The sequence below is a fragment of the Marmota flaviventris genome, chromosome X (genome assembly GCF_047511675.1).
Source record: "Marmota flaviventris isolate mMarFla1 chromosome X, mMarFla1.hap1, whole genome shotgun sequence".
Taxonomy (NCBI): Eukaryota; Metazoa; Chordata; class Mammalia; order Rodentia; family Sciuridae; genus Marmota; species Marmota flaviventris.
In genome coordinates this window covers 93,616,280-93,760,458 of record NC_092518.1, presented here as the reverse complement: position 1 = coordinate 93,760,458, position 144,179 = coordinate 93,616,280, and the positions used below count along the sequence as shown (strand labels likewise).

The following is a 144,179-nucleotide window of genomic DNA, read 5'->3' as shown; positions in this document are numbered from 1 at the left end:
ACCCCACCGACTGTAGATCGTAGCCAACTTTTTCTTCTATCAGACGGCGTGTCTCTGATTTGATATCAAGCTCCTTGATCCATTTTGAATTAACTTTTGTGCATGGCGAGAGAAAGGGATTCAGTTTCATTTTGTTGCATATGGATTTCCAGTTTTCCCAGCACCATTTGTTGAAGATGCTATCCTTCCTCCATTGCATGCTTTTAGCCCCTTTATCAAATATAAGGTAGTTGTAGTTTTGTGGATTGGTTTCTGTGTCCTCTATTCTGTACCATTGGTCCACCCGCCTGTTTTGGTACCAGTACCATGCTGTTTTTGTTACTATTGCTCTGTAGTATAGTTTGAAGTCTGGTATCGCTATACCGCCTGATTCACACTTCCTGCTTAGCATTGTTTTTGCTATTCTGGGTCTTTTATTTTTCCATATGAATTTCATGATTGCTTTCTCTATTTCTACAAGAAATGCCGTTGGGATTTTGATTGGCATTGCATTAAACCTATAGAGAACTTTTGGTAATATCGCCATTTTGATGATGTTAGTTCTGCCTATCCATGAACAGGGTATATTTTTCCATCTTCTAAGATCTTCTTCTATTTCTCTCTTTAGGGTTCTGTAGTTTTCATTGTATAAGTCTTTCACCTCTTTTGTTAGGTTGATTCCCAAGTATTTTATTTTTTTTTTGAAGATATTGTGAATGGAGTGGTTGTCCTCATTTCCATTTCAGAGGATTTGTCGCTGATATACAGGAATGCCTTTGATTTATGTGTGTTGATTTTATATCCTGCCACTTTGCTGAATTCATTTATTAGCTCTAATAGTTTCTTTGTAGACCCTTTTGGGTCTGCTAGGTATAGAATCATGTCATCTGCAAATAGTGATAATTTAAGTTCTTCTTTTCCTATTTTGATGCCTTTAATTTCTTTCGTCTGTCTAATTGCTCTGGCCAGTGTTTCGAGAACTATGTTGAACAGAAGTGGTGAGAGAGGGCATCCCTGTCTTGTTCCAGATTTTAGAGGGAATGCCTTCAATTTTTCTCCATTCAGAATGATGCTAGCCTGAGGCTTAGCATAGATTGCTTTTACAATATTGAGGTATGTTCCTGTTATCCCTAGTTTTTCTAGAGTTTTGAACATAAAGGGATGCTGTACTTTGTCGAATACTTTTTCCGCATCTATCGAGATGATCATATGGTTCTTATTTTTAAGTCTATTGATGTGGTGAATAACATTTATTGATTTCCGTATATTGAACCAGACTTGCATCCCAGGGATGAATCCTACTTGATCATGGTGCACAATTTTTTTGATATGTTTTTGTATCCGAGTGGCCAGAATTTTATTGAGGATTTTTGCATCTAGGTTCATTAGAGATATTGGTCTGTAGTTTTCTTTCTTTGAAGTGTCTTTGTCTGGTTTAGGTATCAGGGTGATGTTGGCCTCGTAGAATGAATTTGGAAGTTCTCCCTCTTTTTCTATTTCCCGAAGTAGCTTGAAAAGTATTGGTATTAGTTCCTCTTTAAAGGTTTTGTAAAACTCTGCTGTATACCCATCCGGTCCTGGGCTTTTCTTAGTTGGTAGTCTTTTGATGGTTTCTTCTATTTCCTCAATTGATATTGGTCTGTTTAGGTTGTCTATATCCTCCTGACTCAATCTGGGCAGATCATATGACTTAAGAAATTTATCTATGCCTTCACTATCTTCTAATTTATTGGAGTATAAGGATTCAAAATAATTTTTGATTATCTTCTGTATTTCTGAAGTGTCTGTTGTGATATTGCCTCTTTCATCCCGTATGCTAGTAATTTCAGTTCTCTCTCTTCTTCTCTTCGCTAGCATGGCTAAGGGTCTGTCGATTTTGTTTATTTTTTCAAAGAACCAACTTTTAGTTTTGTCAATTTTTTCAATTGTTTCTTTTGTTTCGATTTCATTAATTTCAGCTCTGATTTTAATAATTTCTTGCCTTCTACTTCTTTTGCTGTTGTTTTGCTCTTCTTTTTCTAGGATTTTGAGATGAAGTATGAGATCATTTATTTGTTGGTTTTTTCTTTTTTTAAGGAATGAACTCCAAGCAATGAATTTTCCTCTTAGAACTGCTTTCAATGTGTCCCATAGATTCCGATATGTTGTGTCTGTGTTTTCATTAATCTCTAAGAATTTTTTAATTTCCTCCTTGATGTCTTCTATAACCCATTGATCATTCAGTAACCTATTGTTCATTCTCCAAGTGATGTATTCTTTTTCCTTCCTTCTTTTATCGTTGATTTTCAGTTCCATTCCATTATGATCAGATAGGATGCATGGTATTATCTCTACTCCTTTATATTGTCTAAGAGTTTCCCTGTGACATAATATATGATCTATTTTTGAGAAGGATCCATGTGCTGCTGAGAAAAAAGTGTAACTGCTTGATGTTGGGTGGTATATTCTGTATATGTCAATTAAGTCTAGGTTATTAATTGTGTTATTGAGTTCTATAGTTTCCTTATTCAACTTTTGTTTGGAAGATCTGTCCAGTGGTGATAGAGGTGTGTTGAAGTCTCCCATGATTATTGTATGGTGGTCTATTAGACTCTTGAACTTGAGAAGAGTTTGTTTGATGAACATAGCTGCACCATTGTTTGGGGCATATATATTTATGATTGTTATGTCTTGTTGGTGTATGGTTCCCTTGAGCAGTATGTAGTGTCCCTCTTTATCCCTTTTGATAACTTTGGCTTGAAATCTATTTTATTTGATATGAGTATGGATACTCCTGCTTGTTTCCGAAGTCCATATGAGTGATATGATTTTTCCCAACCTTTCACCTTCAGCCTATGTATGTCTTTTCCTATCAAATGCGTCTCCTGTAGGCAGCATATTGTTGGGTCTTGTTTTGTGATCCATTCTACTAGCCTGTGTCTCTTGATTGGTGAGTTTAAGCCATTAACATTTAGGGTTATTATTGAGATATGGGTTGTTCTTCCAGCCATATTTGTTTATTTATGTTACTAAACATGGTTTGTTTTCCTCTTTGATTATTTTCCCCCCTTTACTGTCCTACCTCCCACTGTTGGTTTTCATTGTTATTTTCCATTTCCTCTTCCTGTAATGTTTTGCCAAGGATGTTTTGAAGAGATGGTTTTCTAGCTGCAAATTCTTTTAACTATTGTTTATCGTGGAAGGTTTTAATTTCATCTTCCATCCTGAAGCTTAATTTCGCTGGAAACACAATTCTTGGTTGGAACCCATTTTCTTTCAGTGTTTGAAATATGTTATTCCAGGATCTTCTAGCTTTCAGAGTCTGTGTTGAAAGATCAGCTGTTATCCTGATTGGCTTACCCCTAAATGTGATCTGCTTCCTTTCTCTTGTAGCTTTTAAAATTCTCTCCTTATTCTGTATGTTGGGCATCTTCATTATAATGTGTCTAGGTGTGGGTCTCTTATGATTTTGCAGATTCGGCGTCCTGTAGGCTTCTAGGATTTGGGGTTCTGTCTCATTCTTCAAGTCTGGGAAGTTTTCTCGTATTATTTCATTGAATAGATTGCTCATTCCTTTGGTTTGAAACTCTGTCCCTTCCTGTATCCCAATGACTCTTAAATTTGGTCTCTTGATGTTATCCCATATTTCTTGGATGTTCTGCTCATGGTTTCTTAACAGTCTTGCTGAGCTGTCTATGTTCTTTTCAAGTTGAAATACTTTATCTTCATTGTCTGATGTTCTGTCTTCTAAGTGTTCTACTCTGCTGGTAGTATTCTCAATTGAGTTTTTAAGTTGGTTTATTGCTTCCTGCATTTCTAGGATTTCTGTTTGTTTGTTTTTTATAACCTCTATTTCCCTGTATAGTTGATCTTTTGCTTCTTGGATTTGTTTATGTAATTCATTGTTGAAGTGATCTTTCATTGTCTGATTTTGCTGTCTGATGTCTTCCTTGAGACTCCAGATCATCTGAAGCATGTATATCCTGAATTCTTTATCTGACATTCCATCTGCTGCAGCTATTACCTCTTCTAACGTTGAGTTGACCTGCATTGCTTGTGGTCCTTTCTTTCCTTGTCTCTTCATACTGTTCGCGTTCCTTTCTACTTGGTGAAACTGTTGTGCTATTGAATTTTCCCCCTATATATTTATATTGGTCTTGTATAGTTGCAAAGTCTCCCTCGCAGGCGCGGGCAGCGGCTCTGCCCCTCCTCCAATTGGGGCAATGTGCCTACCACGCCGGCAGGCCGCTGGGCCTGCTCTGCCGGTCGGTAGCAGGTCCGCCGACCTTGCAGGCACGGGCGGCGGCTCTGTCCCTCTGCGGGCCGCTAGGCTTGTTCTGTCGGTGGTCGCAGTTCTGCCTACTTTGCAGGCGCAGGCAGCGGCACTGCCCCTCTGCAGGCCTCTGGGGCTGTACTGCCAGTGGGTCGTAGGTCCGCCTACCTTGCAGGCGCGGGGGGGGGGGCGGCTCTACCCTTCCTCAGGCCACTGGGCCTGTTCTGTCTCTCGGTTGCAGGTCTGGCCTGTTCTGATGGTGGTCACAGTTCCGTCTACCTTGCAGGCGCGGGGGGGAGGGGGCGGCTCTGCCTCTCAGCAGGCCGCTGCTCCTCTTCTGCCGGTGGGTCGCAGGCCCGCCTACCTTGCAAGAGTGATTGGAAGCTCTGCCCCTCCGCGGGCCACTGGGACTTTTCTGTCGGTGGTCACAGTTCCGCCTACCTGGCAGGCGCGGGGGGTGGGGGGCGGCTCTGCCCCTCAGCAGGCCGCTGGGCCTGTTCTGTGGGTGGTCACAGTTCCCTCTACCTTGCCGGCGCAGGGGGAGGGGGCGGCTCTGCCTCTCAGCAGGCGGCTGCTCCTCTTCTGCCGGTGGGTCGCAGGCCCGCCTACCTTGCAGGAGTGATTGGAAGTTCTGTCCCGCCGCGGGCCACTGGGCCTTTTCTGTTGGTGGTCACAGTTCCACCTACCTGGCAGGGGGGTGGGGGGCGGCTCTGCCCCTCAGCAGGCCGCTGGGCCTGCTCTGTGCGTGGTCACAGTTCCCTCTACCTTGCCGGCGCAGGGGGAGGGGGCGGCTCTGCCTCTCAGCAGGCCGCTGCTCCTCTTCTGCCGGTGGGTCGCAGGCCCGCCTACCTTGCAGGAGTGATTGGAAGTTCTGTCCCGCCGCGGGCCACTGGGCCTTTTCTGTCGGTGGTCACAGTTCCACCTACCTGGCAGGCGCGGGGGGTGGGGGGCGGCTCTGCCCCTCAGCAGGCCGCTGGGCCTGCTCTGTGCGTGGTCACAGTTCCCTCTACCTTGCCGGCGCAGGGGGAGGGGGCGGCTCTGCCTCTCAGCAGGCCGCTGCTCCTCTTCTGCCGGTGGGTCGCAGGCCCGCCTACCTTGCAGGAGTGATTGGAAGCTCTGTCCCGCCGCGGGCCACTGGGCCTTTTCTGTCGGTGGTCACAGTTCCCCTACCTGGCAGGTGCGGGGGGTGGGGGGCGGCTCTGCCCCTCAGCAGGCCGCTGGGCCTGCTCTGTGGGTGGTCACAGTTCCCTCTACTTTACCGGTGCAGGGGGGAGAATCTTTTATTTGGTTTATTGTGCCTTGCATTTACAATATATCTGTTTTGTTCTTTTTCAATATGTGTATCTATTTACTGAGTTTCTCATTCATATCCTGTACTGGCTTCCTTAATTCATCTGGTTGTTTTCTGTGTTCTCATAGAAATTCCTTCAACTTTTTGTAATCATTATTTTGAAGTCTTTATTCAGTGTTTCATATATTTTGATATCTTTGGGGTTAGTTGCTGGTGAATTATGAACCTTAGAGGATATTATTTTACTTTGTTTTTTCACATTCCCTTAATTCCTGTGCTCAGATTTGTGCATCGTTGGGATGGAGTTTTCTTCACCATTTTTGTGAGGGCCTTTTTGAGGCACTGATTTCTTTTGTTGAAGTATTTTAGGATATCAGATTATTGTGAATTATTGAATAAATTTTCAAGTGGGTTTCATAAAATAGTTTCCCTGCTAGTTCTTTGGTGATGATTAGTACACTATGATATAGTGTGTATTATATCAGAACTTGAATATTCCACTTTCTCTGTAGGTCTCACAAGACTGGGGTCAATCTAGTGGATCAGAAAATTATGTTTTATATAGCAGGTATATGGAATATACCCTCTGTGATTGTTCTAGACTTGATAACTCTGTGTTGTAAATGGAGATAGGAGTTATCTAGGTTGAGGCCCCTGTAGGTGTGTTTTTCACAGTTTGGGGGTTATTTTCTCCTGCTATTGCTGTAGGAATGGATGTCCATGAGTGGGACCTGAGGTCCCTCCCTAACTATTCCTACTTGGGGGCTGACTGTCAATTTTTTTTTCTCTTCATTATTCTTTATGTTAAAGTACTGCTAAAGTTCACATGGGGTTTGGTTGTGTGTGGAGCAAGGTGTCCTATCTCTTGCCTGGGTTGTAGATGTAGCTCAGCAGAAGAGTCTTTCTCCTGCAACTTGTACTATCCCTGAACATCAAAGAAAAGGGGGGAAATATACAACAACAACAACAGAATCAAATAATATACAGCATTAAAGTAATACCAGATGCCCACTATAATATCTATAACACCAGTTCATTAAGAGATAAGAAAATTGGTTCAACTTCTCTAGTAATTACAGAAATGCAAATCAAAACTACTTTAAGATTTCATCTCATTCTAGTCAGAATGGTAACTATCAAGAATATAAGCAATAATAAATGTTGGCGAGGATGTGGGGAAAAGGTACACTTATACATTGCAGGTGGCACTGCAAATTGGTGCAAACACTCTGGAAAGCCATATGGAGATTGCTTAGAAAACTTGGAATGGAACTATCCTTTGACCCAGCTATCCCACTCCTTGATCTACACTCAAAGGACTTAAAAATAGCATAAAATAGTAATGCAGCCATATCAATGTTCATAGCAGCTCAATTCACAATAGCTAAACTGTGGAACCAACTTAGATGCCCTTCAATAGATGAATGGATAAAGAAAATGTGATTTATATATATACACACAATGGAATATTACTCAGCATTAAGAGAGAATAAAATTATGGCATTTGCAGGTAAATGGATGGAGATGGAAGATACCATGCTAAGTGAAATAAGCCAGTCCCTCAAAACCAAAGGCCAAATGTTTCTGATAAGTGGATGCTTATCCATAATTGGGGGGGCAGAAAAAGGAGGAGCTTTCTTTGGGAAAGGGGAGGAGGCATGGGGGTAGGAAAGATGGCGGCATGAGATTGACATCATTACTCTAGGTACATCTATAACTGCATGTGTGGTGGGATTCTACATTGTGTACAACCAGAGAAATGAAGAGTTGTGCTATATTTGTGTACAATAAATTGAAATGTAGTCTGCTGTCATGTGTAACTAATTAGAACAAATTTAAAAAAAGAAAAAAAGAAAGAAAGGAGAAAATTAGGTAGGAAGACAAAAGAAGTTTAGAGCATTGATAAGGTAGAAAAAGGGAAATCAGAAGTGAGGTAGCAAGTGAAGGCCATAAAGAAGGAGGAGGGAAAAATGAAAGAGAGAGGACAAGAGAATTTGACTCTTAATGGGATAACAAACGAGATAGAGAATAACAAAACCAAAACCAAACCAAAACAAAACAAAGCAAACAAAAACTCACTAACTCTCAAAAAAGAGAACAAAAAGATAAGAAGAAAAAAGTGATGAAAAGAAACAAAAATGTATATACACAATCAATCAGCTGATATAACAAAAAAACAAAAAAAAATTCTTGATGAAAAATGAAAAAAAAGTCTTCATTCAGGTGTCAAAATTGTGAACAAGGATAGCTATTCACTGCTTATGCTAGACAGTCATTCTTTCTATTTATTCATGGGCTATATACCTGTTATAGAGAGCAAGGGCAGAGAGCTGTTAATCCCTTTCCCCCTTTGTGTTGCTTATCAAGACTCTGGGTGGAGTGGCCTGGAACTGAAACTAGTTGAAATGACTCAGCTTCTCTGCTCACCAGCATAAGGTAGAATGTAATGGGTAGAATTATAATTTGATTGTGGCTGATTGGTGAACTCCCAGGGTGGGGATGATGGTTCTAAGTGGGAAGTTCCAGTGGCTAAGATTTAGTTCTGATAGGACCTTTGGAACTTTGTCAGGTTGTCTACTCCGGGGAGATTAGATCAACATATCCCTTGGGCCCCACAGATACTGATCTCTGCTAGGTACCTGGAACTCAGACGTCTCTCAAGATTTCTGCTCAAAGGGCAGGGTAAACAACCACCATGGGTAGAGGAGGCATAGCAGGTCTTGTACACTTCACTGCCCATGAATATGATCTTCTAAGGCTTAGTCCCCAAGTGTAATCATACCTGCCTGTTCCATTTTCCCACCTTCTTCAGCTGGTTATGTGACCCACTAGATTCAAAGGGAAAACAAGATTATTCCTCTCCATATATTTGACCTGAATTCCCCTGAAAACAATCTTCTCTATGCCTGTGTAAATTTCATTCTACCAGGTACTCCTGAGGCCACACAGTAGGTGCTGGCCAGGATAATGTGTCAATGATTGTTAAGATCTCCCAGGTTCCCACAGTAGCAAGCTCCAATGTGACCTCCTCAAGATGGCGCCCATCTCAGCTCTTTGCTTACAAGTGTAAAATTTGGTTTCAGGTATTGAACTCAGGAGCCTCAACCACTAAGCCACATCCCCATGCACACAGCTGAATCAGGTCTTTCTGGCTGACCTAAAAAAAAAATTGTATTTTATTTAGAGACAGGGTCTCATTGAGATGCTTAGCATCTTGCCATTGCTGAGGCTTCTTTGAACTCGTGATCCTCCTGCCTCAGCCTCCCGAGTTGCTGGGATTACAGACATACACCACGGAGCCTGGCTGCATGCCTTTATTTTATTTATTTTTGGGTGGTGCTAATGATTGAACCCAGTGCCTCATGCGTGCTAGGCAAGTGCTCTCTCACTGAGCTACAGCCCCAGTCCCCCATCTAATTAATACTTAATTATACTTTTCATAATTTATTTTATCCATTTTTAAAATTTGGGTGAAAATCCCATAACATAAATTTTCTATCTTAATCATTTAAAAATATATAGTACAGTAGTGTTAACTATATGCACATTGCTGTGCAAAGAGCTATAGAAACATTTTTATACTGCAGCACTGAAACTGTATGTATAGGATAATAATTCCCCTTTTCTCTCTCTTCCTAGCTGCTGGCAATCACCATTCTAGTAAGAGTTTGACTATTTCAGATACCACAAAATTGGAATCATGTAGTACCTGTTATTTTGTGATTGGCTTATTTCACCTAACATAATGTCCTCGAGGTTCATTCATGTTGTGGCATATTCCTTGTATGTATATACCACATTTTTTTCTTTTTCTTTTTTTGGTTTGCTTTAGTATATTGGATATTTTTCTAATATGAACTATGAGAAAGCAATTCTGATTCAATGGAAGAGATGCTGAAAAATTCAAGATTAATGGCCTCCATTATTACCATGTAAAACTGAGAGAAAGATCAGTGAATTGTTCTAGTAGAATTCTGCCTCCAGGGGAGATGGAAGTGTCTAGTCCAAAGCCATCAATGGGAAAGATGAAGAAATATGGACTCTCAGATCATGGGTTTCTGGCTAGAATCTGTTCCTTGCTCACTATGTCAATTTTTTTTTCTCCCAGGCCCCTCCGGCTGATACTCTAGGTTAATATGGTGGAGATATGTTTGCTGTAGTAGAGAAAGGAAGTGACAGGCTGAACCCAGGGGCAGTGCTGAAAAGCTTACCCAGTCACATTTGGCCCAGGCTTCTCCAGGGAAGATGAACAGAGAGAAAGGTAGTGCTGGCACCAAGTGAGGGCTTGGCATAGGGTGGATCTTGGGAAAGCCTGTTTTCTGTCTTCCCAGTCCACGTAAAGTAGTCAGGATGGAACTGCCTCATTTGGCAAATTAGCCCCAAGTCAGAGCATAGATTCACAGTTCCTATCAGACCAGGAATCATCTTTGACGTCTCTGAAAATCCCAATCCATCCATTCCTCAACTGCTTTCTCAAGGCAGTCCCTCCACCCCCATCCTGCCACCCCTGCCCAGTCTCACTGAAGAAAGCTTTCCAAAGTTCTCAGCCAGCAAGACCTGCTTCAACTGTGTGCATGTGCAAACACTCTGAGGAATGGAGACAAACCAGGTAACCTCAGAAACTAGATAGGATCTATCTACCATGGTGTCCTGTCCAACAGTGGGCTACTCTGACCCCCACTCTCCCAGGCTGCCCACCATGGACTTTAGAGGGTTAGGTCAGTCCCATATGGGAGACGGGTTAAAGCAAGTCTTTGTCATCCCCCATATGACTCCATCTGCTTATTCATGATGGGGTTTGGACTGCTGCCCCTTGTATAGGCATTGCAGACTCTCATGGTCATAGGAGTTTGTTGCTATCCAGGTGTGTCCCGCCACCTGGGCCTCCAGCTCCTCTTAACTTTCCAGAGCCCCATACCACATTTTCTTTATTCATTCATCTGTTGATGAATATTTGGGTTGCTTCTACTTCTTGGCTATTGTGTATAATGTTGAAACGAACATGGGTATGCAAATATCTCTTCATGATCCTCCTATCAATTCTTTTGAATATACACCCAGAAATGGAATTGTTGGAGCACATGTTAACTCTGTATTCATTTCTTGAGTAACTGTCACACTGTTTTCCATACTGACTTCACCATTCTATATTTCCACTATTGACCAATCTCTCCACATTTCCCATGCTCCCTACTCTCCAAAGTCTCTAATAACTACTTTTCTACCCTTGAATTCTAGATCAACTTTTTTGAATTCCAAATATGAGTGAAATTTTGTGTTGTTTATGTCTCTGTGCCTGACTTATTTCACTTAATATAATATTCCCAGATTTATCCATGCTGTTGCAAATTACAAGATCTCATGCTTTTTATGATTGAATAGTATTATATTATGTATATATACCACATTCTGACTATCTATTTGTCTGATGATGAATGTTTAGGTTGATTTCATTTCCTGGAAATTATAAACAGTGCTGCAAAAACCATGACACTGCCTTTTTGACATGCTGATTTTATTTCTTTTGGGTAGTTATTTGGTAGTTATATTTTTGCTTTTTTTGTGTAATCCCCATATTTTTTCCACAATGGTTATACTAGTTTACATTCCTACCAACAGCATGTTAGACTTCCCCTTTCATTGCAACCTCACCAGAATTTGTTAATTTTTGTCTTTTTTGACAATAGACAGTGTAACTGAGGTGAAGTGGTATCTCATTGTGGTTTTAATTTACATTACCTGATGATTAGTGGTGTTAAGCACTTTTTCTCACATTTTAAAAAAATGTTCTAATTAGTTATACATGACCGTAGAATGCATTTTGACACATTGTACACAAATGGAGCACAACTTCTAATTGCTCTGGCTGAACATGATGCAGAGTCACACTGGTAGTATAATCATATATGCATATAGGGTAATAATGTCTGTCTCATTCTACTGTCCTTCCCATTCTTATACCCTCCATCCCCTCCCTCCCCTCCATCCCCTCTCTCCCCTCTGCACAATCCAATGTTCCTTCATTCTCCCTCCCCCCACACCCCTGTTGTCAGAGAAAACATTCATCCTTTGTTTTTTGGGGGGTTTGGTTTATTTTGATTACCATGATACTCTCCAGCTCCATCCATTTACCTGTAAATGTCATAATTTCATTCTTCTTTAAGGCTGAGTAATATCCCATTGTGTATATGTACCACATTTTCTTTATCCATTCATTTGTAATTTTTCATATTTCTGTTGGCCATTTATATCTTCTTTTGAGAAATGTTTATTCTTGTCTATTCAGGTCTTCAATCCACTTTTGAATTATATTACTTGGGGTTTATTGCCACTGATTTGTTTGAATTCCTTATGAATTCTGAATATTAACCTTTTATTGAATGTATAGTTAACATATATCTTCTCCAATTCTGTAAGTTGTCTCTTCATTCTATTGAAAATTTCCTTTTCTGAGCAGAAGCTTTTCTGATGTGATACCATTTGTCAATTTTTGCATCTGTTTTCTATATTTTTGGATCATGTCCAAAAATCCTTGCCCATTCCAATGTCCTAAAATGTTTCCCCTATATTATCTTCTAGTAGTTTCCTCACTCTTGTTCTTAAATTAAAGTCTTTAATCCATTTTGAGTTGACATTTGTAACTAGTGAAAGATAGGTATCTAATTTCATTCTTCACCATGTGGATATCCAATGTTTCCAGTACCATTTATTAAAGAGACCTTTTTTTCCCCCCTCATGTGTGTTCTTCATTCCTTTGTCAAAAATAAGGTAAAATTGTCTCTGGGATCTCTATTTTCTTGCATTGGTCTGAGTGGATGTTTTATGCAAATACCATGCCATTTTAGTTACTATAGCTTTGTAGTATATTTAGTAGTCAGGTAGTGATACCTTCAGCTTTGTTCTTTTTTCTCAAGATTGTTTTGGCTATTCAAGATCTTTTGTGGTTCCATATGAATTTCAGGATTATTTTTTTCTATTTTTGTGAAGAATGATATTGATATTTTGATGGGACTGATATTGGTATTTTGATGTGAATTGTATTAAAAGTGCAGGTTGCTTTGTGTAATATGGATATTTTGACAATATTGATTCTTCAAATACTTGACAGGATGTTTTTCCATTTATATGTATCCTCTTTGATTTATTTCATCAATATTTTGGTAGTTTTTATAGAAATAATTCACTTCTTTGATTAAATTTATTCCTAGGTATTTTTATAGCAATTGTAGGTGGGATTATTCTCGTGATTACTTTTTCTTTTTCAGATAGCATATAAAAATGATGTTGATTTTTGTGTGTTGATTTTGTATTCTGTAGGTTTACTGAATTAGTTTATTAGTTCTTTTTTGGTGGAGGCTTTAGGATTTCCAATATATAAGATCAAATCATAAGTAAATCATTTGGTTTTCTTATTTTTAATTCAACACTTTTTATTTCTTTATTTTGCTCTGGCTAGGACTTCTAGCACTTTATTGAATAAAAGTGTCCAAAGTCCAAATCCTTATCTTGTTCCAGATGTTTGAAGAAAAACTTTAAACTGTTCCCTATTCAGTGTTTATATTATGTGGCCTTTATTGTGCTGAGGTACATTCCTTCTATACCTAATTTGTTGAAAATTTTCATCATGAAGGGATGTTGATTTTTATTAATTTTTTTTTCTGCATCTATTGAAATGGGAGTATGGATTTTGTCCTCGAATATGCTAGTATGCTATATTGCATTTATTGATTCATATATATTGAAACATTACATTACTAGTGAAGCATACCAAGTACACCCACCCATAATTAAGCTTCTCCAAAGACCCTCTCCATAATTATGCTTTTTGTCACCAAGGTTTTACAAAGAGTGTCAACAGGATTTCACAGGAGTTCTGCAAAGAGCTCAGGAAATCTTCAGAGAGCTCAGTGTGATTTGAAGCTTCCTCTTCTTATAAATGCCAGATTTGCACACCAAAGTTGTAATAGTCTCTATCCCGAGTTTATTGCTGTACAAAAGACACTATCTCTGTTTTCTTGGTAAAAACTGTAAAACCTTTTGTCTAGCCTAAGAATATGGGACAAAGAGTAACTGTTAAGTTCTCATTAAGTATATGTGACCAAACACCACCATGATAAAAGAATTTCCAGACTCAGGGATCAGAGATTTTAGGCCCTAGACCCTCTGGACTGCTGCAGCTTAAATAAACCTGGTTCCCCAAAATTCCTTGAGTGTCCAGCCTCATCTGTTCTATATAATTATGTTGGATCCCACTTGATCATGTTTTTTTTTTTTTCACATGCTGTTGAATTTGGTTTGCTTGTATTTTGTAGAGGGTTTTTGCATCAATATTTATCAAGGATATATATATATATATATATATATATATATATATATATATATTCGATTTTGGTATCAGATTAATGCTGATCTTATCAAATGAGTTCGAAAATATTCCTCTCCAGTTTTTTTTTTTTCAGTTTATGAAGGATTAATGTTAATTCTTTTAAAAATGTTAGAATTTGCTATTGAATTTACCACTGGGCTTTTTTGGTGGGAGATTTTCAATTTTTATTCAATATCCTTAATAGCTATAGGTCTGTTCATATTTTTATTTCTTCTAAATTATTCAATCTTGGTGGCTGGTATGTTTCTAGAAATTTATCCATTTATTCTAAGTTATTTAGTTTTGTCTTGTATAACTGTTCATAGTCATATCTTATTATCCCTTTTATTTTTGTGGCATTAATTGAAATAGCTCTAATTTCATTTCTGATTTTTGTTACTCAAATATTTTTTCCCTTAGTCAGTGGAAGAGTTAACCAGATAAAATATCCTTCTTTGTGATTAGAACTAGAAGTATTTTTCCTCATCCAGACTTTAACTTTCAATGAAGAGGTTAGTCTCCTATGTTTATAGTGATTGCTGATAAACTTGGATTCATTTTTACATTCAACATCTTAATTTGATCTTTCTTTGTCTTGCCTCTTCTGTTTCTCTTGCTCCACTCTTTCTTGCTTTTTATTTTTTAATATATATTTCTGTTAATTTTCCTTTTTCTGTTTGGAAATTATGTACTATTTGGATTATGTTAATGGTCACCCTAGAAATGTCATCATTTGTATTTAATAAATTTTTAAGTAAATAAAATATGTCTGCCATCATCCCAAGAAACATAGGACACTTTAATTCTGATCATTCTGTCCTGACTTATATGTATTTATTGCCCAGCATTTTTTTTCTATATTTTTGACCCCACAAATTAAACATCATTTTACACTGGAAATTTTTATTTTAGCTTATTCATATATTTATCACCTTTTTCAGATTAAAAAGGGAAATGTAAAATTGGTCAAGGCAAATCCATTGGCAGAGGTGCACTCTCCCAAGATTCAGGACTGAATATATTGGAAATCAAGTCCTTGTGATTGACATTTGTAGATCACTAAAATGACTAATCAAAGCTTGGTCTCAGTGTATCAGTGATGGCCTAGTTGATAAAAGTGTGAATACTTCAATTTTCTTGATGCACTGTAGACGAATGAATTCATACTGTAGTGGAAGTGGGTTTCCTGATCACAAAGATAATTTTAGATTCTTGGAGTGATGGAGTCCAAATGGTGGGACTTAACCATCAGAAATAAAGTTAGTACAATAAGACACATGGACAAAATGGAAGTCACAGCATTTTGGAATGTAGGGAACTGTGGTTTTGGCTAATTGTTAACAGAATTCCTCAAAATGAAATATAAGCAGCCTAATGAAATGCTGCTTATCCTATATATGTGGAAAAATTAGGTATGCTAGAAAGAAAGTCTAACTTGAGGCACTGATTGGGTATTCACAGCCTTTATCCAGTTCTGAGACTTGAGTTGGCAATACACCTGGAACCTCTTGACTGGGGAGATGGATGGGCCTCTTTGAAGAAGTATAAGGATCAAATAATGATAAAGGGGACACAAAGAAAAAGTGCAGAAGCAGGAAGTGGCAGAGTGTCTAAGAGACCAAACTGCCAAACTTTATTTATACCAATAGGTTATATTAGGTCATTAGTACCATAACTACCTTATTGTTTAGAGTATCAGTAAGGTTGCTTATTCTGCAGTTATATTCCACAGTTACAATATGCAATCTCAGGAGCTTTGTGCAGTTCTCAAGAAAGTCCATTGTCTGAAGTTACTGTTAGTCAGGCAGATCCAGGAGCACCAGAGCTTGGTGAAACATTATAGTTATCAAGCAAGCAAGTTTCTTTATTCCTAGGAGTTATGTGCCTAAGATTAAGGTTGAAGCTGAAGACTCTAGCATGGAGGGAATTACCATAGCAACTGGGCATCCTATGCCTTTGCACAGAAACTTTCCCAGGCACCAAGCATGCCACAGCCATGAAGTCATCAGGGACCCCAATCCCAAACACAGAACCCCTACAAAGAAGCACTCTGCAACATGGATAGATGTGTATATTGTCACTCTTTTTCTCAGTTTTTCCCATCAGGACCTTCAGCCATACAGGGCTGCACATGCAAGGGATTGTGCAGTGGGTAAAGGATCATAGCAGAATTCTTGATTATCTGTTAGATTCTGGCTCTTATTCACTAGGATAAGAGATACATTCTACAGTAATTTCCATAGCATCAGAATGAATAGTATGAATAGATATACTTAGCAACTGACAGAAATCCTACTTTGGTGGTAGGAAGTAGCCAAGTAAAAGTTCTTGAAAATTCCCTTAATTCCACTCCAAGACATAAACCAAAAGCAATAATATGTTCCTGGAGGAATTACAATGATAAAAATAAAGTGATGGAAGGTGGTGACTTCTCTCAAATTCCCATTTAATTCATCTTATTGAGTAGTACAGAAGTAAGATAGTGGGCTGGGGTCCAGCTCAGTGGTAAAGTCATGCCTAATATATTGAGGCCTTGGGTTTGATTTGATCTCCAGCATTGAAAAAAAAGTAAGATATGATTGTGGCATTAAATCATTAGAAAACTAACCTGGTGATGATGCCAACTACAGCTGAAATTTTGGATGTTGTACTTTTACTGTGTTCCACCAAACTGACAATATCATACTAATTAGACTTGATGCTTAAGGTGTAAAAATAAAATTAGATACCCAGAGATAAATCAGTATCCTGTCATATAGGTGAAGTTTCTAGGGGCTTAATCTGGAACATCTTGAGATGCAGTTATAAAGGGAAAGAAAAATTGTTCTTTACCTTGAAGAAAGAGGTATAATGATTGGTGAGCTTGTTTGAATTTTGAAGGCAATATACACTACATGTGAATATGTTTAATCAGGTACTATTTTGGAGAACAGCCCAGAAGAGAAAGGATCAAGATTGTAGGACAAGATGCTCTACCATTTTGACCATATGATCAGTAGTTTCTGAGTCTCTGGAAAGCACCAATAAGAAAATTTTATTATAGAATCTAAAGGTTGGAGCAAGTCCATTCTCTCTTTGACTTAACAATTATCTATTTGAAAAGTACCTCTTGGCTTGCTAATGGTAGGGACTGAATTCCTGAATGTGGGACAAATGAAGACTATACAACTGTACTTCCCATCATGATGAAGTGGTTATGTTTACAAATTCATTGAATCCTAAAATAAATATTTGCATCAGTATTTCACTATAAAATTACCATAGTATATACAAGACTGGGAATAAACAGATTTGAAAGGCATCTGCTTGAGTCAATGATTCAACACTCCCATGATATTTGTTCCTACCCCTTCATCATCTCACCTGTGTAACATCTTCTTTCCTATGGATTCATGGAGAGTTCTTTTTGAGCAGTTGCCATGTTTTGAATGCTTTTGCCCATCCTCCCCAAACTCATTTATTGGAAACTTAACATCAAATGCAACAGTGTTGGTAGGTAAGGCCTAATGGAATGCATTTATATCATGAAGACTCTGCCCTAATAAATGGATTAATGCCATCATAAATAGGACTTGGCAGAGTGGGCTTTCTCTCTTCTGCCATGCAAAGATATATTGTTCCTCCTCTCCAGAGAAAGCAGCATTCAAGGCATCATCTTGGAAGCAGAGAGACTGGGACTTAACCTATGGCATCTTGATCATAGGCTTCCTGGCCTCCAGAACTGTTTGATAATAAATTTTTGTTCTTTATAATTTATCTAGTCTGTAGTATTTGTTATAGCATCATAAAATGGATAAAGTAATTAAGGGAAGAACTGTTTGCTTGATTTATCCATGGACTTCCACAATAGGCCATGAATAACTAGAAATTGATGGTTACTCCCCTGTAATCCTCTCTTGGAGGCCCTGACAGTGAAGAAGGCAATTCCTCCAAGAAAACTGAACTTCAGTGGGGAATATCTAGCTGTCTAGTTTGTGTGCAAGTAGAAATGGCCTCATGTATGTGTCTGTTTGTCAGGGAGTTGGAAGTAACATAATTGGACAACAAAGTGGCAGGAGATCTAAGGAAAAATGCACAGAGAGATCTCTTGGGACAGACATAGTGTGAAGATAATTATGCCCTATATAAACGCCCATTGGAAGGTTCCTTGTACAGAGGCAATCCTCAGTGATCACGTGAAAAATATGATGCAGCCAGTTGATGTCACCTAGACTCTCTCTTCAGCCTTTTCAGTACTTGCTCAAGAGGCCCATGAAGAGAGTGAATATGCAGGTACAACTGAGATTGAACCTGGACTCAGCAGCTTATTAAAGCGGATTCTGGCTATTGCATCTGCTAGATATCCATCCTGTCTATAGTAAAACCAGTATAGAGCTCCTGGTATGGCACTATTGCCTGGGAGGACCAGATGGCTACTTGATAGCAGGTCAATTACTTTAGACCTCTTCCATTATGAAGGGAATAGTGCATTGTCTTCAGAGGGATAGACACATATTCCAGTATAGATTTTTTAAAATTATTATTTGTTATTTTTAGTTATACATGACAGTAGAATGTATTTTGGTAGATTATACATACAAGGAGTATAACTTCCCATTCTTGTGGTTGTACATGATGTGGAGTTACACTGGTTGTATATTCATATATAAACACAGGAAATTAATGTCCAATTCATTCTACTGTCTTTCCTATTCCCATCTACCCACCCTTCCCTTCATTCCCCTTTGTCTGCTCCAATGAACTTCTATTAGATTTTTCTTTAATTTTCATAGAGCTCATCATTATTCATAGAATTAAAAAATGATTAATCTATACCAGGGTAACTCATTGTGATGTTAAGTATTGTATGTCAACTTGGCTGGACCATGGTGTCCAGAGAGTTGGTCAAATATTATTTTAGATACTTTCTGTGAAAATGTTTTCTTAGGTGACATTAACATTTAAATTGGTAAACTTTGAGTAAAGCAGATTACTTTCCATAATATGATTGGACCTCATTCAGTCAGTTGTGGGATTTAAAAGGTGGAAAGTGAACACTGAGAAAAACCTCATATGGACAAATAAGTCTACTCTTTCTAGCTTATCAGTCCGCTTTCATCACTAGACTTCACATAAGTGCATCTACTGATGATATCTAAATTTCATGAAAAATCCTAGCTGCAGGAGATTATGAAGTAGAATGGAATTAGAGTCAATCTACCCATAGTATTTATCACTGTTAAGTATTATATAGTATTACTAACTACCCATTTCTGCATAAGTTGTGCAAAACATTAATTTTGGGATATTTCTTGCCTATTGCTGGACTTTAGAAGCAGAAAAAGAGAGGATTCACAAAACAGGATATGTGTATGGTTTACAAAATTATGGGAAAAATATTTTAAATAACTAATTAGAACCCAAAATTTCTATTAAAATAAAATATCAATTTTGTCCCAGGAAATTGACAAATATATATTTGAGACACACTGAAGCTGGTGATATGGCAATAAAATAGACACTTTTACATCATTAACTTGGTGATAGCATAAAGTGGTCCAAATGTTTGGAAAATAATTACACCATATATGTTAAGAACCATTACTGGTTTCATATCCTCTGATAAGGTAATTCAATTTTTGGGAATCTATCCTAAAGTAGTAATTCTAGCATATTGTAAAGAGGTTTATATTTAAAGATATACACTGCAGGATCATTTATTGGAAAATAAATGAAAATTGGAAACTATATATAAAATAATAGAAAATGACTGAGTACAATTTGGAACACTCACAAAATTAAATATTCTTCAGGCATAAAATAAGGCATAAATGAAATTATAATAATGATATCCAGAGGCTTTTATTTTACTCCAGTAAGCACTGTAAGCACAATGCCTAAGGCCTATGAACTTTTCAAGGACCTGCAAATGGGGATGAAGTTTGACTCAAGTTATTGACTTCAAAATATGAAGATAACTATAAAATCAAACTCAATACATGTTTAAGGAAGTGACATTCACCAGTTATATATTTATTATATTTTCAATTTAGAAAAATTTCAATACATTGGAAAATTATTGTTTAGATTATATAATTTGTAAGAATTCCTGAATATATAGAGTCTCTGTTAAGAAGTATAAATAATAAATGTAGAAAACAAAGCTTTAAAATTATTAAAAATTTTAGCAAGATACATGTTTTATGTAAGGTATAGATACATGTCAAATTATATATGAAAAGACATGGGGTGGGGTCTTCAAAAACAAGTGTGCTGAGGGCTTAATATGGTCTTAAAATGGTCTGGCAAAGAAATGCCATATTTTGAGCACCTACTATGTTCAAAGACACTTAATGTGTCATTTTATTTAATCCCCACAACTTTGCTGGGATGTTGTTCTGTTTATGATTCTTTCTCTCATTTGAGGAAAGAGAGGCTTTAGGGAACTCAAGTTTTATGGGCCACACAGCCAGGAAAGGCAGAACTGTGAGTTGAAAGTAGGTCAGTTTGATTCCAAAGCCCATGCTCATTATGAGAACCTATGTATGTTAAAATACCAAATTAAAAAGAAAGTTCACAAAATTGTATACCTGGGTGGATTATAGTTTTAGAAAATATACAGTATTCAATGAAAACAAAATATTTTTCTTATCTGTACTGTTCTGCATTACAATGGACATGGAACACATTAATTTAAAAATTGAGATTAGAGGAGTTTATCAATACATAATGGTATAATAGTGACATCCTGTGGCTATGTGGGATCATCATAGCCTTGGCTTGAATTTCAGTTTGAGAGCTGACTACTAGAGGGCAGCACTGAGCTTTGTTTTGGCTAAGTTTTCTGGGCTGAATATGGTAGAAAACTGAGCAGGATACCACCTCACCGCTTAAAAATGTACAAAAAACAAACATATTTATAATGCCATAGTATATTCATACATATATGTAAACAAAATTATATATATGCACGTGCACACGCGTGCGTGCACGCACAGACACACGCGCACACAAACACACACATAAACAAAATACCACCCAGTAGCTAACCCAAAGCAACATAGCACATAGCAAAGTTAATCAGTGTCAGGCTCTGGAACCATGCTGCCTGAATTTGAGTCATGACTCCCCTGTTTAGCAGCTGTGTAACTTTGTCCAAGTCACGTAATCTCTCAGACATTTATGTTTTCTTTATATGTAAAGTAAGATTAAGAATTGTACCTATCTCTTAGGGTTGGTGTGAGAAATACATGAATTGATACACTGTTATACTGACAGTTTACAGGAAGTGTAACTGTTGTCCTGAAGGAACACAAAGTTGAACACAATAAGCACTGTACACACAGAGAGAACTACTACTACTGAACTGGCAAAACAACTTTCAGTGAGATAGGAGTACAGGATAATTTAAAAACAAGGTTGAGAATTGCAGATCAGAGCCCTTCCTGGAGGTAAGATGAGGAGATTTGTCTAATATATTTTCTTGTAGTTTTCCTCTTTCACTCTCACTTGTCTTCCTGCCTTAGCTCCCCAGGTTTTCACGTGACTGCCTGACGTCAAGGAACTACTTGTCCTGAGCCTTGTTCTGGATGATTAACCAGGACTACACCATCCAGAGCCTATTTTTATAGCCATGCAGCAGCCCTGAATCTGTCTCAAAAGGTACACAAAGATCCTGGGCTAATGTCATGTAAGGCCATTGCCACTTTCCCATGATGTATGCAATTGGGGGTTCTCTGTAGTGTTTTGTAGTAAAAAATAATTAAATGTAAAGGGACTGTGTTTTTGTCTTTGCAATGAGCTTTAAGGAGAAGCTAGAATAATGTGTCTGCCTTCAGAGTTTTGTGGAGGAAGAGAGTGTTATTTTGGATCATTTCATTCCATGGTTCCTTAGGAAGTAACAATCATCCAGAGATCCTTGAATTCTTTTACTTCATAGGCTTTGACATTAGGGACATAGAACACGCACCTATATGAGTTTCAGCAAAATCTAGTAGGAATCACAGGGATGTTGTGATGCTACAGATCTATGAAAACACTGATGGCAATACTTTACAAGACAGTATAGCTGAGGTTTCTGTGGTTCTAAAAGGTCTGTAGGAATGTTCTCTAAGTTTGTAATCATAAAAGGATTTGATACATCCATATATTTTTAAACTCACAATGACTCCCAGTGGTTTTGAATTTCTGTTCTAAACTAATGATTAATGATTAAATTATATTGTAATTAACATGTAGAGATTCAACGAGAATTTTTTGAGCATATGAATAAATCTAATGGGCTCAAATCTGTGATTTCTTCAAGAGGCTAAAAGGCTTGACTTCAAAACTAAGCCACTTATTTTTTTTTTTATGTGCTCTTCTCTTTTTTTTTTAATTTTTTATTGTTGGCTGTTCAAAACATTACATAGTTCTTGATATATCATATTTCACACTTTGATTCAAGTGGGTTATGAGCTCCCATTTTTACCCCATATACAGATTGCAGAATCACATCAGTTACACATCCATTGATTTACATATTGCCATACTCGTGTCTGTTGTGTTCTGCTTCCTTTCCTATCCTCTACTATCCCCCCTCCCCTCCCCTCCCCTCTTCTCTCTCTGCCCCCTCTACTGACATTCATTTGTCCCCCTTGTATTATTTTTCCCCTTCCCCTCACTTCCTCTTGTATGTACTTTTGTATAACTCTGAGGGTCTCCTTCCATTTCCATGCAATTTCCCTTCTCTCTCCCTTTCCCTCCCACCTCTCATCCCTGTTTAATGTTAATCTGCTTCTCATGCTCTTCGACCCTACTCTGTTCTTAGTTACTCTCCTTATATCAAAGCAGACATTTGGCATTTGTTTTTCAGGGATTGGCTAGCTTCACTTAGCATAATCTGCTCTAATGCCATCCATTTCCCTGTAAATTCTATGATTTTGTCATTTTTTAATGCAGAGTAATACTCCATTGTGTATAAATGCCACATTTTTTTTATCCATTCATCCATTGAAGGGCATCTAGGTTGGTTCCACAGTCTTGCTATTGTGAATTGTGCTGCTATGAACATCGATGTAGCAGTGTCCCTGTAGCATGCTCTTTTTAGGTCTTTAGGGAATAGACCCAGAAGGGGAATAGCTGGGTCAAATGGTGGCTCCATTCCCAGCTTTCCAAGAAATCTCCATACTGCTTTCCAAATTGGCTGCACCAATTTGCAGTCCCACCAGCAATGTACAAGTGTACCCTTTTCCCCACATCCTCGCCAGCACTTGTTGTTGTTTGACTTCATAATGGCTGCCAATCTAACTGGAGTGAGATGGTATCTTAGGGTGGTTTTGATTTGCATTTCTCTGACTGCTAGAGATGGTGAGCATTTTTTCATGTACTTGTTGATTGATTGTATGTCCTCCTCTGAGAAGTGTCTGTTCAGGTCCTTGGCCCATTTGTTGATTGGGTTGTTTGTTCTCTTATTGTCTAATTTTTTGAGTTCTTTGTATACTCTGGATATTAGGGCTCTATCTGAAGTGTGAGGAGTAAAGATTTGTTCCCAGGATGTAGGCTCTCTATTTACCTCTCTTATTGTTTCTTTTGCTGAGAAAAAACTTTTTAGTTTGAGTAAGTCCCATTTGTTGATTCTAGTTATTAACTTTTGTTAAGCCACTTATTTTCATGATGTGGTTCCACCACTTACATCCCAAATGTCTATCAACTGATAAACAAGAGTGGTATATCCAATGAAGTGAAATGTTATTTGGTCACCAAAAGGAATGAAGTACTGATGTGTGATGGGACATGTGTGAATCTTGAAAATAGCTTTCTCAATGAAAGAAGCCAGTCAAAAAAGACCACATGTTGTATGATTCCACTTAAATTAAATATCCAGAAAAGGCATAGAGACAGAAAATAGACTGGTGGTTGTGTGGGACTAGGAGGAGGAGGGGTACAGAGTGATTTTTAAGCAGACACAGGCTTTATTTGTGGGGATAATAAAAATGCTCTGGAATTGGAAAGTGGTAATGGTTGTACAATCTTGTGAGTATACTAAAAAATAAAACCTCTGTATACTTTAAAATGATGAATTATATCTCAGTTAAGATGTTATAGTAATGGGTGTCATATTAGCATCCTCCATTAAGTAAAAGTCATTTTTAGCCATTAACATCTCAGTCTTAACCTCAGGAATCTAGAACAGGGTTCTTAATGAGTGATGTTCAGAACACAGATACTGATAAGGAAAAAAATAGGTGTAAGGTCTGGGAATGGAGGTGTGTGTGTGCCTAGAAGGGTGTGGGGAAAGTTGGGGGTCTCAGAAAGAAAGAAGTGCAGGTCCTTAATGGGAATAGAAGAGGGAAACAAACTTCACCTACTTTGAATTTTTCAGGGAGAGAGCCTGGATCATCTTTCATATTGTGGGCTGGAATCACAGCTGATGAATGTTCTGGCATTTAGAGCTGTCCTGGAGAAAAGGCAATTTGTAGTTATTAGAAGGGAAAAAGGAAGAACATAGAGGCAAAATCCAAGGTTATGTGAGTCTGACTTTGAAAGGTAGAAGGAGGCAGTAATCTATGGAGGATGCATTTATCCAGAGATATCTAATTATTTGCTAATCTCTGGGTCAATGCATGTAGCTCAGCCCTAACTCGTCTACAGGTGGGATCAATTTAAAGGATTAGCAGTGTCACTCTAAATCCTAATCCAGGTCTTGGTCTAGGGATGCTGAAGCATGGTTTTAAAAAGGTTTACTAGCCCTCTCAATTATTTACCCTATTAGTGGGATTTATCAATAGACTGGAGTCCTTGGCAGGATTATGACTGCATACAGGATGCACAGAAATGGACATATTGAGATAGCTATGCCAGAGATTTGCATATGCAGGCGGTAAATTAAAGACATTTGAGCAGTGAATTACATGGTGAGTAGTTGACAGCTCTTGTTTATAAGAATGATTTTAATGAGGGAAAAACACAGCCCACTTATGAGCTCAGACTCTGAGATATGTTAGTTTTGCTGCAGTATGTAGTAGGAAAATTAAAGAATGAAAGACGGAAAGGAAAGAAAGAATGACACGGGGGAAAAGGCTTAGAGACACTTTTAAATCAAGGTTTGGGTTTATAGGCTTTCCTCCAAGCTTTCATTTGGTTTCTCTCATGAGTCTTTTTTATTTCTTCCTGATGTTGTCTTATACAAGCTGTTAACTTGATTCAGGCTGTAACTGCAAAGATCAATCATCCATAGAAGTCCTCGGCTTGACAAGTTAAGATGAGGAGCCATTTCCCTCAGAGCTATTTGTCATAGTCTTTCTTTGTATATGTTTAAAGAACAGTGTTTTCCTTGTGAAACCAGGCTTCCCACCAGATTGTGAAAGTTACCTGAAATAAAATGATGCATCCCTATACTCTAGCCACTTTCCACGGAATCTGATCCCACGCAGGTATTCATACCTGGGTTACCTAGGCAACGGCCCTTGAATAACTGTGGGTCAACAGTATTCTATTTCCAAAATTTCATACCTTCAGCTTTTATCTTAGTTATGTCCATATTTCTCATTAACCTCAGGGAAGTCTTCAGCTGAATTGTTTTGAGGCAATAGACAATGTCTTTTGCACAAGAGCTCTATAATTTTGTCTTTAAATCCAAACCAGTAGGTGAAGCCTTAGGGCATCCTTCCTTCCTTCTTCCTCCATCCTTCCCTCCCCACTCCCTTTCAGGTTTTCTCTCCCTCCCTACCTCCCCACCCCCTTTTTTTATGAATAAGTTTTCTTCTGTAAAATCTTGGGTTGGGGGATCCAGACTAAATCCTACAGCAATAGAGATTTCTGATTCTGCAGGGAGTCCTAGAAGAATTAGAAATATTACCTAATGCATGGCATAGATATCAGAAAGAGTGTAAGAACAAACTTTCAGCTTGGGGATTGTTTACCTTGCAGTTTACAAAGAAAAAGAGAAAAACTGAGAATGAATGCCTAGGGGTACTATTTGACACATGGCTTGAGGAAGGTCCTATATCATAAATGGATAGACTTGGGAAATACTTAAAATGAAAAAGCATAATTTTTAGAATTTGGGATGGGGGAGGCATTGTGTTTAGGATGAATGACCTGGATTATAACATTAAAACACCAAGCTTATACCTAGAACAGATAGCTGATCTCTTTGATGTGAGGGTTTCTAAAAGTGGTCCATCTCTCTTTGCCTACTGGAAACTTATGTTTGATATTATTCTAATAATCAAGATTAACTATTTTGGTACAAAGATGTCCCACCCTTATTAGAAATGAACATCATTCGTTGGCAAGGAGTAGGGTAAAGTGTCAAATCTTATCATTTATTTACCTGTCTGTGCAAATTATTTAAGTAGATTTTTTTCCTCAGAGTTGTTTTTTTTTTTTTTAAGAATTTTTTAAATATTTATTTTTAGTTTTTGGTGGACACAACATCTTTGTTTGTATGTGGTGCTGAGGATCGAACCTGGGCCGCACGCATGCCAGGTGAGTGTGCTACTGCTTGCGCCACATCCCCAGCCCTCGGAGTTGTTTTTGTCCCCATTAATGGGGGGACAAAGAGAGATGGGCTAGAAATTTGAAGGCAAACTTTGCCTATTGGATAATTTTGCCAAAGATGGATCCTGATAAAGGCTTTAAATAGAGCCTTTTCAAGAACATAGTAATATAAAACATTTCATTTGTGCTACATATCTCCTCTTCATTGTTTATTCAACAAATATTTGTTGAATATTTACTATGTGTCAGGCATCATACAGGGCACTGGAGATATAAAAATGAACAAATGTAAGTGGGGGACTTACAATCAAGCATAGATTATTGCTCTCCCCGCTAATATACTTGATTGCTTTTCCTGATGAGACTTCTTGGCCAGGTCTCTATACTCCCCACCCCTTTTTTGTAGTTACAGTCCTAGCATAACTGTAGCATAGAAAGAAAGAGGGGCCTTCACATCATAGGTACTTTGATAGAGGATTTTAGGCCCAAACCAATCAGGAACTGGATTTTCCACATAGAAGTAAGTAGAAACCATGTGGGGATATCCAACTCTAGTAAGAAAGTTATTGGAGCACCAAAGGGAAGGTGATAAACTCAGAATGCAGCTTAACAATTGCAGAGGTTTAGGAAAGTAACTGCCTGGAGAAGTACAGAAGCCCAGCATTAATGTATGTCAGAGAAGAAATAGACATGGAAGGTCCTATAGTCCATTTTAGAGGGAACAAAAGAGAGACATAGAGGAGGGGAACGATTTGTCTAATGTCAAATGGTGGGTCAGTGGTATAGGTGGATCCTGGACCCTAGTCTTCTGATTCCCAGTACACTTATTTATTTTGGGGGTGGGAGCAACAGGGATTGAACTCAGGGGCATTTGACCACTAAGCCACATCCTCAGCCCAATTTTGTATTTTATTAAGAGACAGGGTCTCAGTTGCTAAGTGCCTCACTTTTGCTGAGGCTGGCTTTGAACTCATGATCCTCCTACCTCAGCCTCCCAAGCTGCTGGGATTAAAGGCGTGTGCCACCAAGCCCAGCCCCAGTATACTCCTCTTTTACAGTTGTATTTATTGAAAGATAATTACATGCTTATCATTGCCATTATCATTCTAACTTCTTTAGTTCTTAATCTCACAAGAATGAAATTAAATCTACCCCTATTTTGCAGATGAAGAAATTGAGAATTGAAGCTATTATTCTAAAGGATATACTCCCCAGACTTCCATTCTTGAAGACAAGCATTGGCTTTACATAGAACGCAGTGTGACTAGTGGCCCCAATCCCCAGATATGCAAACAGTAGGCCTTGAGTCATGGGCAAGTGTGCCATCCCAGATCTGGGCTTAAACACCAGTGGCAGATTTCTTCTAGTTGAATATTGAATTTCTGATGGATCTTTCTAATTTATTCTGTCCCTCCCCTTCTTTATCTAATTTAATCTTTCATGAGGGACTAAGGAATATTTTTAAGATCACAAGTGAGTCATTGAAACTCGATTTGAATGGCATAGAAGGTATTATACTGGTAGTCTCAATGACTTTATAGAATAGGGGCTGTCTGTAAGCATAGTACAGTGCTCCATCAACTGGTGTGCAAATTCCCCTTCTAAAATGCTGTGCCTCAGGCAAGTTACTTACTCTTTCTGAGTACTGGATTCCTTATCTATAAAAGAATGCCACTACTATATATAACCATAAAGCTCTTATAAGAAAAAAAATTTAAAAATGATAATTATTCCTACCTCTATGTTCTGTGATGAGGGTTTTTTTTTTTTTTAAATTAAGATTATACGTGAAAAGAATGTAGCCCAGAGTTTGACTCTTAGCGACAACTCAGTAAATTTTATCTTTGTTATTCCATGTGGTAATTTCTAACTTAAATGTACAAATTCTGGGGAAGAACCTGTCAGACTGGTGTATTGGGGGAGAAGAGGCAGCCAATTATCTTCTTAGTCCATTTTGTGTTGCTATAACAAAGTAACTGATGCTGGATACTTGAAGGAAGAGGCTAATTTAGATTGCTGTTCTGGAGACAGGGAAGTTCCAAATCAGGCAATTATATCTGGTGAGGACCTCATACTCCATTATAACATGGTAGATGGCATAGCATGGCAGACATGCATGAAAGAGTAATGAGTGAGTGCATGTGAAAGAGAGGCCACATGGCAAGAGACTGAGGAGAGGTGTCAGGCTCACTTTGTAAGAACACACTCTCTTGATATCTAATCCATTCCTGTGATAGTGAGAACTCACTCGCTAAAAACAAAACAACAACAATAACAACAACAAAAACCCTAATCCCTTTTATCAGCCTAATCACCCCTTGAAGGTCTCACTGCCTCTTGCCATTACATTGGAGATCACACTTCCACATAAGTTTTGGCAGGCCCAAGCCACATCCAAACCATTGCAACTCCCTTGCTTTATTGCTGTGAATAGGGTTCAACTCCCCATATAGAGTTGCCCTCCTTTTTGCTCCCTCCTAGTGGTTGAAAGAGTGAGAGCCTATAAGGACAGGGACATACAGTTCAGTATCCTTATTATAATACAGACCATAAACAGGGGACCCTTCAATGCTACTCCAGAGGAGCAGTTGCTTCTAGAGTTCCCTGGCTCCCAAATTTTGCCAAGACACAGAAAAGACTGGGGCTGGAGGAAGGTGGGAAGAGAAGCATGTAGCTCTTGATTAGAGCCTGGCTTGTAGTCTACAACTTATACTTCATTGTGCTTCAACATAGCACACCAAATAGATCTATTGGAAGAGGGGAAGAGGTTGGACTATATTATCTTTGGGGTTCTAGGAATAAATTTGAGGTATTACACACATAACCATCTCAGAACTGCTGTTCTACTACCTCCAAAGCATAGTTGAAGTTCCTCCCTTGCATCCTACTCACCACTCAGCCTCTGGCTCATGCTATTTTGTGATAGCTCCTTCCCCAAGTCTTTCTTGACCATTATTTAAACTCGACTTCACCTGTGTATGAAGTTGGGCATAGCATTATAGTGGGTCTTTAAGATTTATCAAATGTAAGCTGGATGTAGAGGTACATGCCTGTTATACCAGTGATTTAGGAGACTGAGGCAGGAGGATGGCAAGTTTGAGGCCAGCCTCAGCACCTTAGTAAGACCCTGCCTCAAAATAAAAAGTCAAAAAAACTGGGGATGGAGCTCAGTGGTGAAGCATCCCTGGGCTCAATCCATAGTATGGCAAATAATAATAATAATAGTAATGATAATAATAGTAATACTAATAATAAAAGGTTCACAGGTGTGTCCCAGATTTGTGTCTTGAGTAGTCAGGGTTTCTCACAAAATTAGGGATGAGAGTCGAGGTAACAATTAAATCGGTAGTACAGGCAGAACTGTTGCTGGCAATACATAACCAAGTGAACTTGACCAGCGCATACCAGTGCTGATTGTCACTCAAGAGGGTCATGTCATTATTTTGATATGTGATTAGAATTAAGGATTTACTAAGACTTTTCCTCATTAACATCTCTCCCAAGCAATTTTTCTTATTATGTCTACTGAGGTTATTCCTGATCTTGGATCAACTTGAATGTGTTATTAATTCATTTCACAAACATTTATCTGATGCCTACCAGGTGCTGGGCACTTGGCTAGGCATTAGGGCTGTAAATGGACTCTCTAGGAACTTGCAGTGTTTAGTGGGCTCTGTTCTCCATTGATAGTTGCCGTCATTGTCCTTCATTCCATATGGTTAAAAGTATGAGGTCCTGTAAGTATAGAGATGTCAAACAGTTCTGTATTCTTGCTGCAACACAGATCAGAAATAGAGACAGTTTATAATCAGACTGATATCTCTCTAATGGGTACAAGTATGAAGCACTGATGGAAATACAATGAACTCGATCTGGGGTGTTAACTAAGACTTCACAAAGCAGGGAACACTTCAGTATGATCTGAAAGGCAGAGTTCATCAGGAGAACCTGAAAGGGGAGAATGGGAAGAAGGAAGAGGGGATTCCAGGAAGAGTGAATGGCATTTTCTGAATCCTAGGCTTGACAGCTGATGGAACACATGTCTGAAGAACTACATGATATTTACTATAGCATGAAGAAAGAATGAGGGAGATGGGTTGTGGAGAAAGACAAAGGCCAGAGACTTTGCATATGTCATCCTGAAAGAGTTCTGTATGTTTGCTGACTCTACTTCATTAATTCCCATGCATTTTGTATTCATCGTGGCTCATCAACTTGCATCCTTACTCTCTGGGTCCAAATCCAATGGATACCTTTCTATCTTTAGCTTACTTGACTTCTTGGCAGAATTTGATGTTCATAAACACTTTCCATCCTCAGAGTTTCATCTTCCTTGCACTGGAAACTACCATCATCTTCTGGATTTTGCTGCTTTTCTGGGCTTTTAAGTTTTCATTATGACCTCTTTTCTCTCCAACTGATCTTAAGTGTTGTGGGTTCTCACAGTTTTGTCCTTGATTTTTTAAAAAAAAAATTTTAGTTGTAGATGTATATGCTGTGGTGAGGATTTAACCCAGTGCCTCACACATGCCAGGCAAGTGCTGTACCTCTGAGCTACAGCCCCAGCCCCTTGTCCTTGATATTTTTAATCTTGGAGGAATTCATCTTCATTCCTCTAAATCTTCACTACTACTCTCTTGGTCTGGCATCATTTCTCATGTGGATTACTATATCACCTCCAAATTGGTCTCCCTGCCCCTGTTATCTTACCCGCTTCCAACCCATTCTCCATACTGCTGCTAGAGCGAACCTTTAAAACGGAAATATGATAATACCATTTCTTTACTTAAAACCATTGTCTACAGGGTTGAATCATGGCATAAGGGACTTTTAGTGATCTGACCATTGCCTTGGCTGATATCACAGACCCAAATAGAACAAATGCTTTGGAATTCTGAGAATCTAACACCATAAACATATTTGAACCTCTGAGTGTTTATGTATATTGTTCCTCTTGCCTGAAAGCCTCTTGGCTAACTTGTTTTTCAGTACTCAATCTAGAGAGGCCTCCCTTCTCTTCCCTCCTCTCTTTCCTTCTAATCTGAATTTAGGTAATCCTCCTTGTCTTCTTTTATGTGCACTATCTGAACCACATTCTACTCTGTATCACCATTATCTGTTTATACTCCTCTCTCTCCAGGAAGGTATTACGGGGGAGAAATGGACATATATAAAACTGCAGTGATGACAATAATATGACCAATATAGTGCTAATGAAGTGCCAGGCTTTTTTATAAGCACTTGTTATATGTTAATCCAGGTTATCATCAAAACACATTAACAGGTGGGCAGATATTACCTTAGTTGAATCAACAGGACTTGATGATGGATTTAAGGTGAGGTATAGGAGAAGGAGTTTTGGTAATTCCAAGAGTTTGTGATGGAAACACATGAGTGAACAATGGATGAGATAAGGAATACAGGAAGAGGAGGATTTTTGGTTGGAATGGGGGACAGGATCTTTCAATTTGGGACACTGCCATTCTTTTATAATTGATATTTCCAGAAGTTTCAGAAATCATGTAAGTTACAACATTTTTGTCTGAATGACAGGCATTGGAAGCACCACTGTCCATCTCAGAATAGCAGAATAACCCTCTGGTATTTTATCATTAGCTTGCTGGAAGCAGGAAGGATATATTCCTGGGACCCTGGCCATTTATTTTCCTTATGCTTTGGTTTGCAGTTCCCAGCACTGTCAAGAAACCATGGCCTTGCATCTTTTAAGCTCAAGTGGTGCTTGTGCCTCCTGGCCCGTATGTCTCTCCTGCAGCAGGTGTGGGCATTCTCTGAAGAGGTAGTAGTGGTGGGATCCCTTGAGATCCCTTGTTCTCAAAGGCCCTGCCTGAGGTTGCTGTTCAATTAGCAATTAAGCGAATCAACCGGGACCCATCATTAGACCCGGGTTACTCTTTTGAATATGTGATTCTCAATGAAGACTGCCAGACTTCAAGGGCCCTCTCCAGTTTCATTTCCTACCACCAGATGGCCTCAGGATTTATTGGCCCTGCCAACCCTGGCTACTGGGAAGGAGCGTGGCTCCTGGGAAACAGCTGGGACAAAGGGATTTTCTCTTGGGCTTGTGTGAATCGTGAACTAGACAATATAAAGAGCTACCTGGCCTTTTCTTGGACACTCCCTTCTCCCATCTGGGTGCTTTTAACTGTCATGAAATATTTCCAGTGGGCTCATGCTGGAGTAATTTTCTCAGATGAAGACATTTAGTTACACACAGGCAATCAAGTCGCAAGTGCTCCTCGGAGCCACAGCCTACCTGTAGGGGTCGTCCTGACCACAGGACAAGACAACCAAAGCATTCAAAAAGCTCTTCAGTGGATTCTCCAGGCAGACAGAATTCGCAGTGAGTGCTTTCTCTCAACTGAGGTTTAAACGTGGTTTCAGTAAAAGATATCAAAACCTCCACAAGGTTTTCTGCCCTAACACCATAGGCTAGCACATTCTTCCCTAGTTCTTTACATGTTTGCCCTCTTTCACTCACACTCAGACCCCAAGTCTCCTGTTTCCACAAAACCTAAAATCTCACAGATTTAATAGAGGTACAAATAACTCCGACTCAAATGCCTTGGGGGCCATTGCCTGCTCTCAGCACCTGGGTGGAGAAGAATGGTATCAAGAGTCCTGTAGCCACACATTCCCTCTGTCCTTAGAACCATGGTAGTTTCAGAGTAGCCAAAAGAAGATGTTCTTATGGCTTCATTTTGGTCTACTTTAACTCAGGGGAGATTTTTCTTTGACTCCCTTCTAGGCATTTTCCTTCCTAGGTACCCAGTGCCCTTGTGTCATCACATCTCACTCAGATCCTGTCTTTCTCCACACTTCCTATGATTCCCTATCCCCCCAAACAGGGCTTGTCTCCCTGCAGCATATAGCTAATTGATACAGAAGCACCTAAGTTATAAATGAAAGCATATAAAATTGAGAAGACTGCCAAAATATTAACATGTTTTCCCTTACATGGAAAGTTTAATGTTCAAAGATGATTCTTGAAAATACTGGGTAGGGAATTAGAGCAAATTATATTCCATGCTTTTATAATTATGTCAAAATGAATCCTAATGTTATGTATAACTAAAAAGAACTAATAAAAAAGTTTTTTATGGACTATAAAAAAGATGATTCTTGCAGAAACAATGGCACATTGTGAGGCAAAGAACTTGACCCATCGAAGCTACGGTCACCAAGGCAAATTGAGTAGAATTGAGGGTGGGGAGACTTCCTGGTCCTCTGGAGTCAGACCTCTTTTACTTACACTTACCACAAGCCCTTGTGACACTTGATTTTGATCTTTTTCTATTCTAGTTTTTTTTTTTTTTAAATCTCCACTTTACTTTTTCTGGAAGTGACAGTGATTTGTGGGAACACTGTTCATTCACCCATTGCAGCCATTCCACCACTTTAGGAAGGATAGCTCAGAAACTCCTTGTCAAACTGATTACTTCTAGGATTAGTCCTGGTCCCAGTCATTTCCTCAACATAACAATAGGCTTGTTAGATAGAGTATGGTCCAGCTTAGGGCTGGCTTATAACCAGAAGCCCATTTTAAGTTTCAAGTGTCTCCAGTATAGGACCTTAATTATGATCATTATGAGAGGATGAGGGCAAGAGTTTTTAGTTCCAGGAACTACAGTAGTCTGCTTCCAGCTCCCATCTACAAGATCCTATAATATTAAGCAATCAGTGTGGCTCTGATTACTTCATAATAGAGCTTGATATTTCCAATGCAGAGTACAGAATTATTTTTAAAGATATAAAACCATTTCCAGAGAGGAATCATGCCAGAAACAGGCTAACATATTTAGTATTGTAACTTTATAATATGTTACAAAGCTTCGTGAAGCCCAGGGTCTCTTGCAAGTTTACATTCCATGAGTGTTTCACATCCCACCCATTCTAAATAGTATACTTTGAAATGACATTTTGGCCTCTACCATGAAATGTTAAATAAATCCAGGCCCTGAGGCTCTTTAGGCTGTCAGACTGAGAGGAATTAGGATTGAGTGCTCACCACCCAAAACCCCTTTGAGGGAGGGAGGGAGGAAGCAAATGTATATATTATTGCCCTACCATTAGAGATCCATTCCTTTAGGTCAAGGGTTCTCACTCTGACTGCATGCCTGAGTTGTGTGGACTTTCCAAAATGACTGTTGCCAGAGTGCCACCTCTAGAGATTCTGATTAAATTGGTCTGTGGTGGGGCCCCAGAAAAGGCCTTTTAAACAGCTTCCCGGGTGTTTCTAAAGTGTAGTCAGAGTCCAGAACCACTGTTTTAATTAATTCGTTAATGAAAATGCAAATGGATGTTCCTTACTTGAAGTGGCCAGTCATTTTTGTCTTAATATGACTTTATTTCATCAGATTGTTTTCTTTGTAACAGTTTGGGTCAGCCCACTAAGGAATGGAAATCTGGAGATTAAGAGGAAAAAAACCTAGAAAGAATGATTATGGAGAAAAGAAAGACTCTGAGTAGTATGGACAACAGAACATGGAGGAAGAAATCAGAAAGTGTGATAAAAGGGAGCAAAGATCAAGTTCTGCACTTAGGATGTTTTTCCTCTGGTTTCTGACAAAACAGGCAGTTTCAGATGAGGCATATGGGGGACCTCAGTGACTTGAGTCAGAATATGAGTAGGGGTGGGGAAAGAGAAACTGAGTTGTCATTTGGGTTGCGGACTGAGTATGGGGTGACCTCAGGCAGCACAAAGTTCAGTGTTCAAAGGGGAGTATATGAGTATATGATACCCACAACTGGTACAGCTGGGTGTTGGCATGCCAACTGGTGGGTAAGATGTGGTAGTGGGAGTTGTGGAAGAGAAGTGTTAGAGTAAAATACACTTTAGCATTGTAGGCCACTGGGAGCATGGAAGCAGGATCCAGAGAATAAACAAAAATAGAGTATTACGGCTCTAGCCAAGTGGCCTAAAATTTAGGGCACATTTGTAGACATATTTGAAAACTGGAAATCAAATGAGAAACAGCCAGAAGCCAGTGAGTATGAATCAGGCCAACATCACAGTGAGGAATATGACAACACACCAAGTATAGCCCACACCAGCCCAAATCTCTAGTGAATTTTCCATCTCTTCTCAACTAGTGGGACAGAAGCTGCCAAGTATCCCTGGCTGTTATCTATATCAAACAAGAACAACAACAAAAAAAAAACACTGGGATTTTTGTGTGACCTCAGCTGAGATAAGCCATATTTTGCTGGCTATGAGGCAACTTCTTAATACTGTGGACCTCCAAGTTAACCTTCAGAGAAGGACTCTTTGTGGCATATAAAATATAGTGGAAAGGGGCCTTTTCATTTGGAGGGACTTGGAAATATCTAGGATAATAGAAGTAGTTAGCAGGTCGGTGGTGATAGGGAAGGAGGGGAGAGAGTAGTGGGCTATTACTAGCTGGTATGCTACTTCTGTTTCTTATAATATTAGTGGTTAGGAAATATAGCTGGCACCTTATTGGGGTTAGAGGAAGTGTCTTTCTCAGAAACAGGCCTAAATCATGTTTACACAGTACCAAGGCAATGATAATCTTAATTGTAAAGTAACAGTAACAATAATAATAGCTTTAGGCACTTAGAAAGGGAAACGACATGCTTCCATAGAGACAATTAAAGCAACCATGACACTACATGCAAACAGCACTCTACAGCTTATAATGCTTGGCACATAGACCATTTCATTATTTATCTCTCAAAATTATCCAGGAGATAGGGATTTTCTCTCAAGTTTTACAACACCTGTGAGTCTCACAAGAACAATTAGAGAGGAATAGGCATTATTAACATCAAAGAATGGGGTAAAGTCTCAGAGAAGGGGAATTCAGCCTCTTTCAGAGTCTCAACTTATTTCCCGTAAGCCATGGGAGTGATTGCCAATTATTTTTATTTCTGACAAAGTCAAATAAAAGAGATATTGATCAAAGACAAAAACCTCAATTTGTAGTCAGGGATACAAAGTGGGATTATATAGGTTGTGTCCTTTACAAGAGAACTTAGCTGAGTGGGCATGAGGGCCCAAATCCAGTCCATTCTCTGCTCCTCAAACCATGAGCCCTGCTGGAGGTTTTTGTCTGATGGCACAAAAGAGCATTCACTCACCAAGCAGAACACCTGTGGGATTGCATTCACCCAGGAGGGGTTCTTTTTCTCATTTCTACAAAGGTAGCAGGAGACCCTACCTTTAGCTCTTTAGAGAACTTTTCAATTGGCTATTTCAAGCCCTCCTGCTTTCTCCTCACCTTCTTGCCTACCATCCCTTTGCTTGGCTGATTGTGAAATCCTTTCAATTTGAGCTTACCCAGCTGTTGGACCATTTTGAACTCCCTTTAAATCTTTCCAAATTGAGAACACTTCCTTACAATATGACATAGAACTGCCATCTCTTGTTCTTCCAAAATTAGAAACCTTATTGCTATCTTTATTGCCAAGAACCTGGCTAGCTTCTTTCCATCTGTCAAAGACTCTTGTGCATAAAACAATAAAATAACAACAAAACAACAGTGATGATAGCTAATATTTATTGACAGTTTATTATGTGCTAGTCATTTTGCAAAGGCTTTATATGAAGCATTTCATTTAATTCTTGCAATGCCCCTGTAAAGGAAAGCCAATTATTGTTTACCAACTTTATGGATAAGACTTCTGAGGCCAACTTGCCAATGTCACACAGCTAGTGAATGGGAAATATGCATTCAGGTTGGTCTAAAGCACGTATTCTCAAATATAAGTGTGCACCAGAATCCCTGGAGGACTACAGCATAGATTTCAGGGTGTCTCCCTCAGGTTCTGATTCAGGAAGGGTGAGGTGAAGTTTGAGAATTTGCATTTCTAGCAAGTTCCAAAGTGATATTGATGCTGCTAATTCAGGGACTACACTTTGAGAACTGGTTTAATGAAAGACACATGCTCTACTGCCTCCTGTCCACTTGAGGTATGCTTCTAAAGCGTACTCACTTGTGATGCTGAGTTCTGTATATGACATATAATGTATCCCTTCTATTTTTCTATCTTAACTTTTGGGTCTACCAATGAAATTCTCTAAAGTGCCTCAAAGTGTACCAGGTGCCTGTACTGTTTTACTCTAGTGTCAGTAATAGTAATAATAATAATGATATTCATAATACTATGGCCAAAGGCCTTAGTGCTAATAGGAAACTTGGTATAGGATCTTCTGTAGATTAATATAAGCAAATATAAATGGTAAAAGGACAACTTGCTTTTATGAATGGATCCACTATCAGTAATGATAAATTATTAAAGACCCAGCATAAGGGGAAATATCTAAACATCTAGGCTTCCTGCATTTCAGAGGCTTACCAATATATAGCAGTTTAGGAAAAGCTGGAGAAGACACATGTTGCAAAAAGGGGAGAAATATTATAAACTTGTCTCAAGCTGGGAAGCAATGTTAAAGCAATAAATGCAGTTGCAATACTAGTTTAATCAGGCATGAAAAATAATATAACCATGGTCCGATGCAGATAGACTACTCAATGGATGTATGTATGTCTTCCATCATGCTGAGCTATTTGGATCAGTTCAACACTGGTGGCAGTTAAATGGTGGCCTCAGGAATTAAAGCAGAATACATGTGAGGTCTTGTCAAGTGGTGGGGAAAGCTGCACCTCGCTTAGTGAGTGTTCTTAAAGTGTACTGAGTCACATTGGGAAGTGAGGCCACCTGCACCGAATCACTCTTGGGGGATAGTGCTGGGAAACATTCAGATTCCAGAGCCTCCCACCCTCTTCTTATTCAGCCATTTTATAAAGTGGATGGAAAAAAAAAGTGGAGAGGAAGAGACTTTGAACCTCTTTCATTCACAATATGGTCAGATGGGGAAATGAGAGACTTAAGATAAATCTGCGTAAGTCCCTCCTCCTCTGATCTGCTCTCCCTGTTCCTCAGCAACTGTTAAAATAGATTAAAATTAATGTCAGGAAATATCACAGAAGGATTCATATGAAGAATGAAGACTGTATAATGGGGGTTTCTTTGCATTGGGGTCAATGCTGAGGGCTCACAAGTGTGAATATCATTCCTAAGGACTTCTTCAGCATTAGTTAGTGGAACTATTTTCATCTCAACAAGGTGTGAGATGAGGCTGAGTTTCCTCCGTGGAGACCTCCATGCCAGTAATCCATGAGATATGAAGCAAGCTTGCCTTTTGAGAAACATCAGGTCCTCTATCTCAGAGAAATAAAGGATAGAGTATTTCAATAAAGGAAGATAAAAAGAGTGACTTGGGAATTGGCTTTTCTTGGAGTTTTATGACTTTTTATGCTGGGAGCATTGCAGGTGAGAGAGGATCCTACATAGCCAGCCATAGTTAGCCCCAGAGTATAAACACATAGCTGCCAGACAGCTTGAGTGGGACTCAGGTAGCCCAGAGAAAGTGTTACTATATCCTGGTAAGATGTGATCTAAGGAGTGTGCATTTCCTGGTCCATGTTTTGGCTATAGAGTGGCTTGACTGTTAACAATTAGGATGGAAAATTACGAATTAGTATTATTTGTTGACCAGCTGTTGACCCAAGTCTTGTCTAGGTTTTAAGGTTTCTGCATATTAATCCTTTCCTGACAACAACTTATGGGTCAAACCCCATTTTAATGAATGTAATTTTGAGATAATAAAGCTATTTAGTAAAACCATCTTGTAGAACAGATGCATCTATAAATCCCTGTTCACAAAGCACTCAATCTATTAAATTAAGATGCTGTTGTTTGAATTCAGTATTTATGATTTCTAATTTAATTATGTTCAATGGCAAGGACTTTCCATGTTAAAAAAAATCAAGAAGCCTGTGATCATTCCCTCTTGAGGCTTCCATTTCTTCATCTAAAATGTGAAGGGAACAGGTTGGACTAGATGGTCTCAGAGAGCATTTCTAATTATAAAAATATGGATAAATTTTGCATAAAATTCAGATAAATGCCTTTATCTGAAATGTTAATAATGTGAGCCAAGGAAAGAAAAATAGAGAAGAAGTATTCAGGTTGAGGGGGTAGAGTCTTGGATAAATTAATGACATTAGGCATTAAAGACAAGTTTGGTCTCTAACTGCCCAACAAGTATTACTTCCTCCATCTTAACAATCCAAATATGCCCATATCTCACTTCTCAAGAGACCTGTACAAATCATACAACTTCACACCTCTCCTCCTGAAGAATCTTTAGTATTTAAATATTCATTTAAACAACATTCAATGTGTGCATAATATGTACCAGGATATGAAAATTTTAAAAAAGTCTTTTGACCCCAAGAAGCTCATAGTTTCATAGTAGAAACTGATATAAATTAAAAAGGCTGATAAATCTTTACGAACCATGATAGAAGTCAGCTCAGGGTATGGTGGGAGTCTAATTCAGCATTACAAGTCAGTTTCCCTGGAAAACAGTCTGATGATGGAGTTTTGAGTAATAAAGGAAGATTATTGGGTGAATGCTTTTGAGGATAACAACTGTGAGGGAGAATTGGATTGGGCAGAGAGAACTGAACTTCAGTATAGTCACAATGAAGCCCTCATTCTGACCTAAATGGAGGATGACCCTTCAGTGTTGTCCAGAATTGAGTTGAGGAGTCTGGGTATTTCTAGTTCCATGATGGTGGAATGAGATGGACATCATTACCTTAGGTACATGTATGACTGCACATACGGTGTGATGCTACATCATGTACAACCAGAGAAATGAAAAGTTGTGCTACAATTGTGTACAATGAATCAAAATGCATTCTGCTGTCATATAGACCTAATTAAAATAAATAAATTAATTAAAAAACAAACAAAAACCCTCAACAACAACAAAAACAGCAATAGTGATTATGGGAATATCTCCCATCCTCCCATCCCAGTTATTAGGTGCAGGATAGCCCAGAGAAAGGCACACGTTATGATAATAGTTAATAACTATCTCTGGGGGTTGTGGTGTGGGGAAGCCCTGATGTGTTAGTGTTTGATGATTTCCACAGTGATCACTCCCACCATGGCCAATTTCAGGCTACAAATATTATGTTAACTGGCTTATAGAATCCCTAATAATTTAACTACAGACCCTTTTTAATCAGCCCAAGGTAGCATTAGCACACAACTGAAGAGATGTGACCTTGAGAAAGGTGGTTCTCCTTACTGAGGGCAGTTCTCAGTGAGATATTAGTTGCTAACATTCCCAGCAGCTAGGGGGATGAGTGCTTCAGTTCTGAAGTGTGTATCTGGATGGTACATCATAATAGCACCCACTACATCTGCTTAAGTATTTGCTGTATTTCAACCAGCACAAAGCACTTAGTTCTATTTAACATTTTCTATGCAGCAAAGTAATTTTAATATCCCTTAAGGAAATTAAATGGAATTGTATTGGGTAACCTTGATCAGGTCATTTAATTTCTGTCTTTCTAGAAGAAAGATATTAGCATACTGACTTAACTGCCAAGATTACTGTTGAATGAGCTGGCCAACTAACTGAAGCACACAACTTAGCTAATTTTTTCCCTTCAATAGATTTGTGACTGAACTAACTTGACCAAACAGATTCATGTTTAATGGTGTAGCCAAATATAGAGGGTGATGTCTTCAGTTCTACTTTTTCTTTCTAAATCCAACTCTTTGCCTTTTCAAACCTCTATGGCACTACATCTTCCCATTTTGCAATATGTGATTATGAAAAACTGAGGCTGAATACCTCCTGTAGCTCATGAAGTAGAGCCAAAGATATCTTTAGAGAATTGTAAGGAAGGTCTGAACATTAGAATACTTGTGGAAACTTAGGGCATTTATTTAGAAGGAGCTAGTGGTCATTTGAGAATTCAAGTTATACTGTGTTTTTTGTGTGTTTTGTTTAAATCACCTTCATAATTTACTAGTTACATTTTTAAAAAATGAAGTATATCATCTGTAGTAAGAGAGGCAAATTTTCTGGGAGTATTTAACAAGTGTAAAGAAGCTTTTTTTAAATAGATGAAGTAATATATAAATGCCAAAGACCAGTCATTGAACGTAGTTAAGCACACTTAGTTCCTGAGATTAAAGGTTCCCTGTAAGTGTGTATAATTAATATTTACCAGTGGCAATAAGACTTCTGCCTTTCTTCAAGGAGCTCAGAATACTTGCCAGGCATTATCTAATTAAACTACTCAATGTACCTGTGAAATGCATTGGAATCTACATTTTAAAGATGTGGGCACTGAAGCACAAGTGGGCTTAAACTAAACTCATTTAGCATGCCAAGGACGAAATTGGATATAAGACTTTCAGTCTCATGATCTAGCTGCCATTCTTCAACCGTGGCCCCCTCTAATCCACTCTGTTCTAGCATAGCCTTGCCAAACAACACAGTTTCATAAGTGTAGGAAGAATTAAACTGAGTGCAAAGTAATTCCAATTACAGGGAAGTTTGATTTAAAAGGTTGAGCATATCACTCATAATATTAGTAGCATTTATAGATGAACGTGTGTTAGTGCCATTCAATGTTTATAATGGTCTTGATAAGGGTTAGAACAGGTGGCCAAAATGTACTCGAGTACATGTTTGTAGGAGGGAAGGTAGCAAGGGGAGGGAAGGTAGGGAGAGTGCATGGGGGCAGGAAAGATGGTGGAATGAGATGGATATCATTACCTGAGGTACATGTATGACTGAACATATGGTGAGACACTACATCATGTACAATCAGAGAAATGAAAAGTTGTGCTAAAATTGTGTACAATGATTCAAAATGCATTCTGCTGTCATATTGACCTAATTAAAATAAATAAATTAATTAAAAAATGAATAAAGACCCTCAACAACAACAAAAAAAGGCAATAGTGATTATGAGATCCTCTCCTTCTAGCCTTCTTATTCTTAGGTATGAGTGTAGTTGCTATTTATTGAGTACTATGTACTAAACCCATTATATGAATCATCTTCAATCATCACTACCTCTCCATGAAGTACATACTGTTACCTCTATCTATTCACGGATAAGGCAGAGAAAAGTTAAGTAATGTACCCAAGGTTATACAGCTAATACTTGGTGTTAGGATATGAAACTATCCCTCCCAATCCTAAAGCCTCTTTGTTATGGTATCTCACATTTATTTTACCAGTAATTATTCCTATGAGTGTTAAGCTCTTGCTCCATTACCCAAAACAGAGTCCCTGGGTATATACCCAAATTGCAGACTTCAATTTCTTACCTATAAACATAAGAAAGAAATCATTTACAATTTGGTTAGAACACATTTATTCATTTATTTATTTCTCCAGTTTATAGTGTTTTGGCACTATATTTCACTAACACATTGCTATCATAACATCTTTGCTTTGTTGGTTTCAGTAATCATAATGTGTATGCATTCCACCTTGATTGGGGGAGAGACCCCAACACACCTCTTGGAATGGACTAATGATCTGAAAATGTTCTATGGAACTTATGCCTTTGTTCCTTATGATACTCTGCTCTACAGTTTACCTTATAAGCACATCCCCTACCAGGTCCTCAGGAACAACCCAAAGCATATGATGCTGTATTGACCATTTCAGTGGAGTCCCAAGGAAAGATCTTCCATGAAGCCTATACAGAAGCAGCAGCTAGGGGTGAAATTCATGATATGCTGGAATCAGATCAAGTAAGTGCAGACTCACAGTTATCATGAATTGAGAACTTCAAAAATCTGGAAAGTAACTATCTTTTCCAATCAATAAGAAACCCAATCAACAGCAGGCAATCACACACAAATTAAAACACCTTTTGTTTGTAGAAACACTTGAAGAACAAAGATACATTCTTGGAAATATTTCAAGCAACCCACAATGATAGCACAGTCAATGAAGAATAAACAAAATATATTTAAGAACAGAAAAATAAAACTTTAACATATACAAATGCTGTTCAAGGGGACCTAATAAAATAGAATTTTTATTTGTGACTGGAATTTTGAACCAGTTCAGCAACCACACTAAAGAGCTTATATAAGAAAAAAAACCCATAAACTTTAATGTTGATAATGCTAATATTTGGGAATGCAGACTATTTCTGTAGGCATTTGAGCTTCTGAATACTGAACATTAGGATTAAGCAGACTTCACCTAGTCACTAGGCTTGCTGGGCCACTAGAATCCTGCTCCACAAGGGCAGGCCTTTTGTAAAATATACAATCTGGAGGAACATAGCAGAGCATGTGCCCACACACAAGACAAAGAAGATGGGAAGGGAAGAGGTACCCAAATGTAGGTCTTCAAAACTAGCACATCAGATTAAGTCACTCCTCCTTTGTAGGAAGAAAAGAGTAAGTAGGTGAGGAGAGGCCAGGAGTGTTTTGCTGCCAGAGCTATCTTTATATTAAATGAATCATTTGGAATGGGCAAGAAGTCCTCCTTTCTAATATACAAGAAATACTATTTATACATTTACATGCATGTCTATATAGACATACTTAAGATTCAAATCACAGTCACATAGGGCACAGAGGAAGAAAAAGTGTATGGAGGGGAAGAAAGCAGAGAAAAGAAAGAAGAGCAAAGACAAAAACAAAGAGAATGAGTACAAAGAAGACCAGGAAAATGAGAGAATATTGGGGAGGCAAAGACACCACTTAGATTAGAATACATATGCAGGTTTCTATATGTTGGAGGTCAGATGTAGACAATAGGCATCTTCAGAACCATTTAGAATGACATATAAAGAAGTTTAAAAGTTCAAGCATGTGCTAGCATTCTTTAGTATTAATTCTGGCTGTAAGTAATAGGCAGTTCAACACAAATTGGCCTAAAAAACATTTCTCTTTCAAAACAGGAACTATTCCATGGTTGGTTAATTCAGTAGCTTAATGATGTCATCAGAGAGCTAGGTTCTTTTCATCTTTACACTTTACAAACTATAGCATGCTAGATAGCCCTTATGAGCCACTTTTTATGGTCACAAGATGGCTGCCACAGTTCCAGACATTAAGTATAGGTAGAAATGTCCAGAGGTGAAAATGGACTCATGTGTTTCTGTTCAAGAGTGAGTAAATTGTTCCCAGAAGTTCCTCAAACAGACTTCTCCCAGATTGTGTCCCATATCCAGTCCTAAACCAATAATCTGGAAAGAAGAATGAGACCAATGTGGTTAATCCTATAACTTCCAGAAAAGTGCGAACAAAATTAAGATGCTGTTAGCAAGGAGAAGGCTATTAGGTAGTCAGTGGATTGGGTCAAATATTCACATTCTCCAAGATGTTCTCCTTTTTATCCACCCTTTCTTTATCCATTGGCCTCCTATTTCTCCCTGTCCCCCAATAAGTAATTCAGATGAAACAGATGTACATGTTTCTTCCTACCCTGATATCAAAGACATTCCTGATTCTTGTTCTCATAAGAAATGTGACTGGCAGTGATATTAATAGTGCTGGATTTGAACTTTATTATTACTGATATGTCTATAATAAATCTCTCTTTTTTCATATAGAATAGAAAACAACTGTTTACAGCAGTTACAATAATCCCTCATATTGCTAAGGATGGTTGGTCAAACCAGTTGTATGGCATTGTATTTATTATTTATAGTCAAGCACAATCAGTTGTATGGCATTGTATTTATATCCCATCCCAACGATAAGGCATCACATAAATACAGTCTAAGTCATCTTTCTACTTTAATCATAAGATGGAGGGAAGAAGACGGTGAGAGTGTGTGAGTGTGTGTGTGTGTGTGTGTGTATTGTACATGTGTATGAACAGATATATTGATATAAAAAAGTCAGACCTTGTACTCTTGATATTTGATTGAATCCCTTTGAGCTTGTGGAACATAAGGTAATTAAGGCAAAAAAAAAAAAAAAAAGACGCCATTAGCTTGGTTGCTAGGCAGCCTGCACTCTGCTTTAGACAAGGAAATAGAGCTGCAACAAAGAATCCAGAGCTTATTTTTAAAAAGCCGGATCGAATGCATTCTACCCCCACTTTGCAGGTGTCTAGGCTAGACCTTCATAACCAAAGAATGATAGAAGGTGAGACAATTATCTTCATGTCTCTGATAAACAAACCCCCCCCATTTTTCTTAATTATTCTGCTCAAAGGTATTTTTGAAGGCAGCTGGTATAGAAGAAAAAGCTTATGATAAGGAGTTAGGCAAATTTGGGTTTAAATCACAGCTCCAGGGGAAAGGTTAATCAATGATGCTAAATTACAGTTAGATAGGAGTATGGAAGGAGTTCTGGTGTGCTATTGAACTTGTAGGGTGAACTACAGAAAATGAAAATGTGTTGCATATTTCCAAAAAGCTAAAGGAAAGGATTTTGAATGTTTTTCCCATTAAGAAATGATAATGATTGAGGAGATAGAAACTGATACAAACATTATACAATGTATACATGTGTCAAACATCACATGGTACCTCATTAACATGTACAATTTTTATCTATCAGTAAAATATTTAAAAAATAAAAAATAAATCCCAACTCTCAGTCTTACTAGCTTGGACAAATTCCTTGGAGTTTTTGATTTTTCCGTTCCCCTATCTGTAAGTTAGGGTGCTGTATCTCCTAGAATTATTGTGACAATTAAATGAAGTAAAATGTATAAAATGACTAGCAGAATGTCTGGCTCACAGCTACCTTCTTTTTCACTTTTTTGCCTTTGAGGCAAGGAAGAACTTGCTGGTGGATCATGACCCAGCATCTAAGTTATACTCTGATTTCAGCTTTCTATACTCTTTAAGTTTTTGATTACTAGTAGAGGGTCTTTTGATACTTCTAAATTTCAAAATTATTTTGCTTTCAGAATTTTAAATGGTATTTTCCCAGGTCAAATTATGTCATCCAATGTTTGCCGATCCCTGAACTGCTGTTTTTTCCTCCTATTGAGGAAACAGGTAAACAACTATTGAACCATGCACTAAGCACTATGCTGAACTCCAGAGACAATAGTTAAGAAGACAGACAAGGTTTCTGTTAGCAGGCAATTGGATTCTGTTCATAAAAGTCAACTGAGTGCATCTTTTATCTGCTCCATTCAGTGACATCACCTTGGTAGCTTGAAATCAGGCATGGTAGGAATATTTGCATTACAAAATTTGGTAAATGCTACAAATAGGAGCATTTTTCCTGTCATAAAACCATATTAAACATTTACTTTCACATCCCTGCCCATATGAGGCTTAAATTCTAGTGAGATAGACAATAAGTGAATAAGCAAATGCATTAAGAAGATGAATGTATTACGCTCTTGCCCCAAAACTCATTGTAATAGAAATTTCTATATATAGGCTACATTGCCCATAGCAGTGGTTTGTAACCTCTCTTAATTTATATCTTTGATAATTTAAGAGGTTAAAAAACCAAACAAATTATCAAAAGGATGCATGGATACATACACATAGTTTTAAAAGTCAAGAAATGCTGAAAGGCTTATGTCAAAAACAAAATGGTTCTTAGGTCTCCCTCCTATCCTTCATCAAAAGTAACAAATTTCATATCTTTTCTCTCTTTATTCTGGGTTTTACATGTATGTTTCTAAATACTATACCACTACTAGTGTCCCTTGATTAGTCAACTTTGAACATTCGTTGCATTTCTAGCAAAGTGGGCAGGGGGAGGAATCCTTAGTCCTTTTTTACTTCCTTACTTTCCCTCAAACCCTAAATATGATTATGTTACAATTTAGTTAAATTCAAAGTGTGTGTGTGTGTGTGTGTGTGTGTGTATTTGTGTGTTTTGTGGTACTGGAAATCAAACTCAGAGGCCCTCTACCACTGAGCTACACCCTAAACCCCTGTGCCCCGCTGTTTTTGGTACTGGGGATTGAGCTCAGGGGCACTGGACCACTGAGCCACATCCCTAGCCCTATTTTGCATTTTCCTTAGAGACAGGGTCTCAGTGAGTTGCCTAGTGCCTTGCTTTTGCTGAAGGTGGCTTTAAACTTGCAGTGCTCTTGCTTCAGCCTCCCAAGCACCTGGGATTAAGGGCATGTGCCATGGAGCCCGTGTAGGCTGGCCTTGAATTTGGCATACTGCCTCAGCATCTGAGTTACTGGGATAACAAGTGTGTAGCACCAGACCTGTCTCATGTTTAGGTTTTTATTATTTATTTATTTATTGTTGTTGTTTTTGAGGATTGAACAAAGGTGTGCTTAACGACTGAGCCACATCCCCAGCCATTTTTTTTTGAGACAGGGTGTCACTCATTGCCTGGGGCCTTGCTAAATTGCTGAGGCTGGCTTTCAATTTGCAATCCTCCGGTCTCAGCCAACCAAGTGGCTGTGATCTGAGGTGTGTGCCACTGTGCCCAGCTACTATTTTTTACTATTTTTTAATATTTAGATAATATCTACTATCTAAATATTATTCAGTGTGGAATCCATGTAATATTCTATGGGTTATAATTCATGTCACATATAACTTTTTATTTTTAAACTAAAGTTAAAAATTTGCTTACACTAATTGGAATTTCTAAGTCTGCCCACACTTTCTGATAAGGTGGTAAAATCCCCTCAAAACAATTTTTTTACATGGTAAAACCTGTTAAATCCCTTATCAATTTGATATGTTTTCATTGATGCTCTCTACAGTTCTAGTTCAATCTAAGCTTATTCTCCATAAGTTGGATGAACAACTATTATGGTGGGATTTCCATTTTCATCATCCTAGAAATTCCATTTCTTTTTCTTTTGTGCTAGATCCTCTATTTCATGAAGCTCATGGGTCCCATTTCTTTTTTTTTTCCTGTCAGTTTTGTAGAGCACATCCTGTAATAGCTTCTCAGAAAGGTACATAGGAGGTAAATTTTTGAGATTTTGCATGTCTGAAAACTCATTATTCTATCTTTATTTTGATTGATAGTTTGGCTGAGTATATAAATCTAGGTAAAAAAAATCATTTTCCCTCAGTGCTTTGGAGACATGGCTTCTAGTTTCCAGTATTGGTACTGAGAACATCAATGTGATTCTTATTTCTGATCCTTTAGTGCAACATGTTTTCATTCCTCTCCATCTCCCCAGAAGCTTCTAAGGTTTTCTCTTCTTTTTCTGATGCTGTGAGATATCACAATGTTGTCTGAGTCTTTGATACATATTATGCTATGCATTTGGTGGGGCCTTTTGATCTACAAGCTCATTTTAACAGGGAAATGTTCTTATATTATTTATTTTATAATTTCTTCAATAATACTGTCTTTGTTTTTTCTGGAAATAGTATTAGTTAGATTAAGATTTTGTGGGTTGTTCTTTTAATTGTCTTATTATTTCTCTTACATAGTTCATTTCTTTAGTTTCAATTTTTCTTCCTGAGCTTCCCAACTTTGTGCTCTAAATCTTTTAACATGTAAAATATTTAGCTATCATATTTTTAATTTCCAAGAGTCTATTCTATTTTAATGGTCCCTGCTTTTGTTTCACAAATATAGTACAGTTGTCCCTTGGTATCTGTGGGGCATTGCTTCTAGGAACCCCTGCATATAACAAAATTCAAGGATGCTTAAATCCTTTACAGAAAATGGTATATTTGCACATAACCTATGCATGTCTTACCATAATCTTTAACTCATCTCTAGATTACTTATAATACCTAATACAATGTAAAAGCTATGTAAATAATTATTATACTGTATTGTTCTAGGAATAATGGCAAAAAAAAAATCTGTACAGGTTCAGAATAGATGCAGTTTTATTTCCAAATAATTTTGTTCTGCAGTTTGTTGAACATGTGGATACAGAGGGACAAGTATATTTTCTCTTATTGCACTGTAGATAAGCTTTATAGTGTCTTTGGAGTTTTCTTCTTCTCTCTTTGTTTTTTCTCAGTTCCTAATTGTTCATGTTTCTTTCTTTTAATCTTTATATTTTATGTTGTTTTCTTTGGATATCTGGTGACCATGACTGTTGTTCATATTTAAGACAAAAGTTCTAAAAGGCAGATTTTAAGGTTTATATGCATGGTGGTTATATTGACCACTGGGTTTCAGTATAAAGCAATTGTCTACCAACTGCTATTTTTTGTTTGTTTGTTTGTTTTTGGTCATTATATGTAGGTCTTGGATCTTGGGCTTTCTACAGATATGAGTCATCCAGTCTTCTCATCGGGAATCATAATACTTGTGACCAATATTCCAGGAGCAATGTTGGGTGAAAGAAACTGGAATTCTCACTATTAATCATGAAGCCTTTAACTTCATCACTGGCTTTTGTGCCCCACTTCACTTCCAACTTCTCTGTGTCTAATATCCCAGCTCTAGAGCTTTGGTGAATGAATTTATCCTGTTTCCTGCAGAGGTCTGGCTCTTAGCAGAGCTGGGGATGGGGGATGTCTTACTGCTCCTTATACAGCTGCTCAAAGTGCTTTCTCTCCCTTTTAGTGTTCAACCTCACCCCTACTTCTATGGTACTTGGTATCACTAATTATTAAGCCATTCTAGAATTCTCAGGGAGAAAATCTGCTTATTGATTATAAATATTTCCCTCTTCAGTTGTTTAGGTTTGATTTATTTTTACTCTGTTAAATTGGTAACCACTTCTATAGTGGTTTTCTATCTTTATATTCTGTGGTTCAGGTTTACAGATTAGAGATTGGCATTTGAGAGGAGGATGAGCGTGAAGGAAAAAAAATCTTGATTTAGCTATCTTTAATCAAGAAGTTAATGTAAAGTAAAAAAGGAAAAAAAGAATTTTCTTTTATTGGTGAGTTTACCACAGCCTAATAATTAACTTAGCAAGTATTCATTACGGTCAGATAGAGCACATTGGTTAAGAGCAGGGGCTTTGGAGACAGACTACCCATGTTTACTTAAGCTCCATATTTCTTCTTTTCCTCATTTTTAATTTGGGAATAATAATTGTACCTACCTCACAGGGTTGTTGTGAGGATTAAAGGAGTTAACACACTAATGAACTTGCCTGGCAACTAATAATCCTTCAATAAGTGCTAGCTAGTATTAAAGTTTTTATTATTACTGTGAATCAGCTCTGTTCAGGAGATATAATGGAGAACAAAACAGAAAGGAGATCTTTGCCCAAATGAAGACCAGTTTTGCCATTTAGGACATTGGGTCTAAAACTGGGACTCTACTACCTATTGATCACAAATTCAATATTGGGACAATGAACTTGAACACAATACTTCCAGAATGATGTTACCTATGTTTATCTGAAATGCAAATAATAGCAGATATTGTATATTCAGTGTTCACTCTGTACCAGGTACCTGACAGAAATGAGCCAATAGAATCCTCAGAAAAACCCTACAAATTAGTTATTAATACATTTCATGAAAGAAACTGAGAATCAAGGTATTTTGCCTAAGGTCATACAGCTGGCAAGTGGCAGCCCTGGGATTCCACTCATGTCTGATACCAGAACCTGACCATTTAACCATACAAATGACTTGCTCGCTTGTGTTTTATTACACTGTACTAATAATATCTAATGCTAATGCTTTACTCAAGCAAAGTAGCATTACTAAGTGTCTAATACTTTGATTTGAATAGGTTTATTGGATTGTTTTTCTCTGATGTAAGAGATACTAGGATTTTATGATGACCTGTGCAAATATAACAAATAAATCAGAATAGATTTGGAGATAGGAAACTAGTGATAAACTTCTTAATTTGGTCTCAGGATGATTGGGCAAGGATAAATAAATGGTACCTTTATACTTTGGCATAAGATAGACTTCTGAAATTAGGTTTTCTTCCTGTTCATTGTAGTCCCAATGCTTGTTTTCAATGACATTCTATTGGCTACAAGTGCATATTTCTGGAATACACATTTTGAATATTTTATCCAAATGTGGCCTGCCTTTGTTAGTTAAGCAAAAAATATCTTCTGGGTTTCTAAGCAAGCCTAGGGAGCTTAAGCTCCACCTATTGTTTTCCATTACCCTAAGTATACATATCTGGCACTGGGTGCTAGGCTGAAGGGGATGTAGTTAGGACTGGAACATTCCAGGAAGTAGACCACCAGACAGGTCATCAGAAAATGTTGCCAAAAGCTCCCAAAAGCGCTGATCGTATTTTCTACCCCACTCTATACAAAATAAGGGTATTGTGTTCATGAGCATCACATCAAAAAGATTGATCTATTATCCAAATCTTGCAAGTACAAGGTTTGAGACCATTTTTAATAACAAATTCAAGTACTCTTTGGTTTCTTGATTTCTACATGTGTCTAGCTTTTTGTTCAAAAATGGTGTTGCCATTTTCTCTTTTAAATGATGGCATTCCAAGTCAGGCATGTTTTTATGTGCACCTCTGAGGACAAAGTTCCTTGGAAGCCAGTGTTACATGTTAAGCAGAGTAAATTTAAACTGATGATAGTCAACAACAGCATGAACAATTAAACTGAACAAATTCAAATATCACTACTTCTAACCTAGACCTTGTTCTCATGGTTGAAAGCTCTAAAAGCCTAGGGTAGATTTACCTGAAGTCATTAAATAAAAATCAATGAAATATTTTATTTTTCATTCATTTATTCAGGTTCAGGTCTATCTAGTAGGCAAAAACAATAGATTGAATCATCCATGGTCTTGCCATTCTGGGCTGTGATGTCAATAAGGTCATCTGTCTGACAGGAGTTCTTGACTATTCTGTCTTAACTTATTTGGGGCTGTATTGAGAAGCCAGGACAGAAGGTTATGATGAGTGTTCCTTTTTTTATTCCATCCTCTACCTCTTCCCTTTCTCATTATTTGCAGCAAGTGCAACTGGAAACTTTTGTGACTGTTGCTAACAGGTATGCTTTCCATTTATGGGAAGGGGAAATCCCTATTGCTGAATGGCAGAATGGGTGAAATAGGAATGTAAACCAATTAGAACACAAATCTAAGCTCACACAGGGAGAATGAACCATTGTGGAGAGATCCAAGATGGTGGAATAGAGGAAGTTGCATTCCTGGCTACTCTGTGGCATGAAACCAAGAAAGCAGACAGGCAGTTTCTCCACAATTGAGGTACTGGAAACCTTCAGGGGCATTATAAGTCCACAGGGTAGAGACTCTACTGCCTCAGGCCCATACTATTAGATGGGTAAACACAAACAACATGAAAAGCAAGGGAACAAATCACCCCAAGCAAACCGAGTTGATCCAATATCAGAATCCATTGACACCACAGTGGAAGAAATGTCAGAGAAGGAGTTTAGAATGTACATAGTTAAACTAATCTGTGAGGTAAAGAATGATGTAAGAGAGCAAATACATTAGCAAAATATCACTTCAATAAAGAGATAGAGATTCTGAAAACAAACAAACAGAAATCCTTGAAATGAAGGAAACAATAAACCAAGTTAAAATTTCAATAGAAAGCATCACCAACAGACTAGACCACTTAGAAAATAGAACCTCAGGCAATGAAGACAACATATATAATCTTGAAAATAGAGTTGACCAAATAGAGAAGATGTTAAGAAACCATGAACAGAATTTCCAAGAATTATGGGATAACATGAAAAGAATAAATTTAAGATTTATCAGGATAGATGAAGACACGGAGATACAAACCAAAGGAACATGAAATCTTTTCAATGAAATAATATCAGATCTAAAGAATGAAATGGAAAATCAAATACAAGAGACTTAAAGGACCCAAAATGTGCAAAATTACAACATACCCATATCAAAGCACATTATAATGAAAATGCCTAGCATACAGAATAAGTATAGAATTTTAAAGGCTGCAAGAGAAAAATATCAGATTACATATAGGAGGAAACCAGTTCAGATATCAGCTGATATCTCAACCCAGATCCTTAAAGCTAGGATGTGCTGGAATAACATATACCAAGCTCTGAAAGAAAATGGATACCAACCAAGAATCCTATATACAGCAAAATTAAGCTTCAGATTTGATAACAAAATAAAAACTTCCATGACAAACAAAAATTAACAGAATTTGTAACCAGAAAGCCTGCACTTCAAAATATTGTCAACAAAATATTCCATGAAAATTAAATGAAAAAAGTGGAAACTAACAAAGGGATGAACTACACTAAAGAAACATTCAATCAAAGGAGAAACTAATTCAAATTAAAAACTAGAAATAAACCAAGATGACCAGGAACACAAATTATATCTCAATAATAATATTGAATGTAAATGGACTAAATTCATCCATCAAGAGACATAGATTGTCAGATTGAATGGAAAAACAAGACCCAGTGATATGTTATCTCCAAGATACTCACCTCATAGGCAAAGACATCCATAGACTGAAGGTGAAAGGATGGGGAAAAAACATATCACTCACACGGACCATTGTGATAGTCCCTCTTTTGAAATTGAATGCTGTTGTTACAGATATCCTCTTTCCCTTAGTTTCAGGTCCCTCTAACCATACTTTTTTGTGTGTATGTGGAGTGTGTGTGTGTGTGTGTGTGTGTGTTAATGTAATATGTGGAGTAGACAAGATAATCCTGAAGAGAAGGCTTCAAGTTTTAGTTATCTTAAGGAGATGCTGTCAATAAACTCTTACCAGGGGTCAATCTGAGAACACAAAGGGCAGTACAGCCTGGCCAGCTGAAAACCCAATGTGATGGGTCAATTGAGAGGTGGGGATGTTACTTTTAAAAGTTTCAATCTTTGCTTTTGGCTGTAGGTAGATGAAGGTCTCTTTCCCAGAAGGCTCTGTGCCTTTCAAAACAACACTAGCCTTTTCTCTGCTTTCAGGGGCTTGCTGCCCTGTGGATTTTTTTTTACTCATTTGTTTTACTAGTATTGATTTTATGCTGTACTTTGTATCCTTCACTTATTGTCATAACCTATCAAAAACTACAAAGTAGTCAGGCTCTTGCAGAAATCTTAAGGCAATTAAATGGGGGCATCCAAGAAGGTCAGGAGGGGGAATTAGTGAAAACCTCAAAAGGGACCTCAGTGTGTGCTAGGCAACTAAGTGTGAATGCCTTGGTGGCAGTATCTATCATCCATTTATTATGTATTTCTACAGAGCTTGTTGAGGGAGGGTGGTGAAGGGAGATCATCAAAATACAACTCAGGAGACAAGTGTTGATTTAAACTCTGATTGCAGTTGTCTCTGTTATCTGAGGACAAAATTTTGGGTCTGAACAACTGGAAGATTGGAAAACCTATTAACAAAAGTGGGGAAACTCCTCATAGATGGAGTAGAAAGATTTGGGCTGAAGATCCATTTTGGTATGTTGAAATTTAACATTCAAGTAGAGATATCAAAGTAACCATTTGACTATGTGAGTCTGAAATATAGGAGAGAGGTCTGAGCTATAATAAATCTGGTTTAGCTTATACAGCTATGAGACCAATAGATATCACCAAGGGAGAGAATGTAGAGATAGGGAAGAGGACCAAGGACTGAGCTTTGTGCCATTTTAGTGTTAAGAGGTCAGAGAAATTAAGGACCAAGATACAGACAAAAAAAAAAAAAAAAAAGTCTTCATGCTAAATTTGGTCCCTGGACTAGACCAAGAGTTAAGAATTTTTTGTTGGAGTTTAGAACCAGGAAGGATCATAGGGCACATCTTCTCCAGTCAAGAATACTAAATTCAGAAATAGAAACCCTTGTTTCTAGTCCTGGTTTTATGCTTAGATGAATGGACTTGACAGGTCACTTGACTTCTTTAGATCTCACTTTTCTACTATAAAGTAAGATAGCTAGACCAGGTAACTTGTAGTATTTAGATAGTCATAATTCTGTATCTTCATTTTACTGAGAAAGAAACTGAAACCCTGAGAGAGGTGATAAATGACTTTCTCAAAGATCCCGACATTAGAAACAGACCAAAAGCCAGTGTTTCATCTTCTATTTGCTGGTTTTAAACCCCATTTGTATGTTAGAATGTGTAGGAAGATTTTAATAACAATGACTACTGGACCTCAAACTTAAAGTATCTCATTTTGTTGGTCTGTGGTGGGTTTGGTATTGGTATTTTTAATACTCTTGGGTAATTTTAATTTGAAGCCAGAGTTAAAAACCCTCTGTTCCACATTAACAAGTTGTGGCACTGTCTTGCTAGCCTCTACACCTCTCTGCGTTTTGATTGCATTTCCAACATATGAATTATTTCTTCAACTTTAAATACCTCCATCTTTTTTCCAAATGAAGTTTGTTACAGGAGGTTTGCTTTCTAAGCCTTTCAAAACAGAAGTAGCAAGTATCAGTTTTCTCTGATGCTTGGTGAGATGACATGACCATAACTTTCTTGAACTCCACTTAGAAGAGAAATGTTATGGAAAACCACAAAGCCATGGTCCTATGTGGTGGAGGAGGAGAGAGGACAGAAATGGGAGGGCTTGTATGTATTTTCTGTCATATACTTTGGGAAAAAAGGTACAAGGTTTATTCCAAAAATAAACTTAACAAGGTTAAATAGCAGTACATCAGGCATTGTACATGAATATTATGGCTTTTACCATATTTATTTAACAGACAAATTCATATAATATACTATAGCACCCTTACCACTTTTACATGGCTTCTTACCAAGACTTTGCCACTTTGCACACCAATAGAATATAAGGTTTCTTGACTAAAATCAGCATTTTCTATACATTTGGCCCTGTGACTGTGTATGTAGATATGTGTTTAAAACTGGATTCCATTCGATCCCCAGTACCACAAAACCAAACCAAACCAAACCAAACAAAAACTGGATTCCAAGTTCACTTTCTCTGGGGAGCATGTGTCTAGGAGATCAGCTAGTTTAAACTAAGATGGGGCACAGGCATGGACTGTGGAGACACATTATTTACAGTCTTTCCACACACACACACACACACACACACACACACCTATCAGTGTAGTAGCACCAGCACAATGATTTTTTCATGCATAATGCACCAGTAATTAACCTGGTAAATTTCCTTTGAACTCCCCTTGTCTATTTCATGCTTGTTTTTTTAGTGCCCTTTATAACCCTAAATCACTTTCTTAGTTTAGAAGCATAAAAATATATTGTGTATGACTTGGTTTGCTCATAAAATTGTCATATTTGATATATTTAAAGATATGAAGGCCTGGGGGAGAAAAACAGAAAAATTCAGGGGAGAAAGCAAGCAAGTCCTCAGAAACAATTTTTTTCCCTCTGGGTCTTCATAGCTCTACTCCACTCAGATGTGCAGCTCATAATAATGAACACAGGCTTGGAATATACACTGAGATCGCTCTAGGGCGACTAGGGCTCAAGATAATTGTAATTTTTTAAAAATAGGTTTCACTGTTGTTTAGAACCATCTACAATTCAATTTACTTTATCGCACAAGCCATGAATAATGCTATGAAAGAAAATGGACAGGCTAGTGCTGCCAGCCTGGCTCAGCATTCCAAATACATGCAGTTCTATGGATTCAACCAATTGATAAGGAGAGATTCAAGTGGAAATGGAATTTCAGAATATGTAATCCTGGATCCAAGCTGGAAAGAGTGAGAGCTCCATGGTACCTACAGTAAGGACATGGAAATGGAGCTGCTACAGTTCAGAGGGACACCTATTCACTTCCCTGGTGGCAGGTCCCCTAGAGCAGATGCAGAATGCTGGTTTGCGGAAGGGAAGATCTGCCGAGGAGGTAAGGAATGGCAAATCACTAGTAGTCGATTTAATTCAGCTTGGTTTACCAGGGAACCTCTTTAGGACACGACATATTTTAATATTGAAACAATCATAAAGTCAGTCATTTGCATTTGGGTAACATCAATGTCTTGGCATTTGATCTAATTTAAATAATAAGAACTAGAGGAGGTACTTTCCAGACTTGAAAAATTATCCATGATTTAAATGCCTCCCCACCATTCATTTTTAAAAGGTTCTCACTCTTTCCCAAAGAGGTTATTCTAATAAGAGGAAGACATTTTACTTCTCATTGGTCTTTGATAGTCTGTGACCTGTGATTGTTTCTTCAGCTGAAAGATCACCTCTCTCTCTCCCTTGATGTATTCAAGTCTTGCCAATCAGGTCCTACCACAGAAATACACCCCCTCCTCTCTGAACTCCTATTGCACTAAAAGTTTCCACCTTACATCTTAGTAGAAAATTACTTTTCAATTGTTTCTTGTGTATGATGGTTTCCCCACTTCCCAAATATACTGTACCTTGAGGGCAGGGACCATAGCTAATAATCCTTATTCCCCCCTGCAACTGGCCAACACAGTAGGCATCCAGTTAATACTTGCAGTTTGATTGACTGGTAGGATTCCTCTTGTTTGTGGAAGAGGGGAAACATCATCAAATCTCTGACAGCCAGAGGGGAACTTTGAAAGGACCCATATTACTCTTAGACAAGTGTTCCTTACACCCTTCCAAAACCAAACACATCTATTTCAAATGGGCTTTGATTCCTATTTTGCTTTAGCATGACATACCAAACGACCTCTTCACTCACATCATCATGTATTTCCCTCTGAAATCCAAAAATTTGTTCAAATACTTAGATTTTACAGAGACCAATTTACATCCTGATAAATGCACTAATCGTCAAAACCAGGCTCACTCTCACCCTTGAAAGATGAGTATTACATTTTTCATCTGTAACCTATGAGGTCTGTGGGATCAGTTGAATTAAAAAGGTCTTTTATTTTATGAAGCAACGTAATGCTTACCCTTCACAGGTGAGATAGCATATTTATTCTCAAGAACTCTATTTCACTCCAACTTAAATTAAGGTACTTAAAGTTTTCCATTCGTGGACTTTTTCCTCCAAAGAAACACTCTGGTCACCCTTAATTCATGTGATTTGTTATTGTCAGAGTGGTGAGTGGTTTTGCTTCAGAACAGTGAAATTGCTTTCTGTGTCCATAAAGTCAACAAGACAGATTGTGCTGTAGAAAAATGGAATTAGGTTAGGTAGATGTGGCTTGACTTTAGAGTCACCAGAAAGCATGAAGAGTCACTCTGCAGTACTCTTTATTTACTGCCCTTTTCTGGTAATGTCATTCTTCCTCTTCCTCTCATTCTCTGCAGGCATTGACCCTGCCTTTGCCATGATGGTCTACATTACTTTGCTTATAGCCCTGCTGTCTATTAATGGATGTGCTTACTTTATAAGGTACATTTTTTGTTCTTTTTGTATACACAAAACACAAGCCCATAATAGCCTTGTTAATATTGATTTCCAGGAAGTCATGTTTCAGTACAATTGCCTCATTACATGACCCACTGATTTTCTTTTTTCCATAGTGATTTACCATCCCTACCAGCCCCATTTGGAGTGAAGTATTTTCATGATGCCAAGAATAACTTCCTCAGCTGTGTTGTCAGTGTTGTTGACTGTGAGTAGATCTGGCTCTGAACACAATGGTTAAATGAAAAAAAAAACCCAAAAAACTTTAGGGTCTGTCTACTCTCTATCTATCCTCCTTTCCCCTCAGCAGTGTCTCCTATAAGTATCTCCTTCCCTGAATGGTATAGTAGGAAATGCAGCTGGCTACAATTCAAGCTTTAGGAATCATGGATTGTAGTGGGGATTAAATAAAATTAAGTAAGTTAAACACTTAGAAAAGTAACTGGCTTATAGTAGGTGCCTAAAAAAATGACAAGTTTAGACCCCTTCCCAGGGACACAGGACTCTCTTGCTAATTGTTGGAAGCCTAGGTGTCTCACTTTGATATCCATACTTTTTGCCCAGGCAATCCATATCTCTGTTCTCTGTTTCCCTGGAGCAAGAGGTATCCAGTCTAATCACCAATATCATCTTTATCAAGTCCTTGTCTGCCTCCCTCAGGTCCTTAGTAGGTGACCAACTAATCCGATGTACTACTTCAAGATCGAGGATAAGTGGCTGAAGATTGCTTAACATGGTACCCCTTTCTTCTGATACTTGCATTTTTAACAGTTGGACCCTCTCCATACTAGGATATTTTGGGGAAAGTGAAAAATGAAATCAATCACAAACCCCCCACTTTACCCCTTCCACCCTGCAAACCATACATCTATCACCTCTTTGTAAGGGTAGACCTGACAAAACTATTACATGGACTAGTAGGGAATGGAGTGGAGGTGTAAATGTCTAGAATGTATGAAATAGCTGTGTGACCTTGAACAAGCCACTTAACCTCACTTGGCCAGAATTTTCTCATTTGCACTGTGAAGGAATTTGATTAGATGATGTTTAAGAGCCTTTCAAGCTCTGATATTTTAATGAGTCTGTGAAATCCTGGATTAAAAAGATAGCAGGTGTTACTCTTAGTGTTTAATGTTGTTATCACTATGAAAACTATTATTGTCCAATCTTCCTAGTATTAGAAAATTGATAAGAATAAGGGATGCTTATGGATTGTTGAAATGCGCTTGATAAAGACATTAGTTCAAAGGAAGTTTTTCTTCTAGTTTCTGTGACTGTGATATATCCCTGCTAAGAAGAGAGATTTAATATCTTTAATTTAGCTGCTGCCAAAGAATAAAGTATTTAATTAACATCCTTGGATACTTAGCAAAAATAAATGGCATCCATTCAAAAAGCTTCCCCCTCTAGAGAGATTTGAGGAGTAACAGACTCTGTCTGCCCAATGCCAAAACATCCCATGGCAAGGTGGAAAATGGAGTCACACTCAGCTGCCTATATTACTTGTCAATCCCCTAAATGATACTTCTCGTTGGTGTTTCCCACTGAATGGACTGGTTCTTTGGGCTTTGAGTGAGCACAGCCTGCAATTCTTGGGAATGGAAGGAAAAAAAGAAAAAGAAATAAACTACAGGGGTGGGGGGTTTGTTTGGAGCTTGGGGGCTGAAGGGCAAAGAAGACTGGAGAGGAAAATGATTGGAGAGGGACATGATTAGAGAGAAAAATGATTGGAGAGGAAAATGAGTTAGAGACAATTGGTACTTCAAGTGGTCACAGAAAACTCAGAGATGGGAGAGAGGCACATCATTTCCCAGAGTCACTTGGTCCTTGGTTCTTCAGCTAACAAAGCACAAAAGATGCCCCCTCTTTGCTGCCTTCCTCTCTCTCTCTCTCTGCCCACCACGGCTGCAATCAGAAGAGCTGAGCGACTGATGAGTTTCTGTAATAGACGGTGATTACTTGCAGGAGAGTGACTCTCTGTTCCTTCCTTTTCTGTGTGTTTTGATTGTTTAAGTTTTTTTCAGAAAGAAAGACGTGCAAAGAACCCAGCCACCCCAAAACAAAGGGTTCTTTGAACTCCTCTTTTTCCCTCTACTACTCCAAAGCAGATTGCATTGCTTTTCTATAAAGCTCTTCCATGCTTTGTAATACTAATGATGATAATGATAATAATGAGCCCTTATACTTTCATAGTGCTTCACGCTTTTCAGAGCACTTTCACATACATTATCTCATTTGATTTTCAAAACAACTCTATAAAGCGTGTAATGCAAGGACTATTATCCTGCCAGATAGGAGACACTGAGGCATGAAGAGGTTAAATTATTTATCCAAGGTGATCTGCACCTGGCTAATTAATGACAGAATCTGCACTGCCCCCACCCCACCCCCAGGTCTCTGGATTGGGAGTCCAATTCACTTTCTATGAGAGTGTATTCTGTAGCGTGATTATTTTTACAGGTGTGCCCGCTTTGAGACAATTCATTATGCATATGAAACAGAAAAGTTAGAGAGTGATGTTTTACTTTGCCAAAAGATTCATGTGCTCTACCCAAGAATTCACTACAGGGCTCTTTTAATTTTCTCCACAGGACAGCAGCTCCCACAGTGATAAGGAACATATTTGTTGGCAGACAATTAGAAACACATTAATTGTTTGTTTACAAACCAGTGAAGTCACTGAGAAAAACCAAAACCCGACTAGGTTGCCAGTACTTAAAGCTACAGTGACATCACAGACTTTTTAGAGCAACTTGACCAAACGTTCTGATTCAGTGGTTGTTTTCCCCACTCTGGCTCTTGGCTTTAATAAATTGCACAGAGTGACCATTATGGGGTTATGGAAAAAATGAAGCCAAAATGAGGCTGTCAGAGTCCCCAGCACAAAACAGAACAAAACAACCACACCAAGTAATCCAGTGTTCCCTCCAGGTCCTGGTCAGACCTACCTGACTGTGTGGATAGACATCATAAACTCTATGTGTCTGGTAATTGATTTGTAGAAAATAATTACATTCACTGCAAATTAATGGGTATGTTTGGAGAGAATCATGTTTAAATTGTGTCTATGTAATGCTCAGACAAGAGACCAATTCAGTAAGAGGGGGGAAAAAAAAACTCCAGTCAGCCTACTTGTTTGGAATCATGTAGACAAAGCAAACAAATGATTGAATTTTTCTACTTTTCAACCTGTTGCTTTGGCAACGCATTGATGCAACTTTGCAAGACAAGTGGTCTTATGGGCAGAATTCTGGGCCCACAGCCAGGGACCAAGGATTCAAGTTCCAGCTTTGCCTAAGGCTAGGGGATCTCACACAATTTGCTTAATTTTGTTTTGTTTCCTTAATGTGTTTTTATGTATAAAATGGAGATTAATGATTCTTGGCCCTGATATTATTAAGATAAATACAATGAGAAAGTGTGTCAAGGTTTTTAAAAAGTATTCAGTGGTGTTGTTTTGAATGCGCCCTTGATGTGGGTCACCATTTTATTAGTTTGAGATACAATCCCTAAGTAGTCCCCTCACCCTTCTCTTTTGATGCCTCTTCAAGAGCATTTTAATTTTTCTGTTTTGGTCTTTGTTACTCTGTGAGTTGTGAGGGCTGGGGTTATTGCCTCCCTTTGCTAGGGGTATTATGGTAAAGATCCATGTGTGGTTTTCTTTCCAATTATCTTGTACAACATTTAACTGGCATCTTAGGGCAAATCAACCCTGGCATTGCAAAAACATCCATTCCCCTGTGACCCTCTGATTTCATGTTTGTTTTAGGCATCATATCAATAAAATTCAGTTGATTAAAGGACCCAGCAGAATACTACTGACTCTGGAGGATGTAACATTTATTAATCCCCACTTTGAGCACTTGACATATGCCTAGTATGGCTTGTGATGTTCTTTAAGAATAAAATACACACTGGATTTAGAAGACTTCTTATACAAATGTGAAATATCTCATTAAATTAAAATGATTAGATATCAAAATAATATTTTAAATATATTGGGTTAAAGTACATTGTTAAAATTAAGTTCACCTGCTTCTTCTTATATTTTTTAATGTGATTGATAAAATACACAAACTTACGAATGTGGCATGGAATACTATGCAGCCACAAAAAGAATTAAATTCTATCATGTGCAGCAAAATGAACAGAACTAGAGGACATTATGTTAAGTGAAATAAACCGGGCACAGCAAGGCAAATACTGCATGATCTCACTCATATGTGGAAGGTGAAAAAAGTTTATTTAATAGAAGTAGTGAGTAGAAGAGTGATCACTAGAAGCTAGGAAGGGTAGGGGGGAAGAGGAATAGATAGGAGGAATAAGTTCAAGCATTCTACAGCATAGTGGGGTGGCTATAATTTACAACAACTTATTATTATATATTTTATAAAGAATCAAAAGAAAGGAGTTTGAAGTTTCCCAATATAAGGAAATGGTAGATGTTTAAGGATATGGAAATACTAATTACCTTAGTTTTGTCATTTCACATTGTATACACACATCAAATGATCACACTGTGCTACATAGATGTATATAATCAATGTCCATTAAAATTACTATTGTCCCTCATATTACATTTCAATTGGACAGTGCTGAAAGAACAGTGTGGTGGAAATAAATGCACTGCACTTTGGTCAATAGATTAGCTTTGACTTCATATAGAAATTTTTTTGTATCTTTGGATTCAACATTTGAATTTTAGTTCCTCAAGAGCAGTGGTATTTTAAAATGATAGCCTATAGCACCTGACATGGTGCTTATAATGTAGCAGGCACTTGTAAAAGTTTGGTGAATGAATCAACTAGTAAAAAAAAAAAAGGACTGAATTTCACCAAGATTTCTAGTTGTGATTATGTTGTAATAGGTGATCTTTATTAAGGGTCTGCTACTATGTCCTAGCCCTGGGCTAGGCTTTATGAGAGATAACATGTAATCCTTGCCTTCAAGGGAATTATACTTAAGTTAGAGAGACAAATCATAGTACAGAAGAAAGTTAATAGGCCCCATATTGCAAAAAAGAAATCCAAAAAGGCAGAAGGACTCAGAGGGAGGCAAACCAGTGAAGGGAGGCTTTTCAGAAGCCCAAAACCAAGGCTAAGTAGTGAAGAAAGAAGGATAGAATTTGTCCAGGTAACAGATTACGAACTGGTTTTTACTTTTGTTTGACCCTCATGATTATTTTAAAAAAGCATCCAGAATTTTAAAATTACACATAAAAAATCTGTATCTCTGGGTTTTCTTTAAAACTTGGGTTGTAAATATCGGTGCTCTATTGAACAAGGGTGATGATAAATAACAATATTGAAGCATATAATCCAAAATAGGTATAAAAGTGGATTTTGAATGTTCTCATTAGAAAGAAATGATCAATGTTTGAGATACGTTAAGTATTCTGAGTTGATCATTAGACAATGTATAACTGTACCAAGACATCACACTGTACCCCATAAAGATATACAATTATTGTCTGTCAATAATTTTTTTAAAGTTGAAAGATCTGTCAACCTTGTGTCTCATGACAACTGCCTGAAATGTGGTAGTAGTTGATAGTTTTAAAAAATCAGTCAATATTTTCTATACAAAATCTACTTTCACTGATTTTTTTAAAATCTTCCTGGCTTCTATAGGCATCTTAGGAAGAGAAAACAAAAGCTTAGAGAAAAAATATGTGGGGAGGGGTTTTGCTGAAGATTGCTAGTGTGTCTCTTTATGACAGTCTATGTGGCTGCAGTAGTCTTTATAAATTCTAGTATGGTGGTAGCAGGATGTAGGGAGAGGGTATGAACACATCAAATTGTCTCCATGTGCCATTTACTATTCCTACGGCACAGTACCATATTTCAGAATTAATTTATCTCAGTTACCAAACTGGTCATTCACTTAAATGTGACACTGAAAGGTATATTTAATCAGTTGTGTGTGAGAATGGATTATACAATAGTATCCTGTGAAGTTGGAGTCAAACGAATTGTTTAGCTATTTGATTTAGTTCTCATTTACAACCCTAACTCTTGCTTGTTTAAGTCATCAGATGCTTTTGTAAGGTTGATATTGTGTTCCTTAAAATGTATTGCTGAAAGCCAAAACTATCTCTGTGGCGGAAAGCTACACTTCACCCTTATGCCATAAAATCTCATTGATATTAGGCTCCCTTTCTAAACCCGCCAGAGGACACTAGGACTCTGAGTGGTGGATGGGTTTGTATGAAATTGTCTTATATGAAATTCCCTATCTCAACTGGTAGAAAGTGTAGATGCTGAAGTACAAGCTTGGAAACAATTGCAATGTATAACTCAGTATGCTAAGAAAAAACTTTCTGATTTCATGGCAAGATATTTTATCTAGAAATGGATGATCAGCAGTATAAGTCATTGTCCAAATGTAGCAAAATATAGTTAAGTTTTGGTCAAAAGAAATAAACCTATTTTTAAAATCCCTACTTCTTTGGGGTTATTCACAACAAAATGATAGTTCACGTCAATTGCCTAGATATTTGACTGTAAGGTGTCAAAACAATAAACACAGCTCAAAAATTTTGGTCTGATTTAGCCTTTTTCCTTGTACAGCCCTTTCAATAGTTTAGTGAAATCTATAAAACCTCCATCTATATCTTCTCTTTTGCACTAACACATAAACTATATTTGGGTGACTAAAGTATACCTGTTCTTGCTAAATTACCATAAATAGCCAAGTAGTGTTACCTTCAGATTAACAGAGTGCCTAGGGTTTTAAAATCTTGCTTATGTTGATAGATCTTTTCTTTTTCACCTATGTATCAACTTTGACATAATGAGAATAAAAAAAAATCATCACCACTTTTCTCTATACAAGTGAGAAAAAAAAATGAATAGCAAGGAGGATTGATAGCCTTACAGGGAATGTTTTTGTTTATTTGCTTGTTTTATTATTTTGGCACAGGTGGGAAAGGATGGCATTACCCTAGAAGAACATAGCTCTTGGCTTCCAGATCCCTTTTGGCATTTGGCTTGTATCAGGGATTCTGATGGGAAAAGATAGGGGAAGCATACATTTTCCTTAATTGCTGTGTAGTCACAAACTTGCAGCTGGCTGAGTCTAATCAGTCAAGAAGCCAAGCCAAGAATTCCATCCAAAAGGAATGTCTGAAAGTGTAAACTCTTGGAGAATATAAAATTAATTCAGTCTAGAAAAATTGGCAGGTTGGGAGAAATCAGGTTAGAAAAGGAAGTTTTTTAGGGGAAAGTGAAGTTGAAGTCCAAATGTATGTGGATTTTGGCAGATTTGATAGCACTTTCTCCTTTGCCCTTCATGAAGAGGTCTATGTCTCCATATACAAATCTAGGTGTTCCTGCTGAGATATGAAAATAAAGAAAGAAAGGGATGTAGATTCCTCCCTGGGCTTGCTCTGTTGGGGAGAGTTCAGGTTAATGCAAGGGTTATGTGAAGAGTCAAGTTTTACATCTTGTAGGGATTGAGTATAGTTTACCATTCATTGTCTTGGAACTTTGAATGTGATGATCTTGTACAGAAGGAGCTTAACTCAAGACTGAGTCAACTAGTGATCTTCAGTTGATCAAAGACCATTAATGGCAGAGTGTTAGAAAGTACTTAAGATTGATTATTATTGGCAAACAAGAGTGATATAGACCATGATGTTGTAGAAAAACACAAGATCAGGAAATATAACACAAAGAATCCTGTTCCAGCCACTATAGCCCTTTCTAGATCTCTATTTTTTTTTCATTTTAAAAATGAGGGTGTTGGAGTTGGAAGTGGGACTGGCATAAACAATAATAAATAGAAATGCTAATTCTGGATTGCTATAATTTTAAGAAAGATGCATTTGAAGATATGGAGAAAATATTGAGAAACCTGTTGATTTATTATGCCTTCGAAATGTAAAATAAGTCTACTGCTTTAGTGAAGATATAGAAGTTCAATTTTAAAGGTTAACACAGATTGTAGATACCATTTTATCTTGTCATTCAACTGTGAAGTTCCCAGCCCTCTTTTACCAGACTTAATTGTAAAAGTTAACAAGTCAAGGAGTGGAGAATCTGGCCTATTTACGACTCAAACCCATAAGTCACGAGTCTACTCACTCTCTACCATTTTACTCCTTTCAGGGATTCCTTCTGTCATTAATCTTAAATACACAAAGAAGGATGCTGTTATGATTTGGATGTGAAGTATCCCCCAAAAGCTCAGGTATGACATAATGCAAGAAGGTTCAGAGGAGAAATGATTGGGTTGAGAGTCTTACCCAATCAGTGAATTAATCCCCTGATAAGGATTAACTGAGTGGTAACTGAAGTAGTAGGGTGTGACTGGAGGTGTAAATTGGGGCTTGGCTTGCCGGTATGTATTTGTATCTGGGGGGTGGAGTTTCTCTCTCTCTTCTATCTGATCATCATGTGAGCCGCTTCCCTCTGCCACACTCTTCCTCCACAATGTTCAGCCTTACCTTGAGCCCCAAGGAATGGAGCCATCCTTCTGTGGACAAAGTCCTCTGAAACTGTGAGCCCTCAAATAAACTTTTCCTCCTCTACAATATTTCTGGTTGGGTCTTTTAGTCACAGTGGCAAAAAAGCTGAGAAACTGATATGATTCAGTATAATGTAAAACAAAGAGGCAGTCCTGAGGGTCATAAGGGTGGGATATTGTTCTAGTTCTGGTATTTTTTATTTTTCAAATGTTAGATTTTTATATAAAAAAAACACTTTTATAACTTAATTATGGACTATATATAATAACTCACTTCAACTTTAATTTGGTTTCAGTTTCTTGTCTATAAAATTAGGGTCCTGGATTAAATTCTGACTGGTATTACTTATTGTCCCTCCTGTCTATGATTCAAATTCTCTCTGGGAGAAAGAAGTGCATGAAAACCATTTTTTTGGGTGATATATGGAGTTTATGCAAGGTGCCAATGATGAACTAAAAAAAGTTTTGAATGTTAGGGAATATTAATCAATCCCATATCTACAGGTTTTAATTCATATGGTTTCTTTCTTATGAATAAAAAAGAAAAGAAAAACAAATAAGCAGAGTATCTATACCATAGCTCAGTGTTCTGTCTTAAAAATCATGAGAATTTTGTTCATAACCTTTCTTTCCTAATGTTTTCACAAAGAGGAAGTCATGCCAGTGTAAGCTTCCAGATCATCTCAGAGGTTCAAAGTGGGAGGTCCCCAGGGCTCTCATTTTCTTTAGGGAGTCTAGTTCCAGGTACCTATGAAGACTCCAAAGTAGCAATTTATGAAGTAGGACACCCAACAGCTATCTCATCTGCTGCCTTCTGGAGTTTTAAAATGGGGTAGTGATTTAGTTGTTAGTCTTTGAGTAAGAATATTGAGGCTTTGGCAATTTGTTTCAAAATTTTTTTTTGCCTGTGTCCACTTACAGACTTGATTGGTTAACACTTTTTTACATATTTTTAGTGCAGATGGACACAATATCTTTATTAATTTATTTTTATGTGGTACTTAGGATTGAACCCAGGGCCTCAAATGTGTGAAGCAAGTGCTCTACCACTGAATTACAGCCCCAGCCCCATTGGTTAACATTTTTGACAATGATTTTCCTCAGCAACTAATCTCCTTACTTATAACTTCATTTACACTTTAACTCTTGCATTTAATGTACATGTGGAAAAAGTACTTGAGACCCTATTTCAATGTTTTGTCTAGACATCGGGGACAACAAGACAATATGCAATAGAATAAATCAAAGACTAATAATAGAATAATAATAGAAGAAATCACTTCCTATGCTAACTCTTCGGGTTGAGTTGTCTAGAGACATATTTGTGCAGAGCAGAGCCTATTCTACTACTTTTCTTCAAATTCTAGTTGATCTTCCTGCACTTCTTATCCTCTGATATTATTAAAACTTTGAAAATATTCATTTATTTCTTTTTCTTAGACTATGCTGCCTCTTTGAGTAATAGGTTACCTTCTGTTGGATAAAATATAAATCCTTTTTTATTTCACTGAAGTTTCTCTCTTTCAAAATTTAAGAGGCTCTTCCCTCTCCCAAGTTCTAAGATACTAGAATTTGGCAATCATAACAAATCATTCATCAGTTGAAGAGATGAACTATTTCTTCTCAGCAGGAGAGAGTTAAGTAGGTGGTAAAGGGAAATGAGACTGTCCTGCTGTCCTTCCTAAGTGAGGCCTTTCCAGTGTGGTTTCCTTGTTTTGTTTGAAGATACTCCCAAGAGCAGCAAACACCCCCAACTTCAACAGTAATTGCAGAGAAAGTCCATAACAAGAAATGATGATTTTTCAGTTGTCATCTACATTGGATTCTTCAAGAGAATGTTCTCCATAATTCACAGGGCCTTGCTAGGGTTGGGATGTGTTACCTCTAAAATTTAAATGTTGAAATTTAATGGCTAAATGAGATGGTATTAATAGATGGGTTTTTCAAAAATTGATGAGGCCATGAGGACTCCTCTTTTATGAATGATATTAAAGTTCTTATAAAAGAGACTTTGTGTAGCATTTGGTTAGCTTTTCTTGCTACCTTCTGCCATGTGAGGACACCATGTTTCTCCACTTTAGAGGATGCAGTAATGAGATGCCGTCTTGGAAGTGAAGAAAAAGTCCTCACTAGATAATCAAACATGCCATAATTTTATTTTGGACATTCCAGCCTCCAGGAATGTGAGGAATAAATTTCTGTTCTTTATATATTATCCAGTCTCCCAAATGGACTAAGACAGGCCCACAACACCAAAATGACATGGAATATGCTTTTTCAATATACCTGAGAGCTTTGGCTTAAATTCATAGCAGGAAGCCTCTGGATCCTAACAGGGAGTTAATTTAATCAAAGAGGACATTTGCCTTAAATGTAAACTTGAATTATTGGAATTGGCAGCTCTACTCTATCAAAGACTATATATAATGTAAGCTTTTGAATGTCAAATGGAATGGGTTGGTGGCTTTATAAATGTATTGACACTTCTATGATTCTGAAGTCAATCTCAATAACTTTGGTTTTTAATCTGCAAAATGAGGGGTTAAACTGAGTTCTTAATTCTGACTACTCATTACAATGTCCTTGGGTAACTTAAAAAATATTTATGCCTCGGTTCCCACTCCTAGCAATTCTGATTCATTTGGTATGGAGAAGGGCCCAAGAATTGTTATGTTTTTAAAGTTCTTGATATGTGCAGCTAGGCTTGATAATTGCTGGATTAGAAGACCTCTAAGGCCTCTTCTGGCATGGATATGCTATGATTCTCTGGAAAATTTTATGTGTTCAATTGTGGTATGTTTTATTTGTTGGGGTTGGAAGGTTACAATGTAGAATTGAGAAGGGAAAAATAAACTTTTGTATATAACCAACATTTAAGAATCTGTCAGATATTTCCTTGTTTTGGAAGGAGGCAAAGAGCTGAGTTATTTCCTGGAATGACTGTTGGTCAGTCAGATCATGAGTGTGTGGGGGGTTATCTTTACAAAGGAGAGTTGGTGAAAATAACATCACATAGTGAAATCAAGATTAGGGTGAAGGCAGGGTGTGAAGGAAAACAGCTGAGACTAGAAAACTGCCTGCTAGGGCTAAAGAAGTCTCTAGGAGGGAGCATAGGTCAAATGAATCAACAGATCAAACAAAGAAGTCCAGTGTGTCTTCTGAAATTTTCCCTCATTAGGAGTGCTTCAAATAAGACAAATCATTTAGTTCTGCTTTAAAACATCAAATTTCCATAAGAATTTTTATTGGAAGTTCTGAAATTTCCAGATAATGTACCAGTTAATGTTAGGAGTAGCAGATGTGTAATAATAAAGGACAGGCTTCTCTAGGATGTACCATGACATGATACTATACTGACATAAATTCACAATTTCCTGGTATATACAGATGCAGAACTTTCAGAATTACACAGTAGCCTTGACCTTTATTTCACAGATACTGTTTGAAACGTGGAAAGGAAAGCCAGATGATATGACTTCTGGGCAGAAGAAGTTGTGAATAACAGAGGTGGTGGGGACATGTTATGATCTGCTCTAATGGCCATAGACCGGAGAGTGTCAGGTGAGGGGAGAAGGAATATAATCCTGACACTCAGGAAGAGCCCACTGAATTTATCTTCTCTCTTCTTTTTCTTTTTTTTTTAAATTTTTTATTGTTGGTTGTTCAAAACATTACAAATTTCTTGATATATCATATTTCACACTTTGATTCAAGTGGGTTATGAACTCCCATTTTTACCCCATATACAGATTGCAGAATTACATCAGTTAAACATCCATTGATTTACATATTGCCATACTAGTGTCTGTTGTGTTCTGCTGCCTTTCCTATCTCTCTTCGTTTTCTGACTCTTTCTGCCTCTTTACTTTTCAGCTTCTCCCTACATTTTTCTGTTTCACCTTACTTTCTTCCCATTCATCTCTCTTACCCAGAGCCTTTTTCTGTCTCCTTACTTTCTGCCTTTTAGATCTGTCTCTACCCCTCTCCCTTCCACCAATCATTTTCTCTTTCTCCTCACAGAGTCTTAGATCATCAAAGCTCAAAAGGACCTAAGAAATCACTGAATAAGTCCAGCTCTATAGGTGGGGAAACTGAAGCTCAGGTTGATTAAGTGGCTGTGCTAAGGCCACCCTTGAGTTTGAAGCAGAGCCAGGTCTAGGACCTTGTTCTCTGTTTCTTAGTTAATACGCCATGGCCTTAGTGAAAAACTGATGGACTTTAAATTACTTCTAAAAACTTTAGTGAATAGAGTTTCATGTTTATTGCTCTTAATTAAAAAGTGAGTGATGAGTGAAGTATTTTATCATTCTCTCTTTTAAAAGAACAAAACAAAACAAATAGTGCATGTATGGTGAAGATAAAACCTGCCCATTTACTCCCTTTTCCTCATTATTCATGAAGTAGGATGCACACAGACTCAGTAAAAATTGGCTTTATAAAGTTTGTGAGACTTATTGAAATCTTAAATACACACAATTCCTCCAAGCAAAAGGAAGCCCCATAAGGGGAAAGAGCAACAAAGTGAAAGATAGAAGACCTTGGTTCAGTTCTGAATATGTTATTGCCTAGTATTTTGAACTTAGACATATTAGTCTCTTCAGCCTTCAGTTTCTTTATCAACTATGAAGAAATTGGGTTAGGGATACCTAAGACCATTTCCAGCTCTCAAATTTAGTGATTTGGCAGGGAAATGCTATGCTTAGTTACTTGTGGTAGTTAACAATCTGGATAGAATTACAACTTATATCTGCAGTAGGGTTGATGCCAGGGGAAAGGTATCAGGTGCCAGCTATAAGGCAGAATCAGGGCTGCCAGTACTGCTGTTCAGGTTGTGCACTGCATAATGGGCACCACATCTAAGAGCATTCTATTTCCAGTGACAGTATACACTAACTTATATGAGAGTGCTGTAGGAGTAGTCACAGAGATTCTGGCTTCCTAGCTTAGTCCTGGAATGGGGTGAGGTGCAGAGCCTTCTGATATCCAAGTCTATACCAGTGCACCCAAGTATGAATATACACAGTAACTGATAAAAACATGTGTACTTAAATATACACTATTTTTGTACTTGCATAATTAATTGTTTGTAGTTGAGAGAAAATGCACATAAAGGTTCCATATTAGTTAATAGTGACAATAGGTTGAGTGACATAAATGTGAATGTACTGAGGTTTTTGGTCTACCAGTTATATCCCATACATTGACTGATTTTATAAAAATCCCAGTTAGAGGTTTATTTTTTCAGCTTAATGTTTAACCTTTGATCCCACTATAGCGTAAAGTCCTCTGAAGGGTAAAATTTCGAGTTTATGTCAGGCCCTCCTGACTCCTGTGAGTGAATTTTTGATCTCCGGTTGAAAGAGATGATGATGAGAAAAGCTTAGAGGTAAATGGGGAGGTGAAGTGAGTACAACAGAGAATGAGGTTCAAAAAAGGCTAGGATGGTAAATCACAAACTTTATTGTGTATCAGAATTACATGGAGGGCTTGAGAAAACACAGATTGCTAGACTCCCCCCCCCCCAATTTCTGATTCCAAAAATGGTGGGTAGAACTTAATTATTGACCTTTCTTACCAGTTCCCAGGTGATGCTGATGGAGCTGATCCAAGGTCACATTTGGAGAATTGCTTGATCAAATGTTTTGACTATTCTGCTACAGGTAGGCACTGATCCTGGACTACCATTCTAAACTCTATGAGCAGTAAGTTTGGCTGGTGTAGTTTTCTCCAGCTGCTCAAGGTCTATTGGAGCCATTCCCTTAGTTAAAGGGCTTTGAGCTCCTTGGCTAAAAGATGCTTTCTAACACAAAGTGCAGGCGAGTACTCAGATGCCTGCAGCTCCCATTAGCCTTTGCCTCTGGCAGGTTTCCAGATGCACTGCTACAGCTGGATATATTCCTTAATAAGAGAGTGGTTACACTCTTTTATTCTCAAGATTTGATTGCACAGAGCTCACTGCTTTATTATCTCTACTTGATAACAAGTTGGTGCAGCCAGAAATGGAATCTCCAGGCTATAGGTAATAGATGTGAAAGCACTTGGAAGTTTAAAGAGCATTGTGCAAATGTAAGACATTATTATTATAGAGAAACGGAAATCTCTATTTGTATTGCTTTTTTAAAAAATTCGGGTTGGACAGAACTAAATAGGGTTTGATGACTGAAGCATCCTTGAGACTATGCATGGAAAGAAAATTAGCTATCAAACACTGGTGTTACTGCCTTAGAAATAGCAGTTTGTACATTAAGAGTCAAGAATAAATGTACAATCACAAGAATGGGATCCTAATTAGAATAAGTTATACTCCATGTAGGTATAATATGCCAAAATACACTCTACTGTCATGTGTATCTAAAAAGAACAAACAGTAATAAATGCCAATACTTGGCTATGATCATTACACATCATGTACATCATCACACTATACTCCATAGATATGTAAAATTTAAAAAGCAAAATAATTTTGAATGAAAAAGCAAAAATATACTTTCAAAAGAGTCCACATTGCATATATTACTATGATAATACATTTGTGCCTTGAAATAAAAAAATGTTTAGTCTACATTTAAACCAATCAGTTTGTGATTAAAGCATATGAGCCCCTTAAAATGGCCTATCCCACAAGAGAAAAATAGATCAAGGTAAATGCAGGAATCATTTGCTGCATTATATCTCCTGCCCTATGTCTCCCACTACAGATGCCTCAAGGCAGTGGGAATTGCAACCACTGACCATCACTATTAATCGCAGAAAACCTGGTGCTACATCACTTAGCTGTGAGTAAGTGAAATAACCTAGCATTTTCCAGTTACGTGAGGTATTGCATAGAGTGGTATCATTCCTTTTCTGGGATCTGCATACCTGCATTTGTTCCCTTGTCTTGAGTTAGCTTGCATTTTTAACTTTTAATTTCTCTTCACAATCTCAATCTAGCTCAGAATACATAATTTCCATGGGGTGGAGGGTGAGAAAGGAGAAAAATGTGTTTGTATTAATAGTATTACTGTAAACCATTCTTGGGAAGGGACATTACTCTAAAGCTGCTGGCAATTATCATCACTACTCTCTACCTTTTTTATTTCTAGGGTGACTAGATGCGAGGCTGAAAAGTTCCCTCTTGGAGATTTTGGAGACTTTAAGTCCATTAAATCAAATGCAAGTGATGTATTTGAAAAGATATGAGAAACCCTCATTTATATCCTACAATCAGTCCTGTCTCCAAAGTAACTTACACCAGCTGTTTAGGAACATTCTTTAAGAAATCCATGCAGGGAAACTAGGGGTATTACTGGCTTGGTGTGATCATGAGATGCAATGGCAAAATTATAGGCTCTGGAATCAAAGAAACATGAAAGAATCAAATTCCAGCTCTACTGTGTAAGAGCTATATATTAACTTGGGCAAGTCACCTAAAGCCCCTGAGCCTTAATTTCCTTATTTGTAAAAAAAGCATATTAATGCTTACTTCCTACTTCCTAGGTTCAGATGAGTATGAAACTTCTTGCACATTTTCTGGCACATAGCTTCTTTGTAAAATAATATATTTTATGATTATTATCAATTAAATATACCATAATTCAGAACTGGAAAAATTAACTGCTAATTTCGTCTTAGAAATAGCTATTTCCCTAATTCCACTTTTTACGTTCAAAGAGCCCTTGGTTAATTTACTTAAGAAAGCAACCTGTAGATAAGACAAGGATGATCCCTTCTAAATAATTTAAAATCTTGACTGCCCCTTAAATTTTGAGTCCATGAGGCACCTGCTATATCTAGAGCACTGTACATGTGAGAAAACAAAGGAAACAGAAGATAGGTGACTCATGGAGGACAGGGTGTACCCTAGGGATTAGGATGAGATCTTGTGATTTGGTATTTCACTTACATGTGATTTTGGTGCCTGGAGCTGAAGGGGAAATAATGAGACATAGGCCCTGAAGAGAGACCAAAGTTAGCTAAAATATGCAATTTTATAGTGGTTTGATGACTCAGGATGTCCAACAGAAAGCTATATACAAAATATGGAACCAAAATGGGGCCAAATCTGAGAAAGCTGTAGGCAGTAGATTTCAAACCAGGTTTGAGCATAAGATTGGTTCAGTTTGGTCATCTTAACTCCCTCATATTTCAGTTGATATTGTTGTCCATATTTTAATTCATTTTTAAAAAATATTTTCCAAATTTGGATTTTTATTTTAGATGTGTTAAATTGACTTAACTTTGTCCATTATATATTTTAATAGGCACTTGATATTGAATACAAGTTTGGAGATCATGAGTTGAGGCATGAATTTTAGAATGATCATGTTTCCTAGCAACTGAAAAAATACAAACAAAAACATTATATTTTTCACTCATGAGTTTGGCAAATCTTTTAAAATTAATAATGTCCAGTGTGAATACAGGTATGGGATAAAGAGTGTGCATATGCATTTTGCAAGACTAAGAATTGGTAAAGCCTATTTGGAGGGAAAATTGATAATTTTAATCAAAATTAAAGGTGCATTTGTGGGCTGGGGCTGTCAATCCACTGATTGGCAGAGCACTTGCCTAGCACATTTGGGGCACTGGGTTTGATCCTTAGTATGCATAAAAATAAATAGATAGATAAGGCATACTGTCCATCTACAACAACAATTTTTTAAAAAGTACATTTGTACATTTGTACTGTAACACAACATTTGCACTTCTAGAACTCTATTCTCTAGTTATACTCTTGCTTGTATGCAAATATAGGTGTATACTTTAGTATACTAAATTTACTTCTTTTGGATAAATACCAAGGAGTGAGTTAGCTGGGTCATATGGCGGTTCCATTACTAGTCTTTTGAAGACCCTCCACACTACATTCCAGAGCAGTTGTACTAATTTGCATTCCCACCAACAATGTATGATTATACCTTTTCCACACATCCTCACTAGAATATATTATTATTTGTATACTTGTTAATTGCCATTCTGACTGGAGGGAGATGAAATTTCCATGTAGTTTTTTTTCATTATTTAGAGAATACTTTGTTAGTTTCTGTAATCAAACCCATATAATATGATAAGACCTTACATATTTGATACAGTGCATTACCCCTGTACGAATGGAAAAAATAAGTTTAACATTTTTAGATCAATATGACTGTTAAATTCTGTACAATACCAACTCAACACGGTAAACTGGGATACTTTTTCCAAAGTTGACAGCACAGCTAAAGTTTCCAAAAATTCAAAATTATATATGTGTGTGTGTGTGTGTGTGTATAAACCAATAATAGCAGTATGTTGTGCATCAATAGTAGCAACAGCTTCTCCAGGTTCTGCTGTCATCTGAACAAAATTAAAGGGGGAGGGGGGTGTAAAAAACAAAACCAAAACAAAATCCATGTAGTTTTGATCTGCATTTCCCTGATTGCTAGAGATGTTCAATATTTGATGGCCATTTGTGTTTCTTCTTTTGAGAACTGTCTGTTTAGTTCCTTTGCCTACTTATTGATTGGGTTATTTGTGGGTTTTTTTTAACCTTAAGTTTTTTGAATTCTTTATATATTCAGGATATTAATTCCTTGTCAGAGGAGCAGCTGGCAAAGATTCTCCCCCATTCTGTAGGCTTTCTCTTTAAGTCTCTTAATCATTTCCTTTGCTGTACAGAAGCTTTTTAATTTGATGGCATCCCACTTATTGATTCTTGGTTTTATGTCTTGATCTTTAGGGATCTTGTTGAGGAAATCAATGCCTGCACCTATACGATGGAGTGTTGATCTTATGTTTTCTTCTAGCAGTTGAAAGTTCGTTTCTTATCTAATACACATTTTGATTTGACTTTTGTGCAGGGTGAGGGATAGGTATCCAATTTCATTTGTCTACATATGGATACAGTTTTCCCAGCACCATTTGCTCCAAATATATATTTGCTTCAACATATATTTTTGGCACTTTTGTCAGGTATCAAAGGGTTGTAAATACGTGGGCTTGTCTTTGTGTCTTCCATTCTATTCCATTGGTCTGCATGTCTACTTTGTTGCCAATGTCATACTTCTTAATTAAAATGGCCCTTAATACTGTCTGATAAGTACATTATACTTCACTGAATAATTTACTTTCTGTAACCCATACTCCAAAGCTGTTTCTTTCTTCTTAAACCTCCAATGTTCTTCTCTTTTCTCTATTTTTTTTTACTATTGTCCTGAGTCTAAGCAACTATCTTCTTCCAGCTACCACAACCATTACATTTTCTTTTAATAGACTTTATTCCTTAGTTTTAAGTTCACAGCAAAATTAAGTAGAAAATACCGAGAGTCCATACATATCTCCTGTCCCCACATATTCAGTTTCCCCCATTATCAACAGAGTGGTATGTTTGTCCATAGTTTACAACAAGATTCACTTTTGGTGATGTATGTTCTGTGGATTTTGACAAAGATATAATGATATGTATTCACCATTATAGCACCATATAAACTAGTTTTACTGCCTTAAAAATTCTCTGTGCTCTATTCATACCTCTCTCCCCACAACCCCTGGCAACCACTTTTAATTATTATCTCCGCATTCACTTTTATCACTCTCAAACCCCTTCTACACATTGCAGAGTGCTCTTTTCAAAATGGAATTTGATCATGTCATTCCTTTACTTAACTCTCTTCAATAGATTCCAATTGTTCTCTTCTTTGTGTAGAGACTTTGTTACAGATTGAATGCCTTTACTATTAAAAATGGGCTATTCAAAATTTCTCTTTCATCTTATGACTTTAAAGGAATATGTCCATTTCATATAAGTTGTCAAATTTACTGACAAAGTTTTAGAAAATAAGTATCTTTAGGGTCTTCAGCATTATTCAGCCTTTCATTCCTAATACTGACAATTTATGTTTTCTCTTTTGTTTCTTGGTCATTTTTTTTTAGTGGATAGTCAATTTTATTAATCTTTTCTAAAATTCAGCTTTTGACATTGGTGATTTTTCTTTGTTGTATCCCTAATTCCTGTTTGATTGAGTTGTATTCTTATTATTTCCCCCTTTCTACTTTTTTGTGTTTAATTTGTTGCTCTTTTTCTGTTTTTTTTAATCGGAAGCTTTGACACTAAACTTCTTTATTTTATAATATAGTCACCTGTAACTACAAAATTCCCATTAAGGGCTCTTTCAATCATGCTTTTAAAGCTTTTTATTATTTAAAATTAAAAATATACAGAAAAAAAGAGAATAATACAACAATATCTATGTGCCCACACCAACCTTGAACAATTATCAACATTCTATCATTATTATTTCATTTATACCTCTACCCATTCCTAATTCATTTATTATTATTATTACTTTGTTGAAATGCCCATATCATTTCTCTAACATTATGGTAAAGAAGCACAACAATATAATCTAGATTTCTCTCCTGATATAGAATAGAGATTAGAAAACTGTGGCCCATGGTATATTTTACATTATTAAAAAAAAAGAAAGATTTTGTAACAGAAACCACATATGACCTGCAATGCCTAAAATATTAACTGTTTGTACCTTTACAGACAAACATGGCTGACTCCTTATATAAAACAATTTCTTCTTTCCAGAAAAGTACCTTGTATACCTTAGTAAATTTATGCCTCCCCCAACCACAGGCAACTTCTGTTTTTCTGTTTGTTTACCTTAAATAAATTTTGCTTGTTCTAAAATCTCATGTAAGTGGAATCATACAACATAAAGACTATGGTATCCATCCATATAATTGCATGTATATGTTGTTCCTTTTCATTGAGTTGTATTCCACTGAATGAATATAGCACAATTTAGTTATTCACTTTCTCACTGATGGGCATTTGGGCTGATTCCAGGTTTGGCTATTGGAAATAAAGGTGATGTGGATATTTTTATACAAATGGTTTTATGAACACATATTTAAATTTCTTTTGGGTAAGTTACTAGAAGTAGAAATTCTAGGCTAAGGGATAGTATATATTTAACTTTAAAACACCATCAAAATTTTTCCCTCTTTTACTTTCCTGAATGTAAGTTAGGAGAGCTTCCTGTGCTTTAAATTACTGGCAATATTTGATATTGTTGGTCTTTTTCTTTTTTTCAATACTGGGTATTGAACCTAGGACTTCATGCTAGGCAATCACTCTACAATTGAACTGTATTCTCAGCCTGTCTTTATTTTTTTTAACATTTTTTTCATTTATTTTAACATTTTTTTATTAGTTGCTCATGATAATACTATGATCTTGACACATCATACATTTGAATCAAATGGGGTATAATTTCTCACTTTTCCAAGTGTACAGGTTGCAGAATCACACTGGTTATACAGCCACGTTTATACATACAGCAATACTAGTGTCTATTTTATTCTGCTGCCCTTCCTATGCCCCCTTCCCCTCCCCTCCCCTCCCATCACCTCTCTCTACCCAATCAAATGTGACACATTTTTTCCCTCATATCATCATACATGTATTTTGTATAACGATGAGGGTCTCCTTTCATCTTCCGTGCAATTCCCCTTCTCCCTCCCATTCCCTCCCACCTCTCTTCCCTATTTAGTGGTAATCTTCTTCTCATGCTCTGCCTCCCTACCCTATTTAGAGTCACCCCACTTATACCAGAGACTCTGCGTCTAATAGAAGAAAAAGTAGGCCCTAATCTTCATCATGTTGGATTAGGCCCCAACTTCCTTAATAAGACTCCTATAGCACAAGAATTAAAACCAAGAATCAAACTAAAAAAGTTTCTTCTCAGCAAAAGAAACAATCTGTGAGGTGAACAGAGAGCCTACATCATGGGAGCAAATTTTTACCCCTATACATCAGATAGAGCACTAATCTCTAGGGTATATAAAGAACTCAAAAAGCCAAGCACCAATAAATAAATAAATAAATAACCCAGTCAATGAATGGGCAAGGGAGCTGTTTGCGATTTTGTGACTAGTTTATTTCACATAGAATGATGTCACATTGTCTTTTTTAAATTTGTTCTAATTAGTTATACATGACAGTAGAATATCATTTTGACACATTATACATAAATGAGTATAACTTCTCTTTTTTCTTTTGGTAGGTGATGTAGAATCACACTGGTCATGTAATCATATATGCATATAGGGTAATAAAATGTCTTTATTGATATAATTACATGAAATAAAATTTACACATCTTAGGCATTCCACTCAGTGAATTTTGATAATTGCATAGATCTGCATAATATATATTATGTCCATTACCCTAAAACTTTCCTTCCCCCACTTTTCAGTGATTCTTCCATTCCAGAGGCAACCACAGTTCTCATTTATATCACCATAAATTAATATATTTTTGTTTGTTTGATACAGGGGATTGAACTCAGGGGGACTTGAACACTGAGCCAAACCCCCATCCCTATTTTGTATTTTATCTAAAGGCAGGATCTCACTGAGTTGCTTAGCACCTTGCTTTTCCTGAGGCTGGCTTTGAATTCATGATCCTTCTGTAGGAGTGTGCCATCATGCCCGGCTATATTTTTTTTCCATTCTTGGATTTCATATAGATAGAATGAGTCAGTATTTTTGTGCCTCGTTTATTTCTCTCAACAGAGGTGCATTTTAAAATTAATCCATGATTTTTCATGTATCAGTAATACATTTTAAAATTGTCTACTGGCACTTTATTTTATGAATATTTTGCAATTTATTTACCATTTCCTTTTGATGAACATTTGTTTTAAGTTTTTCAGCATTAGGAATAATGCCAACATAAATATTTTTAATGTAGTAAGAAAACATAAACTTAACCATTATAGTTGTACAGTTCATTAGTGTTAAATGTATTATTATTATTATGAAATAGAGCTCTAAATCTTTTTATCTTGCAAATCTGAAATGCTATATCCACTAAGCAAAAAAATCACCTTTTCCCCTTCTTCCCAGACTTTGGTAACCAACATTCTGATTTGTTTCTATAAATTTTCTTAATGATGTCTTTTTATCAGTAAAATTTTCAGGTTCAATAAAGACAGGTTGCCAAATTCATCAATTATTTTCTTCCCTCCTTCTTTCTTCATTTCTCTCTCACTCCTTTGTCTCACACTGTCTTTCTTTCTTTTTAGTAGACTGTTCTCCCCAAATTCTTGCCTATTTCAAGAATCTGGATTTAGTTTTATGATCCATTTTGAATTAGTTTTTTTGTATAGACTGAGACAGTGATGAAATTCATTTCTTCCATAGATATTCAATGTTCTAGTAACAATTGTTCAACAAATAGTTTTCTTTTCTCTGTTGAATTAACTTTGAAACTTGGTGAAAAATTTACTGACTATATATGTGGGCAGGTATTTTTGAATTCCCTATTCTGGTTCATTCACTCATCAGTATACCCTAATGCCAATACCACATCTTCATGTATACCATAGATCTAGAGAGTAAGTCCTAAAGTCAAGCAGTGTAAACCCCTCCAACTTGTTCTTTTTTAGTTTTGTTTTGGATATTGAAAGTCTTTTTAAAAATTTTATCAAAGATTTTTTTTTTAGTTTTTAGTTTTTGATGGACCTTTATTTTATTTATTTGTATGTGGTGTGGGAATCAAACTCAGTGCCTCGCATATGCTAGGCAAGCACTCTACCACCGAGCCACAACTCCAGCCCCTGGAGTTCATTTTTAATACTCTGTGCCTTTTTCCAAATTCATTGTCTGGCTGGGGGTGGTGGCACACATCTGTAATCCCAGCACTTTGGGGGAGGCTGAGGCAGGAGGATTGCAAGTTTGAGACCAGTCTCAGCAACTTAGCAAGACCCTTGTCTCAAAATTAAAAAAAAATAATAATAAGGGCTGAGGATGTAGCTCAGTGCTAAAGTACCCTTGGGTTCAGTACCTAAACAAACAAACAAAAATCAATTTCATTACCTGAAGGAAACCTTGCTGCAGGCCCCTGGTCTGTGCTCTCAGATTCTTCACAAGGTGCCCCTCACGGCTCTTCCTTAACACACATTGCATCCAATGCAGAAATCTAGAAGAGCACCAAGAAAAATCTCTCCAATAGTGTGCATGCGTGTCTCTCACATGCATGTGTGTGCACTTGCACAGACACACTCACACACACACATACACACAGAGACTTGTTGCATTGCTTATCTTTCTCACTTATGAATTTTTCCCACACCATGTGCGATTTTTCTATAACAGCATTTCATTTTCTACACAGTATTTCAGACTATTAGATCTGCTGCCATCTATTTAAATTAGCCCTTATTGTAAGATTTATGTTATTTCCAGGTTTTTCTCTATTAACAATAATGTTTTAATGAACACAGACATGATTACTTCTAATTCCATGAAAATAAACATTTCCATAGAGGAAAAGAAATTGCTAATTTACAGAAGCCTGGCATGGGGTGAGGTACCTAAGAGGGTGGAAACAGAAATGGGGAAATGTAAAATTGAAACAGGACCATCCCTTAGGAAAAACAACAGGTATGTATGAGGCTTCTGGCTTTCTTTTTACAGCAGAGGCTTCTGGGCATCCCTTCAAATCCCAGTCCCAGGCCAGGCCTGAATGGTTGAGATGCCATACTTAATGAAACCATGAATTCATTGCACAAATATTGTTTCTTCTTTTTCCCCATCTCTGAGCCACAACCCCAGTCCCATTATCAAAGACTTTTAAAAAAGTCTTTGGGGCTGGGGATGTGGCTCAAGCGGTAGCGTGCTCGCCTGGCATGCGTGCGGCCCGGGTTCGATCCTCAGCACCACATACGAACAAAGATGTTGTGTCCGCCGAACACTAAAAAATAAATATTACAATTCTATCTATCTATCTTAAAAAAAGTCTTTGATAAAATTTATCAATAAATTTTAGAATCAACTTACCCATGACTCCAATAAAGGCTTCTGGATTTTCGATGAGGATTTCAATTAATTAACAAATAAATCTAAGTAAAATAAACATCGGAACAATATTGAATCTTCCAGTCTATTAATGTGGTATATATTTACATTTACTTCAGGTTTCTTCAATTTTTTTCATGAATGTTTTGATGCATGTTACATAGTGTTGATAGAAATGGTGACATCTTTGCCATGTTTAGGCTGAAGAAGAAAATGATCCAGAATTTTACTCTGAGATCTAATGTTACCTGAAGATTTTTTATACATATCATTTTCCTTATATTCCTAATTTTCTATGAATTCATTTTTATGTTAAATAAATTTTGTATTTTTTCAAGACTCTTTTTATTGCTACTTGTTGCAACAATTTCATGGTTTTATGCCTTTTTTCTGTTAATATAGTACATCGCCTTTTTAAAAAAGAAACATAAAAATGTTACTTAAAATCTCTGGGATAAAATTCACTTGTTCATGATATCCTTTTTATTATAATTTTTATATATTGCTGGATAATATTTGCTAACATTTTTTAAGGATTTTTGCATCTATGTTTATGATGAGAACGGTCTATAATTTTCTTTTAATGTTCATCAGTTTTACATATCAGGGTTATATTTGGCTTCATAAAACAGTTTGGGTGTCTTTATTTTCTGAAAGAATTGGTAGAAAATTTGTATTATTAAAATTTTCATAAGCATTTTAGTCAACATTTTAACCACTGGGACCAAAAGAAATGACAACAACAATTAGAGGAGGATAAGTTTGTTTTGGCTCAGAGTTCCAGAGGTCTTCATCCACATACCCCCTCAACTCTATAGCTCTGTGCCAGAAGTGAGGCAGAACATCATGGTGGAAGGGTATGGTGGAGGAAAGCAGCTCAGGACATGACAACAAGGAAGCAGAGAGAGAGCTCTGCTCACCAGGGACAAAAAATAAACCCCAAAGTCATGCCCCTAGTGACCCAATTCCTCCAACCTCCCCATACTGGCCTGTAGTTATCACCAAGTTAATCCACATCAGTGGATTAATGCAATTATTAGGTTAAAGATCTCATAATCCAATCATATTGCCTGTGAATTTTCCTTTGTTGTCTTACACATGAGTTTTTTGGGGGTTTCTCATATCTAAATCATGACAATAAATTTTATCAGTAAAATAATCTGGCCCTAGTATTTTCTTTGTGGGGATGTTTTAAAAAACAAATTCAATTTCTTTGACAAATATAAGGCTATTAGGATTATTATTTTCTATTTTTCCAGGTTTAATAAACTGTGTTGTTCAATAAATTTATGTTGTTTTTATTAGCATTAAGTTGTTTAAAAATTCCTTTTTTCACTAATATTTGTGAGGTCTGTAGTAGTGCCGTCACTTTCATTCATGATATTGATAATTTATATATATATATATTTTTTCGTAACAGTCGTATTAGAGATTTATCAAACGTATTTTTTAAGTAAAAAGTTTTCACTTTATTTCTTTTTTTGCCTGTTTTCTATTTGAATGACTCCTGCTCTTATTGTTATTATTTCTTTCTTTCTACCTATATTCGGTTTAATTTCTTCATCCTTTCCTGTTTTTAGAAACAGAGAATATTATTTTAATCACTCTTTATTTTTAACCTACATATTTCTCTTTAAGCTCTGTTGTAGATGTGTAACATAAATTCTAATGTTGTATTTTATTGTCTTTAGTTTGAAATAATTATGATTCCCATTTTTATTTCATTTTTTTTATTGGTTGTTCAAAACATTACAAAGCTCTTGACATATCATATTTCATGCATTAGATTCAAGTTGGTTATGAACTCCCAATTTTACCCCAAATACAGATTGCAGAATCACATCGGTTACACATCCACATTTTTACATAATTCCCTATTAGTAACTGTTGTATTCTGCTACCTTTCCTATCCTCAACTATCCCCCCTCCCCTCCCCTCCCATCTTCTCTCTCTACCCCATCTACTGTAATTCATTTCTCTCCTTGTTTATTTTCCCATTCCGCTCACATTGTATAACAATGAGGGTCTCCCTCCATTACCATGCAATTTCCCTTTTCTCTCCCTTTCCCTCCCACCTCATGTCTCTGTTTAATGTTAATCTTTTCTTCCTGCTCTTCCTCCCTGGTCTGTTCTTAGTTGCTCTCATTATATCAAAGAAGACTTTTGGTATTTGTTTTTTAGGGATTGGCTAGCTTCACTAAGCATAATCTGCTCTAGTGCCATCCATTTCCCTGCAAATTCCATGATTTTGTCATTTTTTAGTGCTGCGTAATGCTCCATGGTGTATAAATGCCACATTTTTTAATCCATTCATCTATTGAAGGGCATCTGGGTTGGTTCCACAGTCTAGCAATTGTGAATTGTGCTGCTATGAACATCGATGCGGCAGTATCCCTGTAGTACGCTCTTTTAAGGTCTTCAGGGAATAGTTTGAGAAGGGCAATAGCTGGGTCAAATGGTGGTTCCATTCCCAGCTTTCCCAGAAATCTCCATACTGCTTTCCAAATTGGCCACACCAGTTTGCAGTCCCACCAGCAATGTACAAGTGTACCCTTTTCCCCACATCCTCGCTAGCACTTGTTGTTGTTTGAATTCATAATGGCTGCCAATCTTACTGGAGTGAGATGGTATCTTAGGGTGGTTTTGATTTGCATTTCTCTGACTGCTAGAGATGGTGAGCATTTTTTCATGTACTTGTTGATTGATTGTATGTCCTCCTCTGAGAAGTGTCTGTTCAGGTCCTTGGCCCATTTGTTGATTGGGTTATTTGTTATCTTATTGTCTAATTTTTTGAGTTTTTTGTATACTCTGGATATTAGGGCTCTATCTGAAGTGTGAGGAGTAAAAATTTGTTCCCATGATGTAGGCTCCCTATTTACCTCTCTTATTGTTTCTCTTGCTGAGAAAAAACTTTTCAGTTTAAGTAAGTCCCATTTGTTGATTCTTGTTATTAACTCTTGTGCTATGGGTGTCCTATTAAGGAATTTGGAGCCCGACCCCACAATATGTAGATCAGAGCCAACTTTTTCTTCTATCAGACGCAGAGTCTCTGATTTGATATCTAGCTCCTTGATCCACTTTGAGTTAACTTTTGTGCATGGCGAGAGGAGGGGATTCAGTTTCATTTTGTTGCATATGAATTTCCAGTTTTCCCAGCACCATTTGTTGAAGATTCTATCCTTCCTCCATTGCATGCTTTTAGCTCCTTTATCAAATATAAGATAGTTGTAGCTTTGTGGATTAGTCTCTGTGTCCTCTATTCTGTACCATTGGTCCACCCGCCTGTTTTGGTACCAGTACCATGCTGTTTTTGTTACTATTGCTCTGTAATATAGTTTGAAATCTGGTATCACTATACCGCCTGATTCACACTTCCTGCTTAGAATTGCTTTTGCTATTCTGGGTCTTTTATTTTTCCATATGAATTTCATGATTGCTTTCTCTATTTCTACAAGAAATGCCGTTGGGATTTTGATTGGCATTGCATTAAACCTATAGAGAACTTTTGGTAATATCGCCATTTTGATGATGTTAATTCTGCCTATCCATGAACAGGGTATATTTTTCCATCTTCTAAGATCTTCTTCTACTTCTCTTTTTAGGGTTCTGTAGTTTTCATTGTATAGATCTTTCACCTCTTTTGTTAGGTTGATTCCCAAGTATTTTATTTTTTTTTGAGGATATTGTGAATGGAGTGTTTTTCCTCATTTCCGTTTCAGAAGTTTTGTCGCTGATATACAGAAATGCCTTTGATTTATGCATGTTGATTTTATATCCTGCCACTTTGCTGAATTCATTTATTAGTTCTAGTAGTTTTTTTGTAGACCCTTTTGGGTCTTCTAGGTATAGAATCATGTCATCCGCAAATAGTGATAATTTAAGTTCTTCTTTTCCTATTTTTATGCCTTTAATTTCTTTCCTCTGTCTAATTGCTCTGGCCAGTGTTTCGAGAACTATATTGAATAGAAGTGGTGAGAGAGGGCATCCCTGTCTCGTTCCAGATTTTAGAGGGAATGCCTTCAATTTTTCTCCATTCAGAATGATGCCAGCCTGAGGCTTAGCATAGATAGCTTTTACTATGTCGAGGTAAGTTCCTGTTATCCCTAGTTTTTCTAATTTTTTGAACATAAAGGGATGCTGTACTTTGTCGAATGCTTTTTCTGCGTCTATCAAGATGATCATATGGTTCTTATCTTTAAGTCTATTGATGTGGTGTATAACATTTATTGATTTCTGTATATTGAACCATCCTTGCATCCCAGGTATGAATCCTACTTGATCATGGTGCACAATTTTTTTGATGTGCCTTTGTATCCGATTCGCCAGAATTTTATTGAGGATTTTTGCATCTAGGTTCATCAGAGATATTGGTCTGTAGTTTTCTTTCTTTGAGGTGTCTTTGTCTGGTTTCGGAATCAGGGTGATATTGGCCTCATAGAATGAATTTGGCAGAGCTCCCTCTTTTTCTATTTCCTGAAATAACTTGAAAAGTATTGGTAATAATTCTTCTTTAAAGGTTTTGTAAAACTCCGCTGTATACCCATCTGGTCCTGGGCTTTTCTTGGTTGGTAATCTTTTGATTGCTTCTTCTATTTCATCCATTGTTATAGGTCTGTTTAAGTTGTGAATATCCTCCTGACTCAGTCTGGGCAAATCATATGACTTAAGAAATTTATCGATGTCTTCACTATCTTCTATTTTATTGGAATATAGGTTTTCAAAATAATTTCTAATTGTCTTCTGTATTTCTGTAGCATCTGTTGTGATATTGCCTTTTTCATCCCGTATGTTAGTAATTTGAGTTCTCTCTCTTCTTCTCTTCATTAGCATGGCTAAGGGTCTGTCGATCTTATTTATTTTTTCGAAGAACCAACTTTTAGTTTTGTTAATTTTTTCAATAGTTTCTTTTGTTTCAATTTCATTTATTTCCGCTCTGATTTTAATTATTTCTTGCCTTCTGCTACATTTGCTGTTGTTTTGCTCTTCCTTTTCTAGGGCTTTGAGATGAAGTGTGAGCTCATTTATTTGTTGGTTTTTCCTTTTTTTGAGGAATGACCTCCAGGCGATGAAAGTCCCTCTTAAAACTGCTTTCATTGTGTCCCATAGATTCCGATATGTTGTGTCTGTATTTTCTTTTATCTTTAAGAATTTTTTGATTTCCTCCTTTATGTCTTCTGTAACCCATTGATCATTCAGTAACATATTGTTCATTTTCCATGTGATGTAGGATTTTTCCTTCCTTCTTTTATCATTGATTTCCAGTTTCATTCCATTATGATCAGATAAAATGCATGGTATTATCTCCACCCCTTTATATTTACTGAGGGTTGCCCTATGGCATAATATATGGTCTATTTTTGAGAAGGATCCATGTACTGCTGAGAAAAAAGTATATCCACTTGATGATGGTTGATATATTCTATATATGTCAGTTAAGTCAAGGTTATTGATTGTGATATTGAGTTCTATAGTTTCTTTATTCAACTTTTGTTTGGAGGATCTGTCCAATGGTGAGAGAGGTGTGTTGAAGTCACCCATAATTATTGTGTTGTGGTCTATTTGATTCTTGAACTTGAGGAGAATTTGTTTTATGAACCTCGCAGCACCATTATTTGGTGCATAAATATTGATAATTGTTATGTCTTGCTGGTGAATGGTTCCTTTTAACAGTATATAATGTCCTTCCTTATCCCTTTTGATTAACTTAGTCTTGAAGTTGATTTTATTCGATATGAGGATGGCCACCCCTGCTTGCTTATGAGGACTGTGTGCGTGGTATATTTTTTCCCAACCTTTCACCTTCAGCCTGTGTATGTCTTTTCCAATCAGATGTGTCTCCTGGAGGCAGCATATTGTTGGATTTGTTTTTTTTAATCCATGTTACCAGCCTATGTCGCTTTATTGGAGAGTTTAAGCCATTAACGTTTAGAGTTACTATTGATATATGGTTTGTACTTCCAGCCATGTTTGATTATTTATCTTCTTTTTTTTTTAAATTTGTTTGTTTCTCCATGATTAGCTTTCCCCCTGCCTTCTGTCTTTACAGAGGCACTTCCCACTAATGGTTTCGGTTATTGTTTTTCATTTCTTCCTCGTGTAGTGTTTTGCTCAAGATGCTTTGTAATGCTGGTTTTCTGGCTGCAAATTCTTTTAGCTTTTGTTTATCATGAAAGATGTTTATTTCGTTGTCGTACCTGAAGCTTAATTTTGCTGGATACAGAATTCTTGGTTGGCATCCATTGTCTTTCAGTGTTTGAAATACGTTGTTCCAGGATCTTCTCGCTTTCATCGTCTGTGATGAAAAATCCGTTGTTAACCTTATTGGTTTACCCCTGAATGTAATCTGCCTCCTTTCTCTTGTAGCCTTTAATATTTTCTCTTTGTTATGTATATTGGATATCTTCATAACAATGTGTCTTGGCGTTGGTCTACTGTGATTTTGTGTGCTCAGTGTCCTGTATACATCTACAATTTGTATATCCGTTTCCTTTTTTATTTCTGGAAAGTTTTCGGTAATTATTTCATTCAGCAGTTTACTCATTCCCTTGGTTTGAATCTCTGTACCTTCCTCTATCCCGGTGACTCGTAAGTTTGGTTTTTTTATATTATCCCATATCTCTTGGATGTTTTTCTTGTGATTTTTTACCAGTCTTTCTGAGTTGTCTAGACTCTTTTCAAGATGATATATTTTGTCTTCATTATCTGACGTTCTGGCTTCTACTTGCTCCATTCTGTTAGTGATACTCTCAATTGAGTTTTTAATTTGGTTTATCATTTCCTTCATTTCTAGAATTATTGTTTGATTTTTTTTATAATCTCTATCTCCTGATAAAGATGCTTAACTTCTTCTTTTATCTGTTTATGTAATTCACTTTCAATGTGTTCTTTCACTGTTTGGATTTGCTGTCTTGTATCCTCTTTAAGGTTCCATTCCATCTGTCTAAGGTATTCCTTGAAATCTTTATATGACCATTTTTCTAATGACTCTAGATCCTCCTGAATATTTAGGCTCTCCTTCATTGTTTGTACTCCTTTTCTTCCTTGCTTTTTTATGCTGCTCATATTACTTCTTGTTCTGTTTGACTGCTGAGTTACTGTTTATTCTTATAAATTTATTTGGTGCTTGGGAGGAAGTATATTAGAAGGGAAGGGAAGAAGTCACTAAAGAGAATGAGAGTAGGCAGGTAGAATTCAAGGAAGGGGTAATAAGAAAATTGAAAAGAAATGAAAAGACAAAAGAAAAAAATAGAAAATAAAGAAAGAAAGAAAAAAAAATTTTTTGTAAAAATAATAATGATAATAAAAAAATGAAAATTAAAATTTAAAGAAATAATACTAATAATAATAAAATAAAATAATTTAAAAAATTAAAAACATTAAAAAAGTTAAAGAACAACAACACCAACAAAAAATTGAAAATGAAAGAAAAAGAAAAAATAATAATAATAATAAATGCAGTCATAGAGTTCGATTAACTTCTCTTCCAGTAGGTGGAGCTGTTCCCACTGGGCCAAGCTTCTCCTCTCAATAGGTGGGAACCATTCACTGTGCAGCAGCTCTTCGTCCCAGACTGGGCGGGTCTCCAATCCTGAGTGCCTAGGGCCTTCTCTTGTGTTTCCTCAAGCCAGGCCCCGCTCACCTGTGATGCTTACCACAATACTGGTTACACACCAGGTCTGCTGCTCCTGGGAGCCCTGTTTTCATGAACGCTTGGGCACACTCTCCCTGTTTGCCTCCCTCAGACCCTAAGTTTGTAGAGCTTGGGGCTGAGAACCCCCAGCGAATTTGCTTGCCCTCCAGTAGCCATGCCCCCAGTAGCTGGTGCAAGAGACCTCAGTTGTCAGCACTGGTGGGAGCGGTAGCTGGGAGTTCCACGCCGCGAGTCCCGCGCCACTCTTGATTCCCTCAGTCTGGCTATGGAGCTCACAGGAGAGCTAGGAGGGGCCCTTACGGGAGAGCTGGGAGGGGCTCTTAAGGTTTCCCCGCTGTGTGGAGAGAGATGGCTAGGGGATTATACACCTGTCGCGCTGGTTTCAATGAAGTTATCTCCTCCGCCCGTGACGTCAGTTCTCTGCCAAGGTGGTATCCCGTGCAAATGGTGACCGTTCATTCCCTTTGCCGGGTGACCAATGCAACGGGTGAGTCCTGACTGACTTTCCCAAGCCCCATTTCAGTCCTGTGGCCACTGCCTATGAAGGCTTGGTTGGCTTTTACCTCTGTATGTTCAGACGGGCCGACCAGTTATTTCAGCGGGATCGTTAGTGCTGAGTCACGAGAAGCAGGCGAACTTGAATGCAGCCGATCCGGGCTCCGTGTGTGTGTTTTGAGGGGCCCAAACTGTTCGCCCCAGATCCACGTCAGCTCAGCATTGCCTAGTGATCCTGAGCAAACAACATTTAGACAATTTACAACTCCCTATGCCCACGCAGCTGGAGAGGTCAGAGACTTGATCTCTCCACGCCCGCAGCCATGTTGGATCCTCTCTTTATTTCATTTTTGATCCATGTATTATTGTAAAACATATTGCTTAATTACCAGGTATTTGGTGCTCTTGTAGATATCACATTTAATGCATTCCTTATTTAGCTCTTGTGAGTATGAGTCAAATAAAGTATATCATCTGAAAATTCAATCCTTTAAAATTTATAAATTTTTACAGTTAAATATGTTGTCTATCTTAGTCAACATTCCACATGCACTGTGAATTAGTGAATATTGTACAGTTGTTGGTTGTAGAGTTCTATTAATATCAATTAGGTCATGACAGTTGATAATGTAATTCAAATCTTCTATATCCTTACTGCTTTTTATTAATACTTTTTTATAAATTACTGTTAAAATTTCCCTATTATCTAATTATGTGAATTTTTCTTCATGTAATTTGAAGCTCTGATTTTAAGTAGACATACATTAATGTATTGGTAAATATTTCTCTGCTGATATTCCATGCCTGTATATTTGTTTTTCATATATGAAAACTTAATTGTCTATTAAGTCCTCAAATGTATTTATAATATCAGTGTGAAAGTCTTTTTTTTTTTTCTGATTGCAACATTTGTGTCTCCATAGAGTTGATATCTACTGGTCATTTTTTACCCTTGACTCTGGGTCACATTTTTTTGTTTCTTTGTACACCTAAAGGTTTTTGGTTTCTTATTGAGCATTATTAGTCTGGATTATGTTATGTTGATTGAAGAATTATTTTTTGTCTTTGAAGGAAAACTCACATTTTACCCATTTTAGTTTCAAGTATAGCTTTACCTCTACTTCTCACTGTCTTCCAATATTTTTTGCTTTCATCTTTTATTTGTTCTTTCTAGATACACATGACTGTAGAGTACATTGTGAAATATTTATAGAAACATGGAACATGTCTTATTCTAATTGGGATCTCAGGCTTGTGGTTGTACAAAGTCTACATGTTACTGTTTTTTGGTTTATTAGTAATTTAAAGACATTGCTCCATTGCCTCCTCTGTCTCTGCCTTTTCAAATATCTAGTTTTTTAAATATTTCTTTTTAGTTGTAGTTGGACACAATATCTTTATTTCATTTATTTATTTGTATGTGGTGCTGAGGATCGAACCCAGGGCCTCGCACATGCCAGGTGAGAGTTCTACCAGTGAGCCACAACTCCAGCCTATGATTTTTAATTTTTATTATATGATAGATATTTTATACTACAAAACTGTAGAAGGTCAAATTAATATATTCTATCAGTGAGAATTTTCTCTTTCCATCTGTTAGGTGTGCAGGATAAGGGATAATCACATTAATCTAATCAGAGATTGAGCAATATTGAAGTTACATTTCAGCTTTAGTTAGTTTCATTCCACCTCTACTTCGACTCTCTTAGGGATATCCCTCTAACAGTATGTAGGTTTCAATCAAAATATTGGAATATTTGGACTGCACTTCAGAGGCTTTGGTCTTCATTCTTTTGTTTCTATTCTCAACATATGGCACTTCAAAATTTGGTAGATACCTTAAGAAAGAGCTCAACCATTCCTCTAGTAAAGCCTTGTCTTCTAAATATTGGGAAACTACCAGAGACCTCAGTCCATCTTAGAGAAGGAGTCTAGTCCCCAAACTCACAAAATCTGCCATAATAGAAATCCAGCCTGACATCTAGTACATAGTCAATAAATGTTTAATGAATTAATAAAGTATTGTTCATGGGAAATACAGCAGCAGAAGTCTTCCACTAGTGCCTAGTTATTATGTTCTAAATGATCACTGATTCCTGGGTTGTAGGCAATGGAATTGATACAGGGATAAGAAGTCTTGATCAATAGTTTTCTACCACAAAACAAGATAATATAAGGTGCTAGACACAACCATTAGTTTATGGAGATAGTAAATATTGCTGCCCAAAATAGGTGTCAATGGCTGATGTAATTTTGGTGGGTGCTGAGGTTGAGAATATTTTCTTAAGACTATCTAAACCTACCTCTAGGATGACATTGTAGCCGCTGTGGAAAATGGCAAACAGAAATCATTTCTGGTGTTATGATGTCCATTTGCCATTTGCCATGATGTACTGGGGATTTAACCCAAGAGTGTTGTTATGTTTTGGATGTGAGGTGTCCCCCAAAAGTTCATGTGTGAGACAATGCAAGAAGGCTCAGAAGAGAAGTGATTGGATTGTGAGAATCTTAGCCCAATCAGTAAATTAATCCCTTGATGGGACTAATTGAGTGGTGGGCAGGTGGGGTGTGGCTGGAGGAGGTGGGACTTTGGGGGCCTGGTTTGGGGTATACATTTGTATTTGGCAAGCAGAGACTCTCTTTTTTTCTCTCTCTGCTTCCTGATCATCACGTGAGCTGCTTTCCTTTCTCACCCTCTTTTGCTATGATGTTCAGCCTCACCTTGAGCCCTGAGGAATGGAGTAGGGCTGTCTATGGATTGAGACCTCTGAAACTGTAAGCCTCCAAATAAACTTTTCCTTATCTACACTTGTTCTGTCTAGGTCCTTTAGTCACAGCAGTGAAAAAAGCTGACTAAAACAGTCACTTTACCACTGAACTACATCCCCAGTACTTTACATGTTTTCATTTTGAGACAGGGTCTTGCTAAGTTGCTTATAGCCTTGCTAAATTTCTGAGGTTGGGCTCAAACTTGTGATCCTCCTGCCTCAGCCTCTTAAGCTACTGGGATTACAGGTGTGTGCCACCATGCCCGACTTCCAGGAACATTTTTTAATGGGGTGAAGGAATCTTAAAGATAATCTAGGCCCATGTTTGAATCAGGAGCAGGTGTCAACGCTTGTATGCTTAAAGGTTTTATGTCAATTTTGAGGCTAACAAAAATCCTGGGAGACAGGATTTTATTTTTTGAACATTGATGGTGGCCACATTGATGGTACGTATTATGGAAGTGGTAAATTACATGTCTACCCAATAAATGGTTATCTTGCTCAAATAAGTGTTCCAAATATTTTCTGCATCCTAGGGTTGTCCAGAGTCTTAGTAGGGATATATTTGCATAGAAGTATCTACCTATTTCCTATGAAGGATTTTCTCTAATGGTTATAGCTGAGGAAAGATGATTGTAAAGATCTTGCAAGGACCTAGGCCTGAAATTTTCCAAATTTGGGCTGATGGTGTAATGATAGATGCTGTAACATACTCCCCAAATATTTTTTTTTTTGTGGTGCAGTGTATCTAACCCAGGGCTTTTTGTGAATGCTAAGCACATGCTCTACCGCTAAGTTATACTTCCACCTCCTTAATGTCTTAAACACAATAGAAGCTTAATTCTCACTCAAATAATAACACAATGGTGTTCTTGGTTGGCAGGAGACTCTCCTCCAATATGGTGATTCAGGAACTGAGTCTATGACCATCTTAGGGCCTCGTCGAAATCTGCATTTAGCCATAGAAGTTGAAGGGAATGTAATTGCTGCTTAAAAGCCTTAGCCTAGAAATATCACATATTACCTCCTCTTACATTCCATTGCTTAGAATTCAGTCATATGGCTATCCTTAGCTCCAAGAGAGGCTGGTAAATGTGGATTATCTTTGCCCAACAAGAAAGGGAAGCAGATGTGCTCTGAGTAGCTAGCAGTCTCTGACATAACCACTTTGTAATCTTTCTTCTGATGGAGGTCCAGAACCCAGTAGTTTTGTCTGCTTGGTTCAAAAGAGAATGAAGTCAGAAGAAGGTGACTAATTTTCAACCTGTAGGCTGAGTTTCCATGTCTGCCTAATTAATTTAGGTTATAGTAGACTAAGAGAATTGTCATAGGCGTCAGACTTTTGTGTTTAGTAAGCAGTTTTGTTGATCTTTAGCTGCCATTTCCACCAGGGGTAATTTAACCTTGACTTGGGTCATCTTGTTGGAAAAAACAAGCCCATGTTTTAAGTCCCCAGGTGCACACCATCTCAATAAATGACCCACTATCCTCTCAGTGCTCAAAATAGAATAATATTTGATTTAATTCTTTCCTTTACTCCCCACACCAATAGGTAATGTGATTTAGAACTCTAAAATATATATGCTTTTTTCTGTTTACTCACACTACTACTATTCTAAGCCTGTGTGTGTGTATGTACATGCACACTTGCATGATGGTATACACACATATACACACACACATACACACACAGTTGTCTCTCAGTGTCTATGGGGGAGTGATTCCAGGACACCCCCTCAGGTAACAAAATCCATGGATGTTCAAATTCCTTATATAAAGTGGGATATCTTTCATACAACCTATGCACATCTTCCCACATATATTATATTATCTCTAAACTATTTATAATACCTAATACAATGTAAATACTATGTGGACTGGGCTTGTGACTCAGAGGTAGAGCACTCGCCTAGCATGTGTGAGGCACTGGGTTCAATCCTCAGCACCACATAAAAATAAGATGAAGATATTGTGTTCACCTATAACTAAAAAATAAAATATTAAAAATACTATGTAAATAGTAGTTATACTTTATTATTTAGGTTATAATTGCAAGAAAAAGATTTTTAAAACATTTTTGATCTGTGCTTGACTGAATATGCAGATGCAGAACCCATGGATACAGAGAGCCAATACATGTATGAAGTGTGTGTGTGTGTGTGTGTGTGTAAACATGTTTGCATAGTGAGTTTCAGCAATTAATAATTTCCCAATGATCCAATTCACTAAATACATTTCTTCAAATTACCTGACCTCTCTGGTATTCGTCACACTTTTCTGAAATTCTTTCTGGCATTTATCTCACTTTACTGAAAGTTGTCCTGTAGTGTTAATGATGTTGCTGTAAATAGGCTTTTCTCCACTTCTTTGGCCTCCCTTCTTGGTTTTTATGTAGGCTGCTTTTCAATTTTCTATCATTTGAATATTGATACATTTTTCTTTTCTATTTTTTCCTAAATGCTTTCCTTGCATAACTTCATTCATTCCCATTGATTTAACATATCATTTATATTCTCACAATTCCTAAGTCTGTTTATCCAGATCAGACCTCTTTCTTGAGTTCCAAACCCTGAATATACAACTGTTTCAAATAGATCCATCTTGATATTTTACAGGTACCTCATTTTATTTTTTTAAAATTTGTCTATGTTTATTTATTATCAGCAATTTCACAGGCTATGACAGATACCTCATTTTCAATGTCCCAAACTGAATCTATAGCGTTCCACGCCATGAAATTTGCTTTTCTATCTGTCTTAGGTTGGATTACGTAAAAGCTGAGCTTAAGATGGAAACTCTTGTTCAGATTACTTATTGAGAGAATGCTCTCAAAGGAAAAGAGTGAGGAAAGCAGGATATGGTAGAGGTAAAAGCTAAGTAAGTATTTGATCTCAGCTGGAGACTACAGACAGTATGATCTCATGGGAAAATGCTGGAGCACACGTTATATCATGAGTCCCACCTTGAAACCAGATAACTAGACATTTGGACTATCCACAACCAATCATTGCCTGAGATCTATGGGTGGGCTTAACCTCCAAGGTAAAGTGACTTACCTTTGGTTTGGGCCCTGTTTTTTTTTTTTTTTTTTTCTGAGAGTGGGATAACTGAGTTATCAACCAAAACTCATAGTAGCTGGGGAATGCACAGTAAAAGGGATGTGGGTGGTGCACCAAACATCCACTACTACACTACCTTGGAATCCCTTGTATTAATGTATAGCACCACCAACTACCCACGAATCCAAGTAGAAATCTGAATATGATTATGGAGTTTATTTTTCTCTTTCTCATATGCCTTTTAATAGAAATAATAATAGATGACAATCACTCACTGAGTTCCTATAATATAAATTTCAATATATAAATATATAAAAAAATTATAGCATGGTTTTCAAAGTCCCAAGGGATGTGGCTCAGATCCATTTCTGAAGCTAGTTATTTCATGGTCTCTCCTCTGCACACATTCTTGTGGGCATGCTAGGCCTGTTGCAGTTTCTTCAACACAACATGCTGTCACTCTTAACCCCTCCATCAAGTGACTCTCACATGGTCAATTTTTTTCTTGTCCTTCAGTCTAGTCAAGATTCTACCTCCTCAGGGAAGCTTTCTCTGACTCCCAAGGCTGAACTAGATATTGAACATCTGAACTCTCTCAGCATCCTATGTCCTCTTCTTTCAGAACACATTTCATGGTAAAATACAATTGTCAGATAATTTGTCTGTCACCTCTCAAAAGCTGAATGCCAGCTTTTTCAGGATAGTGATTGCATTTTGTTTATTTCTGTTTGTCTGGCATGTCATTCTGTGTCTTCAACATGGTGAGCACACACTAAATGTGTCTTATATTAGTGGGGAAAAATGAATATGAAGGGAAAATGTAGACAGAATTCTAGAGGGATTTTTTTCTGATACAATTTTGTAAGGTCTAAACTTATGTTTATGTAGGGAAATTATTTTAATAGGTGCTGAGTAGATAAGTATTCATAGAAAGACAACTTATTATACTTTTTACTGCACTATCTCTCTTTAGTTTTCTCGGATCCACGAGCTCCATTTCAGAGAGTCCTAGAGGAATCATGATGAGAAGCCCAGCTCCAGCATTTACTAGTAAGTATGCTGAATGAAATTCCTGCCTGAAATTTCCCTCTTTGTCTATTGCATTCATTTTTCTATTGCTGCTGTAACAAATTAACACAAACTTAGTGGCTTAAAACATCAATTTATTATCTCATAGTTGTGTAGATCAGAAGTGTAGCCAGACTCAGCTGGGTGTTCTGCTCAGCATCTTACAAGTTTGATGTTGAGGGGTCAATTACACTGGGTTCTTATCTAGATGCTTGAAGGGAAAACCCATCTCCAGGCTTGTTAGCTTGTCAGCAGAATTTAGTTCAATAGAGTTTTGGAACTGAGGTCCCCATTTTCTCACTGGCCATCAGCCGAGTCCTGTTCCCATCTTGTAGAGGCTGTACAAATTCCTTTGCTCATAGCCTCCTTTCTCCATCTTAAAGTCAATATTGGCAGACTGAGTGCCAATAGGTTGAATCCCTCTGGCTCCTTTGGTCTTTCTCTTTTACTTTTTAAAATATCTTTCTTTCTTTTTTTTTTTAGTTGTGGATGGACACAATATCTTTATTTATTTATTTTTATGTGGTGCTGAGGTTTGAACCCAGGGCCTAACATGTACAAGGCAGGTGCTCTACCACTGAGCCACAACCCCAGCCCTTCTTCTCCTTTTAAGGGCTCATTGTGATTCGGTTAGTTTCACTCTGTTAATCTACTTATGCCCAGATGGCATAACATAATCACATAATAGGGCTAGGGGTTAGAGTTCATGGGGTGAAAATTCTGCTTACCACAGCCACCAACCAGGATGATGAAGAGAATGTTATGTGCCCATAATTCTGTTCCCCAAATGAGACAAGACAACTGTGACTCTTCTCTTTCCCTCCTGTTTCTGCATCATGAGAACATTAACCCTTTATTGGGCTTCTTCCATGATTTGGGAATGTTTGCCATTATTAGTGAATTCTGTTTCCAAAGGAGCTTAGAAGACATACTGACAAATGAGGTTGTGAAACTCCTGCTGGATCTCATCAAGGTTAATTAAAAGACTGATGAAATCTTGGATTTCCCTTATAGATTAAAAGTTTTGAGCTGTTTTATTTTCCTCAGATCACTGTGATCATTCCACTCTTTCACCTTCCTTCCTGTCTTTTCACAGTCCTCTTGTTTATATTTGTTACAAGGTACTGATATAGCCGGTATTTACCTGCCCCACTCCTTAATTTGAGGACCAACTATTTTTTTAACTTCTTATTTGTCATCAAGTACTCTTCTGCCATATATATAAAAAAATGGTATACATATAAATTATATATATATAATTTATATATGGCATACATATAAATTATATATAAATCATACATGTATATATTATATATATAAATTATATATACATATATAAATATATATATTTATACATGTATATATAATTTATATGTATACCATTTTTTTATATATATGGCAGAAGAATACTTGATGACAAATAGGAAGTTAAAAAAATATATATACATATAAATTATATATATATATATATAATATATATATATGTATACCACTTCTCTTTTCTCTGTGGATGTGGGAAAGTGCTCATTCCCAGAATCTTTGGTGCTACTTAGCGTCACCTTCTAGTGTTTACCTTCCAAAAGGTGACTCAGCCTTTGCTTACCATAGGTATGGGCTGGGAACTCAGTGCTACCAGAAAGCCAAAAACTGTTGATTCTATAAGCCAGCACCTGCATTTTCAGTTCCAAGGGCTGCTGACAGCCAAGAAGGTTCATGGAAGGTTCCATAGATGGGCTTCTTTGGAATCCATGAACTAAATGAAATGATAGGCAAATTGGGTGTATGTGCATTTTGTGGGGTTGATCTGGATAATCAATTACTTGTCAAGCTTTCTGCATATTGATCACAGTCTTGATTTCTGTATCATGGCCTAAACCTTTTCAAGGGGGCATGGAAGGGGAAGACATTACCTCACTTCCATTCTCTTTAAGATAGGGTGATTATTCTTCTTTTATAGAGGCTAAGAAAAACTAAATGAGCTACGCTTTACTATGTAGTGTCTGAGACACATAGTAGGTACTAAATAAATATTTATCAGTTAACTATGAAAGGGCAGAAGTGATAATAGAATATAAATCTCCTAATACCTATTCTAGTATTCTTTTTACTCACTCTATAAGCAAAACCAAGTGGCTTAAGGGAGAGGCCTTTAAATGACAGTGTTCTCAGGCCAGTGATGAATGAAACCCAAGCTTTAGGAAACCTGAGGGATATCTTTTGATTGTAGACTCTACTTGGAAGTACTGGAAAGTGCAGACTTTTTTAGAACACAAGATGTGAAACATTCAAATACAAAGGGATGTTAGGCTGAAAAACAGATCCAGATACTTAAAAGTACTCTCAGCATAAATGGTTCTGAAATGAATGAAGTAGAATATGGATATATTTATATGCAGAATGGTTAAACCCATATGATAGAGTCCTGATAGATCCCATTTGAATGTCATGTAAAAGCTGCCAGGCAAGAACAGAGATCAGTGATATTCAGCTTTCATTTTCTTTTTTTATTGTCTATTTTTAATGCAAATTGACATTAAATTAACACAAAATCAAATGGCATAAGTATATATGAGAAAATACTGACATTTACCCAACCATTTTTCTTCATATCCCCCACCAAATTTAGCTATTGCTAACAATTTGGTGAATGGACTTGTAATTCATTTTATATATATTTACATACATTGCAGATGATATTTTTGTTTGTTTTTTTAAATATGTATGCTACCACTTACTTCTGCAAATTACTATTTTTCACTTACACCTTGGTGTAGAGTTCTGTCAGTACATACAGATCTATCTTATTCATTTTAATTATTTTTAAATATTCTTTTAGTTATTAATGGACCTTTATTTTACTTATTTATATGTGGTGCTGAGGATCGAACCCAGTGCCTCACACATGCTAGGAAAGCGCTCTACCACTGAGCCACAACCCCAGCCAGTTTTAAGCAATGCAGAATATTCAAGGATGTAACATAAATGTAGCCCATCCCTTATTGATATTTTGTGTATTTCTAATTATATACTATTATAAAAACAAATGTGGAATGAACATTCTTCTCTCTGTCCCTTTGTGCATATATGCAACCATTTCTCTGGAGGAGAAGTAGAAACTGTGGAGTAAAGGGTTTGTATGTTTAAAATTTTATAGCTATTGCTAAATTGTCCACCCAAAAAGCTGTACCAGTTTTCACTGTTGCCAATAATGGATGAGACTTACATTAGACCTGTTGGAGAAAATCATAATCACCAAATTCTTGGCAATTATGTTTCCATCCTGTTTCTGAAATGTCAATAAATCTCCAAGTAACACATAATTCTCCATATACACGTAATATAATTCTTCATCAAAGCCTACCATTTTAGAGCTAGAAGGGTCCTAAACACCTTGTCAGGGTTTGTTTTGCCTGAATATAAGAGAACAAGCTGAATTCTGGATCATAATAGCTCATGCCATTAACAATATCAGAAAGTGGCTCTAAAAGCACAAAATAGTTAAATAAGTTGCTAAATAAATTCTGTTGTATCATTTGCAGGGCATGAAGCACTTACACCACAGTGAGTTTGTTCATGGGAGGCTAAAGTCTTAGAACTGTGTGGTAGATGGGCAGTTTGTACTAAAAGTGACAGATTATGGCTTTAATGACATCTTAGAAATGCTGAGACTCTCTGAAGAGGAACCTTCTGCAGAAGGTAAGCAATGAATTTGTACCCTTCTGATGCACACAAAGTAACCACAAAGCTCAAATGAAAATATGCACTGAATTAAAGCCTCAGGCTCATTTCAACTCCCCACTTTTGTTGAAAATCCAGCCTCATTTCCAAACCAAAGGACTTGAATGAGGTCTGCATGCTGTAACCTCAGCCCAGCCTAGCCTTCCAAACAAAGCCAGTGCAATAATGTTCAGTTCCTGCTGTGGCAGGATTAGGCTGTATTGTTCAGAGACCCCAGCAGTCCCTGGAGAATCTTGCTGAATGCTAAGCACACAGTAGGTGCTCAATAAATACTTGTCAGATTGAATGGAGGGTAATTTGGAAGCTGGACCCCTACAGAGTACATTCTAGAATGGGATGTCACTAGAATATACCAGTATTGTGTCTGTCAGAGGAAGAAACAAGGAGGGGCGCCAGCAAATAAATGTTTCATGGGTTATGTGAGATGGCTTCAGATAGAATTATGGCCTACTAAGTAAGCATGCCTGTAGTCCATTTTGTGTTTTGTCTTCTGTCCATTGCACCAGTGGTAGCACTAAGAAATGCCTGTAGGGGTCACAACAGATCAACGAAATAGGAGAAATCTAAGATGTGGGGGTGAGAAGGGGAGGAGGGCACAAACTGATAGAAAAGAGGGAGACAGAAATAAAAGGAAAAAGAGAAAATGAAAACAGTTAAATACATATAGGAAACTTGAACATTAAAAGCTTTAACTTATATTGTGAGGGTGAAGAAGAGAGGGAATGACACAGAAATGCATAGAAACAGACAACTCAAGAAGACAGAGGAGGAGTTGCAAAATTACAGTATAAAACCATATTCTTAAGATGTTCTTTGGCATTATAAATTTGCTTTATTTTATTAGTGTATTATAGTTTTACATAATAATGGGGTTCATTTTGACATATTTGTAAATGCATACAACACAGTTTTCTTTATTTGAATCCCCAGTACTAGCCCATTCCCTCCCTTTCTCCCTGATTCATCCCCTTACTGTACTTTATTGTTCTTAGGAACCAAGGCAGAGGGAGGAAGAGAGGGAAAGGGAAAGACCTGGGCAATAAAGTTAACAGAATTATACTGGGTGAATGAATGAATATACCATAATGTATTCAAATTGTATTTTAGCTATAATGCATCAATTAAAATAAATAAATAGATGGCATTACAAATTTTAAAACTGCTGACTTTACTGCACAAAGGAAAAAAGAATAAAAGACACAAAGTGAGACATATGCACAAATAGAGATGGACAGTCCAGTTCTCGGTGAAATCATCTTTACACTTTACAAGTTCAGGAAGTTATGGGTCCTGCCTGGTCTGGGCCTTGCTTAGCTACTCCTATTTCAACTATCTCAATTTTTGAGATAGTGGAGGCTTGTGATTTGCCCATATCATGCAGCTACTTAGCAGCAATTCTAGGACTTCCATTCAGGCTTTCTGAATCCTAGCCCCTACACCCAGTCAAATGAAAACTTAAATTTCCTTTCTTCTGCCCATTCATGCTTTGGAAGGATTGATGCTCCTGATAATCACAGTGAAAGGCAAGTGATCTTGCCACCCTCTGTTTCTTCCTGTGGACATATTCCTGTTTCTGACATAGTTGATAGAAAGTACTTAACTTTCTGTCAAATTTTGTCATGTATAAAAGGTAAAACACAATCCTTAGCTTCCCAGAGTTCCATTTAATCCAAGCCTGGCAACTTCCATGCTTAAGGACATTCAGTCTTAGAATAAGTAAAGAATACCTGCTCTCTCTCTCTCTCTCTCTCTCTCTCTCTCTCTCTCTGTATGTGTGTACTGTCTCTCACTCTTTTCATTTCACTTCACTCTCCAAATTGCGGTCTGTTCTTCACAGTGTAGTCAGAGGGAGCTTGATAAACTGCAAATCTGATCATGTTACAGCTATGCTGACCTCCATTGAATGGCTTCTCATTGCTCTTAGGATAAAGTTCAAATTCCTCTATATGCCTTATGGGTCCTGCCTGGTCTGGGCCTTGCTTAGCTACTCCTGTTTCATCTCTGTGCTCCAGCCATGCTGAACTCCTTCCAGATGTTTATTTATACCAGGCTTTCCCTTACTTCTAGTTCTTTACACATGATATACCCTCTGCCTATTCTTCCCTTCCCACTCTGTCATATACTCAGCTGGGTCTGAATAAATTCTACTTCTATAGAGCTGAAATACCACTGCATTGAGAAGTTTTCCATGACTCCCTCTGCTCAGCTAAGTTGGCCTTCTTTGTGATCTTTAGAATCCTGAAGTTTGTTGTAATACCATAGTTTGTTAGTATTACTCATTTAATTAGCTGTCTCATCCCCCACCCAAACTATGAGCTATGTGATAACAAGAAACAAGTTTTCCTCCTGAGGGACTCCTACTGAGTGACTTAAGTCACCTGGCAGAATAAATATTTATGGATTAATGAAATAAAATGAACTAAAGGAACTGCTTCCCTGCCTTAGGTGACAAGGCTAATAGGATCTTCGATTGGAACAACATACATGTCAGGTCATCTGGCTCAACTTCCATTTTGCACATGGGAGAACTGAGGTTCAGCAAAGTAAGATAATTAGTGGCCAAGCTAAGGTTTTGAACCCAACTCCCAGTTCTGTGTTATTTTGTACTGTACCACGCTGGTTCTCCAGAGTGATTTAATTGCCATAGCAAGACTCAGAGATAGTACTGGTTCCAGCTAGTGCAAAAAAACAAAAACCAAAAAAATCCAAAGTGATTTTTCTAGTTTTCCTAAGGGTTCAAATTTAATGGTGGCTAGTGGCTCTTACTTGTTTCTGGAGTGGGGATGAGGAAATGGGGTTGGGTTGTAAGTGTATTCATTATTACCCACTCTCGACTATATAAGTATAGTGCAGATAAAGCCTCATTTTAGCCATTAACAACATACATGTCAGTGCTCTCTGAAAATACTGTTTGGTAATGATTGTATTTAATCACCTAGCTTTTTACCAAAGAGTTTTGCCCTCTTTTCCCTTCTTGTGCTTTTAAATGTGCAGAGAGAGTGGATGCCAGGAAGAAGCAGCCATATACCATTTTCCATGCTCTCAAATGTCCACCCCAGCCCTCCCTTCCAAAACCATCATGCTTGAAATCCCACAGTCAGAAATGTATTTCTTTGGCTAACATATCATTCAGTCTTTTGGTTTCACTTGTAAATATCTGTCCTCTGAGACAGGGAGACATCAGGACAAAACCAATATGGTGAGTGCATCAGAGACTTTCCATAGGGCCTAGTACAAGGACAAAGGCTGGGGACACCTGGAGAGCAAAGCGAGAATATGGGTACATGATTAGGAATGAGGCTAGAATTTCTTGTTCCATCATTTTGATGAGGGTTGGCTGAAAATAAGAATTTCCAGGGTGCATTTCTCTTTCCTGGATTTCACTACCAAACCACAGTCATCTCTGACCTTTCATCCTCCTTCTTGCTTCATAGCAACTTGCCCCCTGGGCTCCCTTCTTATATCACAAATTTAACAAGATGAAAAGTTAGCCATCACTTTCCCTCTGACACCCCCACCCTTTGCAGCCATTCTTCTCCTGCCTCCCTAACTGAATGTCAACCTGTTTACTTCAATTCCCTCCCCTTCACAAAGCACAGTGAGCCCATCCCCAGTCCTGTCACTTCCTTCTCCATTGTAGCCTTCTAATATATTTGGTTCCTCATCCTACTAATGCTGCCCCACCCCCATTCAGGCCCCTTTCACCTCAGCTACTGCAATAACTTCCTAGCTAGTCTCCCTGACTCCAGCCTCTCCTTCAATCCAACTTGTGCAGGTTGCCAGATTAATCTTCCCAACAAGGCTTTCATCAAATCCCTCTCCAGCTCCAGCACCCCTACTGCCTTTTGTATTCATTCCAAATGCCTTCATTTGGCTCTCAGGGCCTCTCACCTTCTGCCCCCATTCTTCAAGCCACCCTCCCTCCCCCACTTCATCAACCCCATTTCTCCTTTCTCATTATTCCTTAACAGAGCCCTTCTCTTCAGCCAAACTAATCTGCTTACCACCCTCCTACCACCCACAATTTGCTCCTTTCTGCCTCTTGTTCTTTTGCACATACTGTTCTTTCTCCCTGCAAAGCCCTTACCCTCTCAGCTCCAGAAAGCTGCATCCTTGACCTTCTTAATGAGTGCACAGAAGACTTAACTTTTCCAGGAAGCCTTCCTGGATTAATTTGGTCTGCTCAATTTTTTATTAGTTTGAACCTGATGAAATTGCCAATATTCAGCCATTTTCAACCCACAGACATGACAATTTTATAGGGTTCAACTCAAAACTTAGCCCCACTATATTTGACTACTCTTTATATTATCAAAATATATTTCTGTATATATTGCCTACGTTGCCCCCTATAAAAATTTCTGACATTCTGATTGTCATAGACACTGAAACCTTAGATAATATTTTGTCCCCCATGGGGCCTGAAATACATCAGAGCATATAGTGGGTATTCAAATTTTGCTTTTAATAGAATCATTAACATGTATGATATAGTGGTTGTCATCGCCATCTCTCTCATATTACATTTAGGGGCACACATGGCTGTCTTGCCCACTGGTTTTTCAATATCTTGAAGGCAAATACAAGGTCTGATTCATCTTTAGTACTGCCCCTTCACTTCTCATAATGCCTGGTACATATTAGACCCTCAATAAATATTTGTAGAACTGAGTTAAAGTAACTGTTGTACCTTTTTGCTCTGCAAGGAACAGAGGAGGCCTGGGCATCCTCTAATCCTTTTAGAGAAGACCTGGAGAAAGCAAGTTGTGAATCCCTGAGCCCTGGCACAATCAAATTACCAGACACATATAGATCTTAGCAAACAGCAAATCCATGGCAACCAGTCTGGCAGTGCACTTGCCTTTCCCTGGAAACCTGCCAACTGCTACTTGCAGGCTCAAGAGAGCAAGAAAGCAAGTACCAGATAATGTCTACTGCAAGCTTCTTGCCCTTCCCCACACCTCTGCTGTGTCTGTCTGCATAGTCCTGGGGTGGAGAGGGTTGTATGTTTTCTCTGTGCATAATTCCTTAGATTAATAGATTCAGACTGGGGGGTTGCATGCCAGTCTGTATAATAAAAATATAGAGCAGTCAATAAAACAGCACCCTCAGCCCTTGAGAGCCTTGTAGGTGTCAGTTAATCCTCCGTACATTCATTGCACAATTCTTTCTTTGCAGAGTTGCTGTGGACTGCCCCTGAACTGTTGAGAGCTCCGAGTGGCAGCAGATTTACAGGAGATGTGTGTAGCTTTGCCATCATCATGCAAGAAGTGATGATTTGGGGAACCGCATTCTGCATGATGGAACTGCCTGCTGAAGGTAAGCAGGAGGTGACAAAAAGGTACCACAGGCCCACTGTGTCTCGATCATCAAGCCAACCCAGGCTGTTGTGATTTGCCAGAAGAGCGTTTGTGCTGACAGACTGCTAGTCTGCAAGCAACCCATGTTGTATGCAGGTGGAACCTAGAGCCAAAAGGCTTTAAGCATCTGCACTAACCATGGGGGCATCCAGGCAGCTAGTCCTTTTTCAAATTGTGACATAAGCCAAGTGCCTACAAGACCTATGTCAATACATTTGTCCTCTTTTCCAGTCCCCTCTACTCCTTTGAGTCACTTCTTGCCAAGGTTTCAGCACTACTCATGATGCCTCTGGATGTTGATCTTTCACTGTGACATGACACAGGTTTTCATTCTCATCACCCATTTAAAACACATGGCTATCAGGCAAAATCCATCAGTGGATAGTAAAATCAGTGGGTGAAAATTTGAAGAGAAACAGGATATCTCAAAGCATGAACCCACAAGATAAATACTCATTACAAATGGAAAAATAGTAAGTTTACAAATGCAGGATCCTGCAGACACCACCTTACCCAGGTGTTCTCAGTTGCTATCACCAGAAATAAGGCACATCAACAACATGTAGACTGGGCATGATGCTCTAAGAAGGGCACAAACATTACCTCTGAGGTGTTCTTGCTAAAAAAATTTCATAACCTCAATTTAATCATGAGATAATTTCAGACAAACTCCAGTTGAGATACATTTTACAAAATAACTGTCCAGAACTCATCAAAAGTGTCTAAGATAGGAAAAGAATGAGGAAAGGTCACAAAGTGGAGAAAACCAAGAAAGAGCAATTACATACAGCATGAGGTCTGGAATTTTGAAGTTTTAAAAAAAGGACATTAGGGGAACAGTGATGAAATTAAAATAAGGACCCTATAGGGTGTTGGACAAATGCTAATTTCCTTTGTACTATGGTTATATAAGTTACTAACATTTGGGTAAACTAAGTGAAGGGTATGCAGGCAACTGTACTATTTTTGCAACTTTTTAAAAAGTCTAAATTTATTCTTAAAATAAAAGATTTTAAAAAGGAAAAAAGGTCACTTAGCTATCTTTTGCTGCTCTCAGGGTCTCACATCAGTCGTGTACTTAAAATACCCCAAATGTTACTCATCACTTGTTAAATGAAACCTTGATTCCTCATGCAACATATAGAAGCCTCTAATACCATCCATTTTCTACTTCTCTAGGATTATCTTCTGTTATTTCCCCCATTCCAACTAAACCACATGCCTGGCAGTGCCCTGAAAATCCCATGGTCTCTCCTACCTCTGTGCCTTTATACATGCTGTTTACAGTACTTGGAATTCCTTCATCTCCCCCCGCCCCCATCTTGCTTTCTCCAACTTGTGCCAACTCCTCTGGGAAGGCTTCCTTGACTTCTTCACTGTGGATCAGGAACCCCCTCTGTGTTTACCTGTACATCTCTCTGCTACATCTTTGTTTCCTTTGTCTTTGTTTAACTCAATTGGACTATGAGATCCTCAAGGGCATGAATCACGCTGGGCCTAAGGAGATAGGTGACCCATTCAACTGGATCGGGTTCTGAGACAGGGACAAGGACTCCCTCTAACAGAGAGTAGATGGGGCATAAGCATTCCAAGGGGTTTATTCCCATGACTCTATTGCATTGACCACAGGATGCAACACAGGCTACTCTAGGAGAAGGAGAAGGTGTGATGTCATAAGGAGCTGAGAAATTAGAGGCAAGAGTTGAACTTTTTTCATGGAGACAAGGGGCACTTATCAGGGTTTGATTTTTGTTATAGCCTATATAGGAGTGGGAAGGGCACACTGGTGGGCCAAGCAAGGTTTGGTTCATGAAGCAAAGGTTAAGAGTTGGTGGGTGGGGAGGGGACTGGGGATGAGAAATGAGTCCAAAGATGTAGTCAGGGGCCATGTTAAAGAGCCTGGATTTTTATTTTGCAGGTATTGAGACAGTAATATTGCCAGATTCATGTTTTAGGAATGGTTTGGAAGTGTCTAGGCTGTAAGCTGAAGTCAATGAAGCCCAGTGTGGCTTGATGGGGACATTGAGAGCTAAGGATTTTCTCCTGCTTCCAGGGAGTGAGCTTTTTCCTTTTGTAAAAAGGTCAGTCTGGGTGATCTAGACCTTTGGTCACTAATGGCTTTTGGGTTTGAATAGGGACCCAATTGAGGCCCTAAGTGTGGACGCAGAACAGTGTGGTAGATTGAGATTGCCTATGTTCATATTTGAATCTGTCACTTACTAGTCATGTGACTTTGGGGAAATTGCCACATCTGTTTGTAGCGAGAAGCCAAAGAATAATGCATGCAAAGTGCTCAACCCATAGTCTGATATATAGTAAATATTCTGTTGGAAGTGGCCTTCATTGATCATCAACCAGGAGGGGCTTGATAAAGCCCTCAGCTGTTTACTGCTATTCTTAATTCCCTTTGCCTAGAGGCCAGTCAGATCCCAAAGCCCAGACTTGTGGTGGACCTGAGCTTGCAGGGAGAATTATCTGCATCTCTTATGGGTAAGGTTTAGATGATTTGGGTGTGAATGAAGGAAACCAGGTTATCAAAGCATTGGAATTGACATCAGGTAAGTAAAACCTAGTAGAAGTAGGATAAAGTTGTGTCTAAATGATACCAATAATTCAATTGATTAATTTCTTACCCCCTTCCAAAGGTCTGATACAGACTTATACTCAGATACAATTGATATTCAAGTCCCCTAAGGAGAAAACAAAGAAAATGATCCTGTGTTTTTTCCTAATAAACCCCTTTCTTGCCTAAAGCTCAGTTATCTCTATTGATTCTTGGGTAATTTTTCCATGATGTGTAAACCTCTCTCTTTCTGTATCTGGACAGAAATCATAGACAGGCTTAACCAGCCTCCTTCTGTGTACAGACCAGTAGTTTCTGAGCATGCCCCTCCAGAATGTCTGCCTTTCATGAAGCAGTGCTGGGCTGAGGTAGCAGAACAATGACCAACTTTTGATGAACTATTTAACCAGGAAAAGATTCTCTAAATCTTACCACTGCCCACAAGCCATCTTAAAGCCACCCTACCCAAGTGAAACAATTGGGTGTTTAGCACATTGTGGAATAAACTTGCAAGGGAAAAGGATACTTCTCTTGGCAATCTGAGAGTGGCTACTTTGAGGTCCTTGGTGCTAGGGCATCACCACTGTATCCTCCAAGAGCCCATGGACTGATTTTGGTGTACTTCTGTATCTGAATATCTTTTTCAGGTCATCCACAATCTGGCCAAACCAATCTTTCTACAATGGAATTGAACTAGCAGGCATTTGCAAAGATTGACATTGAGACTGTCAGAAGTTGATATGATAGAATGCATGGGGCTCTTCATAGAGCTGAGTTTGCTTTGGAGATCTCAGGGAACTCTGATAGTATATCATTTATATCATGGCAAATTGGTTTTGGAGGATCAGGAAGAATATGCAAAATTTGAAAGGGTGTTCAAGAGGGGAGAATGTGCAGATGCAGAATGCAAAATTAGGAGATTCCTTAGTCTCCCAGAGAACTACTTAAGGCAATAGGTACATGAAAAGTGATAACCCCTTTCCTTTGGATACTGAATTTCTAAAGAGGTTAATTCTTTCTCTAAAACTAAAAATCAGAAGGGAAGATGGGGAATGAGCCCTACTAAGGAATCTAGGGTGTGGATCTTCTTTTGATGCATGCAGTGTAGAATTTTGTTGAGATTACAAGATACCAAAAGTGAGGGTGCTCTCCAGAGTGCCTTGTCAGCTCTGACAGAGAGGTTTTTGAGCCTGGCTAGAGTACAGCGCTGAGATGCTTTATGAGTGGCAGGTATCTGAGGCGGAAAAGAGAAAGAGTTGGATTGAAAGCCTGAGGGGCCCTGCTTATGAAGTCATCCGTGTCCCCAGCTAACAATGCCTCCATTAGTCTGGCTGGCTTTCTTGAGGACACTCAAACAGGTGTTCAATAGTATGGAAAAAGCAAAGGACCATTAAGGTCAAATTTCTAAAAACTTACCATGAGGCAGGAGATAAAGCATTTGCCCTGTGTTGATGCTAGAGATGTTATTTCAGAAGGCAACAGAAAAGCTGGTGATAGATAGGAGTATGCATCATGCAACTTTCAAACAAGACATTGCTGGAGCTACCCTCACTAAAATGCTTCAGTGGAAATTTAGTCTGTCTGGCTATAAGACTAGCCTCCCAACTTTCTGCAGTTAATAAAATTCTAAGAAGAGAAGCATTTCTCTAAGTTAGGCAATAAGGAGAACCCAAAGGATCTGAAGCGGCTGCTGAGGTTACCCCCAGGACCTTGGTGGACAAATAGAAGGGAAGAAAATCCCTAGTGTTCACCTTGAGGCATTGGGTGCGCCATGCAGCACATTTGGCCCAGCTCTATAACAACACTCATTGGAACAGAGACCTAGAAGTTTGCTCAGCAAAACTGCCACCAGTTTTTTTTTAAATTGTTGTTAACAGAGCTATGTACATGCTAAATATAACAGCAAGGGAGCTACCCCTCTTGATCTTAATGCTAGGCCAAGTTTCTTGAGATGGACAAAGACCCAGGACAGTATATTGAACATCTGTGGCATGTAGCCACAGGGCCTAGGATAGGCAAAAGCAGCTGAATTTCTACATGACTCTGACAGAACTGAAGGACAGATACTAGGGGACACCATTGTTCTTGTACCCCATGGTAAGAAATAGGGGTAGATATGACCATGTAGAACTCAAACACTCTTTAAGTGGTCAGGGAAACTTCCACTATTCACTGGCAACACAGAAGCATTTGAGGATAAGTATAATTTAGTAGGCGGATAATCTATAAGGGTAAATGGTCACTTCTGCCTCCTTTCCCCTACTTCATCCACAACTGGCCTGGGCCAAAGACCAAATTCTGTTGCCTTTAAAATGACTACTGTTCAAGTGATAGCATCTCAGAACTGAAGGAGCCTGGCTAGAGCACATTCATTTAGACTTGAAAGACCCAGAAGGGTAGAGAAAACTACTTAGGGGGAAAAGAGTCCTGTGAATGTGCAAGGGTGACAATGGGGATGGGTGGTGACTTTTCCTATTTATATCAGGGCTCATCTCTCCTGCCCTGGTATTTTAGAGGAAAGGATTTGTGATAAGGGGACCTGTTCCATCATCTCTGAGTTTAGGGAATAAGCATTCCTTGACTCCTCTTTCTTTTTTACTTCCAGTTTAATATTTTCAATGGAGGGAAGAAGACCAATATCATCGATTCAATCCTTCGGATATTGGAGCAATATTATAGCAACTTGGAAGATTCTAAGAATGTACTGGAGACCTGGAAATTGAAAACCAGAAAACGGAAATGCTTCTAACACAGATGCTACCACTGTATGTGTGAACACCTGAGGAGTGTGAATCCTTATAACAGTGTGTTCTATTAAAAAAAGAAGAAGAAATTACCCATCAACTAACTGCTCCCTCCCCTATCCTGTACCCCCTCTACTCCCAGTGGGTTTGAGTCACACCTTTAAATCAAAGTAGAATTGGAAACCAAGGGAGCAGAGCACACATCCTAATTTTCCACTACCTGTGGATCATACTGGTCATTTAAGTTTTTTGTGCCTCAGTTTTTCTATATGTCACTTCGTGACTTTGCCAGGATGTTGACCAATTAAAAGAAGAAAGCTCCCTTGAGCTCCTACAGGAAGGTAGCAGGGTTGTTTTTCCCAGGGTTTTTCTCTTCCTTAGTTGAAAACATTTTTTTGTTACAATTTCCCAAATTTCCCAAGCATCTTATCATGTTGTAACGTGATCTTCTAGGAGATAATTGGGGAAATTAATCTCATGGAAAGGCAACCACCTGGGAACATTCCCTGGGATGGGAGAGTTGAAGCAGCAGTATTGAGAACTGAAAAAAAATTCCATGAAGGCAACTTGAAGCAGGTCTGTCTGTTCAGTGCTATACTCTAGCACCTGCACAGTGCCTGGCACATCAGAAGCACTTGATATATATTTGTAGAATAAGTGAAGGAATTAGTGTTTTTACTCAGGTGACAGTTCCTTTCTCATCATTTACTTGGCAGTGAGTTTTAGAGAAATCATGTTTGAACAGGTGTGTATGGCATAGAGGGAGGCTGATGTCTTCTTAGAAATAGCTATGTCTGCTTTTCAGATCAGTCTCTGAATCCCTCAAAAAAGGCTTCACAGTCAAACCTGATGCCTTTGATTTGGTCACTTGTACTTCAGTGACATTGTGGGCTTCACCACCATCTCAGCCATGAGTGAGGTGGATCTTCTGAACAACCTGTATACACTTTTCAACATGGTCATTGGCAGTCATGTTGTCTACAGGTACATTAATTAACATAGAGAATGAGATTTTTATATTAAACTCATCTGTGTGTATTCCAGATTTGAAGGATGCATTTTTCACAGGATGTTGTTCTTTAAGAATAAAAAGTTAAGTGGTACACCACTTCTATTGGTTTTCCTTTGGAAATGGAGGTCAAACATAATGCATGTCATTTCCCACTTCACAAAATAACAACTCTCAACCCAGAAAGAGATTGCCAGACAGGGCTGGGGCTGTAGCTCAGTGGTAGCACCACCTGCCTAGCACACGTGAGGCTCAGCACCACTTAAAAATAAATTAATAAATAAAAAGGTAAAGGTTTTGTGTCCATCTACAACTAAAAAAAAAAAGAATAAAAAGAGAGATTACCAGACAGATTCCTTTTGATCTGTTTTCTAGAACTGGGACTAAGAAGAGGTTGAGGCCGAGAGCTACTTGTGCTTCAGTGGCTGAGTTCCCATAGTGCAGTCAATGTTGTTCTGGGCACTGAAGAGGATACAGAAATACAGTTGTTTTGCCCACAGTAATGGCTGCAACAGTTAATCCTGGTAACATTTGTGCAGTTCTAATATATGCTATGAAAATTTGGTCTCTTCCTTTAGGTACTGTTTTTAAACAGGAAGGAACTTGGCATTACACCAGGGAGCTATTAGACCCAAGACTTTGGGATTGCTACAGGGTAACCGAAAGCCTACCTATTGGTCTGAAGTCTGGGGAAGTGATTAATTGTAAGGTTGTAAGCCCCTGATTCTATCTTCTCCCACTCCCCTAGCCTATAAGTTTCCACTTTCTCTGTCAAAGGTTGCAGAACATTCATTCATTTTGGTGCAGTTTCCTTACCCTTGTTTTTATATGTTGTTTTGTTCTAGGCAGAAAATGACTAAAGGTATCATAGCTGTGCAGGGATATTTCTACGTTGTCTGCAACATGGATACTTGTCTTACTGATGGAGAGAGATGCCCCAGGCTTCCCAGAATTTAGACAGCTCCCCTGTCCCAGGAACCAAGGTAGAGCTGGAGAATGAGTAGCTCCATTCATTGGATCCTTCACAGTAGTCTGAAATGTTCCAGCTCTCAAATCACAGGGCAGTGTGTTTATCTCAGATTAGACAGGACCCTTTCAGGTCAGGTAGAAAGCCTCAGGGCTAGGCCAAACCACCTAAATAGGGCTCAGAAATAGACATCATACCTGTCAATCAACAGGAGCTACAAGCTAATCAAGAAGCACACATGGAAACCACGGTGGAAAAAAAATCCATGGAATCAGACTACCTGTCTTAACTTGTTGAACTCAAGCAGCCTGAAGAGAAAAACAAATCACTGAAAGCTAATTCAGTTGAAACTAAAATCAAAGATGATTCAGCGTGGGCAGTAACACAGCCACTAGTTTAATCAATCCAGCTGATTCTGTTCAGACAATTGTTGGGGGTCTTTGAGATGAGACCATTAATTATTTTTGGACTTGGCTGCAGTAGGGAATTAGTGGGCTGCTCCCAGGACAGAGCAGGGCTATATGAATCCAAAAATGGAATCTAATTTTTCAGTCCTGTTTATTAAAAACAACACTGTGCAAAGGAAGTAAAAATTGAACCAGCAGTGAATCACCAAACCCGTTTGTATTTTCATTTTCCTTACCTGTAAAATTGGAATCACCTCCCCTGGCACTTGATAATCTGAAAGGGAAGTGAAAAGGCTACATCAGAATTATGGAGTTGGTGATTTGTTTTCACTTTCAGTTCTCCTGCCACCACCTCCATCTGAATCAGACCCTTTTCTATACCTTCCCTTCCCTTTCAGTGTCCTTATGCTAGCTGATGCAATCTGTAATTCCTCATACAAATCTACATGCCAAGGCCCAGCAGTGCCCAGGCTCCCTGCTCTTCTAGTCCCCTCATAAATATCCTTGGGGCTTCCTGGTAACTGACTCATCAAAGCTAAAGGGTCAACTATCAGGCTCTGGTAATGGCCAACCGCTGAGTTTCCACTCCCATACAGCATTTATGCAACTCTATGCAGGCAATCATGCCTATTTGGGGGCAGGAATCCTTTCCTCAAACCATACCAGGTTATGGAGACCCTGGATGGAAGCATGCTGAGAGACAAAGCCCTAGATGTGAAAAGGATCATTGTTATTGGCTATATAGAAAGTCATGATGAGAGCCCATTGCTGATTACTAAATTTCTTTCTCTGCAGCCTAATCATAGGCTGGTTTCAAGACATGACTTTTGGTGATGATGATGATGGTGATAGCTTACATTAAGTGTTTTGACATACTATTTAGTCCTTAGAAAACACTATGAGGCCAGTGTTGTCATTATCCCTATTTTACAGATGAGGATACTGAAGCACACAGATTAAGTGACTTGCCTCAGGTTTGTAAGTGGTGAATCTGGGATTCTAGTCAAGGCAGTATGATAGAGTTTCATTCTCTTAACTATTGCATCCTGTAAGTGTAGTCCTCTAGGAAAACATAGATTGTAACTAGATCCAGTCCTGTAGTAGCCCAGCCCAACTGGCCTTTCAGCTTACTCACCTTTTGAATTTACCTGAAAAGCTTCAATTTACTGGTTGTCCAAAAGAATGAGCACACTTCTATGGAGAAGATGAGGAGCACAAATTTGCTTTTATTTCTAAATGTTCATCCCTAACTGGCCCGTGTGGATCAGTTGTGGGCCAGTATTGCTGCCCCTCATGGAGGTAGCAGTAAGAAAGAAGGAGGTGACTGGTGGGAAAAGGCCCAGTTCTTATTCCCAATTAGTATGAAAAACTAATTTCATCATATTTTAGAAGTAATACAGAAACCAGAGGGAATAGATTCTTCCTTGTCCTCCCTTTCCCTAGGCTGCTCTAGTTCATTTACCCAAAGTTATCTATAGATATGCCTGCTGGGGGAGTATCTTAGGCAGCTTCTCCTTGGGTGCTCCCCCTGGGACATCCTACAGACAGTCCTAGAAATATCCCCTTTCCCTTCTCTCCAAATTCCTTGCAGCCTGATATTTCTTTAAGGTCATTCAGGAGCCTGTGAAATAACTACACTTATTTCAGAATCTCTGGGTGGGGGGGCCCAGACATCTGTAGTTTTTAAATAAAAATCCTTAAGTGATTCTAATGTACAATTAGACCCATAAACTGCTGATAGCCTTCCTCTGACTTTCTCACTATAGAAGAAGATCACGTGACCGCAATCCTATCCCAGACACAGTGAAAACAAAACAAAACAAAAGAAACACAAAGAGGTTAATTGCTTGCTAATTCTACTTTCCCTGATTCCCAGGTAGAGACCATTGGAAGTGTTTAGATGGTGGTCTCAGTCAGGCCTCCCCAAAAGGAATGGCAGCAGGCATGCAGCTGAGATTGCAAATATGTCCCTGAATATCCTGAGCTACATGGGCACCTTCAAGATGCAGCCTGTGCCAGAAGTACCAGTTCAAATTCAATGGGCCTGCACTCAGGTAACAACAACCAGTTTAAGTAAGATGAAACATTCCCCATGTACCTTAAGGAAGACTAGAAAAGGAAGGTAAAAAGGTAGTTCTTCCCTGATTCCTGGCAGCTGAATTATTGAGGTGTCCAGGGCTGCATAATTCCTTTATGCCTACCCAAGTGTACCTTCTTCCCAGCTCCTGCACCACAGTGAACAGCAGCCCTCTTTTCACTATTAAACTGTTTCAGTCTGCCTTTCTGAGTTAGAACCAATGGTTCCTTGTTTGACTGTGCTACAAGATCACCAAGTATACTGTATTTAGGATAATTTGTTTAATTGATAGATATCTCAACTCCTGAAGTATTTTCCCCCACACTCATTCCTTCTTGCTTGGACATTTTCAAGTTCTCCCCCTTCACTGTATCCTTCCTGTTTCACTTCACACATTCCGGTATATTGAGAGACATCTCACTTGATGTAACAGATATCTCACCTACTAGTCCCTCCTGGTAGCCTCCACACTCCTCACCTCTTTCTCTTTGATCTGCTCTTCTAGGCTCCTTTTCTTCCCTCATCCTTTTCATCTCTTTGTATCAAACTTCTTGAAAGAATGAATGACACAATGCCATAGTGAAGAGGCTATCCACTCCCCATTAACCCTTTTGCAATCTGGCTTCAGCCCTCACCACTTTCCCCAATCTTTGTCTGCTCTTACCTGTCTGTAGCATTTGGCATTCATGACAATCCACCCTAAAACTTCTTTCAGTTGGCTATCATGATTTGCTCTCCACTTTCCAACAGTTGCTTTTCCACTTGGTATACTGGTTTCTTAGCTTTTCTTTTCTTTTCTTTTTTTTTTTTTACCATTTTCTGCAGAAGCTTTATTGCATGTTCTCACCTAATTTATTTCTCAACCTGGTCCAACCAGGGAGCCAGGCTTTCATATTCTACCATTCCAACCTGGCTTTCATTTTCTACCACTGTCTAATAATTTCTTTTGTCTTTAACTGTCTCTTAAATAATGGTGTTCCCCAGGATTCTGTCCTGATCCACTATTTTTCCCTCTCCATACTACTCTGGGTTATTTCATTCTTGTCTGTTTTAACTACCACTTGTAGGCGGATGGCATTTAATTACACATCTTCAGGACAATCTTCTCCCATAAGTTTCAGCCTTTGTATATCAAGCTTCCTGCTGAGGTTTCCACCTGAATATTCCACATGGTCCTTTGACTCAACATATCTAATACAGAAATATTCCCTTTCTCTACAAACTTCCTCCTTTTTCTGAATTCTCTATTTCAGTTGGTGTTACCACTATTGACTCAATTACTCCAGTTGGTTTTTAATATCATAATAACTCCTCCCTTACTCTGACCTTTGACATTTAACCAATTGCTAAATTTTGAACATTTTACCTTTTAAACATTTATTGGGTCTATCTTTCCTCTCCTTGACTCTCAGTTTCCAAATATAAGCCACCAGCATATCTTGTCTGGACTACTGCAATAACATCGTTTTTCTTCCAAGCTTGCCTCTTTCCATCCATCCTTCTCATATTAATCAGCATAATCTGTTTTTTTGTCTTTTCTTTTTTTAGACTTTAAGTTCTTTGGAGGTAGGAACTATATATTATTCATGTTTGTGTCATGAGTGCTTAGTATATAGGAGGCATTCAGTATTTTTCTTTCAAAGACTACCACTCATCTCTCATTTGTATTCCAGTTTCCTATCTCTACCCTCCCCCTCAGTATACCTCTGTTTGGATAATTTGCCATTATTTCAAATTTAACATACTTAATTCCAAATTTAACTCCAAATCATGTTTTCCTCAAGCCAGCATAAACCCATAAGCCCTTGCCAATTTTCTGTTGATCATCAATTGGACAGCCAACAAGTCTGCTGATTCTTCTTTCATAATGTCTTTCTTTTCTCACCCCTTTTGACCATCTACTTCCCATCATCACCTTTCCAGTACCACCTTCTTGGATTGCTACAATAGCCAATAGGTTTTCCTTTTACAATGCATTCTATACACTGATTTGAGAGACAAAAAAGGAAAAAATAATTTTTATTATATAAATTCTTGTTCAAAATTCTCTAGTGATTGAAGGTCCTCCATCTTGTACAACCTTAATACAATCTTATCTCCAATTTCTCCCCAGCTGCATGAACTGGTAGACTGCTTCCCCAAATTACATACATGCTCAATCCCAACCTCAAGCCTTTGATTTATGTCCCTTTTTGCCTATTCAAAACTCTACCCACCATCAAGACCCAAATAAAATCTTACCTTCTCCATTGACTCCTTCTTGATTGAGTCAGGTCCTAATAAGCACCTCCCCACATTTTCTAAATTGTTATAGCCTTCTATCTGTACTATTTATCTTGCTTCAACCATACATGTCTTGAGTTGTTGCTTAATTGCTTCCTGTTTGATAGTTTCATTCCTTCAATTAGATTTTAATACTCCTAGAGAACTGAGACTATGTATTACATTTTTGTACTCCCCTTTGATGCCTAGCTCAATGCACAGTGGATGTTTCTGATTGAGTAAGAAGTGAATTAAAATGGGAATTTAAAAAATATTTCTTATTTTTATTCTCAGAGGAAAGAAACTTTTGAAGCAAAACACATAATTATTTTATAACTCAGGAAACATCAAAAATATAATGCTGAAAAATTTAAATAGAAATGGCAGAGACCAGAAAGGTAAAGGTTGGGAAATTTCTAGATATTAATGAACTGACTTTTCAGTATAGCTGCTAAGTTCTTTCAGTTACCCTGAATAGCTACTATAGCCATATTAAAATGTGAGAAGAAAAATCTTTCAAAGAGCAAATAGAAAATATTCTTGGATTATCTATACATAGTGCTCTTCTATACCCTAACACTGATAATTGAAAGTCAGTTCTACTTTTTTCAAATTTTCCAACTCTGTTAACAATATTTCTCCTAGTAGAGTTTTAGGCACAGGTAGATCTATGAGATACTTCCAACCCTAAGGCACAAGAGAGAGTCACATTTTTTTCTTGCAATAAACACGTTTGGATCTTGAGTCCCTGTGCAGGCTTTTCTGGTTTGGTGTTGAAGCATATTTGTCCTGTTGACAGATATAAGCATCTTGGGTGCAACTGTTACAGGTATAAATCAGAAAGGTAGTCATGTATGCATCATTATAAACTTGCTTTCTCATAGAGCAAAGAGTTTTTTTAAATTCAATTATAAGTCTTTCTTCAGATTCCCAGAGCTATTTGATAGCAACTTTCATTCTTTCACAAAACTACATTCCTCACCCTTCCATTAGCATCAAGTGCATACTTTTGACTGTAATTCCTCCTGCTACTCTTTGAGGCCAGTTGTTGATGGAGTGACGGGTCTCACTATACCCAGAAACTGCTTGTTTGGAGACACCATGAACACAGCTTCTCAGATGGAATCAACAGGGTTATGTGAGTATCTATGGATGGATGGGTGGAATAGTAGCATCTACTTTTGGGAAATGATTCTTTTTCAGGAGAGGATAAGAAGAATAGGGCACTTGATTTTGTAATGTTTTAAAGAAAAATAAAAGATAATTTGAGAAGATGAAGATTTATCACACATTTTCCTGGTCTCTAATAGCAAACCAGTAGGGGGTGATGTTGGCCTGAACATGTACCTTTCTTGTTCTAGAAATAAAGCTGTAGCTAAGTGGCACCGAAACAGCCAGTCAATTTGATCAAAACAACTTAAAAAAGTCTTTTGGGTAAAGGAAAGAATTGGCCAGCCTAGTGGGTGTGGGAGAGTCATGTTGAGAAAAGAACTAGGTAAGAGAGTGACATTTTCAGTTTTTCAGCTAGTTTGTGAAGACACACTGGAACCAGCTGCCTCCCAGCTGGCTGCTATTCACTGCTCTAGTCCTCTTTTTGAACTGGTTAGGACCCCAGGAGTTCTGGCTTCATCAAATAACCCCTAGAATTTAGCTAACAATAATCCCTTAATCTAAGGAGCTTGGAATTCTGAAATACTTAATTCCAACTATATTGTGTAAAAAATCTTTAGCTTCTTCAAAACAAGCATAATATCAAAGATTCCACGTCTTCTTCCCTTCTTTGATAATAAAACTACATAAACCATGATCCCACTTGTCTGTTGCTGACAAGATACTGGCTCTACCTTTTCTTGATTATTTACTGCCACTACTGAGATAATGTCAGAAACACAATGTACCTTTTACCTATATCATGGTTGAGCAAAGAAATTTTTCATGCTGTTATAGGAAAAGCATAGAGAACAACATCAAATTTTATATACAGTTTTCATGGATTTTATGTTAAAAAGAAAGAAACCATTTAAGCCCATAGGAGCCCTGGCTCTGGCAGCTACTAGGCAAGATAAGCTCTTCCCCAACTTTGGCAGTATACTCAAACTAGTCCCTGATGATATGGTGGCCTATATCACAGTGGGTGGTGCCCTGTCTGACCCCACTCCCCATCACTCATGTTCAGAAACAGGCTTACACAATGGGTCCAGTCTTAGTCAATCTATCCTGTGTAGCCATGATTAAGGAGGCAGCACGGAACTTAGAAGCTGTTGTCAGAATAAATTTTCTGACATCTGGGAAAGTCTTCAAACTCTACAGATATGGCAGAGGCCATGGAAGTAGTCATCCAGGAACCACTGTGTGAATATGACTTTGCATATGACTTTGCTCTTGCAGTGCAACCCAAGATGAAGTGAAATTGATCGTGGAACCGCAATGCAGATTTGGCACAGTATGCTGGACTGATGTAAGCTTGTAGAAGGCTGAAGTCATATTCTGGTCTGCACTACAGAAAACTCCACACATTTCACATTGCCAATAAAGAGTTGAAAGCAGAAATTGAATTTTGAGATTTAAGCAGCACCTTGTCCAGTGAACAGGCAAGAAGAAAATGAAGCAAATCACTCACAGCAGGTGTTTATTAAGTACTGACTATGCAAAGAAGGTATTGTGAGGGATACAAAGAAACGTACACATGTGATCTCTGCACTACAGGAGCTGTTTAGTGTGCTTTTCTGAAAGCTAATGACTGTGAGCTGAATATGGCATTAAGCTCCACAAGTGACTGAACATCTGTAAAGAGGTAACCTCAAGCCTCACATTGAATATGAAACCAAGACATGTAACAGGTCGATTAACAGAAAATCAATTTTACCAATATTTCATTTTTATCCAGTTGCATCCACTGAGATTCTGGGGTGGAAGTGACTAGTCACCTAGCCCTGGAGTGATTCTCCTTACCACATCACTGACTGGTAGTTAGAATTGGCCATCCCTTTTTCTCCACCAGCAGGATCACCCTGCTAAAAAGCTCCCTGAAGATGGAATATTAGCGTGATGGCACAGTTTGGACTGAGATAGACTGGCCAGGCATGTGGTTTTCAGAAATAGGACAACCCCTTTTGAGCAGAGGCATTGGGTCCTCATTAGTCAATGAGGAACATGTAAACAACAGTACTAGGCTGTTAAGGGAAGGAAAATCATCATGAACATACATGGTAAAAATTTCTCGCAGTTCTTTCAGTCATGCCTTCCCATTCAGATTGTAATCAGCTTCTGAAAGAATGGTTCTGAAGCATGTGTGAGAGCAAGTTTTGGATTATTTAAGACCCAACCTCAATAATGTGACAGTTTTCAGGAAGACTAAGGATCTTACCCCAGTTAAGAAGGAGATTATTCAGACAGGCATGATGGCACACACCTGTAATCCTGCGGCTCGAGAAGCTGAGACAGGAAGATCACCAGTTCAAAACCAGCCTCAGCAATAGTGAGGTGCTAAGCAACTCAGTGAACCCTTGTCTCTAAATAAAATTAAAAATAGGGCTGGGGATGTGGCTCAGGGATTAAGAGCATCCAGCACCAGAAAACAGAAAAAAATAATGAAATAGTTATAGTTCATTATTGTTCATTAAAGAATTAGACTTATGCACTTAGGTTCTAAATTTATTTTAAAGTGGTAGTTCCCCAGGTAAAGTTCTTATCCCACGTTTATTGGAAAATAATACATTCTTGTGGGTACACAGCTAGAGACACCCACCTAAAGAGTAGACGTTAATGTCCAGTATCCAAGACAGAGGTCTTGGGATATATCTCATTGATGTTTAAGTACAGCAATATTGAGATATAATTGTAAATATGCATGAGCTTTTGTCTCTTTATACAGTTTTTTGTCTCTTAAGTAGTATTACATTAATATATAAAGTTTGGAAGTTCAGCTCTAGGAGCAGCATGCGAGAGAACCTACTGAAGACAAAATTCCCTCAGAGGAGGTCACGTTTCAGTTGAGAGCACAGTGGTGGTTGCTGGTCTTTCCATCTTCAAGTTAAATTAACACCTTTCTATTGCATGGCCTTTCATCTGAGATGGTGTCTAGGAGGTTGATAGGTGCTACAGCTAATGCCTTATTTGGGCCTAGGGAGAAGGCCATCATTCCATCTCCTCCTCCTGTGCAACCCTAACAAAAGCTCTCTCTCTCAGGACTTTGCTTAGGATCTAGTACACTTTGAAGTGGGGTCATTTATTAAATTGAGAATTTATCATTGATTTTATCAATAAGAAAGGAGCCAAAGTCATGCCTCTCTTTCTTTTCTGGCTTACCATATTCATGTCAGTCTCAGTATTGTTTCAATTCTTCAGCCTCTGAGTGAGGGCTATGAAGTCGAGTTTCAGGGAAGAACAGAGCTCAAGGTATAATGTTCTTTTGTTTTTGGAACCAAACCACTTGGATACACCTGCTTCTAGAGAGGTCATGGTCTGCTGAAAAAGCTTACCTGAGAGTCTGAGACTCAGAGCTATAATTTAGCCAGAATCTCCAGCTCTATCTGCCTCAGTTTTTTTCCTCTGTAAAATATGGCTAAACAGGGCTGGGGTTGTAGCTCAGTGGTTGAGCGCTCACCTCACATGCGTGAGGCATCAAGTTTGATCCTCAGCACCACATACAAAAATAAATAAATATAACAAAGATATTGTATCCATCTATAACTAAAAAAATGTAAAAAAGTATACAGCTGAACAATCGCCTCAAAACAAAGGTTGAATGTTTTCACTGATATACAGATGCTAACATACAATGGGAAGCAGATAGAAGTTGAGTGGATTAGACGAAGAGGAATGAAGGGGAGGGAGGGAAGATAGGAAAAAGAAAGTGAAATGAATCTGACTTAACTTTCCTATGTACCTACATGAATATATCACAGTGAATCTCACCATTGTGATCATCTACAGGAAATTAATTTTAAAAAATAACTATGGTAAATGGCAGAAAGATCAGTAGAGGGAAAGGAGTAGGCAGTGGTGAGGAAGAGGTATTAGGGACTGAATTAGAACAAGATATATTCCATGCTTTTATAATTATGTGAAAATAGATTCTACTGTCATGTATAACTAAAAAACAATGAATTAATTAATGAATGAGTAAATAAATAAGTAAATAAAAATTATATGAAATAGGTAAAAAATATGGCTTAAATGGTTGGGGGAGGGATCATTGAGACTACTTTGCTTTTTTCAGACTCTAATTTGCAACTTTCTTCTCTTCCAAACTGTCCAGAATTCTGCTTTCTGAACAAACTGTATTGTTATTTTCATTTTCTAACTCCCATTTTGTTTACGCTTTGGAAGTGTGGGACATTGTTCAATAAGCAATACTATTGGAGAGTTTGAGTACTCTATTCACCTACTCAGTGTCCGCACTTTCTGACTTTTCATTTACACCATTGGCTATTTACAGAGAGGCTTTATGTCTTTCTCCAAGGGCCAGGAGGAACAAAGTCAGTTCCTATGAAAGACCAACATTTTGGAGCATCTTTTATCTCTTTGGGAGCTACACTTGACCTGGGATTCAGGATTGGAATAACTTTCCTTTTTCCTTTTCCACTGAATTCTTCTCATGTATTTCTGGATGGTCCCTGGTGACCTGGTTGTAAGAGACCCCAGTGATATGATAATCTAACTCCCTCATTTTCAGATGAAGAATCAAGACCCAGAGAGGAGAAGCAATTTGAGCAGGGTCACACACTCAATTGATAGCAGAATCAGGCCTAAATTCAGAAAGTCTGATTTGCTTCCATGACATCACATGGCATATAGATGATTTTCTTAGTGATTATTCTTGGGAAAAGCAAATGCAAGGAACTGGGTGATATGCAATTTGTTTCCCCTAACGGTGGTAATTTACACGTAACTAGATTTCATAAGTTAAATGTTGGAAGACCTGATTCTAGTTGATCACTTCCTTTTTATGTCTAGTCTTAGTTTGTCTTTTCTAATAGTTTTTTTAATATCTTCCAGCAGGTGGAATGAATCACAAAGGAACAGAACCTCCCCCACCCCACAACCTCTGCAGAGAACTCACACAGTGAGGTTATGGGGGTAGGGATATTACTTGGGCAGTAAATCAAATTGCCTGAGTCTTTAGTGATCCCTCTATACATCCTGTCATTTCTTAGCAGAGGAGGACAAAGATAGCTTGGTTTCCTGAAGCACTTTCCTCTATATTTCTTGACACAGAAATTTCATTTAAAAACTGAAGAAACACCACTTTAGAAGCTGAAAAAGGAAAGACGTGACCCCCCCCCCCATGATTTTATTACTCCACAAATTCTAGTTATAAGTACTTGCATTTTGGGGAGTTTTGAGTACAAAAGCAGGATCTACTTCAGAAAGGTCCTTTGCAGCTTCACTGTTTCCCTCATCCCAGGGAATTTGGGAACATTCTACAGCAAGTTGGAGGGAGAATCATTTCTTCATTGCCACATTAGGCATTGGTTATTGGGGCAGCAGGGGCCTCAGAGGGAAGAGAGATTGAGAGGAAGATACTGAAAGAAGAGAATAGGCACTATAGGAAATGAGAGGAAGGAAGAGAAGAGCAAAGAAAAGAAGGCAGAGGACAGGAGACCATTTCTGTATTGGTACCATTTACCTCACCACAGTGAGGCCTTTTAACCATAGCTACTCAGGAAACTGACACAGGAGGATCACAAGTTTGAGGCCAGCCTAGGCAATTTAACAAGACCATGTCTCAAAAAGGGCCCGGGATGTACGTCAGTGGTAGAACACCCTTCAGTTCAATCATCAGTACTTTAGAAAACAAAAAGTATTTGCATTTCTGTTCTGTAAGTATTGGTACTATTTTGTGATTTTTCTTCTTTTCCCTCTCTCTTCCACCCCACCCTTATTCAACCCCCTCATGCTTGCGCATCCGTGCGCATGCGCGCACGCGCACACACACACACACACACACACACACACACACACATACACAAACACACACCAGCAATTGAGCTAAGAAATAAAGAGGTTGTATTGACAGATTCATGAAGGTCATAAGGTCTGGTCTCTAATTCTTGCCCTATCAATGACCCAGTGTGTGACATTGGACAAGTAACTTTATCCTCTCTGTGCTTCTGTTTATCTACATAGAGGCCTCTTCTGACCTGTGATTATCAGGAAACCCATTAATCTCATGACCTTTAAAATTCCCAACAGTTGTTTTTTGGCATCTAGACCTGCCCCTTGACCTCAGTGTGTTGGAGAAGCTATGTGGTGTGGATGGAAGAACATTTAAAATTTGAAGTCTAGTAGGCTTAGATTCAATTCCAGCTATGCCTGTGGATTGACAAGTCTTTCAATCTCCATGAACCTCAGTGCCTCCATTTGTAAAATGAGTTTAATAATAAAAACTACCTTCCAGAATTTTTCTGAGGATTAAATAGGACAGGAGGAGCCAAAATCTTTTAAAATTGTTGTGCCAAAACAAGCTGTTATTATTTGGGAGGTCTCTGGGACTGCCCAGGGACTGATATTGGGTCAAAGAGTTTGCTTTAGGCTTCAGTTGTTGCCACACTTGTTTCCCTTCTTCCCTGTCTTCTGAAGAATTATGGAAGTGGAGTGGGTAAACAGAGAGGTGGGATTCTAAGAATTCTCCTGGATGAGTTCCAAAACCTCAGAGTGCCCCCAGAGCTCCCCTGAATACTTTGATTTGGAAGCTTGCCTGAGACCATAACACTCCCATCTTTTGCAACTACCAGTTTTGGCATCCTAGTATGTCCCAGGATACCCATCCAAGTCTCTGCATAATCCTGGAATCTACAAAATTCACTTGAAAATTGGCATGTTTTTCTAGTGGCCTCTGGATCTCAAGACAAATAGTCAAATATGGATGGGGGTAGGATTCTCAAATTTGAGTTTTAATAGTGTTTTACCAAAATGAAGTCTGATGATCCTTAAGTATTCAAAGTGTTCAAGGGTTGAGATTTCCAGTTAATGGAACACTCTGATTATTTATTGAGCTACTGTCTGTACAAGACACTTTACTAGGTACTGTGAGGTAAAGAAAGAGCTTTAGAGTTGGACTTAATGGATTTAGAATCCAAAAGATGGCCCAATAGTTTTTTTTTTCTAATGCTATTGTCTGCTGCTTAAGGACTGGGTCATCTCTATAATCCCGGCACTAGTACAGGAAGGGCAAAATAAATGCAAGTATGAGTGATGGAGTATATTTTCAAGATTTTTCACTTCTTCTAAAAACAGAGTAGTCCTGAATATATTTGCCCTATTATCTGAGGTTTAGGGTGAGTTGGTTACTAGTTAAGGGGAATTGGGCTACAGTGACATTCTTTTCTAGTTTTCTTATGGAGGGTTTGTTCCGAATCTTGAACCAAATATTTGCAAAATGCTTTGAGATTCTCCAGTGAAATGTGCCATTTATTATTATGGATATCGTCTTTATTATTAAGGGAAGAATACATGTGATGTAAAATAGGGAACAGTGGATTTGATGTGTGCAGGGGGCAAACCTAATTGAAATTGCTAAGTTAAATAATTTAGAACTGTTCCAAATGAGAGCTGCTGAGAGTGAGACCATATTTCAGATTAATGATTTGAAAACACGTACCATTACTTTTCTCAGTCTTAGTAAACACATTTTTTTTTCTTATGGACTAGAGGAAGTGAGTACAATCAAAAGAGAACTGAAAGGAGGAGAGAAAAGCACATTAAGAGGAAAGTGTACTAGAAAGAGGAGAGGGCAGAATAGAGAGAGAAAATTTGATTCCTCTGATGTCATCATGCAGGCCTGGGGGGATTAGCTTGGGTTTTTTCTCCTTTTCTGTCCTCAGACCTATGATTCCTGATAAGTATCTAATGAAAACCTCCCTGTGATCTTGTCATACCCATAAGAATCCCATAAGTTGGAAGAAAAGAATACTAGAGAAATAAAGACTTCTCAAGGCAACCAAACAAGTTTTTTGCACAGTCTATTTTCCATTTCTGTTCCTTTTGTATGTTTTGTGAAAACCATCAGATGGCTGGATGCAGAGAAAGGTAGACTCTGAAGGCATATACTCTACATAGAGTAGACAATAGCTTGCCTAATACCAAAAGATCAGGGTAAAATGTCAAACTACATCATCAATGGAGCATCCAGATGTTTGGTTGCTATGAAACCAAACATCCACGTGTTCCCAAAGATGGAGCTGCTGTGGTGGGTAGACAAAACATCTGAATGACAGCTTGATATGATTTTCACTTTTAATCTGGCTTCTATGGTAATCTATGGAACTTGCCTGAGCAATAGGTAAGAAAAATATGTAGAAAAAGAAAACTCCAGGGAATGGTGACAAGGGAAAATCACAGGCATTTTCTGAGCTAACATGAATGCCTGTACCCTACTGATCAGAAGGGCTTTTTAGGAAAATTGAATATAATGCCCCCCCATTTTGTCTATAATAAGGGCAAATGCACAGAGGAGACCTTCTGGTTGGTTGGAAAGAAAGACTTCATGAAGCCTCTCCTTATGCCCCCACCAGTGCGCAGAGATGGGTAAGTGGAGTTCACACTTAATCAGAGTTTTCCTATTCCCTAGTCTGCCACACTCTCTTCACCCTGCAGGCAAGTGGGCCATGGCCTGAAACCATCAGAGATTGCAGCCTTCCAAAGAAGAAAAGCAGAAATCAGTTGGTGAGAAACAAGCCATAAGGTAATGGCCAGCAGGAAAACAGAGCACAGGAGCTTGTCAAATTTTCAAAGCTGGGGCTCCCTTTGGCACATGTGCCAGTCTCAACCTTCACTCTGTTTGGCAGAATGTGATGGAGCTGGTGAACTTCCAAGCTCCACTGAGTTGGGCAAAACCCTTGTTCTGGGGAGGCCTGTTACAGAGTGTGCTACACCTGAGGGAAGTTGGCTGCCCTGGCCAGAGAGAAACCCTTGCCTTCTGCACTGATAACACATTTGAATGCTAACAAGACTGGCCTTGTTATCCAGTTTTCAGGCAGGAGCACCTGCTTTTCCCATTGCTGAGCATCTGGGCCACATGGTGAGCCACGTCAGGTCTTTAGAGACTCACTATCTATCTAGGCAACTCGGTGGTATTGAGACTACCTCCTTTTCCTGCAATCTATTGGCAAGACCATCTTAGGGGATGCTTATGTCATTTCCTCTGGAGACACTGCCTGATCCTTTCCAAGGTTGGTACTGCCAACCAAAATAAAGACTGGCAACTCTTTGACAGCCTGACTTGGATTCAGGATGATTTTCCCCATCCCTCTTCCCATACTAGGATGAGATGATTCTGAGACAACAATAATCACTTAATTATCAAGTAGTATCACCTCCTCATATTTTAAAAACTTTTTAAATTTGTTTAATTAGTTATACATGACAGTAGGATGCATTTATGTACTTTGATATATCATACATAGATGGGATATAATTTCCCATTTTTCTGAATGTATATGTTGCAGAATCATGAAGTCACATATACATACAGTAATAATGTCTGTTTCATTCTACTATCTTTTCTATCCCCACATCCCCTCTCCTTCCTTCCCATCACTTCCCTCTACCTAATCTGAGGTAATGCTATTCTTTCCTAGTGCACCCCGCCTTATTGTGAATTAGCATCCGCATATTAGAGAAAATATTCAGCCTTTGGTTTTGTGGATTGGCTGATTTCTCTTAGCATGATATTTTCCAACTCCAACCATTTACTGGCAAATGCCATAATCTTCTTTAAAGCTGAGTAATATTCCATTGAGATTCAATTGAGTGTGTGTGTGTATGTGTGTGTGTGTGTGTGTGTGTGTGTATATATATATATATATATATATATATATATATATATATAAACATTTTCTTTATCGATTCATCTATAGAGGGATGCCTAGGTTGGTTCCATTGTCTAGCTATTGTGAATTGAGCTACTGTAAATATTGATGTAGCTGTGTCACTGTAGTATGCTGATTTTAAGTTCTTTGTGTATAAACCAAGGAGTGGGATAGCTTGGTCAAATGGTGGTTCCATTCCCAATTTTCTGTGGAATCTCCATACTGCTTTCTATAGTTGCACCAATTTACAGTCTCACCAACAACATAAGAGTGTACCTTTTTCACCACATCCTCGCCAGAATTTATTTGCTGCCTGTATTCTTGATGATTGCCATTCTAATAGGAGATGAAATCTTAGTTTTGATTTGCATTTCTCTAATTGCTAGAGATGTTGAACACTTTTTCATATATTTGTTGATCAATTGTATTCTTCTTCTGTGAAGTGTCTGTTGAGTTGCTTAGCCCATTTTTTGATTGGTTATTTGTTTGTGTTTGTTTGTTTGTTTTGGTGTTTTTAAAGTACTTTATATATCTTAGAGATTAATGCTTTATTGGAGGTGCATGTGGTAAAGATTTTCTCCGAATCTAAAGGGTCTTGCTTCACATTATTAATTGTTTCCTGTGCTGAGAAGAAGCTTTTAAATTTTAATTCATCCCAGTTATTTATTCTTAATTTTACTTCTTGCACTTTAGGAGTCTTCTTAGGGAAGTCAGATCCTAGGCCAATGTGGTGAAGATTTGGGACTATTTTTTCTTCTATGAGGCACAGGGTCTCTCTTCTAGTGCCTAAGTCTTTGATTCACTTTGAGTTGTTTTTTGTGCAGGGAGAGAGATAAGGGTTTAATTTCAATTTGGTACATATGGATTTCCAGTTTTGCCAGCACCATTTGTTGAATAGGCTATCTTTTCTCCAGTGAATGTTTTTGGCACCCTTGTCTAGTATGAGATAACTGTATTTATGTGAGTTTGTCTTTGTGTCCTCTATTCTGTACCATTGGTCTGCAAGTCTATTTTGGTGCCAATGCCATGCCATTTTTGTTACTATAGCTCTGTAATATAGTTTAAGATCTGGTATTGTGATGTCTCTTGCTTCACTTTTCTTGCTGAGGATTGCTTTAGCTATTCTGGGTCTATTATTTTTCCAAATAAACTTCATGATTGCTTTTTCTATTCCTATGAAGAATGTCATTGGGATTTTAATAGGAATTGCATAAATCTGTATAACACTTTTAGTAGTATGGCCATTTTGACAATATTAATTCTGCCTATCTAGGAACATGAGAGATCTTTTCATCTTCTGAGGTTTTCTTCAATTTCTTTCTTTAGTGTTCTGTAGTTTTCATTGTAGAGGTCTTTCACCTCTTTTGTTAGACTGATTCCCAGTTGTTTTTTTTTTCAGGCTATTGTGAATGGGGTAGTTTTTCTAATTTCTCTTTCAGCAGATTCATCTCTGATGTTCCTTTCAGTATTTACTCTCTTATTTATCTTTGTAGCTTATTCTCTCTTCCATGGAAACTTTGACCCTAAAGTCCATTTCTTCCTCTACATATCCTTGAGCCACATATCATAGGATTCTAAAGTAAATATCAAGACATCTTCATACCTCCTACTCCTTTGTTCTCTATCATGGTCCAGAATAATCACAATACTAGCAGCAACTACCAAAGGCATTCACACATTTCCTATTCTCTCACTAGCCTCTGTGGACTTAATCAACTCTCTGTGACTTCATTTTACATCTTCATTTCTGCAACAATCACAGGTATACAGAAAGGAAGAAAGGCTTCCGGCACCACTCTGTGCCACCCTGCCACCTGGGATCTGGCTTTGTTCTTTCCTGTTGACCAACATAAGCAGATAAGTAGCTGAGACACACAACCATCCAACTTCTAGAAACATTATTTCCTGTGGGTTGAAAAACACAGGGACACCTTCAGTCACAGACACACAGTCTGTGTGTGTGTGTGTGTGTGTGTGTGTGTGTGATGGAAGAGTTTGGAAGCTCTTAGAGGATTTTCCTTTTGTCAGGATGGTGTAGGCATTGAAGATACTGTATAAGAACGCATCCATTCCTAAGAATGTATTGGAAGGTCGGGGCTGTAGTTCAGTGGCAGAGTGCTTGCCTAGCATGAGTTCAATTCTTAGCACTGCATAAAAAATTACACAAATAAAGGCATGCTGTCTATCTATATCTATATTTTTTAAAAGAAGAATACATTGGAGTTTACTACAGGAGATGCTGTAACTGAGTCACCATCATTGGCTCTGTGGCTGGTAGTACTTTCCTGGCATGCAGATGGATGTAGCTTAGGCCATTTACAAACTCATTCATCTGGACCACCTTGACAGAGAGCCAGCTTCTGTGGACTGTGTTTATATGAAACATTGAAGCTGCTGGCCCAAGAGGGGATTCAACCTCTGGTTTTGGCCTCATTAGTACTTGTGCTTTAATCAGCATGTTAATTGATCACAATGGCCTTGGTGGCCTGTGCAAATCACAAAAATCCCCCAAAAGAGCACCCTTGACAAATTTCAGAGGGATTGGCCTAAATCCATGAGCTCTCAGACACCTCTCATTATATGTCCTATGTTAATGTTATCCAGAAATATCAGCTATTCCAGAATGTTTCCAACTTTCTGTGAATTTATAAGCCAACTATTTTTGGGATTGACTCAACTTACAAAGCCCCACAAAACCTGTGAATGGCTCTGAGCTGCTGACACCATCATGGGAGCCTTTGGAGGAAAAAACTAAAATCTTTGGGCAGCCCCGTGGGGTCAGACATGGAGGAAGAAAACCTGCTTGGAAAGGAGTCACAGCTTTGGTGAACTGATTAGGCAAGCGCTCTGCTGTTGGCCCAGTAGCTCACACATCATGTCTCCAAATAGTCACCATTTTTCAAACCTGATTTTCACTTTATTTGCTTACTGTCCCTAAATTTTACCAACTGAAGTCAATTTAAGACTGACAAGCCACCTCTTTTAATCATAGATATGTCTTTTGGAGTGTAAAAAGTGATTAATCACCAATATCTTGATGATGGTGAACTAAACTAACTGTTCAGGAGAACTTGGAAGCTTCATTTGGATTAGGACAGGAAGAAATGAGGAAGTTGGTGGTTCTAAAGAACAGAAGGTTACAGTGGTATGTGCTTGGGTGAACCCAATAGCAATGGATCCCTGGGATATGGGAGAAGAGTAAAAATAAGTACAGTGGTGAATATGTCAGTTAGATTCCACATCTTTTAAACATTTTCTTTGAATTTCCCTTAGACTTAAAAAACAAGAAGAAAGCACACTTGTCATTTTGTTCTCAGGACCAAGGACCCTCACCAGAATTCTAATATAACTGTTCCATGTGGGTTAAATCAGCCTTTGTGGACTAGCTAGACACCCGACCACCGCATATATAGCAGTTTCTATGGAAGAAAGCATTCCAAGTTCCAAATCATTGACTTATAAATCTTTAGGACACACCTCATTAGTAAGTTGAGGACCACCTGTATATTAACATGCCTCCTTTTTTGTTCAATTTGTAGAAACCCTTGTAAATAGCTACACCTAATTATGCAAACCTGACAAATGTAATAATGTTTATTTGCTCAATGATCCAGGAAGGTTTGGCAATTTGCAAGCTGTTCATGGAGTAGAGTCATGGTGAGGGGCTTGGAATCATTCATATTGAAATCCTAAGGAAGGCATGGAGAAGGTATGCTCACTGTTTTCTCTTTCTTCCTCCTAGAAGTAAAGGGCTCCAATATTTGAATTTCCTCTTGGCAAGGCAATGGAGAAGCTCACTCCAGTTCAATGAATTGTTCTGCTTGGGCAAGAAATTAGTGAATGACTATACTTCTAAGGATGACTTATCTCCAGGGATGTTCAAGCCTAATTCCAGTGTGAGGGGGCTCCTGGGAAGTAACATAGCTCATAAGCTTTGCTCATTATCCAGCTATCAACAAGAACTCCATTTGAATGTAAACTGCAATGGATGTGAACCCTAAGGAAGGGTAGAGAACCACCTCCAAGTTTAGTCATTCCAAAATAGCAGGCTTAACTTGGACTAAGATAAGAAGGTCTCTGTGTTCACAGAAAAAAAGTAGGAGGCACTTTGTTTTCTTTTACATTTAGCTTGAATCTCTAGAAAGTATTTAATGAGCATAATTTATAACTCAGATACTATGAGATTAGTGCCAGGAAAAAAATCTTCCAGCAAACATGCATCTGAATCCCAGTCCACTGTGACCTCAGTTGGCTGGAATGCATAGGGAATAGGGAGGAGGAAAAGAGTCTGGTTAATTGTGTTGTTTGGACAACTGAGGGCTAAGAAGATGTTTCTTTGTTTTCTTACTGCTTATTCTTCAAAATCCTCCAAAACTGTCATAGTCTCTTTTCACATCTAAATAAAGAGAATCTAGGCAACAAAATTGAATTGTCTTTGATAGGTGAATATCTCACTGCATTTCAGGGTCAAAATCTGAACATAATGGATTGAATGTAGGAGATACTTTCAGTGCTAAAGATGCAAAAGCATAGAACCAACCCTTTAAATCTTGTCCTTTCCTTCCTTCTATTTCCTGCCCTGCCTTTCAACCCCCTATCCTTACCCCTAAAATAAATCCTTTTCAACATTTGTTTTTACTTTATGCTTTTAGTTTTTCAGATTCCACGTTCAAGGGGTTATTGGCAGTGGCTTGCCATAGTCACATGGACCAAAGCGATAAGGTTTAAGTCACAGGCATGTTTAAAATAGTTAAGCAAGCTCTTTCTCCCTTTTATTATAAAAATAATCTCTTTATTAAAGCAGCTGAACCCAAACATATCAGCCAGTAAAGCAGTTAATTCTTTTAGAACAATCCTTTTTAAAGAAAGAAAAGCCTAAGGTATAATTTGATACCTTTCTCACCAATATTTAATTTTTCCATTATCAACTCAACCTGAATCTGAGCTTGAAGTCAAAAGCTTTAACCAGCAATTTTCCTTCTACCCTTATTCAAAGTACCCTTGTATTACTATCTCTTAACTTCCCTCAACCTCAGATGGTTTATTTACTATGCCAAAGCTGTTCAAGAGGATGCAGAAAGGCTGATGTTGCCTTTCAACTTTCTTGAGCTAAGTTTCTAATTTCTTTTGGTAAACCTGATAGAGATGAAGGAGAGATAAAATATCCTCTACTTGTGTCAAGGTCTCATTCAAAAGCTGACCTGTTAAGACTTAACTTCTAGAGAGAGGCATGACCTTGTGCAAAATTTTAAAGAAATAGAGCCTTCACTTCTCCAAGGGGATATAGCACTACCCACTATTATGAACATGGAAGGGTCATTGGGGATAATGGAGGGGGTTAGGTGATGTAGCTACAGGGCTGCATAGATAACGATTCTCACAGACAGTCCAGTTCTTTAACCATAGGAACTATAGCCCCAGGTTTGAGCCTCCAAAAAAAAAAAACAAAAAACAAAAAAAACAAAAAAAAAAAACACTGCTCAGTCAAAATCTTTTATTGAGCAATAAGAAGCAACAAGAGTGATTTCTAGCTCTGTATCTAAACCTATTTGCTATTTCCCTCCTTGATATTTCTCTTGTTTAACCAACTAATCCTTTCATGATCACATCTTCTTTTGCTTAATTTTGTCTTGAACCCCTATGTTAAACCACTCTATCCATTATTGGAGTTTTTCTTTTTCATTAATGCCTTCTGCATTGAAAAAAAAAAGAAGTTTTCTTCAGTTAACCTTTCTATTTAAGTGTTTGAGAATAAAAACACCCTCTATTCTCTTTGGATTTCCTTAGTGGGATATAGTTAGATTTTTTAAAAAATATTTTTTATTTGTAGATAGACATAATACATAATACTTTTATTTTATTTATTTTCTCTCTCTTTTTTTTTTTTTTTTTGGTGGTTCATGGGGATTGAACTCAGGACCTTGTGCATGTGAAGCAAGTACTTTACCAATTGAGCTATATCCCCAGACCCTATTTATTTATTCTTATGTGGTGCTGAGGATTGAACCCAGTGCCTCACATGTACTAGGCAAGCACTCTACCACTAAGCCACAACCCCAGCCTTATAGCTTGATTATTAAATACAACTGTTTATTTTTCTTTTTCAGTCTGTTGTGCCCAACACGGTGGCTGAAGTTGGTGGTTAAAAGGACCAAACCAATTACTTCATGGTTGTTTTCTTAAATGGCTTATATTCTTTGAATAAGATAAAATATTTAGAAAACAATTTAAAGTTTCCAAACAGAGATTTGAGTTAGTTCCATCATATTCCTTGTATCTGCTTTTTCTCTTATGATTTGCCTCTTCTTAAAATGGGTTATTGGAAAACAAAGCCAAATGCTAATGAACTAGAAGTCAGATTTTGCTTGAGGTTTTATTGTACTTTGCAAACATAACAAAGTGGCAAGCCCATGAGGGATTATTTGTCTTTTTCTTACAGATCTCAACAGCAATATATGTTCACTGTATAAAATTTAGAAAACACAGAAAGGCACAAAGTATGTTAGAATTGCTCAAAGTCCCTTTATATCCTCTATTCTATTCTTTTCCTTTCTATTTGTGTTCACTTCATAGATTATTATATGTTATTATATCATCTACCCAGCCAAGGAATATTTTAAGTCAACTGATTCTTAAATTAATCCAGTCTGCTTTTATTTTGTTGTTGGCAATGTTGCTCATATTTTTGGTGGTAGAGGTTGAATATGTTTAGATTGTGGTCAGCTTTCACTGATCCACTTGTTCTTTATTTCACTTGGCATAGAAAAGCAGAAGAGATAGCAGATGGCTATCTACTTCATTGCAACAATTGGTTTACTACATAAAGCTACTCTATCAAGAAGTATTGTTCTAAGAACTCCCTTTCTGCCTACCTTGTTTTAGACTTTAGTATAAATAACTTTATTACAAAACTATTCATCTCATCACGTTCTTTTCCTAAATACATGTGGAATCAGCGTGCAAGGGTGGAAAGTGGCAAACAGCCAAATAGTAATACTTCATTCACTAGGTGGTCACATCTATGTGACATCAAACAATTGAATGTAACTTAAACACTCAGTTGAATCGAGTAAGCATTAATTAGCAGAGAGGCCACAATGGTTTGACCATTTTACTTTAATCTCCTCATCAGCCAAAGCTGGATGACCTAATCAAGGATATTTCCCATCTGGCTGGTTGATAGTATAGCCTATTTACTTAATGGGTTCTGCAATAGAATTCTCTCCCACTCTATTTCTGGTTCATGCTTTCTTCTCAGGTTAAGATGATTGATAGGTAGATCATAGAAACATGTCTGTTCTTTGTATGTTATTAGGGTTTTTTTCCTAGTGTGGTTTATAAAATACTTGCTACCTTACCTATTTTCCAATTTGGATTGGCTGTAGGCCAACCAATAATGGTTATCTTTTAAAGACTAAGAGCAGAGGTGACTTAACCTATACACTCATTTTGGCTGAGAATTAGAGTGGCTCCAAACGTCACTGAAGAATTTTCAAAGATGACTAATTTTAAGCAAATTAACATGCATATATAATCATAGAATTGAGCACCTTTAAATACTATCAACTCCTTCATTTTGCAAAGTATAGTATTGAGTATAATATGGGGTATTCCTAATGTCACCATCTAGCTAGATGAACAACCATTTTTACCAAGTCAAAAAAGATACAGGAGCTATCAAGGACAATTCCTTACCTATAGGAACACAAATTCTTAGAGATCCGGGGGTAAAATCCCTAGCTATATGCATGAGCACAAGATTGACAGAAATACTCTTGTTTGGGGGTGTTTTAAACTAGGTGATGGTGTTGACATCACAGATTCTTATTAACCCAAGACATAAAAAAAGATTCCAAGTTCCTTGTCATTAAATCACCTCTGCCATGCAGATATGATCATATCCATAGTCACACAAGTTCTTACGTTGATTTAGCTCAAATGGATGGAAAATAAACCTCTAATTATGTCTGGCCCTGTGGATTCATTTGTAATTTATAGAACATGGCCTCAGTCCTATATAAATGAAGTCGATGAAATAACGGAGGCAATGGCTGATTTCAGACAACATCAGGGATATTTTCAATGTGTCCATCATCCAAATGAGGTCTTCAGTATGTAGTGAGTGAAGCTAGAGGAGAACCAAGTCTAAAAACTTCACAGCAAGAAAAAAAAAAAAAACCTGAATCTGATTATTACTTGTTGACAACAAACTTTCTCCTCTAGAGCCATGAAGTCTCCTGAGTTTTTAATATAGTTGTGTAAACAGTGGGTATAGACTAGCCATAGAAGGACTTTGCCTCACTACCAACTGACTCCAGGTGTTTCAGAGCTGTTTGAACCCATCGTGGGGAGTATTCTTTGATGAACTGCTCATGATATCATGGCTTCCCAGGATAAAAGATCAAAGGAAAAACAATTGCACCAAGTAGCATTGGCAATAAAAATGCCATTTAGAGAATGGGTTGATGGATCTAGGTTTTTTTTTGTTTTGTTTTGTTTTTAATAAATGTCAATATCTTAAGCTCATTTGGAGTCTTTGGTGTGGTTCAGAGTCAAGACCAGCTTGATATTTGGGGCTTGGTCCAGGATCAATCTAGAGTTAGAATAAATTTTGTAATGCTGTAGAACATGCCTCATTAGACATATTTGAGTTGACTTATGACCTCACAGCACAAACAATAACATGAAATATCCCGATTTATGCCTCTAATATGAAAGTGCAACACTATTTTAATGGGTTTTAGTGGTACTATTCAAAAACATGTTGAGATGGTCATCTTCCTCCAGAGAAGTACTTTTTACTCTTTCCGTATATGTCTTTGTCAATATTTTAGTGAATTTCTCTGAGATTACATTTTGGATATTGTAATATTCCTGCTCCCAAAACTTTAATATTCCTCTATTTTTTTATAATTTCCATAGTTAGGTTCACATCTAGGTTTTCCTACTCTCCTTATATTTTATTCTCTAGTCCATTCCTATTGCTTGCTCTTCCCCTGCCTTTTCTTCTAATTCCATGCCTTTATTCATGCTGTTACTTCTTCCCCCCAATTTTTTTCTTCCTCCCATCACCACATATCCACATTCTACCCATTCTTCAAAGTCTAGTCAAGTATCACTTCCTTCATAAACCTTCATTGGTCCTTCTAATCATGTATCCTTTTTTCTGAATTCATATAATAATTTTACCTGTACTTTATAATAATATTAACTTGTTTTTATAGCTGTTTGTACACTTGTCTTGTTGTCCCTATTATATTTTGATGTAGAGAAAATATAAATGTTACTATCTTCTTTAGGACAAGAAACATATTTGGTTCATCTTTGTATTCCACACAGTGCCTGATATATTAAGAGGAACTCAATAAATAATTATTAAATTATTAAATGAATATTTCTCTGTCTCTCTGTGTATGTATGTTTTCTCTGTACATTTTCTCTTTTCCTATTTCACTTAAAGTTTTTCCTGTTTTCATTTGTGTGTCTGTCATCACCCCCTCTCTTACCACCATCATAATATTTGAAAACAAAGTATTTTTTGTTGTTGAAGGTTAAATACCTTCCTCTTTATCTGAAAAGTGGTACTGTTTTGATACTCCCCTCATAAAATTTCCAAGAGCTGTATAAGGTCACATTTTTATTATGTCATAATTGGTTAACATTTTTTTTCTTGACATAACTAATCTTTGATAGCAAAATGTTCTCCTTTTATGTATTGAAAATAATTATTGTTAACTATGATTTTCACTTGTGGCATTAAGGGGAGTCAATTTAAGGAATTGTAATACCAAGAGAAGTGGACACCAAGAGACAAAGGAGAGGATGCTAGCTTCTTGATATATAGGATAGGATACCATGGGAACAAGGCTTCACTTTGTTTTATGTGGATTCAGAAAATAGAATCTGGGAACATAGGGTTAACATAAGTAATAACTTTCTAGTTAGTAGTCAGAACTATACAAAAAATGAACATTAGAACTTCAGAGAGAGCATTCTCTGTTATTAGGGGTATTCAAACAAAGGCTAATTGATCATATGATGTGGAGATAGTAGATATTTTAAATATTGCATGTGGGATTGGCATAATAGACCTTTTAAGATTCCTTCCTACTCATAGTCTTTGCTTCTATGATTCCCTTACACCCCTTCTTAAAACACACTTAAGTGGTTTTCAAATGTTAAGAACATATGAAAACAGGTCAATTCAAACAAAACAGAAGAAAACATATTATAAGAAGTAGAACTAGAAGCCTCAAACAGTCCCATGATAAATCACTGTATTTGACCACTAAATTTGACTCTGAGTTTCTTGGCAGTTAAAGCAAAAAGGGAAGAAAACAAACAAAAACTTGGGTTGTATGGTTCTCTGTTGAGTAAACAAAGAAAAAAGTGACTGTGAGTTCATCTGCCTAGACAGATTTCTTTCTCCTGTCTGGATTCCAGGTAGAATTTATCAAGTAAATCCTTATATAATAGATAACACTTTTTTGATAATAGACTATGTAGTTTTTACAAAAGTTACAGATATAATCTCCAAATGGAAATATATTTTCTTCATCTTCAAAAAGGCACTAAAGGCTGTGAAATGTCAAATCTTGAGCACATAATTCCTTTTCCCCTGGAAAGCTAAGGTATTATTGTTCAGGTAAGTTAAGTTGCTTTCTGTTGATCTAGCATTATATGGGGACCAGACACAGAGAACCTAGAAGAAGGGTCAGTTAACATGACCCGTATCTGCTCTCAAAGTATCTTCTATATCAAGTAATCCTCTGGGTCATAGACAATTCATTGTTGAATTCTATGAAGGTTGTCTCAAGGAAGGTTGAGATTAGGAACTGAGGATCTGTGACCTCTTCCAATTACTTGCTGGCATAGGATGATGGAAATATGTATCTTGGTCCTCCCTACCTCATCAGAATGCCATAAGGATGGAAAAAGCAAAAAATTGATGTCAAAGCACTGGGAAAGTTACAATTTCTAACCAAATGTCAGGGATGAGGGATAGTACTATTGCTTACCAGACTGCATCTCACCAGGACACATGCCTCAGGGAGGGCTTTGGTGGTTAGCTACTGGGAAAGGCCAATTTGTCACATCTGCTATGAAATGTCATTGAATATCTACAGGGGCACAACATACAACCTCACAGAAAGATGATTTTATGAAATTAATGAAACTCTTATGGAGTAAAGACTCTCCTTGACCAGTGTCAGAGTAGTGTCTTGATCAAAGACATGGTCTAGCAATCAAAAGTAATTTCAAAATAATTCAAGTTCTTATACTAATCAAAAGACATGAAGGAGATTTGGAACAACTCATTAAAGTCTGATTTCCCCTCCTGCTTTTTTTTTTTTTTTTTTGCATCATATTCCACAGACTTCCAGTGCTTCTCTGTTTAATTCATTCCCACTCCTCAACTTTTTCTAAATCTTCAGGCTAAATAATTCACTTTTCTCAATATTCTCCTCTCTCTTAGCACTGTATTATGTATATTGGCTTAGATTGTAGCCTGTTCTTCCCCCTGCTTCTCATGGTTACTAACTCTCTCTTTTTCATTCTGCATTGCAAAAGGTCAAAGATCAATTTTACCAAAGATAGGAGGGAGAGATTAGGATGGTGACAATCTGAGAAAATAAAAACTAACCTCTCCTCCCCTCTTTGATGCATTGGGGGAAAGAAGAAGACTGTTAATGTATACACAGTAAATTTCATATCATCACACTATGATAAAGAAGTTTAGTGAATTCTTCATTATAGAGAGATGGATTACCTAAATCACTCAATTTCACTGTTTTTGCTATTAACTCAATTTCTCTTCTTTTTAATTCAATTTCTAGAATATTTCCATAATAATTGGAAGTAAAGACCCATGGAAACAATTAATTATAAAAAAACCTGTTAGTAAGTGTGGTCAGAAACGTTAACAAGCCTGATAGAAGGTCTAGGACTCCTCTTGGACTGGTCCTATATATTATTATGAGAGATGCCATGTTTACCATGCAGAGGGAGTAATGAGTGACTACCTAAACTTCCCAATGCTTCCTAAGTCTGCCCTCTGCAGTGCAACCTCAAAATTTGGTTTATGGTGTAAAGTGTCCAAGCATTAGGAACACATTAACAAATAAAAATACAACCCCAAATTCCAAAGCCAAATGTAAACATTTCAGTAACTGATCATACCATTCTTCCCTATTGACAAGAATCATGGCGAAGACACAGAAAATTGAATTGAAATCACTTGAAATATGTGGGAATATAATATTCATTCCCTCAATTTTGGTCTTATAACATGAGCTGTAGAGTTAAAGAAATGCCAGCTTCTATATATCACAGAAAGGGTAAATAAGTATCTATTGTAGCTTTAAATTTAGGTGTCTTCAAGATTCCTCACAGACTAATAAAGTAAATCCTTTAGTGGTCATTGGAATGTTACTGCTTCATGTAAGTAATGGGGGTGATGAAACCAGATGGAGCATACTCTCTGATTCTGTCTAATTCTAGATATGAAGAATAACAGTTGGCATAAACACAGCAAATGATTCATAGTGTTGGCACAATGTTTTAAGCAATTAGCAAAGGCTCTGAAATGTATTTTGAAAAAGCACGTGAAGCTTAGTGGTTGGACAATGGTATATATCCCTAGGTATCTACCCGAATGTCCCACTGACAGGCCCCCATCTATTCAGTTTTTGTATTTTGTTGTCCCTTTTTTATGGTCACAATAAATGGATTCATAGAATTTAAAATCTGGGAGGGATCTAAATAATTATTTGGTTCAACTTCTTATTTCACACACTGGGAAACTAATTCCTGAAAAGAAAGTACCCTCTCACAGTTTGCACAGCCGGTTAGTGGCAGAACTGGGATTAGAACTTCATTTCTCCCTGTTTCAAATGCTGGTTGCTGTTAAATTCAAATACTGACTGTGAGCAGAGTATCCACATTGAAAATGCACCAAGTGTCCTTAAATAACTTCTGTAATTCCATTCAATATGTTCGGATCCCTTTCCATTATGAAATTGATGAATCATTAGTGATTAATTAGGTATTCTTGTGGCACTATCATTTCTAGCCTGCTTTATGATCTTGCATTTTCTCTCTTCCTCTTTGGCACCAATTGAAAAAGTTACACAAACTATTTTTTGGAAGAGCTCAGTTGGTTAGTTATATCATATCAATAGAAAGGAAAGACCTCAACTTTTGATTATTTAGTCTACACTCATAAGAATTTCCTGACTTATACTTTCTAAATGGACTTAGTCTTTAGACCTTACAGGGAAGTAAATCATGCTTATGTGAATAATATATTTATTCAGATTTCTCCTCTCCTATGGGACAGATGCTTGAAATTGTCAATCTATGGATCAATTCATGATCACATATTGACCCCCAAGTCTTTTAACCCAAATCTTCTGACAGAAAAGTAAGTTATAACCAGCATAAGTGTATACTTTTCAAAAAACTGCCAAATCTGCTAAATAATATCTTTTCAGATTATCTTCTTGAAATTATGCTTCATGATATTAGGTTAACTAATTTTAAAATTCCACCTTGTGTTTTTATCAGTGAGTGCTAATTCAATTAATTGTGTCGCTCATTGGAGAGGAGTCCTCTATCTTGGGAAGAGAGAATTAATGTATTCAAAGCCAGTTGTAGGAAATAGAAACATTAACTTCAGTGGGAGTTAATGTTCTGACCTGTTCTGTCCCTCTCTCTGGCCAGTAACATATAGTTAAGCTTAGCTTCAAAAAGGACAATTTAATATGTTGAATGTTAACCATGGAAACAGATAATTAACCAAAAGTCTACTATACCATTACCTATGACAGATTCCAGTAAAACATTTTGCAATAGGCTGTCTTCTAGATTCTGTCCAAGGTGTTATGCACTGGATTAATCCTTGTTTAATCTGTATCCTGTAAAACCAGCAGAGTATTCATATAGCCTGGTAATCCCTGGCATGTGCATGGAATTTCTCACAGTGTCAATGGAACCAATCTAAATGCCCTTCAATAGATGAATGGATAAAGAAACTGTGTTATATATACACAATGGAATGTTACTCAGCATTAAACAAGAATAAAATTATGGCATTTGCAGGTAAATGGATCGAGTTAGAGAATGCCATGCTAAGCGAAGTAAGCCAATCCCAAAAAACCAAAGGCCAAATGTTTTCTCTGATAAGTGGAAGCTGATCCATAATGGGGGGGCATAGGATAAATGTAGGAACTTTGGATTGGGCAAATGTGAGAGAGCGGAGGGGAGGGGGCATGGGGGTAGGAAAGATGGTGGAATGAAACAGACATCATTACCCTAATTACATGTATGATTGTACAAATGGTATGACTCTACTTCATGTACAACCAGAGAAGGGAAATGTTGTGCTCCATTTGTGTGTGATGAATTGAAATGTGTTCTGCTGTCATGTATAACAAATTAGAACAAATAAAAAATAAAAATAAAAAAATTACAGTGTCAAAAAGGTAATACAAGATGAGCAACACTTGGAGTTTATTTTCTGCCTCTCTTTCAATCTCATGTCAGAGTGAAGGAATCAAGGCAA

The 144,179-nt window shown here is 37.7% G+C and overlaps 1 protein-coding gene across 1 annotated transcript; it reads left to right on the top strand.

Moving 5' to 3' along the window:
• Window positions 1-29,667: 29,667 nt before the first annotated feature.
• Gucy2f (guanylate cyclase 2F, retinal) lies at window positions 29,668-128,489 on the top strand. The gene is given in 26 exon segments (XM_027934292.2): window positions 29,668-29,679; window positions 31,966-32,042; window positions 32,044-32,165; window positions 32,168-32,710; window positions 42,681-42,857; window positions 42,860-42,972; window positions 56,489-56,843; window positions 58,235-58,319; window positions 62,104-62,193; window positions 67,441-67,579; window positions 73,902-73,984; window positions 98,504-98,648; window positions 101,215-101,371; window positions 106,592-106,732; window positions 109,601-109,742; window positions 111,938-112,029; window positions 112,032-112,101; window positions 112,886-112,947; window positions 112,950-113,064; window positions 116,364-116,497; window positions 116,500-116,530; window positions 119,843-119,935; window positions 123,083-123,200; window positions 128,245-128,333; window positions 128,403-128,461; window positions 128,464-128,489. Coding segments are annotated over 26 exon segments (3,270 nt in total).
• The last annotated feature ends 15,690 nt before the right edge of the window (window positions 128,490-144,179 follow it).